Source organism: Pleurodeles waltl, chromosome 1_2 (genome assembly GCF_031143425.1).
Source record: "Pleurodeles waltl isolate 20211129_DDA chromosome 1_2, aPleWal1.hap1.20221129, whole genome shotgun sequence".
Classification (NCBI taxonomy): Eukaryota; Metazoa; Chordata; class Amphibia; order Caudata; family Salamandridae; genus Pleurodeles; species Pleurodeles waltl.
In genome coordinates this window covers 1,293,900,489-1,294,044,667 of record NC_090437.1, presented here as the reverse complement: position 1 = coordinate 1,294,044,667, position 144,179 = coordinate 1,293,900,489, and positions in this window count along the sequence as shown.

The window sequence follows — 144,179 nt, the reverse complement described above, 5'->3', positions numbered from 1 at the left end:
TAACTCCTAAAGCGCCTCTCAAGCGAAACGCATGGGCAAGCGCATGGGACGCAGGCTCGACCCTAAAAATGATATACCATTTCACTTAAATCAGCGTGTGTAGTAACTTCTTCTCACTGCTACAAAGAGAGATTGTTGCTAGTAAATATATAAGGCCTGATTTGGAGTTTGGCAGACGAGTAATCTATCACGAACATGACAGATACCCTCTCCACCTTATTACAAGTGCCACAGGACATAATGCACTTGTAATAAGGTGAAAGTTTGTGATGGAGTAACTATCGACCAAACTCTAAATCAGGCCCTCATTTTTGTTTGATTGTGTGTGGTTGGCAGAGAGCCTGTTTAGTGTTTAGTTTGGCAACTGTTTGTGTCAAGATCCAATGAGTTTTACCTGGGGAAGTTTGCTGTGGCATCCTCGTTGGACGTTCCAGGACTGGGCGACCAGTTGCTCATTACTCAGCTAGAGGACAGAACTTTTCATAAATGCATCACAGTTCATGTCAGCACCCTGTGATATGATGTTGTGCGCATGAGCGTGCAGCCTCTTTATAATCTGAGTGTTTCTAGGATGTGTGCTGGTGTGGTGCACGCTGCTACCTTTGATTTGTCAACCATTTGAATGATTGGTGGCACCAAACTGAGGAGAGAATTGCCCAATATCCGATGTGTATAGCTGGCAAGTGTCCCGTGTCACCGCTCGTTGCATTCTGGGACTCGAATTTGTTTGCATGTTTATATTAAAACCCTGAGTTTTGGGTCAAACATCCCAGTTTTGACAGTGCTGTTGGCGAAAAACGGACTGGACCAAACCTGATGTGTGGCTCTTGGGATTGCAGGTGGATTCTGGGACATGTAGTTTTATATTTTCCGGCTATGCATGAACGACAAGTCCAGAACATTTAAGTTTCCCTGGTCCCTGCATAAGCAGGTGGTCCAGTCTCTTTTTTCTTTAAATCTGAGCTTGCCTTTCTGGGTTCATAATGGGATAAACTATACTACGAGTGGCAAAAAAATCAAGAAAAGTCTGCGCTGGAAGAGCTACTGATGCACGGATCTTAAGAGCTTGCAAACACCAAACAAGAGACTTCAGCACAGCACTGAAACAACTACCCACGCCTGATATGGTTAGTCTGGAGCTCTCTGTTCTTCAGGTGTTTTTTTGACATTGCAGCATCCAGGTTGATATAATGGTGGCCTGAGGTGGGCTGCCAGTTACAAAGAAACCCCCAATCCCCGCCCCACCCGCTCTCAAGAGCTAGCAACTAAGGTGACTGCTCTCGAAAATTCACAGCCCCCAACCAATGAGCTGTGAAAATCAGCATCTGCGGGGCCGAAGGCGACACCATCCAGTGCCAGCCATTTCCAGTTCTGTGACCTTTCATGTGCAGAGGCCAGGGCACCCTGTGGACAGAGGAGGCCCGTTAAAGGATGTTTTGAGCAGCACTCACAGGGGGAGGAGGTCCCATCCAGCCGTGAACTGCAGCCCCCACGCCAAACGGGCTTTTACCAGCAAATTAAATGTTCACAAGAGAGAGCCCACGTGGTGTAGGAAATACTTGGGTTTTCACTTTGAATTCCTCACACTTACTGTCATCTCACAGTGGCGGGGCTGGCTGAAGGTGTCACACATGACATGGAGCACCTGTCAGATAAATGGGTGTACTTGTCTTTTTTAGTCATGGAGGCCTTTTCCCCATGTCAGATTTACAATGTGGTGCAATGCATGCATTTTGCGCCCCATTATGCCTGCACCAGGATTAATGTATGCAGGGGGGTCGTTCCCCATTAGGAGGCCCAGAAAAATGGCACAGTGAAATTTACGAGATTTAACTGCTCCATTTTTCCTGTCATTTTTAGGTCCTGCCCAAGGCAGGCGTTGAAAGTGACGCCCCCATTGTTTCCGCATTGCTGGACTAGCACCATCATTTTTGGCGCTAGTTGACCAATGCAATAGCATAAAAAATGTTGACGCTAACGTGCACCATGGTGCACCATATTGTAAATACGACGCTACCATGGTGACATTAGGGGGGCACAAGAAAAGTGGCACATGATAGCTGATGTACCAGTTTCTTGTAAATATGCCCTAAAGTAACTTCATTCAGTGTGTGTAACGCTGAAAAAAACAAGCATTGGCAAAGCCTATAGATCTTGCCTTTGGACCTATTGGCTTTGCCAATAATTTTTAACGAGGCTGTACAGCATCCCCGGTGCTGTGCAGCATGGCTAATGACTTTAAAAAATGGCACCTGCTCATCTCATTTTGTAGGTGCATGCATCAGGCATGCCTCACCTACAAAATGACACAGGCACCTTTTTTTTCTTTTTATTTACCAGTTCAAGTTTGATAGGTAAATTAAAAAAAAGTAGTGCAAAATATATTTTTTTCTTTTATTTTGAGGCACATGTGGGGGCAAGCGACACAAAGGGCCTGTTGGGGGAAGCAACATGGAGGCTGTGAGTGAGGAAGGAAACAATGTGTGACATAAAGCAACACAGAGGCAGAAGCAGCATGGATGGAGGGGAGGCGAAAGCAATACAGAACGCACAGGTGGCAGAAGCAATGCAGAGGATGGGAAAGCAACACGGGTGAGAGACAGGAGCACAGGGTGTCAAGTGGAACAGAAGCACCTGGGCTAGAGATAGGAATATGGACCTGTTGGAGAAGCATGTGGCCAAGAAAGCAACACAGGGGAGAAGCACATGACGGCGAGCACAACACAGAAGGCAGGCTGGGAGAAGTGCATGGGCAAGAGATTGAGCACTGTGGAGGCGGGAAGAGCAGTATGTGTAGAATCTACCTGGAAAACACATGCACTCTTGTGGAGGTCTTAACTAAAAAGAGCAATGAGCAGGGGAAGAACACAAGTAATGCACCCATGTTCCAGCAGATGGACAAACACAAGGAGAGGTAGTAAAGCCCACACAAGCTGAAGAATTAAAAGCATGAAAATGAGACTGAAAATAAAGCCAACCAATGGTAAGCAAAGGGCGGCCTCTAAGCCCACTATAAGCAGACAATAGGTATCACCAACTGACAGCTTGCACTGTTTTGTAAGCGAAACCTAAAACACTATGGCACAGTGAGCATGTGGCCAATGTAAGCAGTGTGTGACACCCAGAGCCAGTACTAGCTTTTGTTTAGGCAACACAGCTTTGCATTGTTACCAGTCCAGGGCTCCTAAAGTGTCCAAGGGCAGGCTGGATCAAGCTCACCCAGCTCTGAGTTTTCTTCTTTCCGTTCCAGTTTTTGCAGTTCCACTTTTTCCTGTATCAATATAGACTTCAGGCCCCACCCAGAATGTAATCAGAAACAGATCTGACATGGAACATGAGGCAACCTGAAGCATCTGGGTTGTCACACAGGACACAGGGCCACTAGGTAGCTGTGTATGTCTGTTATTTCAGCAACAGGCTCTTCCCGGGGGCTGTTTGGCTTCCTGCATGCAATTGCCATCTTCTCTGGCCATATGCAAAGTAGCAACAGGCGTACGGTTATAGGAGCTGTGGTTGGGTTTTGGAATGGGGTGAGTGGAGAGGAGATTGGGAAGAAAGACTGACTATGGCTACAGACATGGCTGTGAGTGGGCAACTTTGCAGAGTAACAGTTTTCAGTGGTATTTACTGCAGCTCGAATCTATTCCTGTGGCTTTAAGGCATAATGTAGGGCAAACTGAATGTGCTTGGCAGCCATCATCCATGACATACTTTGAGTTTTCTCTCCCATCCTTACTACTACTGCAAGGATTTGCTTATTGGTAGGTCAAAAGCCGGCCCTTTCTACCCGCCACCATCCACTGCAACTCTCCTAGACACCTCTTACATGGTGACCACAGGAGAGCTGAAGGCTCCGACGATCTGCTCCAGTATGCCTTGCCCGTGGGACATCCCGGAGAAAGAAATTGACAAAGAGTGGCAAGCTGAGAGATTGAGGGGCATATTTAAGAAAAGTGGCGCTGCACACAGTGCAGCGCCACTTTTCTTGCACCCTTTACCGCCCCCCCCTACCGCCACCATGTGTGCGCCGCATTTAGAATATAGCGCACCATGGCGCAGGGTAGGGGGCAGTAGCGGCATTTTTTATGACGCTATTGATGTACTCCTGCAGAGTACATAAGGGCCCACTGTAAACAATGGTGTGCCCCCTTTTAATGCCTGCTCCGTGCACATGTTAAAAGTGCCGAAAAAAGTGACGCAAGGAAATCTTTTAGATTTCCTTGCACCATTTGTTTGGCCACTCCAACGGAGGAACGCCCCCTTTGCGTACATTATGCCTGGCGCAGGCATAATGTAGCGCAAAGGATTACAAAATATAAATATGTTTTGTAAATATGGCACTGAGATTTTGGCCTCATTGGACCACATTAGCGTAAAAGAAAATGACGCTAATGTGGCACAATGAGGCGCTAGGGGCTCTTAAATATGCACCGCAATGTGCCTCGTTTTGAATCTTTTGAATTCAGGAAACTTTGGCTGAAAGTCCTCGATTGCATCTGACTGTGCAGGAGTAGTAAACATGTAGCCCTCTCCTACACACGAAATCAATGCCTCTTCTTCCAGAATCAAAACTCTTTGCCATAAATCCAACAAACCATGCTCCCATAGCTAGGATCACCGGATTGCTCCATGTTGCTGGACTTCATATTTCTGTTCAAAGCCTTCTAAAATGAGTGCATTTGTGGATTTGTAATGGTGAGTCACTTCATTTGGAACAAGCAAACTTGCACACCCAAATGTAATGATGTGTAAAGAATTCCAGGATTGGAAAAGTGGTGCCCCGCTCACACCGAGAAGTTTGGCAACCATTTTCTCTGCCTTACAAATAACATTAGGATACCTGCCTTGTGTGACCCTCTTTGGGTGCCTCTACCACCTTGCCCCCAATTGCACAAAATTCAGTCAGGAAGGAAGCTAGTTTTTACAGGCCAGGCCTAAGTTCTGTCCTGCCTAGCTCCTGCCAAAATTAAAAGATGCCATGGCAGTTACATGAAATCTGTAAGGCAGAAGAAATTTGAATGCATCACAGGTCCCCGATTTGTCAAAGCAATGGTTCTGTCGCTCTGCATTCATTACTCTACGTGGTATTGGGGACATATTGATACTGTGACAGAAGCCAGGTGTGATTTTCTCATTGAACTAATGCATCCATTCTAGGAACCTGCATTTCACCTCATGGGTACAGGCTTAATTAGCGGCAGTCCCAGTCATCCTTTCATCCCTCGCAGTTCTATAAAATGATGGATATTGCCTTGGAGGGATATGCCAAATTCATTACACCCTATAAAATCGGATACCCGAAGTTCAGAATTTACCAGGTGCGATAGAATCCACCTATGATGAGTTTTCTACTGAAAATGGGGCATAACATGCCAATAGTGGTGCTTACTGCACTAAAATCTGCATGTCCCTATATTTATGTAGCATTTTTTACCTGTTAAATTCCAGCAAGCGTAACCTGTCGAAATTTCATAAGGGGTTCAAGCTTTATAAACATTGCATCATTTATAAGTGTCATCCTTGCACAGTCATGTGTTTGGACAGTGGGTCTCTGGCTCTGCAGAATTTAAAATCTGATTCTGACCTAAAGTGGCCTGGGATTTGTAGGGCATGCGAATAAATGAAGGCCACATCAGATCCATTGAAGGACAATTAAATTCAATGAAAACCAACCACTGATTGCTGTGAAACTCATTGAAGACCATATGAGATTCAACTATGTCTTTGAGAACCAATGAAAGCTGTTAAAGCCTTTGAAGATAATTAAAATGTTAATGGGCCTTACAGACTCATTAAAGGTCCTGAGAACCGATGAAGCCCATGAAAGCCATTTAAGGCCATGATACCACTGAAATCATTATGAGACTGTGAATGTTTTGAGAACTAAATAGGTCCACGAAAGTCACAGAACACCATGAAAGCCATTGAAGGCCATGTCAATTTCTGTGAAGGCCTTGAGACCCAGTGAGGGCCATGAAACCCACCGAAGGCCATGAAACCCAACGAAGGCCATGAAACCCAATGAAGGTCATGAAACCCAATGAAGGTCATGAAACCCTATGAAGGTCATGAAACCCAATGAAGGTCATGAAACCCAACGAAGGCCATGAAACCCTATGAAGGTCATGAAACCCAATGAAGGTCATGAAATCCAACGAAGGCCATGAAACCCAATGAAGGTCATGAAACCCTATGAAGGTCATGAAACCCAATGAAGGTCATGAAACCCAACGAAGGCCATGAAACCCTATGAAGGTCATGAAAGTCATTCAAGGTCAAATGAAACTTGAGATTGTCTTGAAAGCCAATGAATGCTCTGGAAGCCAGTGGAGGCACAAAACACAATGAAGGCCTTGAGAACCAATGAAGGTGAGGGAAGCCAGTGGAGGCCGTAGAAGCCATTGAAGTCTTCATGTGATTTAGTGAAGGCCGTGATAGCTGATGAAAGAGATGAAAGCCAACAAATGCCAATAAGACAATGCAGTCCTATGAAGTGAGAGGCATTAAAGGTGATACCAGACAATGATTGGATAAGGGACCAGCATGGCAGATACAGCTAAGGAAAAGAATATAAATGAATGAGGAGAAACTGAGCTACTGAGAGTAGTGGGAATTAATCAGGCAATAATTGATAAGGAAGCAATGAGAATGAACGAAGGCAGTGACCATGAGTTATGACCATTGGTTAGCATGAAGAACATCTTCTACATCTTATCAAAAGAAGCTCATGGCAGGTAATGCATGGAATGAAAAGTAATGAGAGAGTACACAACTAATGAGGCCAAGGAAGGAATATGTACTCTGATGGGGCTGGGAGGAAATGGATCAATTAGAGCTGTGGAAAAAATAGAAGTGACTGACCACCCCGAGAAATGAACACAGTGAAAGGGAATGAAGACTCTGGGCGGTAGAAGCTTGCGAATGGCCCCAAGGAAGGCCAGTTCATGCAACAAAAGTTAATGAAATGCACTAACGTGAAAACAGGACGTAGACGTCAACTGAAGGAAACAAAGTCAATGAAGACAGTAAGGCCCTGATTTATACTTTTTGACGCAAGCCTGCGCTAACGCAGGTTTGTGTCAAAAACTATACCACCGACTACCCCCATTCCTGGATGCCAGCCGGGCGTCATACTTAAGGAATGACGCTAGCCGGCGCTAAGGCCTGATTAGCATCAAAATAAATGATGCTAACCGGGTGGCGGAGGCATAGGGGAAACAGGAGCATGTGCATGAAAGAATGGCACTAGTTAGGTTAGAGTAAAAAAATGACTCTAACCTGACTAGCGTAATTTTTTGATGCACAACCCCCATGGACATGACTCCTGTCTTAGTAATGACAGAAGTCATATTCCCCAGCCCAGTGGCCATGGCCAGGGGACCTGTGTCCCCTGGGCATAGCCATTGAGCACAGTGCCATGTAGGGGGGCCCAAGTTAGCCCCCCCACCCCCATGGCACTTAAAAAAAAAAAAAAAACTTACCTATACTTACCTGGGATGGAGTCCCCCATCCTCCGCTGTCACTCTGGTGTGGGTGGGGGTGTCCCTGAGGCCTGGTGAGGGCACCTGTGGACTCATTCCATGCAGTTCCACCATGGAAATGAGCCCACAGGTCCCCTAATGCCTGACCTGATCCATGCGTTAAATAATGGCGCTTAGGCCCGCCTACCTCCCGTGCACCATTTTTGCACGGGAGGATGAATAAGGCGTTAGGCCCTTTGAGTCATTTTTTTGCATGGGAACACCTACCTTGCATGTCATTAACGCAAGGTCGGTTTCCATGGTAAAAAAATGATGCAAAATCCATAACTTTGGCGCTAGACTGGTCTAGCGCCAAAGTATAAATGTGGCGTTAGCTTTGCGCCGGATTTGCGTAAAAAATATGACGCAAATCTAGCGCAAACAGAATATAAATATGCCACTAAGAATCCATGAAGGTCTGGATCATCAGTGGAGACCACAAGCACAAAAGAAGGTGATGAGTGCCAGTGAAGATAATGAGTGAATGAGAGCCATAACAATAAATAAAGGGCAGTACAGATGAAAAGTAGAAATCTGAAATAAGAAAGGCATTGCGTTCCAAAGAAAGACACAAGAACTCATTAAGGCCTTACGGGCCAATAATGAAAGGGTTTAGACCCAATAAAAGCAATGAGAATTAAGGAATCCCATCATGATCTCGAACAAAGATTTCACATGTGTATGAAGACTACCACAACCAATGAAGGAGTATCGAGAATTACAAATTGTGCAGTAAAATCTGCTGAAATAAATGCAGGGAAGACATGTGCCAATCAAAGCCAAAAACGCCATTGTTATGTCTGGTTTGAGACACCACGACGTGTAATCTGGAGGACTTTTTGCCCTCGGAATTCCCAAATTTGCAGAATCAGTAATTCCCTGGTGTAGGGATTTCAGCCTGATTATGAGTTTCCTTATATCCAGGGCCCTTAAGGCGCTCATTATGAGGTCGATTTGATTTCTGATAGGGCAAGAAATGGTGTTTCTGGAATAACTGACAATTAAAAGGGACGTGGGAACACCACATTCCTGGTAATGAACCCAGACATTCTACCAGCTGCTAGCTGGTAGAATCTCTGGGTGGGAATGGGCTTCAAAATGGGGAATTACCATGGGCATCACAGGGACCCCTGGAATAAAACCCTAATCTTAAAATAATCTTGACAATGACATTACTTAAGGTAGAATAAATTTTGAAAGTAAGAATATACCTGAGGTACTCTTACAGGACTCATACAGAAGCCCTAAAAGTAAATGGAATTCACGAGAGTGAGTGTAGACTGTGGCTATACCACAGAAGTCAGTGTAAATCATGAGTGAATGGAGACGATCAACAAATGAAGGCCATCACTATCTGTGGAGACCATGAGACACCATGAGGGTCATGGCAGGATAGAAGAGATATGCCAGAGTGTGTGGATCATGAAAGCAAAGGAGAAACATGAGAGTTATTGAAGGCCAACAGAGGCCGACACTGACCATGACAGCCGGTGGAGGCCATCACAGCTAGCGGTGATTTGAGAATGCACAAACTGAATTAATTTCATCCACCAAATGTAATGCAAAGGTTCCCACTCAAATCAAAAATGGTAACCTGTAGGATTAAGTGATCACCTACTTCCGCGGCCTTTTGGCAAATTTTCGCAGATTTTTGCCAACATTATCCACCTTTTGCTACCTGCCACCTAATAATTACTCCACACTTTCTGCGGCAAAAGGCAGTGGATGGCAGTGTGCCACAATTTATCCTGGAATGGTTGCTGAAACTTTTGACACACATTCGCAAGTGACTTTATCTAAAGTGGTGCACAAATATTCAATTGGTGGCCAAGATTTTTATGTACATGCGACTGCATGGCTAGCATTTGCCCTTGAAACTTTGTCCTTTCCCCTTGTCACATCTAAGAAACACTTTGCCAGAAATAAGTGTTATTTACGGTCATACTGATATCTTTTGGGGAAAGGGACGCATTGTGCATCAAGGGCAAGTTAGTTTGCATAGCCTTTGGTAATTAATGAACTCTTCAAAGCTGGCCACTGCTGAGACCCTAAAACGCATTCGGGACCTCGCCACAGACGGATCCCAGACCCCTTTTGAGATGTTGGGGAGGAGGTGGACATCTCCCCAGGACAGACATTTGAGATTACGAGCCGCTCGGATTCCTAGTTAAAGCAGACAAAGCAGAGGGCGGGACAATCACACAGGAAGTGAGTGCTTCGGGAGCCTGAGAAACGCCAGGTCATAAAGTGCCTCCTTTCCAAGAGAGCTATCTTGAAATCACGAGTGCAGATTAGGGGAAGGGGTGGCCTCGTGCCCTGTTTGCACCCTGTTTACATAATCACAGGCTTGTTAAATTTAGAAGATGGCTCAGTGGGGCACATTCCTTAGTCCCGAAGGGCTCCGAGCACAGGAGAGGGAGGTCTTCAGAAGGGAAAGCTTCCCCCACACTGCCCTTACCCCTGGGCAGGAGGATCATGTACTGTGGGGCCTTATTTAACCTTTGACCTCTTCAGTTCCATGTTTGACACCACCCGGGACAATTCTCGCCCTGCCTGTCAGTGTGGAGATGCATCTAGCAGTTATGTTCTTGGCCTAGGGATCTGGAATCCACGGTTCCACCAACAAACGGTGTGATTCTAGGCAGCTCACTGTAGGTCTCATCATTTATTTGTAAATATGTGTAATGTAAATTTGTACAGACCAACTTCATCGTATTCCGTCCGAGTTTAATGCCCCCTCCTTCACACCCTGATTTATGTAATCTTTTCTTCTCTGGATTTATCTTCACCACACAGACCTATATTCTTTCTGTCCCCTGCTTGCGAAGCCCTGCTACAACAAAAATGTTCTCTGTAAAGCACTCTGATCCTTTGGACCAGGCTGGACCTAAATAAAACACATTCAATAAGTAAGCATGTGCCCACTTGGCTTAACAATACCAGACTTTTCAGTGAAAAGGGCATTATTGCAAATCTTCCTGTTGCAGAGTGGACGTTGTCCAACAGGAAAAAGTCATAATGTGTGTGTGTGTGTGCGCGCATGGATAGAGCATGACTCTAGCAGCTCCAACTCCGCATACCCAGTTCTGGGGGGCTCAGTGAGTGGGACACACGCTCAGGGCTGGCTTTAGCGCTGGTGGAGTCCTTTGCTACAGTCTTTTTTTGGTGCCCCCCCACCCATGACCAACTCCTCGGAATCCCTTACTAGCACTCAGCAAGTGAGCCCCTCATCTCTCCATAACCCCCATTTCACTTACATTTATTTGTTTTAAAGCGCTAGTAAAGGCTGCCTTTACTAATCCACTCAGCTATCCACATAGAATATAGTTCTGTTCTTTGCCGCAGGCACATTAACCCTCTGTGCTACTTTATGGCGAGTCAAAACTGCAGTTTGACCAAACTCTCACCTCTCTCCCTAGCGGAACATTAATGACAGGTGGTATCTTGACATTTTAATTGCTTCCTGAAGGCTGGATGCAACCAGGAACTTTTCAGCAGGTGCTTTTAAATAAAAAGTTTCTTAAGTTATTGTTAAACACAGCGCCCCTCTGAGGTCAGCGCACCCCCAATTCAGGTCAGCACCCGGTGCGGCTGCACCACTTGCACCGCCCTACAGCCAGGCCTGAACACACTCATGAAACTGGCTTTGAGAGACTTGAGAATGTGAGCTGGGTCTAGGAGAGATAGGGCTTTGAAGGCTGACCATTGTGGGATTCCACATGAAGCGGTGAGTGTGAGAGATGAAGCAGGCTTGGTGTCACTGATCTGCTGTTGCATCTTCTGTATGTTTCACTGAAGAAGAGGTTGATGGTATTGCACTTTTCAGTGGAGTGAGGAATAGGTGGGCCCGATGGGTGGTTGATGCAGTGCTTGACTGCCTTGAACAGGGTTCAGCTTCTGTTGGTAGCTTCGTTGACAATGTTGGTGTAGTTCTTTGCTTTGTAAATGTAAATTAGCACTTGTATAGCGCACTACTCACCCGTTAGGGTCTCAAGGCGCTGTACTCATACCGCTTTGGAACCCCTCCTGGCTTGTTCCCTATGAGGTGCCAACTCCTGAGGGTGAAGCCAGGCATCCAAGCGCTGTTGGGGCCGTTGTGGAGATTAAGCAAGCTATTGCCCAGAGTTGCAGAGTGGGACCCATGAATTAGATTAGGCACCGAGGCGAGAATTATCTGGTCAAGGGGAATTGAGCCCAAGACCTGCCGAAGCAGGACTTGAACCCTGGTCTTGAGCCAGATCTCTGCTTCAGGGTCTGCCGCTCTAACCATTGAGCCACACTTCTCCACAATTTGGCTGATGTGATGAGCTGTCTGTGTGTTGCTCAGAGGGCCTTCAGTATCAAGAGGCTCTTGGGAAGTCCCCTGCACTGGTGCCCTAATTAGTATGCTTTGCTCTAAGCACTGCCTCATACCCCGGTGCCCAGATGAGTGTGCATTGTCTAGAAATAGATTTATACTGGAGGTATACCCTTCCATTACAGATTCTGATAGGACCTGCTTTAGCACTGTTGGCACCTGGTGCGACAGTATTTTTTTGGCATCCCCCCATAAATCCCCCTTTGTCACGAATCCCCTCACTACCACCCTCCAGCAATGCCTCACATCTCTCACCAGCAGGAACACTAATCACCAGAGTTATCTTAACATTTTTATTGTTGCCTGAAAACTGCTGGCTGACAAGGAAGTTCGCCTGCTTTTAAACCCATGTTATTTTTAAACACAGCACCCCCTGCCAAAGTCAGCGCCAGGTTCGGCTGCACCAGTCGCACCGCCCTAAAGGTGGCCCTGGATTCTGATGCCTGTGATTTCTTAAAGATTGTGAGCATTGCGTGGGTGCTGTGCATTTCAGCACACATGCACTGCTTGGCTTTTTCAGAGAAATGAAAATAATTCTCCTTGTTGACATGTGCTTCGAGGATGTATTTGTTTTTTGACACAAAACCAGTGTAGCTATCTTAATAGACCAGGCTTCTGTCAAAACCTGTGGGTGCACTGATATGGAAGTTTGCACCAATCTACCACAGTAACGCCCCCTTGAAAACACCTGTCTCTGGGGAGGAAAATGATCTGCCCTATTGACTGAATTAGGAATCAGCATCTGACATACAATCAATCGTAGTGCCTAGAACAGGGGTCTTCAAACTGGGGGGCGGGCCCCCTAGAGAGATGCCTCAAGTGATCCTAGGGGGGGCACCAAGCTCTGACCAAAAGAAGCATTATGCTAATAACAAGGCTTTGTTTTGAGCTGAAAAGACACTAGCATGTTTTGTCATTTAGGTCCAAGCTGATAGTGTGTGTCAAAAGGGAAGGGGCTCCAAATACTCTTCAAAGCCCCCACCCTCACTTCTAATAATCACGCTGTGGATATTTTTACATATTAGTAAGGCCGGCCTGACCAGAATAGTATGCTTTGCATCATGTATTTGATTGCATTTTTAAAACAGTAACGATGTAACTGCAATGTTTAACTATGTGTTGACATATTTAAACATTGCTAATTTCATAGAATAATTGTGAAAAATATGGATTGGGGGCCTGATTTTTTTTTCCACTAGTGGGGCGCGGCATTAAAAAGTTTGAAGACCACTGGTCTAGAATCTCCATATCCAAAAACAGAATATGATAGTAAAGACGACCGCTAGGGGGCAACATTGAACCAGATCAAGTTTGGTTTGGTCCACATGAGACTCTCTTGAGCTAATTCTTGTCCTTTGTATTTATTTAGAGCCAACAAGAGGTGCAGATGCCCTTCACATGTGAGCCATTGGCAGGCTTTATTAACTGTCTGTTCAATGTAGGGAACAAGACAAGGAGTGCAGACAATAAAACGAATCTCAAGCCACTGAAAAACCTGCTCAGGTGAGCACCACCGACATCTCTCTACTAAAAAGGTCATTCCCTGGGATATATAATGCCAGTCTACCATACATGATCCGATATCCTTGTTAATAAATCCATGTTTCCCCAATTAAAGCCTTTGTGTGTCCAAACAAACTGGTGCAGTTTGATCTCTCCCCCAACCTGTCTGATGCAATTAAATCAAGTGCAAATCCCTCAACTGATGCCTGCAAGACAAAGGCCTTGAGCTGTGCGCACGCTGATTGGATGAAGATCAATTAACGTGCACTATTGCTCTCTTTTCATTGGTCGCCGGCTTATCTTCGACAAGCAGATGGAAGGCTGAACAGATGGTGGCTAACCCTGATACTGAAAACCCCGTTTTATCAGATGTCTTGGGCTCACTCCAAAACAGCAGGGTACCCCAGAAGTCTCCCAATCGGGAAAGATTAGGAGAACCCAAAGCGTTCCGACAAGGGCAGACAGCGTGCAATCAGGCTATCTAATTGTATAAGTGCCAAATCTATGCAACTGGGACGGTATGAAGTTGTTACTGACAAATGTTGGCGTGCTCAGACAGCTGCAGGGGGGATACCCAGAATATTTCTGTAGTGTTATCAGACACCATGCTGGCTTCCAAATGGCTACTTTGTCCTAAAGTCCCGACTGTCTTGGACCATATATATATATATATATATATTGGGGGCTATGGAGAGATGAGGGATTCCGAGGAGTTGGTCATGGGGTGGGGGCACCAAAAAAAAGACTGTTCCAAAGGAAGTCACCAGCGCTAAAGCCAGCCCTGAGAGTGTGTTCAACTCACTGAGCTCACTGGACCGGAAAGAAGCCTCCTGGGACCGGTTTCAGGGTATCACCCTTCATCAACCAGGCTGGCTTGAATCTGGTGGCACAGTGAGCCCGGGACCCACGTCTGGGCATACTGGCGCACGTATGGCGACAAAAGCAAACAAACACAAATAATAGATGGAATTCTGAACCAATCAAACATTCACCCCCAGTCACAGATCTGGGTTTAATCCATCAATTCTTTTGCTCACCAGCAGCAGCAGTAATGGGCCTGGCTGAACCCCCACAGCCCATCTCACCACCCCTTCAGCCCAGTTTTCAGCATCGGTGCACTGCACCACCCATGGATCTGTGGACATGTGCGCAACTCTCCTGCTGGTGGCATATCTGCCAGGTGGCTCGCTGAGACAGGCACTACAAACCCCCACAGGCCCAGTAAGTCTCGCAGGCAGCAGCCATCTTAGGACCGCATGGAGAAAAGGAACCACTCTGTAAATAGAACTGCTCACAATTCTGCCTCGTGATGGATGAAAGATACACCTAGGTGACCGTTTTTGTGCAAATCTGTGCAACTAGTTGTGTGTTTTGTTGTACATTGATGCACATGCCAACAGACTTTAAATGACATATAACAAGTTGGCAATTATGATGTTTCAGTGCAACGCAAGCTACTTAGTCCAAGAAATTAGTGCAAGACTCGGTTTTTTAAATGTAACCGGCCAATGTGACAACAACTTGTCCATAGAAGGAGCCCCCTGTAACATTATCAAGCCGTCTTTTGGAGGCAACTTGTACTGGCACGATGAATACATTTGTGAACGTTGCCATGTCGGATGTGTGTGTAGTGTTAGCAGCTGAATCTTAGTGAATAGTCCACACTTGTGGAAGATGGGTGCCACAGAGCACCGTTGCAGATAGTGAGGTTGACACCATCTTGCTTGTTGCCATAATTGCCACGTTGATCACAGATAGTCAAACACAACTCACAACAGTGCCCATCTCATGCCACATCACCTTTGCCATGGCATCCTCACTGACATCCCTTCCCTTATGTTGCCACCCTAAACCTCTGTGCTTCTAGTAATTAGGTCTGGGCGGAGTTCGCAGAGGTTTGCTACGCAGAACTCCACGAAATGCAGAAAAAACTCCACCACCCTATGCAAAGTTCCTCAAGCGACAGAGTTCGTGTAAGTCGCGCTGTATGCGCTTATTTTCAGTGCCTCCTGCTGTAAAATCAGTACGAACTGCATCATGTGGAGCTCTAGAGGATATTAACTTCTTTCTGCAGCTCAAGTAGATTTTCTACTTGAGTGGCAGCTTCCTCAACACGATCGGCAGCTATCTCAACGCGGGCGGACACGATCTGCCATGACCGCCCGGGTCAGAAATCTCACTTGTGCTCACCAACATAGTGATTTCTCTAGCTTGCACTCGCCAACTTAGCCTTCACGAGCCATGCAAGATTAAAAAAAACTCAGCTCTGCATCACTTTGCAAAGTTTTTTGGAACTCCTTGCCCCAGGCGGAGCAGGGACTGGGCAAACCTTGAACTCTGCCCACAGAGCGGAATTCTTCACCCACCCCTACTAGTATCCATTTTGCTGCTGAAAGGTGGGCTTCTGGGAGTGTGCCGGCCCTGTGGAATCTGGCTGCAGACAGCACCCCGCTGCCCATACTTTACCCTTCTCCTTTCACCAATAAGGCATCTATAGTTCTTTGAAAATTTCTAGCATCAGGAGTCCATAGTAATCTCCATGTTTCTGGTTCAACAATGAGTCCTTTTCTGTAAATAGTTTCTGCTACCAACATATTTCTCTCGCACAAATGTTGCAGCATTCAGTGTCAGTGTACTTCATGTGCATGTATTTGGGTGCAGTTAAAGGAGTGAGCCCTTGATGTGTGCACAGGGTGGGATTGGGACCAAAATTAGGCCCAGGCACCCCAAAAAGTGGCCCACATTCGAGGAGTGCTACCTTTCACAAAACATTCTTGGTTAGGATCAGAAGGCTCATTTTTGGAGAAATGTGTGGGACATTAAGGGCCAGATTTACAAGAAAGTGGTGCATCGGTCCCGATTCGCCACTTTTCTTGCGTGCCCCTCGCACCACCTAACGACACCATGGGTGCACCATACAATGGCACACGTTAGGCCAATAGCGTCAAAAAAAATTATGATATTGTGGTGCTTTGAAGCACTGGCGTAAAAAATGTTAACACTAGTGTAGCAAAGTGCAATGAGGCCAATTGATTACAACTGGTGCGTCACTTTAACACCTGCATTGAGCAGGCGTAAAAAATGGTGCAGTGAAATCTTGTAGATTTCAGTGCGCCATTTTTGTGGACCTCTTAACGCGGGAACGTCCCCATTTGAATACATTATGCCTGAAGCAGGTATTATGTGGTGCAAGGGGTCACAAAGTGGTGCAATGCATGCATTGTGTTAGTTTGTTAATGTGGCGCAGCAAAAATTGCCTCCTTGAGCCACATCAGCGTAAAAAAAATGACGCATGGAGGTGCAAGGGCCTTGTAAATCTGGCCCTTAGGATTTTAAATCTTTTATGGTCAGTAACATTGGTGAAGACTAGAAACACTGCAGCTGTAATAAAAACTGAAGACTGACTTTTAGTCTCAACCCCTTGCACCAGTAGTGAGAATCCCACTCCCAATCAACTGTGTCCTTGAAACTGATTACCACATAAATCAGAATTCTATTGGGCAGGTAGGCATGGTGGAGAGGGAGGGTTGGGGATGGGGGGGTCAGTGGGACCCTGAGAGGATGTGGCATTACGGCCAGAGGTGCTGACTTTGTATTTGGGGAGTCAGGTTCAAGTCTGGGCTCACAATCCTGCCCACTGAAAGCCCTGTGGCCTGCACACCTTTTGTGTTCAGTACTTTGAAATGAGAACCAAACACTGTGAGGTTGTCCTCAGTGAACAAAAACAATCTTGTTAACATGTTTTGGCCTGAAAGACAGGTCCAGAGGTATTCTGTTGTTTAAATAGGTGCAAAATGACAGGGTTGCAATAACAGCTGGAGTTCCTTTGTCTTTTACACAGTCCAGGTATGTTAATCCAGACTGACATCAAAGGGGCGCGTCTATGTAACATCTCAAGCAGAACTGGTTTGAGTTCCTTCAGCAGGTAGTCTCGCTCATCACGCCCTTTTGTCGCGAGCTCCTAAGGTATTTCACACCTACTGGTATTGTTTCTTTTTTCTAATAATTATTGGTTGTGTTTAGCATAGGTTTTTCCTACAGTTTCACCATGTATGTCTTTCCTGGTTATTCAAAATGACCAGTGTGTGGAATCTGCTAATTTTCACCATACCTAGAGGATGCTGTGAAGATTGGACCTGAAATCCAAGATTTCATCAGTGACCAGAGGCTCGTCAGAGGACAACAAAAGTCAAAATATTGAGTATTTTCAGCGAGTGCCAAAAGTTCTTGTAAATTTTCTGCTTACACGTTTAAGGGACGTTCATGTGGTAAACGTTGAACAATAGCTACTGGATAGACCAATGGCTGCGTCCGAAGACAGAGATAAATCTTGGGTGATGGGAAGTGGGGTCGAGGGAGTGGGGAAATTAAATGAAGAGTGATATGGGATGCAATTCTATGGTTCAAAATGTACTAAAAGTCTTGGTGCTGTTGGACAGTACTTTTCACCGGTTGGTCTGTTGTTGTGTCATTCACAATTTTCTACTACCCACTGCAGCATACTACCAGCGGCAATGGGTCAGCCCACTTCTGCCATTGGCTAACTTTTCTGAGTGACTACATTCAGCTCTTTCACAAGGAGCATATCCGCATACAAAGTAGTTCCCTTTCCTGCCAGGGTCTTCTACGGCAATGTGTACTCTTTATGTCAGTTTTTAAAAAAATAAGCTAAGGGTTTGGCAGCTCTCTCACAAAAATTGTATAAAAACCGTGGCAAAACAAAACAGGCATTGGCAAAGCCAAAATGCTGGCAGCCAATGCAGACTGATTGGCATTGCTAATGCTTATTCATTACTTCTTGCTAGTGCACCGATTATGCAGGTACACATTGCTTCTGTAAAGAGATGCAACACAGATAACGAGAGAAAAGGTTTTTATGGTGAACTCATGTATTCATCCAAATAATAATTATGTTATGTTAGTAGTAGTAATTGAGACTGATGGAGAGTTATGTGAAGGTTTATTTCCCTTTAGCAAACTTTTGCAAAGTCCAGAAAGCTAATGTTGCGAAGTTCCCCATTTTATGCAAAGTTCATGACTGCATCTTGGGCCGGTGGAGAAGGATAAGTGCAGAGATTGTAAGGATCATTCGCCCCAGAGATATGGGGGTCATGGTGGTCAGAGAGGAGAAGTCATCTTACTCCTCCTTCCTGTACATGTTGGAGTGAGATCCCACTCCACACGACTGAGCCCCAAGTATTGACTATTCTTCACATAAATCAGCAACTTACATCACTTGCTCACCTTGCAATATCTTCAAGGAGTGGGTTTTAGGGGGGGTCAGTGGCATATCCTCCCCTGTGGAATAACATCATACACGACACACAAAAGGGCTGAGGTGCCCTCCTACCAAGAAGACCCTCATCTTCTCTCTTCTGTACCACAGGAAAAAAATGCCTGCCACATGAAGCACATGCAGATAGCTAGCCCTGCCATGTTCTGTGGCTCCAGCACATGTTTATGATCCCACTGTGGCCAATTTGATGTGTCCATTGTGTTTTGTAAGGGATATTTTCACTATGTGCCTTTGAGTCCTTGCATTCTACAGCATGCACTCAAATGTCAGTGGCCAATGATGGCACGCACTTCTCCAAGGGACGCTCCATGAGACACTGCATCAGGAATTCAATTTGCTATTATTTTTGGGCACTATTACAAAATCATGGTTAATCAGAAACATTTAGGTTACACATCCTTTGAGAATCTGGCATCTTGCTGCCCAGGATACTGACACGAAAAGAATGTAGTAACAGTAGAGGCTCATGCCCAGAGGTCCCAGAATGCCATGTCTGTGTAAGGTAGGGTAAAATGGGATGTGCAGGGTCGCCATCTTCTCAGAGGTGAGGTTTTAGGCGACTAAATGATGACTTGTAAGTTCTAACATCCCAGCACCCTTTCTATGAGCACAGTTTGTTAGATCAGTCAGTGGGACATGATAGGATGGCTAAAATGATACAACCACAGGAGGGAAACGCAGAGTGCCAAACAACCAGCATCAAAGTGTGAGACACAGATCTAGTGCAGAACCAGAAACTTTCCAGGAAGTTTCAGCATCCTTTGCGAGACCTCTCCCATGGAAGTGACTGAAAAGAGGAATGTTGTTTGTACCAGAGGTGACCAGGTAGTGACTTGAAACCTTTCCCTTTTCAAGGAAATTCCAGGTTCATATGGTAGAGAACTGGTTACTGAAGACACTGGGAAATACATTGCTGTCCTGGAGTAACTTTAATTGTACTGTTGGGGTCAAGCACACGTTGTTGATGACCCCTAGAATGTTTTCATCACCAGCTTTGACCTACTGTTACTCATAGCTGATCTGAGAGGCCACTCATTTCGATGCAACCTCAGACATCCCAAACACCGTATGTCCCTTTGCCCATGCTCAACTTGAATTAGCTGCTTAGTATGTTTCAAATTTAAGTTCTAATATTACTCCTATGTGAATTAATCCAACTGAAGTTAATGTAGGTGGCTCATCAAAGAGATACATTGGGAGCTGTAGCACAGAGCAGGGGAGAGGTCAATGGAGAAATATACTGATCTGCGTGGGGTCTGTGAACTGATGGGTGCATAAAGAATTGTCAGTATGACTTCCTGACTGTGTAAGTTACCAAACAGACAGAGAACATTGTTTTATTGGGTTCTTGTAGTCTTGGATCCTATAACATTTCCCCGCTCTTTAAGTCCAGTTGTGCATTCACTATTACCATTTTTTCATACTATCTCACGGTCTGCTACATTATATTGCCTGCAAAATATTACCCTACCAAACTTGTGGGCATCACATGGTCTAACAAATGAGAAGCCCAGCAAATGAGGAGGGTTCTTGTGAGAAAGACACATACTCAGTAGTTACCAAAGCTTAGTGAAGCAGTTCACATAGAAGGTAGAGGCAGTCTCTGTGGACTTGGCCCTCTGCTATGGGGAGGCAGTGGAGCCCCTTATTAGCTGCCTGGATCTTGTGCCGGCTGGGATGCACGACCACAAAGTAGCAGCATCCATGGAAGCCACTGTCAATAGCCTTGGGGTAGATGTTTCAAAGGTCGGTCCTGCTCCCCCTTAAAACCTTTAAAATCCTTACCATAACTACCAAACTCACTCAAGACATGGTGCAGCCACTCTACCTGTGGTGCGCCCGATGCTGTTGATAGGCTGACGAAGCTGACCAAGCCCTGTGCGGGTCTCTGCTGACAAGGTGTGGTGTGGACTGCCGGATCGGGTGTACAGAGACGCTCAGCTCGCATCTACGGAGGAGGAGAGGAGGAGAGGTGGATGCAGTGCAGGGAGCCATCCCCCTGAGTTAGCTGTTTGAGGGGTTCTGGTGGGACCCCTTAAGTGGGCAGGTGGGAATGAGCGGGCCCTTTTGGAAACATCGGACTCAAAGGAAAGGCATTGGCATGATGACAGGCCATGATGACAGAGGACGCCCTCTTTTGGTGGTGGGTTTGGCTCTGACCCCATTCTTTCTCTGCTTTCCACACCTTTCTCGGCCCTACACTCGGTGCTGGGAGCTTGGGGCCAGTTTTGGGGCAAATAGTGCATGCACTACCTTGTTTTGCTCACAGCGGCTCACCCTAAACCGGTAGATGCGTGAAGCACATGTGAGGCTGTGGCAAGATGTACTGGAGACGCAGATAGGAGAAGTGGGTGTAAAAGTCTCGCTGCAGGCCAAGACCTGAGAAAAAAACAGCTCACAAGACGAAGGTGAAAACGCTCATTTCCCCATGGAGGAAGAGGTTCATTCTCAAAGGAGGTGTGGAACCTCTGTACGGTTTACGGGGTGCTGGAGTGGAGGTCTGAGGACACTGAGCGTCACTCCAAGTGTAACAACCTATGACTCATTGGTGTTCCAGAGGGAGCCCAGGGCCCTAAACCAGAACAGTTCTTCACAACATGGTTCAAATCTTGGATCCTGATAGAGCGTTCCAACCTAATAATTTACCTGTATCTGGACGCTCTTGAGTCGATGAATCTTTTGACCAAGTGGGGCACTCTTCACCCGAGAGTAATCAATCAAATTCACAATCAATAATCAATAACGGACATAAGCAATACCCTGATCAACATAACACTTCACAATTAATCCAGAAAACATTTCGGCGAACCATGACCTTTCGGCCATGAAGAACCACACCAGTTTATTCAAAGTTAATGCATTTATTTCCCTATATTAACAAAGCTAGCACAATATAAATGTGTCTCAACACCAAATGATATATGTAAATGAACATTAATAGCTGTCCATAACGGCGAAACAGATGCAATCTATGCAGCATTTGAATAACAATGCCTTCGATAATAGCAACACAAACCACTAAAACTATAATCTGTAACGGGCTAATTGCATACATTTAGTCAGCATGACAAGGTCTCAAATTGCATTGTGCATCAAATGAATCCTCATCTAACCTCAAATTAACATCAGCATGTGGGTCTTCATGCAAAAACAATTTAGCAACATTAATTTGGAAAACTCCTAACTAGGGCTCTTATCAAAATCAGCAGTTGGTTACCTAAAAAGGAAACACAATGCAATTGTACATTTTCCCTTTCATATTTACCAAGTTCGATCAGCATTCAAGGAAGTCTTCGTCTCACAGGTACCAGATTCGATCGGCATGGGACGGGGCAAAGGGGCAGGGTGGACGGGGCAATTGCCTCACAGCGGCAAGATAAAAGTCAAACTACTACTTCATGCAAAGGGGCAAATCAAAGTTAAAGTCTCTAGGGCGAAAATTACTTAAAGTCTCTAGAAGATGGCAAAATGACAATGTCTGCAAGATGGGCCATAATGGCTGCAATGCCCTGCAAAATGGCGGGTATGGGGCGATGTCTCTCAATAATGGCTGGTAAAGTTCGTAATGGGCGCGCGCTCTCTACTTTCTTCTTGTGCACCTGGTTTAAATAGACAACAGTTCAAATCCAGTAGGGTCTTCCATTGGAGGGTTCATAAGGTGGCTTCAAATTGTCCAATCAAAAACAACAGTTCTCAAGCTTTTACCTAAGCATACATTATCCTTGGAGTCGGGAACGTAAGTTGCAACATATTTTACCAATTAACTCACTTTCAGAGCTTCCATTGTCCGCACCTGCAGATTGACCTTGGAGCAAAGAAGAAGATGCCAGGCTGGCACGAAACCTTAAAGATAAGCATGTGAACCGATCTTCACTGGAAAAGTACAGCTTCAAGCAAGAATACACGTTTATTAGCACATTGGAAAAATACGAGCATCTAAACCGTGAGACAAGGCAACTAGGCCAAAGCCTCCACTAAAGTTATGCTAAGCTAAAACATTTCAAACAAGCAAATCATAGCACACGTTTACGATTATGTCGGACTAGTACAATTCTAATACATCACGTTATATAAAGCACGCTTATAAATGTTGGCAAACTACTCTGAGGGCACATTTGTCCCCGTACAATCTTTATTAGTTCGGTTAAAGTCACACATGATTATTTCAACACTACGTTTTATGCGCTAATAAATGTAAAACCTTCATTTCTGCGTCATCAATCCCTCCTCTGATGACTACTTGTCATCACACAAAACTAATCCCACAAATTTTATTCCATTAAAATTCTGTCAGTTCTCTTTGCCTTTTAGTTCCCCTTGTTCTTGCTTTGTATTCTTCTGCCATTCTTTTCATCATTTTCTCTTCCTTCCTTCTCTTAATTCTTGCCATGATCATTAATATTCCTCTTTTTATTCCCCAAATCCCAAAGATGCAAATTAGTACTATTAATATTCCCTGTATTATTTTTAGCAATATTCCATTCCAAATGCCACCAAGCCAATTTCCCACTGAAGCAAGTCCCTTTCCAACCTTCTCCCACACTCCTGGTTCTTTCAATTCCTTCAAATCTGCACTCTCTTTTGTTAAATTAGCAAGCATTGTTTTAATCTTTGCACTGTTGTCTGGAATATACGTACAACAGTGGCGCGCACCAAGCATTTTGCAAACGCCGCCATCCTTTGCTAAAAGAATGTCTAGAGCAAGCCTGTTTTGAAGAGTCATAGCTCTTTCCGCTGCAAGTTCAGCATCCATCAGGATTATAGCACCTGAGAACTTTGTCAACATGTTATCCACTATAGTAGACAACTTTCTTATTTTGATGGAATTCAACACAACTCCTAATGAAGGAATCATGGCTCCAAATATATCTCCTACCACAGCAGCTGCGGTCTCTCTTTTCTGGATACGATGGGATCCAGATGTCTTTGGAATCATCGATAGGTCATCCAGTTGATAAACCTTTGGGAACACTATACCCAAATAACATCTCCCCCACCATCCCTTTGGAAGACGATAATAGGCATTATGCCCACAAATGTAATATACACCAGGTATGACAGGGTCAAGTCCGTTCAGCATGAATGTCCATTTGGCCTTAAAGATAAACGTATGTTTACATTCACTCGCTCCTACGAAAATATTATCATAATAAGATTCACCTCGATATATACAAAATTTCCCTACATGCCAAGCATCTAAAGCTATTCTCCCTTGTGTCTTTATTGCAGCAAAAGCATAATTATCTACTGAAGTCCTCTTATGTAGCTCCTTTTCTAATTTCGCATTCATTTGTGCCCTTCTATCATCTGTGCGATCTAAAAAGCTTATTTCTACTGCAGATAGCGAGCAGGTAAGATTTTCCCTGTGTGCGTGAGCTGTTTCAAAAGGTTGCATTGGCTCGAAAAATTCCCTCATTATTTTAGCATCCCAATCTTTAGCAATCTGGCTTAGCTGCGTGATTATAGGAACATATGCAAAGGTAACATCATAATTTGAGTAAAAATACTGTATGTTGGTTTGACCATAAAATCTAGAAGTTACTATACTACATGTAATCCCATATGTAAGAGGCATGTGATGATAAGTCACCCCTTCCGTTACCGATGTCGGTATCTGTGTACACACATAACAATCTTTCGCATCCATAGTCTCAACATATTCTGTTAGCAAGCGATAGAAAACATTATACGAAAGTTCTTTCTTATCATGCAAGTGTCTCTCATCTAATTCTAGTCTTTTCAATGCAGTTAGTTCAGTGACAGTAACAGGAGCATAGGTAGAAGCATCAATTTTCTCATTCTCACCCTTACCATGCATTGCAAGCACTATTGCCATTATTATTAGTACACATGCAGTTACCAAGCCTATACACGCATATTTACAATATTTCATTCTACTTTTTTGTGTCATGATCTGTATAGAATCAGAGAGCTAGAAGCACCTGTAAAAAGAAACGATTTAGCAATTTGTTACAAAGCTTAACGAGCGCAATGTTCACACAGTTTTCTTCAGAAGCCCAGTCACTTATCGGTTAGCAGCATTTGTCTCAATTCGGCAATAACTCAGCCCTTTTTTTTTTGTTTTTTTTTCAGTTATCAACGTTGTCTCAAATCGGGTTTAAGAGTCAATCAGGTTATCAAAGTCTTAATCAAGTTAGCAAAAGTCTCATCCGGTTTAGCAATGTCTCAGCTGGTTGTATCACGTTAGATTATAGCAAACAATGTCATTTATCAGTTCTTTTTTTTTTTTTTTCTTCAATCAACAGCGTCCATAAAACTTTTCTTTTCTATTGGTATCTCTTCTTCTTCGTTCTCGAGGCTAAGAGATACAAATTCGTCAGTCCAATCGTCATTGACCACATATGCCCATTCTGGACCGGAATATCTCCTGTTTGGTATCCTTTTCCTTTTCAATTTTGCCTCTCTCTTTGATTCCGCCTCGCTGGTACTTTCCTCTTTGGTCAAGTCCTTCTCTTCACTTGAGGTTGGTACCACGACAGACACTTCCTTTCTTTTCTCTTTCACTCTTGGCCCTTCGTCATTCAGCTTCTCTCTAGTTCTTAGTTTTACTGGCGATATACTTTGTCTTTTCTTTGCACCGTGTCCACTTGATGGACCTGCGATCTCTTCTGAAGGAGTTTGAACAGTTTCGTTCTGTTCTGCCTTATCCCCTCCTTCTGGGGAGTCAAGCAGGTTTTCCTTTTCTTTTACTGTACCGTCTGCTTCTGGGAAAGCCCTCCTCTGATCAGGCTCTCCTGCTTTTTCACCTCTTTCGAGCCCTTTGTCACCGTTACTTTCCTCAGGCTCTTTGTCACTTTCAGCTGCTTCAAGCTCTTTGTTACCTTCAGCTGCTTCGTCGCTGTCTGAGGTTTCTCCTTGGTCTTCCCCAAGAGAATCGGTTTCTTCGTCCTCAGAGAATATTTCTCTCTCCTCTATGTCTGCCTGTTCGCTTCCAGTTCTGTTTTGCTCTGTCTCAGCGCTCGACACTTTGTTATCAGTTACTGGCAGTTTCAGCGCTTCAACTTCCTCATCTGTGGGACACAACACTTTCTTTGTATGACTGGCGTGAATCCAGTTGGGAACTCCCGCACACTTCACTGCGGTAGTTGTCGTCAGGATCACTTGGAAAGGGCCTTTCCAACGGGGTTCCAGACACGACTTCCTCACGTGCTTCTTTATCACGACCCAGTCACCTGCTTTCAGTGTGTGTCCTGGACCTTGGATCGGTGGCAAGGTGGTTGCTTCCACCTGGTGAGAGAAAGAGCGAACCACGTCAGCCAGACCTTTGCAGTAGTCTAACACCATATCATCTGTAATATTCAAAAGCGCGTTTGCGGGAACTGCAGGAAGTCTCATGGCCCTGCCCATGAGAATTTCGTGCGGAGACAATCCAGTCTTTCTGTCAGGGGTGTTTCTCATTGACATTAACACCAAGGGCAATGCGTCAGGCCATTTCAAATTTGTCGATGCACATATTTTCGCCATTCTTGATTTCAGTGTACCATTCATTTGTTCCACCAGTCCCGAGGCTTCTGGGCGATAGCTACAATGCAGTTTTTGCTCAATGTTCAGCGCTGCGCAAAGTAACTTTATCACCTCGTTATTGAAGTGACTTCCCCTATCTGATTCTAAAGAGATCGGGAATCCGAAACGTGGTATCAACTCCCTCAACAATAGTTTTGCAACTGTAAGGCTGTCATTTCTACGTGTAGGGTAGGCTTCAATCCAGTGACTAAAAATGCACACAATCACCAACACATACTTCAGACCTCCATGCACAGGCATCTCAATGAAGTCCATCTGCATTCTGCTGAACGGGCCACTCGCCCTGCCAATGTGGCTCGCGTTCACAACTGTTCCCTTTCCTGGGTTCATCTGCTGGCAAATGACACAACGATGGCAAACTGCTTCCGCAGCTTGACGAAATCTGGGGTTAAACCAATCAGTTTTGAACAATCTTATCATGGCATCTCTCCCTAGGTGAGCCTGCCCATGATAGAACCGCGCTAGCTGCGATAAGAGACAATTTGGTAAAACATATTTTCCCTCAATTGAAACCCATAACTCATCTGGTCTCTTGGTGCATTGTGACTTAATCCAGGAAACCCTTTCATCCTCCCTAACGCTATTCTGTAATGCTTTTAGTTCATCCATTGTATCTACGACCTTTAAGGCAAATGCTTCAGCTGGTTCAAGCTCTGGCTCACTTATTGAATTCCACTCATCCCTGAGCAATATACAGTTCAAGGCACAAAATCTTGCGACTTGATCCGCATATGCGTTTCCCAAGGAAACATAGTCCTGTCCTTTTGTATGAGCACTACACTTTACCACTGCAATTTCGGCTGGCATCTGAATGGCGTGTAACAATTCCCTTATTCTCTCCCCGTTTTTCACTGGGGACCCTGAAGAGGTCAGGAAACCTCTCTGTGACCATAGTTGCCCAAAGTCGTGCACAATTCCAAACCCATACTGACTATCAGTGTAAATGGTAACCTTCATCAATGTAGACAGTTGGCATGCTCTGGTAAGGGCTACAAGCTCTGCTACTTGTGCAGAATAGACTCCTTGGAGCCAGGACGCTTCCAAGACACCTGTTACAGTACATACAGCATATCCTGCTTTCAAAATTCCCAATGCATCTCTTAAACATGACCCATCAACAAAAATAATTTGGTCATTTTCATCAAGCTTAGTATCCTTGATGTCAGGTCGGGGTTTTGTGCAAAATTCAGTCACCTGAAGGCAGTCATGCTCGACGTCTTCAGCGTTCTCAATTTCAGCATTTTCTCCGGGTAGCAAGGTTGCTGGATTCAACGTAGTGCACCTTTTCAGCTGCACATTCGGTGAGCCCAGAATTATTGTTTCATACCTTGTGAGTCTTGCTCCAGTCATGTGTTGCGTTCGGGAGCGGGTCAAAAGTATCTCAACTGAGTGAGGGACCATGACTGTTAATGGGTGTCCCATCACTATTCCTTCACTCTGAGTGAGGCTGATACCAACTGCTGCTACGGCGCGCAAACACCCTGGAAGTGCTGCTGCGACCGGATCCAAAGTAGCCGAAAAATACGCTACTGGTCTGTTTACGCCACCATGGGCTTGGGTCAAGACAGACAAAGAACATGCATCGCGTTCATGACAAAACAATGTGAAAGGCTTTGTGTAATCAGGCATACCTAAAGCTGGAGCCCTGCACATGCATTCTTTCAATTCAATAAAAGCATCCATCTCATCTCCTTTCAGCTCAATTTCATCCAAGGCATCCTTCTGGGTCAGTTTCAGTAAAGGCTTTGCTAGAGTTGAGAAGTTGGGAATCCACTGGCGACAGTAGCTCACCATCCCCAAAAACTTCCTCACCTCCCTCCTTGTCTTTGGTGGACTCATTTGAAGTACACTTGTTATTCTTTCCTTCATTATTCTCCGTGACCCTTTCTCTATTTGATGTCCCAAGTATTTCACTTTCTTCTGACAGAACTGCAACTTTGAAGGAGACACCTTGTGTCCATTCCTTCCCAAATGGTTCAGTAGGGCAATGGTATCGGCTGTGCAGCCACTTTCTGTCTTAGATGCAATCAGTAAGTCATCAATGTACTGTACTAGTGTTGACTCGAATGGCAATTCTAGCGCTTCCAAGTCTTTCTTTAGAATCTGATTGAAAATTGACAGTGACTCAGAAAACCCTTGAGGAATTCGACACCAACTGTAAACTCTGTCTAAGAATTTGAAACAAAAGAGAAATTGGCTGTCCTCATGAAGAGGCACCGAAAAGAATGCTTGTGACAAGTCGATGACTGAAAACCACTCGGCATCGCAAGGGATTTGAAACATTATCACAGCTGGATTCGGTACTACAGGGCAGCATTTAACTATGATGTCATTTATTTTCCTCAAGTCCTGCACTATTCGGACCTTTCCACTTGGCTTTATTAGTCCCATGATTGGTGAATTACATGGACTGCTTAACACTTCTTTTAGCACTCCCTGTTTTACAAACTCGTCAATGAGTTGGGCGACTTTCATGAGGGTGTCTTGTGCCATGTGGTATTGTGGGGTCTGGGGAAAGGTTACATTGGGTTTTACTGTCACTTTCACTGGTTCCACTCCTTTCACCAATCCCACTTCCTTTCCTGTCATATCCCACACTTCTTTTCCGACTGTTTCCCGTAACTCCGCTGGAATATCTTCTTCAGTTATCATCGGAAAAAGGCTAATCAGAGGGTATTCTTCATCGACAGTTTCCATCTCATCCCCTTCTACACTTTCCTCTTCTTCCCCATCACTGTTTGTCTGAATTCGAATTCCATCGTCCGAACACATAATCGAACATCCCAATTTGCACAATAGGTCTCTCCCTAACAGTGCTATCGGGCTTGTGTCACATACCACAAAATTATGTAACCCTTGATAGTTACCAATACTGACTGGTACTGGATCTGTGATTGGGTTCGTCAGGTGCCTATTTGCTACTCCCACTACTTGAACTGTCCTCCCTGAGAGTGGCAAATTTGGTACTTCAATGCTCCTAACAGTTGAACGTGTGGCTCCTGTGTCAACCAAGAATGAAACACGATGACCCATGACTCTTCCCTCTACATATGGACCCTTTTGATCAACTTCCAAGGATGCTGCAAGCACACAATCTCCCTCCTCTCCTGAACTTTCACTCTCCCATGCATCGTTTATTCCATTCTCGCTGTGTAATGGGAACTGTTGTACTGTGCCATTTGTATTCATTACCTGACCCGAGACCTGTGGAGGAACCATCGCTTGCTGCTGATTCATTGGTGCCAAAGGTATTTGCATTTGCTGATTAGGTACCATAGGAAACTGCTGTTGCATTGGCTGCATTTGCGTCATCTGCATACGAGGCATCTGCATCTGCTGCGGCTGCATAGGTTGTAATCCTTGCAGCTGACTCATGGTCTGAAAATTTGGGTTTGGGCCTCTCATTTTCGGTCCCCTCATTGTCTGAAATGCATTGACATCATTGTTCTGCTGACCAACACCTGCACCTTCCTGTACCAACATTGGGCACTCGCGTTTCCAATGTCCGACGATTCCGCACACGTGACACGGCATCACCCTTTTCATTGCCTGCACACCATTCGGAGTCACAACAGTGTTCAAATCCGGACCATTATTCACAAAACCTCCTCTGCCTCTGGCCTGTGGCTGAAACACCATATTTCCCTGCGGCTGCGGCTGCGGTACCTGCTGTTGGAACCCTTGCAACCCTTGCAAACCTGTCTGAGCTGCTTTAAGCTGCATCATCATCACTTTCTCTTTCAACCTTTTCTGTTTCACTTCAATTTCGTCGCTACAGTATTTCGCATAATTCAACACCTCATCAATAGGTTTCGACTGCCAACAAATCAAATGCGTCTTTATCATCTGACTTATCTCTGGTCTCAGCCCTTCCACAAACCTAAACACAAAATGAAGCATGTCCTTCGCCTCTATTGTTTCTGTGCCACTGTAGTTCTTGAACGCCTTCAACAACCTCTCATAGTAACCATGAATCGACTCTTTAGCCTCTTGGGCAGTTCGATCAATCTTCTGCCAATCCACATTTTTCGCGGCAACCTTCGTCTTCAAATGCTCAATCACCTTATAGTACAAGCTCATTACCATAGGTGATGGTGCACCCGTATCCCTGTCTCTCTCTGGTTCACTTGTCGGCCAACCTACAGCCCTTTTGCAGTCTTCCCACAAATCTGCCGAAACCACAATCTCAAAGAGGGTGTTCAGGTCTTCCCAAAGACATTTTGCAAGCTTCACAAACCTATCAGTCTGTTGATACCATTCAATCGGTTTCTCTCTCAGTTTGGGAAAATCATCCGTAAAAGACTGAATGTCGCTTCTGTGCCACGGTACATGTACTAGTTTTCCCCCTGCTGTCTCCCTCATTGGTAACATGGCTATTGCATCACTACTCTGTGGTCTTTTCTCCTTATGCTCTGGGACACTGTCTTTCTTCTTTTCCTTTTTCTTTGCCCATCTGCTCTCCCACTTGTCTAGGCACCCCCACACTTGCGCACTCTGCAGCAACTCTCTAAGGTGCGTTTTCATGCCTGCTGACCTCATGTGTTCAAAGTCTGTAGTCCCGAAATCCAATCTATAGCTCCTGCTCAAGTGTTTTGTCTTGTCTATCTCAATCCCGTTTTTGTCAGCTATTTCTTGCAACCTTCTGTGTACCTTGTTCACCTCTCTCGTAATCCTGGGACATAGATACCTCAGCTCTTCTTCCGAGTAGGACTCTAACCTATTCAAACCCATAGTCCCTTCCACCAATTCTTCTGCTTCCATGTTCAACCTGACCCTATTCAGATAGTCTTCTCCCTTCCCACTGGCTGAGCTTTGTGTGGAATTCAGACTGTTGAACCACTGTGTCAGCTGTTGCGCATTCAACCCCATCAGTGTAGCATTCGCATCGACTGCCATTGATGGTTGCGGCAACTTCTCAGTGTTCGATGTTAGCGGTATCATCAGTGGGGGACTCGACCTCACCACTGTTGACTGAGCACATATGGGACTAAACTCCATCAAGGACCCAGATCCAGTTGGCAGAGCCACTATCGGAGTTGTCTCTGGAGTGTTTTCTATGCACCTCCTTTCCGTCCCACTCTGCACCATTGATCCTTGACCGCTCATACCTAAGTTAGGCTGAGTGTACAAAGGTACCGGTGGACCTACAGTAATGGGTAGGGATATCGCATCTGGGTTCTGTCCATTTCCCAGGTTCTGAGGCATGTTCATTCCCACACTATGGGTCATCATTGCCGGCATGCCCGTCTGACTCCCCGTCATCTGAGCATGTGCGGTTCCCCCTTGCATCTGCTTTTGCGGCATCAAAAGCTGGGTTGACTCAGCTTGTGCCAATGTTGGGTTGCGACCATTCTGAACTCCCATTTCGTTTGGATCTAGAATCATTCCCGTACTGTTGTCACTGCTGTAGTACCTTGGGACCTGCGGCTAATAATTTTCTGCTGGTTTCAATATAGGCACATCTGGATATATTCTCCTAACCTGCGGTATCTGCGGGGTGAACAGTAAACTCGGGTCCTTAGATCCCGATGGCGTTTCTGAATTCGGAGTTTCATTATTCTGTACCGGTGCCGGAGGGGCAGAACTGGTACTTGGACCTTGCCCACTCGCTGCATAGGGTGGTGGACGGTCGTTCAGCAATTGCATGATGAACTCCTCATCATCTGACTCGTCCTCTCTATCTTTGGAACACCTCCTGTTTGTCTTACAGGTAGCTTTCTTGCCTGTCTCCTCTTCTTCCTTAGCAATTGCGGGGAACAATTTTATCCCCTGCAATATATCTGACCTCCACACCTTCTGTGCATTATCCCACCTAGCGTCCGCTAGTGTCTTTTCTACCTTTCTCATCCTGGTCTCGAACTTCTTTTGCTGTTGCTGTCTAGCCATTAGTTCCCAAATCGCTAGAGCCTCAAACTGTGCTGGCCTTGGAGGTACCTTCATGTCGTACATCGCGAATCTCAAATTCTCTAGGATCCTTATATTGAATGTCCCATGGATCGGGAACGCTACGCTCCCATGTCTCTCTGTCAGCTTGTGCCATTGCTTTAGCCAAAGGCACGGAGCTACCCCCCTTTCCTCCATTACAATGTAAGCTGGTGTACCTTCGGGTGGCGTCTCCTCTCCTACGCTCGCTTTAATGTAAGACTCCCCCTTCATCGCACTCTTTAATGCTTTAAAAAATTTCATCTTCTCGTCTTTTATTTCACAAAATTTGTAATCAATAAGGTGACTTTAATTCCCGGAATACTCTTCGCTTGCCTTTCCCCTTCCAATCGAGCCCCACGGACTGCGTCCAATCCGTGCGCGACCCTTCTCTGCAACCAACCTATCCCAGCGCGGCTCCTAGTGACGTCACACTCACACACTCTTCGGCTGACAAAGCCTCGCGGCTTGTCCTCCTTCACTCAGCTCCTCTCGTAACAACTTCTAGCATGTATCGCGAGCAACCAAATAATAATAAAACAGATCTGTCGGTTTACTACAGGAAGGGTAACACAATCGCTTCAGGACCTTAGGGATTTTTCACTAGCCTCGGCAGTTATTCCATCTTTCTCGGTCCCCACTTTCGCAAGCAAATCTGACCCGCAGACTCTGCTCTCAACTTGTCAATGATCTATTCTAGTTCACTTAGAATTTGTCAAAGCCCGAAGTCGAAGTTTTCTTTCACTCCCTTAACACACGTACCGACTCGTTGACCACGCCCGATCAACCTACTAAACCGACCAGACCACAACATAAAACAAGTGTCTCATACACTTTTCAACATACTCCGGAGTCTCTTGACCTCGCAGGGCCCGTCTCAACAACAACAACCACGTGGACCTTTTTCTGCACAAAGCGCCACATACACGTGAAGTTCGATGACTTCCCTACTCTCACACTCGGAGTCGCACCTCCGCTATTCTCTATGAAGTTCGACGACTTCTCTACTCCTACACTCGGAGTCGCACCTCCGCTATTCTCTAAAATCCTCGCAACCTTTTCACACAATCTGTGGCAATAAGCTGTGCAAGCGCAAAATCCTAACTTCACTCATACCGTCACTAGTACCACCAACGCTGATTCCACACCTCCATTCTTTCCATTCGCAAGCTCCGAGATCCCGGGAAAGTCGCGGGGGACTTAGCCCATCATCATTCTCTCAATCTGTTTTACCCAAGAAAAATCTAATTCAACTTCTCGAGTGGGATCTCAAAAGTCGAAACCGTTAATTCAACACCATGTATGTCTCGAGTGGGGTCCCAAAAGTCGAAACCGTCCTCTGCTACCATCTACTGATAGAGCGTTCCAACCTAATAATTTACCTGTATCTGGACGCTCTTGAGTCGATGAATCTTTTGACCAAGTGGGGCACTCTTCACCCGAGAGTAATCAATCAAATTCACAATCAATAATCAATAACGGACATAAGCAATACCCTGATCAACATAAGACTTCACAATTAATCCAGAAAACATTTCGGCGAACCATGACCTTTCGGCCATGAAGAACCACACCAGTTTATTCAAAGTTAATGCATTTATTTCCCTATATTAACAAAGTTAGCACAATATAAATGTTTCTCAACACCAAGTGATATATGTAAATGAACATTAATAGCTGTCCATAACGGCGAAACAGATGCAATCTATGCAGCATTTGAATAACAATGCCTTCGATAATAGCAACACAAACCACTAAAACTATAATCTGTAACGGGCTAATTGCATACATTTAGTCAGCATGACAAGGTCTCAAATTGCATCGTGCATCAAATGAATCCTCATCTAACCTCAAATTAACATCAGCATGTGGGTCTTCATGCAAAAACAATTTAGCAACATTAATTTGGAAAACTCCTAACTAGGGCTCTTATCAAAATCAGCAGTTGGTTACCTAAAAAGAAAACACAATGCAATTGTACATTTTCCCTTTCATATTTACCAAGTTCGATCAGCATTCAAGGAAGTCTTCGTCTCACAGGTACCAGATTCGATCGGCATGGGACGGGGCAAAGGGGCAGGGTGGACGGGGCAATTGCCTCACAGCGGCAAGATAAAAGTCAAACTACTACTTCATGCAAAGGGGCAAATCAAAGTTAAAGTCTCTAGGGCGAAAATTACTTAAAGTCTCTAGAAGATGGCAAAATGACGATGTCTGCAAGATGGGCCATAATGGCTGCAATGCCCTGCAAAATGGCGGGTATGGGGTGATGTCTCTCAATAATGGCTGGTAAAGTTCGTAATGGGCGCGCGCTCTCTACTTTCTTCTTGTGCACCTGGTTTAAATAGACAACAGTTCAAATCCAGTAGGGTCTTCCATTGGAGGGTTCATGGGTTGGCTTCAAATTGTCCAATCAAAAACAACAGTTCTCAAGCTTTTACCTAAGCATACATTATCCTTGGAGTCGGGAACGTAAGTTGCAACATATTTTACCAATTAACTCACTTTCAGAGCTTCCATTGTCCGCACCTGCAGATTGACCTTGGAGCAAAGAAGAAGATGCCAGGCTGGCACGAAACCTTAAAGATAAGCATGTGAACCGATCTTCACTGGAAAAGTACAGCTTCAAGCAAGAATACACGTTTATTAGCACATTGGAAAAATACGAGCATCTAAACCGTGAGACAAGGCAACTAGGCCAAAGCCTCCACTAAAGTTATGCTAAGCTAAAACATTTCAAACAAGCAAATCATAGCACACGTTTACGATTATGTCGGACTAGTACAATTCTAATACATCACGTTATATAAAGCACGCTTATAAATGTTGGCAAACTACTCTGAGGGCACATTTGTCCCCGTACAATCTTTATTAGTTCGGTTAAAGTCACACATGATTATTTCAACACTATGTTTTATGCGCTAATAAATGTAAAATCTTCATTTCTGCGTCATCAATCCCACGTTCTGATCTTTCTTCCTGTTTCGCTTTTGAAGGTGCCCATACAGCACTGCTCATCAGAACTCCTCTGGGGGCCTTGAATTATTTCGACAGGGACATCATCCTGTAAACGACTTGCCAAACTCCAGAACTAAAATGTGACAATGACATGGATAGGATCTTTCCAGACTATACTGCTAAAGTACAGCAACAGCACAAATCCTTCGAAGGGGTGAAGCAGAAGCTGAGGGCTATGAACCGTAACACTATGCTACTCTTCTGGAGGTTTAGTGGCTGGCTACTGCAGGAGGTTGAATTAGTTGAAGTATTAAAGGAAGAAATAGCTTTGTTTTTTAAGAATAACTTTTACTCAGTTTCCTCTTCGAACATCCTTTGGGAAGCACTTAAAGCATACTAAGAGGTAAGATAATGCCCTAAATGGTTACGTTGAACCAAGATCAACTACAAGAGGTCCCAGAGCTTGAGCATCAAATAGACGACTTTGAAGGGAAGTGGTCAAACCTCCCCACAGCAGATGCCTTGCTTCCTTTGACAGTGACCAGAAAAAAGCTTAAGCCCACATTATTTGATTCAGTGTGGGCAGCATGTCTGTAAAATAAAACTGTAAACTTTGCACTTGTATAGCACACTACTCACCTGTTAGGGTCTGAAGGCACTGTACGCATACTGCTGTGGAACCCCTCCTGGCTTTTCCCTGTGAGGTTCCCACTCCTGGACAGGCCCAGGGTGAAGCCAGGCATCCAAGTGCTGTTGTGGAGATTAAGCAAGCTACTGCCCAGAGTGGGACCCATCAATTAGATGAGGCACTGAGATGAGAATTATCTGGTCCAAGGGAATTGAGCCCAAGACCCACCAAGGTGGGAATTGAACCCTGGTCCTGGGCCAGATCTCTGCAGCAGGATCTACTGCACTAACCATTGTGCCACACTTCTCCACCTCCCAACACAAAATAAATGAGGCAGAAGACAGGTAGGGAAACTAACCTAATGGTTAGTGAATAGAGAGAGGAAAACCCTGCTGATATCGCAATTAGAAGATCCTATGTTGGGTTGACGGCAGAAAGCCTGGGTATTGCAAATGTTTTTGCTTGGTACTACTCAGCCTTGTATGCTAAAAGAGACCCCTATGGGCTTCAACAGCAAAGGCCCATATTGCAAATTCTTTGGCTATCTAAACTGTCAGAAGATAATAAAAAGACCCTGGATTGCCTTCTGTTGGAGAAAGAGCTGAGATTTGCTTTGGGAGATATCCTGGATGGGAAAATCTCCAGGTCCAATTGTTTTCCAATTTAATTCTTTAGGCGATATGCCTCCAACTTCACCCCCCACATATAATGCCTGTTCAAACAGTCACTTCAGCAGGGTACTCTTTTGTGGGATTTATGAGGACCCATGATTATTGTTTCGCTTTAATTTGGATGTCCCCCCATGGCCTCACACAGGCTGATCTCCCTGATCAAAGCCAATGCGAAGATTTTGGTAAATATAAGATGACAACCCAATACACCCTTGTGAACTTGGGTGTAAATGATATAAGGTAAAGGTGCCAACAGGGACTTGTTTATGTCACTGCACATTTTTTGGTTTATGCACCACTTCAAATTCATGTTCAATGACTGATACATTGTCCTTTTGTTCAAAATGTAAAAGCTTTTGTGGCAATACACCTGCAGTTTCATTCCTTTCTGATTTGTGATTGGTTCACATGAAAAGGTGATTGGTTTATTTCCTTATTGATGTTACTAGGGGCCAGATGTAGCAAAGCGTTTGCGACTCGCAAATGGCAAAAAACGCCATTTGCGAGTCGCAAAAGCCTCACCGGAATGCAGAAATGCATTTTGCGAGTCGGATCTGACTCGCAAAATGCATTTCCAACTCGCAAATAGGAAGGGGTGTTCCCTTCCTATTTGCGACTCGCAATGCTATGCAATTCCATTTGCGACCGCAAAAGCGGTCGCAAATGGAATCGCAGTTACCATCCACTTGAAGTGGATGGTAACCCAGTCGCAAACGGGAAGGGGTCCCTATGGGACCCCTTCCCCTTTGTGACTGGAAATAAAAATATTTTTTCAGAGCAGGTAGTGGTCCAAGGGACCACTACCTGCCCTGAAAAAATCCAAAACAAAAGGTTTCGTTTTTTTTTTCTAAGTGCAGCTCGTTTTCCTTTAAGGAAAACGGGCTACACTATGAAAAAAAAAAACTGCTTTATTTAAAAGCAGTCACGGACATGGTGGTCTGCTTTCTCCAGCAGGCCACCATCCCCGTGAGTGCCCAGACTCTCTATGGGGTCGCAAATTGCGACCCACCTCATTAATATTAATGAGGTGGGTCTTTGCGACCCCATAGCGAGTCGCAGAAGGTGTCTGAGACACCTTTCTGCATTTGGTTTTGCGAGTTGCAATTTGCGAGTCGCTTTGACTCGCAAATTGCAAGTCGCAAAACTATACTTACCTACATCTGGCCCTAAGATCTGAACATCTTAAAATCATTAATGATTTTCTTTATATTAAGAAGTCCCTTGTTGGCACCTTTACCTTATTTAATGCAAAGTTTTTGGGAAAGACACTGGCAAACAGGCTGGCCAGGGTGATAAGGTCCGTGATCCATTGGGGCCAAAATGATTTTATGCCCAAGAGAAGTACCGGTTATTGTATATGGAGATTGCATGTCACCTTGGTGCATGCGGTACGGCTTAAAAATCCCAGTCGCCCTAGTTTTGACATACTTTGAAAAGGCATTTCACTCTGTGGGTTGGTTGTACTTACCCTCGTGGACAAGATACATTTTGGACCTCTCTTTAAATCCTATGTGAAGCTACTATAGACTTCTTCTTGGGAAAGTCTGCATTAATGGTGTGTTGTTGGAACCCTTAACAATCCAGTGAGTCAGGAGGCAGCGGCGTCCTCTGTCCTAACTGCTAGTTGCTGTAGCCATTTAGCTGCTCGCAACATGGGTTAGACTAGATTATCATTACTGGGGGAAGGTATCTGCTGGGGTGGTGGTCATGAGGACAGTATCGCTTTCTGTGTGGATGATATCCTGCTTTACATGGGCAGGCCCACCCTTACTGTTTCTAGGATCCACCACATGGTAGAGGTCTTTGGGGAGGCCCTCTGGATTATGTGTTAACTGCGATAAATATGCAGTAGTTCCCTTGCAAGGTTGCACGCACCTTAACCAGTGGAGGTCAGGAGGTGCTCAGACCGTACAGTTGGAATTCAAGTATTTTTCAGTGCATTTAACAACAAGCCCATGTAGGGGCTGGGATATAAATGGCCTACCTCTCCTGACCAAAATTAGATTGCTCATGGCCAAATGGAGCAAATTACCACTTTCTATCACGATGCAGGGAGTCATATGTAAGATGATCACATTACCTCACTTGCTCTGCATTCTTCCAAGCTACCCCGTCCCTCTCCTAGACAGTTTCCTCAACATGATGCAATCAGAAGTAACGAGTTATCTTCGAGTGGGTGGTGTCCCTATGATGTTCTTCACTAAGGGGCAAATCTAAGAAAGATGGCACTGAACACAGTCCAGTGCCACTTTTCTTGCGCCCCTTAGCGACCCCCTTGCGCCACCATGTGTGTGCCGTACTTAAAATACGGCGCACCATGGCGGTAGTTAGGGGGCTAGCGTCAGAATTTTTTATGGAACTCCAGCGCTTTGCAGGATTAGCATCAAAAATTCTGACGCTAATCCTGCAAAGCACCCAGAGGCCCACTGTAACCAATCAAAGCCTCCTTTTAAAGCCAGCTCTGAGCAGGCGCTAAAAGTGCCAAAACAAATTGCACCATTTCTTTGCCCCCCCCCCTAATGGGGGAACACGCTTTTTGCATACATTATTCTTGGCACAGGCATAATGTAGCGCAAAGGGTTACAAAGTGGCGCAATGCATGCATTGCACCACTTTGTAAATATGGCAAGGCGTTTTTGGCCTTCTAACACACCACATTAGCGTAAAAATAATTACACTAATGTGCCGTTGGAGTGGCACTAGGGGCTCTTAAATATGCCACTAAATGTGTACAATGCCCATATGATGGTGGCCTATGCATCACTGATGTTAGACAGGTCTATTGGGTGGCGTAGTTATTTCCTATAAATGATGGCCTCTTCGATGATAGGTCAAGCCTGACTGTGTGTGTGGTGATAGAGACCTTTGCCAACCCTCAGCTTTTGTCAATACTACACAATGGGCAGGTCCCTCATTCTAGCCCCCATGTCATAAGGACTCCCTTGAACTGTTGGCAAAAGGCACTGAAGGGGATGGGCTGGCACCAATATATCACTAATGAGATGGACTTAAGGCATAGTACTTGGTTGCCATCTGTAGCTAAACAATAGGGAGTTAAACCCTGGGTTATTATAGGGATCTCCAAAACAGGAGATGTCTGTTAGGGGAACTCTACTGTGTCGTTTGACCAGCTGAAAACAGACTTCGAACTCCTTAACCTCTAATTTGCCTTAGAGGTCCATAAGGTGGCGTTGCAAGAAGTCCCACTTTATTCCGCTTGAATTCAAGCTGACATTGGACAGAATTGAGGCTAAAGGTATCTCCTCAGTTTATCGAGCACTGGTGGTCAATACCCCCGATCCTATAAAACGCTAATGCGAGAAATGGGAACAGGACTTAAATGCTTTGGAGGAAGAGCGCTGAGTGGTGGCTAGAATAGAAGCCTGTCTGTTGATTATCTCGTTTCTACAATTTAACTACTTCCACCGTATTTACTATAGTCCACCTCTGCTGCGCAAGATTGATTGACTGACTTGTATACTTCCACTGCTCACTTTTAGGGAACTTTTTATTCTTTTTAGTTAAGCACTTTATGAAAGTGCATGCTTTTTCCAGCTCTCTCCCTTATGTGTTCCCTCCTCAAATGTCTGCTCGGTGGTCCTTATTCTCTCTCATACATGTGCTGCTCTCTTTTATGTATTTCTCCATCTACCTCTGTGCTCCATGTTGCTCTCTCCCTTGTGTTTTCCCCCACATTACTCTCACCCTCATGTGCTTTTCCCATTGGACCAGTGTTGCTCTCCATCGTTCTTTATTCTGTGCTTTTTACATCTGCCACGTAAGATCAGTAAGTAAAAGAACCAAAGGAAATGGCATTTGTGCCATTTAGCTAGTGGGCATGCGTTGTTACACATGAACATGCATACATCATCACGCATGCGTGTGTCATTGGAATGACTTGAATACCAGCAGCAGTTGCATTTTTTAGCCCTTTTTCTCTTTTTTTCTTCTTTTTGATGATGCTGCACAGCATTAGAAAACAAGCATTTGCAATGCAAATGGTCTCGAATTTGCTCATCTTAGAGCTATCAGCGTTGAAAATTCCTAACTGGACTTTTCTTGCCACACAAAGTTGAAAATCAAAAGTAAAACAGTTTCACATAAACGAGCTGATTCACAGCGCCATGGCCGCCATGAGCATCAGTGATAAGGAGAGACACAAAAGGAAAAAGAAGTTCGCTCTCAGTCAAACTTATCAGTAAAAGTGCAAAGAGGGAGAAACGTAAACCATTTATCAATGTCATCAAAGGATTTTTGAAGGGCAAGCCCACAAACGAGTGGCACTGATGGGCATGAGGTGGCGTTGTTAAAAGCCCAGATACATACCAACACGTCAGAAAAGCAGCGAAAGTGCGCTGCTATGCTTGACCTAAAAAGGTTTTGCTTATTCTCCTCAGTGCTGTTCAGCATTGCCAAACCCTTTTGGCAAACCCAATAGGTCTGAAAGTTGTGAACTATTGGTTTTACCAATGCTTGTTATATCATGTCCCGTTTAGGTAGATATTCTGTTACATGTAATAATTGATAAACAACTTAGAAGAGGCACAATGGAAGTATGCAATGTTATAAAGAGATCACAGGCTGACATAGCAGTGCGAGTGATCAGGTTTCAGAAACCCTACAGATTGAGACAGTGGATACAGGACACCAATTTTACAGCCACCTGTTGGGATCATGTCATAAAAAGCTTTATCAAAATAGATTATGAAATATTTCTAAGCGTACGATTAATTACCAGCCATATTATCAAAGACACCACATCAGCAATACATGCCCCAAAAATCAGGATGATTCCTTACTTAAACAACACTTTCAAGTATATTTTGGTACTCATTCGTACTCAAATCTCAGTCTGACAGTTTTCTTACAATGCACATACTGTTTCTATGAAGTACAAGCTTTTTATTATGGGTGTTTACGTTTCCCCAAAGTAAATGATAAAAAATGTATTTAAAAAACTAAATTTTGTTCTGAATATTTAGTTTTTCATACACAGAGCATAAACATTGTGTCTTCAAGCACCAGTGTGTCATTTTCATTAGGTAGTACATCCGGTATTACTGTCACATAGCAAGAGATTCTGCTGTGCATATGCATCTCCATCACAAGCCAGCCTTATCAATAAATGCTAATGGTCTCCAATATTAAACCAGGGATTGCCACAAATATTCAAGAATGCCTACAATATCTAAATGATGGGCACTATTGTGCTATTGCCACCGGGTATTCTCGTGTGTGCTTCATGTGGCGGGGTGTTCGCAATGGTTGGGCCAGCAACATGCAAACGATGGCACCCATTATGCCAAAGGATGGCCAGCATTATACAGAGAAAGATGAATTTTCATCCCTGTAATATGCAAAAATAACCACTGTCATGCAAGGACAATATTATACCAGGGATGGTGGAACTGGTGGCTATAACATGCTCATGATGGACAGCATTATTCCACGTGTGGTTATCAACATCTCAGGATGCCCACAAATTTAGAGGAATTTCCACAGTTAAGCGTGCTCCATGATGGCAAAGATGCAGGCAATATCCAAATCATGGCCAATGTTGTAGTATGGGTGGGTTCCATCACGCCAAGGATTACTGCAGTCTGCCCCAGCATGAGCACTTTTGTGTTAGGGCCATCAGTATCCCTGTGCATCCCACCACTGCTACAAAGCTCCTTCTCTTGGTCCACTCTGTGAACCTGAGCTGCAGCCAGCTCCCATCCCTATTATGGCAGTCCTTGCGCTCCAGTAACAGACACTCACACAGCGAGCGGCCTGAAGCACAACCAAGTATCTTAAGCAGTAGGTACACAAAGATTGGCCATATTGCAGGCACCGAGGGGCATATTTATACTCTGTTTGTGCTGGATTTGCGTCATTTATTTTGACGCAAATCCGGCGCAAACTTAACTCCATATTTATATTTTGGCGCTAGACATGTCTAGCGTCAAAATATTGGAGTTAAAGTAATTTTTTGCCTGCGGAAAACTACCTTGCGCCAATGAGATGCAAGTTTGGCGTTCCCTGGCAAAAAATGACTCTAAGGCCCTAGTGCCTTATTTATCCTAAAATGGTGCAAAGCTTGCTTTGCACCATTATTTAACGCCTTGTCAGGGCAGGCGTAAGGGGACATGTGGACCTAATTCCATGGTGGAACACCATGGAATAAGCCCACAGGTGCCTTCCCCAGGCCCCAGGGACAGCCCCCACTCACACCAAATGGAAAGTGGAGGATGAGGGACCCCATCCCAGGTAAGTATAGGTAAGTAAAGGTAAGTATTTTTTTTTAAGTGCCATTAGTGGCCCTGAAATGGGCCCCCCTACATGGCACAGGGTGCAATGGCCATGCCCGAGGGACCCAGGTCCCCTGTGCCTGGGTTGGGGTGGTGGGCATGACTCCTGTCTTTTCTAAGCAGGAGTCATGTGGTACGGATGGTTTTGCATCTGAAAATGACTCTAGGCAGGTTAGAGTCATTTTTGTTTTTTTTTACTCTAACCTGCCTAACGTCATTTTTGGGTGCAAAACCCCCTTCTTCCATACCGTCAGCCCCACCGAGCTAACATCATTATTTTTTTTTTTTTTACACTAACCTACCCTTTGCACCGGCTTGCACCATTCCATAAATATGGTTCCCGGCTGGTGCACAGAAATGGTGCGAGCCGGTGCTGAATGTTTTGGTGCAAATCTGCGTTAGAGCAGTTTTGCACCAAAAAGTATAATCAGGGCCCGAGTTGTGAAACAGAGAGACAGAGAGAGAGTGAAAGAGAGCGAGAGAGAGAGAGAGAGACTGTGTGTGTGTGGTGTGTGTATGTGTGTGTCTCTGTGGCTGTCTGGCCTTCCTAGTTGTCACACTCCATAACTGGTCTGCATTCACTAGTCGAGCCATGCCCAGTCAGCTGGATGCCAGTTGCAGTGGTACATGGGTACAGACAGGAATGGGGAGAGACCTGCAGGCAACCCCCACCACCACAGCTCTGCCACAGCTGTGTGCGCCTGTTGGTATAATGCACCCTGACAATCCTGTCAATATACAGCCTACTGCTTTTTTAAAAAAAAAAAATCAAGTGTACCATTCCACTAAAAAAGTGTACCTTTGAAACAGTTTATAATATTTCATGTTAATGCAAATGGCAGTATGCCACCCATCAGAGCTTAGCCTCGTAGGGAGACGTGACTGCAGATATGCTGGTTGCCTCTGACGTGGATAAACACTTCATGCTTGACAAAATGTGTTATCTCCTTCTCTCACACAGCAGCGTCCAAGAAAACCTAAAGTTTAAAAAACACGTGCAACTTTCAGCCGAGAAAGAAGCCGTTGTAGCTCAGGTCGTGTGTGTGGGGGGTTGGGGGGCTGCTGTGAGCAGAAGTTAGCTAAACACTAGCGGCAGTTGACCCACGGGCCTGCACGCAGTTTTCAGAAAGGGGGTGGGGGCTTTATTCCGGCTTGACAGAGGAGAATAAAGAAATGGAGTTGGGGGGAGTCTGGGTGGGCCTCGAGGGACAGCTGGCAGCCGGCCCAAAAAAAGCCCGCGATGCCGGGGTGCACCTTCAGTGTGACAACAATGGCTCGGAGGCATCTGTCACGGGGGCGTCAATGGAAGGGCGCCTGACCTCTCTCCGTGGGCCTGCCCACTCATTCATAAAATATAGGGGTGTCACTGCCTGGTCGCTCCCTCTTTCATTGACAAACAGGACAACAGGATTATATGAACTGCTTCAGGAGGCGGCAGTATATCGATTTCCGGGGCAGAAAGGGAAACACTGTGACGCAGTGAATTAAAAACGCATATGACCGCGTGCCTGTGTTGGAGGGGGAACAGGGAACTTATGAAAACGGGTCCCTGCCGATGGCAAATGTTGTCTAGACACCTAAAAAATGTTATGGCTTTTCTCTACTTGCTGACTTATCCAAAGTCTTTCAAACTTCCATGGAGACTCATAACTAGTTTCAAACTTTTCTCAATCTATCTTCTCATTTAGCCAGCAAGGGTACATGTCACCCTTTCCTACTAATGACTCAGAACTTATAGGTTTTACCTCTGTAAATCTACTTCTATAATAAAACTGCATTAAACGCATGAGATCTTGTGAACAGTGATTGAACCCACTTACACTGCAATGAACAAGAAGCGAAACTTAGAAGTGAATACCCAACTACTTCTAACCCTGAGACCTAGGATAGTGAGCTACTTGACAAAAGCGCGTCAGCACCACATATGGGGTATTCTTCCCCAGTAACAAGCCAGACAGATGTTGAAATGATCAAATGTGTCCTAGTGCCTAGAAACTTTAGTGGCGAACGGCCGCTATATGGGGCACACACATGTAAAGCTAAAGAATCAATTGTTTGCAATTTATGGGACAACAAAGGTACACCGCTCTGAATTAATTTCACAGGTGGGGTTCACACTCTGATATGTGGCACCAGTCCTTCTCCAATGCATTATGATAGATGCAATTACTGACCTTATTTTAGCGGTAAAGTACTTGCTCAGTCACTAGTGACAATCTTGTTTCATCGTTTTTGAAATTCATCATAAAAGAGTATTCTTTCCACTTGCGAGTGTTACTGCTGTGAATGACCAAATGAGGAGTGATGTGTCCCACTGGCTTCATCAACAGATTTCCTTCCTTCCCTCCAGCTCAGAAGGAGCTGTATTAAAATGTCATAGGTGTGGTTTGCACTCTCACATGTTTCACCAGTTCATCTCACTACATGGAGAAAGTTTAGGACTTACTCTTTTCCTCAGTAACACATCAGTCAAAAGTTGCAGTTATTAATTATCTCCAAGCTCCCTTGTGGAGAATGACCGCCCCATAAATCAACCACAACTAATTCTACAATAAAACTCTGGCAAAGCCAATGGGTCTGGAGTTAGCTGCCAACCTATTGGCTTTGTCCATACTCGTTTTGCTCTGTCATGTTTTTTTTATTTCTTTCTGAGGAGCTGCTGGGTCCTCGCCAATATAAAAAATAAACTTTGTCTAAAAGCAGAAATGTTATTATTAATTGCTATTTTTAGGCTCCCAAAACACACTTTGCCATAGTAGCTCCTTATATTGAAGGGCACTACTTTGTGTGGATGTGCTTGTTGTGAAAGAAATTTGCTGTCACTCAAACTGAATTTAGCCAATGACACAAGTGGGCTGGCCCATTGACCCTTCCTGTTTGCCATTGTGGGTGGAAGAAAATGTGAATAACACAACAGTCCAGCGGATGAATAGGGTTGGCTAAAAATCCCTATTATTAGATTGTATCTATAATTTTAGGTAAATAAAATGAAAAGTTCTTAGCTAACGCCAGACCTAAAAATCCATTTACTTCAGATTGATGCAGAATAAAGCTACACTCTCAAATATATATAGTCTGCTTGTTTGTTATATTGTCTTCAAGTACCAACACCCATCCCGGCCTCGTAAAACAGCAGGCACCGCAGCCCTGAGCAGTTACACCCTGAGAGAAAACACTGCTGTTATTTCATTTTTTTGTCATTAATCTTGGCTCTTGTACTGGCATCCTCTGTGATGATTATTTCCTTCATGCAGTTCCAATCCAAAACAATTAAAATTTTTGGGGTCAGTTCCACTTATTTCCTTAACATTGTTCAATCCAACCCCAGTTTAACCTCCAAATGACCATTTACAAATACCTTCTAATGAACTGAATGTGGTTTCTGAGTTTTTGGATATTGAACTATAAATGTTCGCTGGAATCACAATAACTGAACTTCTGCTGGTTATATAAAAATCCAACCTTTAACCAACAGACACCACTAACCAACTCCAAGACACCCCAAGAATTCTCTCAATAAAAGTTTGATATCTGCCGAATGTTCGGTTATCTGCAGCAGTATTAGGTCTTTTTTGAGAAATCTATTGGCAGGAACACAGATTGACTGGGAATAAATGATTGAAAGCTACTTGGTGGAATATTTGAGAGAAAACTCATTTCAATTGAATGATCAAGAACGGCACAGTATTAAGAACTAAATGTTAATATTTTAGAATAAAATAAGGTGTTACTCTACCAAGGGCCTGTGTGATAGGCACATATCCCAAATAGTCTAGGATAGGAGTTTGAAAAGTAATTCAGGTAGTCACATAATACAGAAATAGTAATATGATATGGTACAGTATTGGCTTGAATATTGCATTATATTGAACTGACATTTCTATATTACTTTCTATTAGCATTCCATTACATGGTTTGGTGTATTGTTGTACGGTATGATATGAGATCTGCGGCATGGTATGGTACACCATGGTACGATGTGATATAGTCTGGTAAGGTGTGGTATACAGTACGGTATAGAAGTGTAAGGTACAGTTTAGTATGGCATATTTTGAAATGGTATTAAGTGGTAAGGGAAAGTATGGTACAGTAAATATAGTAGAATGGAGTACAATATGGTGTAATATGATATGGTGCAGTATGGATTGCATATTACAGTATATTGAATTACTATCTATGTTCTACTTTCCACTAGTATTGGACTATATGGCTTATTTTTATATTGTACGGTCGATATGGTATGTGTGGTATGGTTTGGTGTGGAGTGGTATGGTGTGATGTGGTATGTGTGGTATGGTTTGGTGTGAAGTGGTATGGTGTGATATGGTATGTGTGGTATGGCTTGGTGTAGAGCGGTATGGTGTGATATGGTAAGTGTGGTATGGTTTGGTGTGAAGTGGTATGGTGTGATATGGTAAGTGTGGTATGGTGTGATAAGGTATGTGTGGTGTGATATCGTATGTGTGGTATGGTGTGAAGTGGTGTGATATGGTAAGTGTGGTATGGTTTGGTGTGGAGTGGTATGGTGTGATATGGTATGTGTGGTATGGTTTGGTGTGGACTGGTACGGTGTGATATGGTATGTGTGGTATGGTTTGCTGTGGAGTGGTACAGTGTGACATGGTATGTGTGCTATTGTTTGGAGTGGAGTGCTGTGGTGTGATATGGTATGTGTGGTATAGTTTGGTGTGGAGTGGTATGGTGTGATATGGTATGTGTGGTATGGTTTGGTGTGGAGTGGTATGGTGTGATAGGGTATGTGTGGTATGGTTTGGTGTGAAGTGGTATGGTGTGATAAGGTATGTGTGGCATGGTTTGGTGTGAAGTGGTAGGGTATGATATGGTATGTGTGGCGTGGTTTGATGTGAAGTGGTATGGTGTGATATGGTATGTGTGGTATGGTTTGGTGTGGAGTGGTGTGGTGTGATATTGTATGTGTGGTATGGTGTGGTGTGAAGTGGTGTGGCGTGATATGGTATGTGTGGTATGGTTTGGTGTCGCGTGGTGTGATATTGTATGTGTGGTATGGTTTGGTGTGAAGTGGTGTGGTGTGATATGGTAAGTGTGGTATTGTTTGGTGTGAAGTGGTATGGTGTGATATGGTATGTGTATTATGGTTTGGTGTGAAGTGGTATGGTGTGATACGGTATGTGTGGTATGGTTTGGTGTGGAGTGGTATGGTGTGATATGGAGGCCAAGGACGAGACGTGCGGCTGTGTTCTGGATTCTCTGGAGTTTGCGTTTGAGTTTGAGTGTGGTGCCGGCGTAGAGGACGTTACCGTAGTCCAGTCTGCTGCTGATGAGTGCGTGGGTGACTGTCTTTCTGGTTTCTGGGGGAATCCATTTGAAGGATTTTTTTAGAGTGCGGAGTATGTGGAAGCAGGAGGAGGTTAGAGCATTGATTTGCTGTGTCATGGCTCTGCTGTGTATGGTTTGGTGTGAAGTGGTATGGTGTGATATGGTATGTGTGGTATGGTTTGGTGTGAAGTGGTATGCTGTGATATGGTATGTGTGGAATAGTGTGATATGATATGTGTGGTATGGTGTGATATGGTATGTGTGGTATGGTTTTGTGTGAAGTGGTATGGTGAGATATGTTATGTGTGGTATGGTTTGGTGTAGAGCGGTATGGTGTGATATGGTAAGTGTGGTATGGTTTGGTGTGAAGTGGTACGGTGTGATATGGTAAGTGTGGTATGGTGTGATATGGTATGTGTGGTGTGATATCGTATGTGTGGTATGGTTTGGTGTGAAGTGGTGTGATATGGTAAGTGTGGTATGGTTTGGTGTGGAGTGGTATGGTGTGATATGGTATGTGTGGTATGGTTTGGTGTGGACTGGTACGGTGTGATATAGTATGTGTGGTATGGTTTGCTGTGGAGTGGTACAGTGAGATATGGTGTAAAGAAATGGCTCCCTGTTGCAGTTACCCCCCACTTTTTGCCTGATACTGATGCTGACTTGACTGAGAAGTGCGCTGGGACCCTGCTAACCAGGCCCCAGCACTAGTGTTCTTTCACCTAAAATGTACTATTGTCTCCACAATTGGCACAACCCTGGCACCCAGGTAAGTCCCTTGTAACTGGTACCCCTGGTACCAAGGGCCCTGATGCCAGGGAAGGTCTCTAAGGGCTGCAGCATGTCTTATGCCACCCTAGGGACCCCTCACTCAGCATAGACACACTGCTTGCCAGCTTGTGTGTGCTGGTGGGGAGAAAATGACTAAGTCGACATGGCACTCCCCTCAGGGTGCCATGCCAACCTCACACTGCCTATGGCATAGGTAAGTCACCCCTCTAACAGGCCTTACAGCCCTAAGGCAGGGTGCACTATACCACAGGTGAGGGCATAGGTGCATGAGCACTATGCCCCTACAGTGTCTAAGCAAAACCTTAGACATTGTAAGTGTAGGGTAGCCATAAGAGTATATGGTCTGGGAGTCTGTCAAAAACTAACTCCACAGCTCCATAATGGCTACACTGAATACTGGGAAGTTTAGTATCAAACTTCTCAGAATATTAAACCCACACTGATGCCAGTGTTGGATTTATTAAAAAATGCACACAGAGGGCATCTTAGAGATGCCCCCTGTATTTTACCCAATTGTTCAGTGGTCTGTGCCAGCCTGCTGCTGAGAGACGAGTTTCTGACCCCATGTGGTGAGGGCCTTTTTGCTCTCTGAGGACAGAAACAAAAGCCTGCTCTGGGTGGAGGTGCTTCACACCTCCCCCCTGCAGGAACTGTAACACCTAGCAGTGAGCCTCAAAGGCTCAGGCTTCGTGTTACAATGCCCCAGAGCACTCCAGCTAGTGGAGATGCCCGCCCCCTGGACACAGCCCCCACTTTTGGTGGCAAGTCCAGGAGAGATAATGAGAAAAACAAGGAGGAGTCACTGGCCAGTCAGGACAGCCCCTAAGGTGTTCAGAGCTGAGGTGACTCTGACTTTTAGAAATCCTCCATCTTGATTTTGGAGGATTCCCCCAATAGGAATAGGGATGTGCCCCCCTCCCCTCAGGGAGGAGGCACAAAGAGGGTGTAGCCACCCTCAAGGACAGTAGCCATTGGCTACTGCCCTCCCAGACCTAAACACACCCCTAAATTCAGTATTTAGGGGCACCCCGGAACCTAGGAAACTAGATTCCTGCAACCTAAGAAGAAGAGGACTGCTAAGCTGAAAAACCCTGCAGAGAAGATGGAGACACCAACTGCTTTGGCCCCAGCCCTACCGGCCTGTCTCCCCACTTCTAAAGACACTGCTCCAGCGACGCTCTCCCCAGGTACCAGCGACCTCTGAAACCTCAGAGGACTGCCCTGCATCTAGAAGGACCAAGAACTCCTGAGGACAGCGGCTCTGTTCACCAAAGACTGCAACTTTGAAACAAAGAAGCAACTTTGCAACAACTTGCGTTTCCCGCCGGAAGCGTGAGACTTGGCACTCTGCACCCAACGCCCCCAGCTCGACTTGTGGAGAACAAACACTTCAGGGAGGACTCCCCGGCGACTGCGAGACTGTGAGTAGCCAGAGTTGCCCCCCCTGAGCCCCCACAGCGACGTCTGCAGAGGGAATCTCGAGGCTCCCCCTGACCGCGACTGCCTGCTCCTCAGATCCCGACGCCTGGTAAAGACTCTGCACCCGCAGCCCCCAGGACCTGAAAGATCCGAACTCCAGTGCAGGAGTGACCCCCAGGAGGCCCTCTCCCTTGCCCAGGTGGTGGCTACCCCGAGGAGCCCCCCCTTGCCTGCCTGCATCGCTGAAGAGACCCCTTGGTCTCCCATTGAAACCTATTGAAAACCCGATGCGTGTTTCAACACTGCACCCGGCCGCCCCCGCGCTGCTGAGGGTGTACTTTCTGTGCTGACTTGTGTCCCCCCCGGTGCCCTACAAAACCCCCCTGGTCAGCCCTCCGAAGACGTGGGTACTTACCTGCTGGCAGACTGGAACCGGGGCACCCCCTTCTCCATTGAAGCCTATGCGTTTCGGGCACCACTTTGACCTCTGCACCTGACCGGCCCTGAGCTGCTGGTGTGGTAACTTTGGGGTTGCTCTGAACCCCCAACGGTGGGCTACCTTGAACCCAAACTTGAACCCCGTAGGTGGTTTACTTACCTGCAAAAACTAACAAACACTTACCTCCCCCAGGAACTGTTGAAAATTGCAGTGTCTAGTTTTAAAATAGCTATATGTGATTTATGTGAAAACTGTATATGCTATTTTGCTAATTCAAAGTTCCTAAAGTACCTACCTGCAATACCTTTCATTTGAAGTATTACATGTAAATCTTGAACCTGTGGTTCTTAAAATAAACTAAGAAAATCTATTTTTCTATACAAAAACCTATTGGCCTGGAATTGTCTCTGAGTGTGTGTTCCTCATTTATTGCTTGTGTATGTACAACAAATGCTTAACACTACTCCTTTCATAAGCCTACTGCTTGACCACACTACCACAAAATAAAGCATTAGAATTATCTCTTTTTGCCACTATCTTACCTCTAAGGGGAACCCTTGGACTCTGTGCATACTATTCCTTACTTTGAAATAGTGCATACAGAGCCATCTTCCTATATATGGTATGTGTGGTATGGTTTGGAGTGGAGTGCTATGGTATGTGTGGTATGGTTTGGTGTGGAGTGGTATGGTGTGATATGGTATGTGTGGCATGGTTTGGTGTGAAGTGGTATGGTGTGATACGGTATGTGTGCTATAGTTTGGTGTGGAGTGGTATGGTGTGATATGGTATGTGTGGCATAGTTTGGTGTGAAGTGGTATGATGTGATATGGCATGTGTGGTGTGGTTTGGTGTGAAGTGGTATGGTGTGATATGGTATGTGTGGTATGGCTTGGTGTGAAGTGGTATGGTGTGGAGTGGTTGGGTGTGATATGGTATGTGTGGTACGGTTTGGTGTGGAGTGGTACGGTGTGATATGGTATGTGTGGTATGGTTTGGAGTGGAGTGCTATGGTGTGATATGGTATGTGTGACATGGTTTGGTGTGAAGTGGTATGGTGTGATATGGTATGTGTGGCATGGTTTGCTGTGAAGTGGTATGGTGTGATATTGTATGTGTGGTATGGTTTGGTGTGATATGGTTTGGTGTGAAGGGGTATGGTGTGATATGGTATGTATGGTATGGTTTGGAGTGGAGTGGTATGGTGTGATATGGTATGTGTGGCATGGTTTGGTGTGATATGGGATGTGTGGCATGGTTGGGTGTGATATGGTGTGTGTGGTATGGTTTGGTGTGAAGTGATATGGTGTGATATGGTATGTGTGGTATGGTTTGGTGTAAAGTGGTATGGTGTGTATGGTATGTGTGATATGGTTTGGTGTGGAGTTATATAATGTGATATGGTACGGTATGTGTGTTATGGTTTGGTGTGAAGTGGTATGGTGTGAAATGGTATGTGTGGTATGGTTTGGTGTGAAGTGGTTTGGTGTGATATGGTATGTGTGGTATGGTTTGGTGTGAAGGGATATGGTGTGATATGGTGTGTGTGGCATGGTTTGGTGTGAAGTAGTATGTGTGGCATGGTTTGGTGTGAAGTGGTATGGTGTGATATGGTATGTGTGGCATGGTTTGGTGTGAAGTAGTATGGTGTGATATTGTGTGTGGAATGGTTTGGTGTGAAGTGATATGGTGTGATATGGTATGTGTGGTATGGTGTGGTGTGAAGTGGTATGGTGTGATATGGTATGTGTGTTATGGTTTGGTGTGGAGTGGTATGGTGTGATATGGTATGTGTGGTATGGTTTGGTGCGAAGTGGTATGGTGTGATATGATATGTGTGGTATGGTTTTGTATGGAGTGGTATGGTGTGATATGGTATGTGTAGTAGGGTTTGGTGTGGAGTGGTATGGTCTGATATGGTATGTGTGATATGGATTGGTGTGATATGGTATGTGTGGTATGGGTTAGTGTGGAGTGATATGGTATGTGTGGTATGGTTTAGTGTGGAGTGGTATGGTGTAATATGGTATGTGTGGTATGGTTTGGTGTGGAGTGGTATGGTGTGATATGGTATGTGTGGTATGGTTTGGTGTGGAATGGTATGGTGTGATATGGTATGTGTGGTATGGTTTGGTGTGAAGTGGTATGGTGTGATATGGTATGTGTGGTATGGTTTGGTGTGAAGTGGTATGGTGTGATATGATATGTGTGGCATGGTGTGGTGTGATATATTATGTGTGGTATAGTTTGGTGTGAAGTGGTACGGTGTGATATGGTATGTGTGGTATGGTTTGGTGTGAAGTGGTATGGTGTGATATGGTATGTGTGGCATGGTTTGGTGTGAAGTGATATGATGTGATATGGTATGTGTGGTATGGTTTGGTGTGAAGTGGTATGGTGTGATATGGTATATTTGTTATGGTTTGGTGTGGAGTGGTATGGTATGGTGCGATATGGTATGTGTGGTATAGTTTGGTGTGAAATGGTATGTGTGGTATGGTTTGGTGTGAAGTGGTATGGTGTGATATGGTATGTGTGGTATGGTTTGGTGTGAAGTGGTATGGTGTGATATGATATGTGTGGTATGGTTTGGTATGAAGTGCTATGCTGTGATATGATATGTGTGGTATGGTTTGGTGTGAAATGATATGTGTGGTATGGTTTCGTATGGTTTGGTGTGGAGTTGTATGGTGCAATATGATATGTGTGGTATGGTTTCGTATGGAGTGGTATGTTGTGATATGGTATGTGTGGTAGGGTTTGGTGTGGAGTGGTATGGTGTGATATGGTATGTGTGATATGGTTTAGTGTGAAGTGGTATGGTGTGATACGGTATGTGTGGTATGGTTGGTGTGGAGTGGTATGGTGTCATATGGTATGTGTGGTATGGGTTAGTGTGATATGGTATGTGTGGTATGGTTTAGTGTGGAGTGGTAAAGTGTGATATGGTATGTGTGGTATGGTTTGGTGTGGAGTGGTATGGTGTGATATGGTATGTGTGGTATGGTTTGGTGTAAAGTGGTATAGTGTGATATGGTATGTGTGATATGGTTTAGTGTGAAGTGGTATGGTGTGATACGGTATGTGTGGTATCGTTTGGTGTGGAGTGGTATGGTGTCATATGGTATGTGTGGTATGGGTTAGTGTGATATGGTATGTGTGGTATGGTTTAGTGTGGAGTGGTAAAGTGTGATATGGTATGTGTGGTATGGTTTGGTGTGGAGTGGTATGGTGTGATATGGTATGTGTGGTAGGGTTTGGTGTGGAGTGGTATGGTGTGATATGTTATGTGTGATATGGTTTAGTGTGAAGTGGTATGGTGTGATACGGTATGTGTGGTATGGTTTGGTGTGGAGTGGTATGGTGTCATATGGTATGTGTGGTATGGGTTAGTGTGATATGGTATGTGTGGTATGGTTTAGTGTGGAGTGGTAAAGTGTGATATGGTATGTGTGGTATGGTTTGGTGTGGAGTGCTATGGTGTAATATGGTATGTGTGGTATGGTTTGGTGTGGAGTGGTATGGTGTGATATGGTATGTGTGGTATGGTTTGGTGTGGAGTGGTATGGTGTGATATGGTATGTGTGGCATGGTTTGGTGTGTAGTGGTATGGTGTGATACGGTATGTGTGCTATAGTTTGGTGTGGAGTGGTATGGTGTGATATGGTATGTGTGGCATGGTTTGGTGTGAAGTGGTATGATGTGATATGGCATGTGTGGTGTGGTTTGGTGTGAAGTGGTATGGTGTGATATGGTATGTGTGGTATGGCTTGGTGTGATTTGGTATGGTGCGATATCGGATGTGTGGTATGGTGTGATATCGTATGAGTGGTATGGTTTGGTGTGAAGTGTATGGTGTGATATGGTATGTGTGGTATGGTTTGGTGTAGAGTGGTATGGTGTGATATGGTATGTGTGATATGGTTTGGTGTGAAGTGGTATGGTGTGATATGGTAAGTGTGGTATGGTTTTGTGTGATATGGTATGTGTGGTATGGTGTGGAGTGGTGTGGTGTGATATTGTAAGTGTGGTATGGTTTGGTGTGAAGTGGTGTGGCGTGATATGGTATGTGTGGTATGGTTTGGTGTGGAGTGGTACGGTGTGATATGGTATGTGTGGTATGGTTTGGAGTGGAGTGCTATGGTGTGATATGGTATGTGTGGTATGGTTTGGTGTGAAGTGGTATGGTGTGATATGGTATGTGTGGCATGGTTTGCTATGAAGTGGTGTGGTGTGATATGGTAAGTGTGGTATGGTTTGGTGTGTAGTGGTATGGTGTGATATAGTATGTGTGGTATGGTTTGGTGTGGAGTGGTATGGTGTGATATGGTATGTGTGGTACGGTTTGGTGTGGAGTGGTACAGTGTGATATGGTATGTGTGGTATGGTTTGGAGTGGAGTGCTACGGTGTCATATCGTATGTGTGGCATGGTTTGGTGTGAAGTGGTATGGTGTGATATGGTATGTGTGGCATGGTTTGGTGTGAAGTGGTATGGTGTGATATGGTATGTGTGGCATTGTTTGCTGTGAAGTGGTATGGTGTGATATTGTATGTGTGGTATAGTTTGGTGTGATATAGTTTGGTGTGAAGGGGTATGGTGTGATATGGTATGTATGGTATGATTTGGAGTGAAGTGGTATGGTGTGATATGGTATGTGTGGCATGGCTTGGTGTGAAGTGGTATGGTGTGATATGGTGTGTGTGGTATGGTTTGGTGTAAAGTGGTATGGTGTGATATGGTATGTGTGGTATGGTTTGGTGTGCAGTGGCATGTTGTGATATGGTATGTATGGTATGGTTTGGAGTGGAGTGGTATGGTGTGATATGGTATGTGTGGTATGGTTTGGTGTGGAGTGGTATGGTGTGATATGGTATGTGTGGTATGGTTTGGTGTGGAGTGGTATGGTGTGATATGGTATGTGTGGCATGGTTTGGTGTGTAGTGGTATGGTGTGATACGGTATGTGTGCTATAGTTTGGTGTGGAGTGGTATGGTGTGATATGGTATGTGTGGCATGGTTTGGTGTGAAGTGGTATGATGTGATATGGCATGTGTGGTGTGGTTTGGTGTGAAGTGGTATGGTGTGATATGGTATGTGTGGTATGGCTTGGTGTGAATTGGTATGGTGCGATATCGGATGTGTGGTATGGTGTGATATTGTATGAGTGGTATGGTTTGGTGTGAAGTGGTATGGTGTGATATGGTATGTGTGGTATGGTTTGGTGTAGAGTGGTATGGTGTGATATGGTAAGTGTGATATGGTTTGGTTTGAAGTGGTATGGTGTGATATGGTAAGTGTGGTATGGTTTTGTGTGATATGGTATGTGTGGTATGGTGTGGAGTGGTGTGGTGTGATATTGTAAGTGTGGTATGGTTTGGTGTGAAGTGGTGTGGCGTGATATGGTATTTGTGGTATGGTTTGGTGTGGAGTGGTACGGTGTGATATGGTATGTGTGGTATGGTTTGGAGTGGAGTGCTATGGTGTGATATGGTATGTGTGGTATGGTTTGGTGTGAAGTGGTATGGTGTGATATGGTATGTGTGGCATGGTTTGCTATGAAGTGGTGTGGTGTGATATGGTAAGTGTGGTATGGTTTGGTGTGTAGTGGTATGGTGTGATATAGTATGTGTGGTATGGTTTGGTGTGGAGTGGTATGGTGTGATATGGTATGTGTGGTACGGTTTGGTGTGGAGTGGTACAGTGTGATATGGTGTGTGTGGTATGGTTTGGAGTGGAGTGCTACGGTGTCATATGGTATGTGTGGCATGGTTTGGTGTGAAGTGGTATGGTGTGATATGGTATGTGTGGCATGGTTTGGTGTGAAGTGGTATGGTGTGATATTGTATGTGTGGTATGGTTTGGTGTGATATAGTTTGGTGTGAAGGGGTATGGTGTGATATGGTATGTATGGTATGGTTTGGAGTGAAGTGGTATGGTGTGATATGGTATGTGTGGCATGGCTTGGTGTGAAGTGGCATGGTGTGATATGGTGTGTGTGGCATGGTTTGGTGTGATATGGTGTGTGTGGTATGGTTTGGTGTGAAGTGGTATGGTGTGATATGGTATGAGTGGCATGGTTTGGTGTGAGGTGATATGGTGTGATATGGTATGTGTGGTATGGTTTGGTGTAAAGTGATATGGTGTGTATGGTATGTGTGTTATGGTTTGGTGTGGAGTTAAATAATGTGATATGGTATGGTATGTGTGTTATGGTTTGGTGTGAAGTGGTATGGTGTGAAATGGTATGTGTGGTATGGTTTGGTGTGAAGTGTTTTGGTGTGATATGGTATGTGTGGTATGGTTTGGTGTGAATGGATATGGTGTGATATGGTATGTGTGGCATGGTTTGGTGTGAAGTGGTATGTGTGGCATGGTTTGGTGTGAAGTGGTATAGTGTGATATGGTATGTGTGGCATGGTTTGGTGTGAAGTGGTATGGTGTGATATGGTATGTGTGGCATGGTTTGCTGTGAAGTGGTATGGTGTGATATTGTATGTGTGGTATGGTTTGGTGTGATATAGTTTGGTGTGAAGGGGTATGGTGTGATATGGTATGTATGGTATGGTTTGGTGTGAAGTGGTATGGTGTGATATGGTATGAGTGGTATGGTTTGGTGTGAGGTGATATGGTGTGATATGGTATGTGTGGCATGGTTTGGTGTGTAGTGGTATGGTGTGATACGGTATGTGTGCTATAGTTTGGTGTGGAGTGGTATAGTGTGATATGGTGTGTGTGGAATGGTTTGGTGTGAAGTGATATGGTGTGATATGGTATGTGTGGTATGGTGTGGTGTGAAGTGGTATGGTGTGATATGGTATGTGTGTTATGGTTTGGTGTGGAGTGGTATGGTGTGATATGGTATGTGTGGTATGGTTTGGTGTTAAGTGGTATGGTGTGGAATGGTATGTGTGTTATGGTTTGGTGTGAAGTGGTATGGTGTGATATGGTATGTTTGGTATGGTTTGGTGTGAAGTGGTGTGGTGTGATATGATATGTGTGGTATGGTTTGGTGTGAAGTGGTATGGTGTGATATGATATGTGTGGTATAGTTTGGTTGGAAGTGGTATGGTGTGATATGATATGTGTGGTATGGTTTTGTATGGAGTGGTATGGTGTGATATGGTATGTGTAGTAGGGTTTGGTGTGGAGTGGTATGGTGTTATATGGTATGTGTGATATGGACTGGTGTGATATGGTATGTGTGGTATCGGTTAGTGTGGAGTGGTATGGTGTGATATGGTATGTGTGGTATGGGTTAGTGTGGAGTGGTATGGTGTGATATGGTATGTGTGGTATGGTTTGGTGTGGAGTGGTATGGTGTGATATGGTATGTGTGATATGGTTTAGTGTGGAATGGTATGGTTTGATATGGTATGTGTGGAATGGTTTGGTGTGAAGTGGTATGGTGTGATATGGTATGTGTGGTATGGTTTGGTGTGGAATGGTATGGTGTGATATGGTATGTGTGGTATGGGTTGGTGTGAAGTGGTATGGTGTGATATGGTATGTGTGGTATGGTTTGGTGTGAAGTGGTATGGTGTGATATGGTATGTGTGGCATGGTTTGGTGTGATACATTATGTGTGGTATGGTTTGGTGTGAAGTGGTATGGTGTGATATTGTATGTGTGGTATGGTTTGGTGTGATATAGTTTGGTGTGAAGGGGTATGGTGTGATATGGTATGTATGGTATGGTTTGCAGTGAAGTGGTATGGTGTGATATGGTATGTGTGGCATGGCTTGGTGTGAAGTGGTATGGTGTGATATGGTGTGTGTGGCATGGTTTGGTGTGATATGGTGTGTGTGGTATGGTTTGGTGTGAAGTGGTATGGTGTGATATGGTATGAGTGGGATGGTTTGGTGTGAGGTGATATGGTGTGATATGGTATGTGTGGTATGGTTTGGTGTAAAGTGGTATGGTGTGTATGGTATGTGTGTTATGGTTTGGTGTGGAGTTATATAATGTGATATGGTATGGTATGTGTGTTATGGTTTGGTGTGAAGTGGTATGGTGTGAAATAGTATGTGTGGTATGGTTTGGTGTGAAGTGTTTTGGTGTGATATGGTATGTGTGGTATGGTTTGGTGTGAAGGGATATGGTGTGATATGGTATGTGTGGCATGGTTTGGTGTGAAGTGGTATGTGTGGCATGGTTTGGTGTGAAGTGGTATGGTGTGATATGGTATGTGTGATATGGACTGGTGTGATATGGTATGTGTGGTATCGGTTAGAGAGGAGTGGTATGGTATGTGTGATATGGTTTAGTGTGGAGTGGTATGGTGTGATATGGTGTGTGTGGTATGGTTTGGTGTGGAGTGGTATGGAGTGATATGGTATGTGTGATATGGTTTAGTGTGGAATGGTATGGTTTGATGTGGTATGTGTGGAATGGTTTGGTGTGAAGTGGTATGGTGTGATATGGTATGTGTGGTATGGTTTGGTGTGGAATGGTATGGTGTGATATGGTATGTGTGGTATGGTTTGGTGTGAAGTGGTATGGTGTGATATGGTATGTGTGGTATGGTTTGGTGTGAAGTGGTATGGTGTGATATGGTATGTGTGGCATGGTTTGGTGTGATATATTATGTTTGGTATGGTTTGGTGTGAAGTGGTATGGTGTGATATTGTATGTGTGGTATGGTTTGGTGTGATATTGTTTGGTGTGAAGGGGTATGGTGTGATATGGTATGTGTGGTATGGTTTGCAGTGAAGTGGTATGGTGTGATATGGTATGTGTGGCATGGCTTGGTGTGAAGTGGTATGGTGTGATATGGTGTGTGTGGCATGGTTTAATGTGATATGGTGTGTGTGGTATGGTTTGGTGTGAAGTGGTATGGTGTGATATGGTATGAGTGGTATGGTTTGGTGTGAGGTGATATGGTGTGAGATGGTATGTGTGGTATGGTTTGGTGTAAAGTGGTATGGTGTGTATGGTATGTGTGTTATGGTTTGGTGTGGAGTTATATAATGTGATATGGTATGGTATGTGTGTTATGGTTTGGTGTGAAGTGGTATGGTGTGAAATGGTATGTGTGGTATGGTTTGGTGTGAAGTGTTTTGGTGTGATATGGTATGTGTGGTATGGTTTGGTGTGAAGGGATATGGTGTGATATAGTATGTGTGTCATGATTTGGTGTGAAGTGGTATGTGTGGCATGGTTTGGTGTGAAGTGGTATAGTGTGATATGGTGTGTGTGGAATGGTTTGGTGTGAAGTGATATGGTGTGATATGGTATGTGTGGTATGGTGTGGTGTGAAGTGGTATGGTGTGATATGGTATGTGTGTTATGGTTTGGTGTGGAGTGGTATGGTGTGATATGGTATGTGTGGTATGGTTTGGTGTGAAGTGGTATGGTGTGGAGTGGTATGGTTTGGTGTGAAGTGGTATGGTGTGATATGATATGTGTGGTATAGTTTGTTTGAAAGTGGTATGGTGTGATATGATATGTGTGGTATGGTTTTGTATGGAGTGGTATGGTGTGATATGGTATGTGTAGTAGGGTTTGGTGTGGAGTGGTATGGTGTGATATGGTATGTGTGATATGGACTGGTGTGATATGGTATGTGTGGTATCGGTTAGTGTGGAGTGGTATGGTGTGATATGGTATGTGTGGTATGGTTTAGTGTGGAGTGGTATGGTGTCATATGGTATGTGTGGTATGGGTTAGTGTGATATGGTATGTGTGGTATGGTTTAGTGTGGAGTGGTAAATGTGATATGGTATGTGTGGTATGGTTTGGTGTGGAGTGGTATGGTATGGTGTGATATGGTATGTGTGGTATGGTTTGGTGTAAAGTGGTATGGTGTGCTATGGTATGTGTGGTATGGTTTGGTGTGCAGTGGTATGTTGTGGTATGGTATGTGTGGTATGGTTTGGAGTGGAGTGCTATGGTGTTATATGGTATGTGTGGTATGGTTTGGTGTGGAGTGGTATGGTGTGATATGGTATGTGTGGTATGGTTTGGTGTGGAGTGGTATGGTGTGATATGGTATGTGTGGCATGGTTTGGTGTGTAGTGGTATGGTGTGATACGGTATGTGTGCTATAGTTTGGTGTGGAGTGGTATGGTGTGATATGGTATGTGTGGCATGGTTTGGTGTGAAGTGGTATGATGTGAAATGGCATGTGTGGTGTGGTTTGGTGTGAAGTGGTATGGTGTGATATGGTATGTGTGGTATGGCTTGGTGTGAATTGGTATGGTGCGATATCGGATGTGTGGTATGGTGTGATATCGTATGAGTGGTATGGTTTGGTGTGAAGTGGTATGGTGTGATATGGTATGTGTGGTATGGTTTGGTGTAGAGTGGTATGGTGTGATATGGTAAGTGTGATATGGTTTGGTGTGAAATGGTATGGTGTGATATGGTAAGTGTGGTATGGTTTTGTGTGATATGGTATGTGTGGTATGGTGTGGAGTGGTGTGGTGTGATATTGTAAGTGTGGTATGGTTTGGTGTGAAGTGGTGTGGCGTGATATGGTATGTATGGTATGGTTTGGTGTGGAGTGGTACAGTGTGATATGGTATGTGTGGTATGGTTTGGAGTGGAGTGCTATGGTGTGATATGGTGTGTGTGGTATGGTTTGGTGTGAAGTAGTATGGTGTGATATGGTATGTGTGGCATGGTTTGCTATGAAGTGGTGTGGTGTGATATGGTAAGTGTGGTATGGTTTGGTGTGTAGTGGGATGGTGTGATATAGTATGTGTGGTATGGTTTGGTGTGGAGTGGTATGGTGTGATATGGTATGTGTGGTACGGTTTGGTGTGGAGTGGTACAGTGTGATATGGTATGTGTGGTATGGTTTGGAGTGGAGTGCTATGGTGTCATATGGTATGTGTGGCATGGTTTGGTGTGAAGTGGTATGGTGTGATATGGTATGTGTGGCATGGTTTGGTGTGAAGTGGTATGGTGTGATATGGTATGTGTGGCATGGTTTGCTGTGAAGTGGTATGGTGTGATATTGTATGTGTGGTATGGTTTGGTGTGATATAGTTTGGTGTGAAGGGGTATGGTGTGATATGGTATGTATGGTATGGTTTGGAGTGAAGTGGTATCGTGTGATATGGTATGTGTGGCATGGCTTGGTGTGAAGTGGTATGGTGTGATATGGTGTGCGTGGTATGGTTTGGTGTAAAGTGGTATGGTGTGATATGGTATGTGTGGTATGGTTTGGTGTGCAGTGGTATGTTGTGATATGGTATGTATGGTATGGTTTGGAGTGGAGTGCTATGGTGTGATATGGTATGTGTGGTATGGTTTGGTGTGGAGTGGTATGGTGTGATATGGCATGTGTGTTATGGTTTGGTGTGGAGTGGTATGGTGTGATATGGTATGTGTGGCATGGTTTGGTGTGTAGTGGTATGGTGTGATACGGTATGTGTGCTATAGTTTGGTGTGGAGTGGTATGGTGTGATATGGTATGTGTGGCATGGTTTGGTGTGAAGTGGTATGATGTGATATGGCATGTGTGGTGTGGTTTGGTGTGAAGTGGTATGGTGTGATATGGTATGTGTGGTATGGCTTGGTTTGAATTGGTATGGTGCGATATCGGATGTGTGGTTTGGTGTGATATTGTATGAGTGGTATGGTTTGGTGTGAAGTGGTATGGTGTGATATGGTATGTGTGGTATGGTTTGGTGTAGAGTGGTATGGTGTGATATGGTAAGTGTGATATGGTTTGGTGTGAAGTGGTATGGTGTGATATGGTAAGTGTGGTATGGTTTTGTGTGATATGGTATGTGTGGTATGGTGTGGAGTGGTGTGGTGTGATATTGTAAGTGTGGTATGGTTTGGTGTGAAGTGGTGTGGCGTGATATGGTATGTGTGGTATGGTTTGGTGTGGAGTGGTACGGTGTGATATGGTATGTGTGATATGGTTTGGAGTGGAGTGCTATGGTGTGATATGGTATGTGTGGTATGTTTTGGTGTGAAGTGGTATGGTGTGATATGGTATGTGTGGCATGGTTTGCTATGAAGTGGTGTGGTGTGATATGGTAAGTGTGGTATGGTTTGGTGTGTAGTGGTATGGTGTGATATAGTATGTGTGGTATTGTTTGGTGTGGAGTGGTATGGTGTGATATGGTATGTGTGGTACGGTTTGGTGTGGAGTGGTACAGTGTGATATGGTGTGTGTGGTATGGTTTGGAGTGGAGTGCTACGGTGTCACATGGTATGTGTGGCATGGTTTGGTGTGAAGTGGTATGGTGTGATATGGTATGTGTGGCATGGTTTGGTGTGAAGTGGTATGGTGTGATATGGTATGTGTGGCATGGTTTGCTGTGAAGTGGTATGGTGTGATATTGTATGTGTGGTATGGTTTGGTGTGATATAGTTTAGTGTGAAGGGGTATGGTGTGATATGGTATGTATGGTATGGTTTGGAGTGAAGTGGTATGGTGTGATATGGTATGTGTGGCACGGCTTGGTGTGAAGTGGCATGGTGTGATATGGTGTGTGTGGCATGGTTTGGTGTGATATGGTGTGTGTGGTATGGTTTGGTGTGAAGTGGTATGGTGTGATATGGTATGAGTGGTATGGTTTGGTGTGAGGTGATATGGTGTGATATGGTATGTGTGGTATGGTTTGGTGTAAAGTGGTATGGTGTGTATGGTATGTGTGTTATGGTTTGGTGTGGAGTTATATAATGTGATATGGTATGGTATGTGTGTTATGGTTTGGTGTGAAGTGGTATGGTGTGAAATGGTATGTGTGGTATGGTTTGGTGTGAAGTGTTTTGGTGTGATATGGTATGTGTGGTATGGTTTGGTGTGAAGGGATATGGTGTGATATGGTATGTGTGGCATGGTTTGGTGTGAAGTGGTATGTGTGGCATGGTTTGGTGTGAAGTGGTATGGTGTGATAAGGTATGTGTGGCATGGTTTGGTGTGAAGTGGTATATTGTGATATGGTGTGTGTGGAATGGTTTGGTGTGAAGTGATATGGTGTGATATGGTATGTGTGGTATGGTGTGGTGTGAAGTGGTATGGTGTGATATGGTATGTGTGTTATGGTTTGGTGTGGAGTGGTATGGTGTGATATGGTATGTGTGGTATGGTTTGGTGTGAAGTGGTATGGTGTGGAATGGTATGTGTGTTATGGTTTGGTGTGAAGTGGTATGGTGTGATATGGTATGTTTGGTATGGTTTGGTGTGAAGTGGTGTGGTGTGATATGATATGTGTGGTATGGTTTGGTGTGAAGTGGTATGGTGTGATATGATATGTGTGGTATAGTTTGGTTGGAAGTGGTATGGTGTGATATGATATGTGTGGTATGGTTTTGTATGGAGTGGTATGGTGTGATATGGTATGTGTAGTAGGGTTTGGTGTGGAGTGGTATGGTGTGATATGGTATGTGTGATATGGACTGGTGTGATATGGTATGTGTGGTATCGGTTAGTGTGGAGTGGTGTGGCGTGATATGGTATGTGTGGTATGGTTTGGTGTGGAGTGGTACGGTGTGATATGGTATGTGTGATATGGTTTGGAGTGGAGTGCTATGGTGTGATATGGTATGTGTGGTATGTTTTGGTGTGAAGTGGTATGGTGTGATATGGTATGTGTGGCATGGTTTGCTATGAAGTGGTGTGGTGTGATATGGTAAGTGTGGTATGGTTTGGTGTGTAGTGGTATGGTGTGATATGGTGTGTGTGGTATGGTTTGGAGTGGAGTGCTACGGTGTCATATGGTATGTGTGGCATGGTTTGGTGTGAAGTTGTATGGTGTGATATGGTATGTGTGGCATGGTTTGGTGTGAAGTGGTATGGTGTGATATGGTATGTGTGGCATGGTTTGCTGTGAAGTGGTATGGTGTGATATTGTATGTGTGGTATGGTTTGGTGTGATATAGTTTGGTGTGAAGGGGTATGGTGTGATATGGTATGTATGGTATGGTTTGGAGTGAAGTGGTATGGTGTGATATGGTATGTGTGGCATGGCTTGGTGTGAAGTGGCATGGTGTGATATGGTGTGTGTGGCATGGTTTGGTGTGATATGGTGTGTGTGGTATGGTTTGGTGTGAAGTGGTATGGTGTGATATGGTATGAGTGGTATGGTTTGGTGTGAGGTGATATGGTGTGATATGGTATGTGTGGTATAGTTTGGTGTAAAGTGGTATGGTGTGTATGGTATGTGTGTTATGGTTTGGTGTGGAGTTATATAATGTGATATGGTATGGTATGTGTGTTATGGTTTGGTGTGAAGTGGTATGGTGTGAAATGGTATGTGTGGTATGGTTTGGTGTGAAGTGTTTTGGTGTGATATGGTATGTGTGGCATGGTTTGGTGTGAAGTGGTATGTGTGGCATGGTTTGGTGTGAAGTGGTATGGTGTGATATGGTATGTGTGGCATGGTTTGGTGTGAAGTGGTATATTGTGATATGGTGTGTGTGGAATGGTTTGGTGTGAAGTGATATGGTGTGATATGGTATGTGTGGTATGGTGTGGTGTGAAGTGGTATGGTGTGATATGGTATGTGTGTTATGGTTTGGTGTGGAGTGGTATGGTGTGATATGGTATGTGTGGTATGGTTTGGTGTGAAGTGGTATGGTGTGGAATGGTATGTGTGTTATGGTTTGGTGTGAAGTGGTATGGTGTGATATGGTATGTTTGGTATGGTTTGGTGTGAAGTGGTGTGGTGTGATATGATATGTGTGGTATGGTTTGGTGTGAAGTGGTATGGTGTGATATGATATGTGTGGTATAGTTTGGTTGGAAGTGGTATGGTGTGATATGATATGTGTGGTATGGTTTTGTATGGAGTGGTATGGTGTGATATGGTATGTGTAGTAGGGTTTGGTGTGGAGTGGTATGGTGTGATATGGTATGTGTGATATGGACTGGTGTGATATGGTATGTGTGGTATCGGTTAGTGTGGAGTGGTATGGTGTGATATGGTATGTGTGGTATGGTTTAGTGTGGAGTGGTATGGTGTGATATGGTATGTGTGGTATGGTTTGGTGTGGAGTGGTATGGTGTGATATGGTATGTGTGATATGGTTTAGTGTGGAATGGTATGGTTTGATATGGTATGTGTGGAATGGTTTGGTGTGAAGTGGTATGGTGTGATATGGTATGTGTGGTATGGTTTGGTGTGGAATGGTATTGTGTGATATGGTATGTGTGGTATGGTTTGGTGTGAAGTGGTATGGTGTGATATGGTATGTGTGGTATGGTTTGGTGTGAAGTGGTATGGTGTGATATGGTATGTGTGGCATGGTTTGGTGTGATATATTATGTGTGGTATGGTTTGGTGTGAAGTGGTATGGTGTGATATTGTATGTGTGGTATGGTTTGGTGTGATATAGTTTGGTGTGAAGGGGTATGGTGTGATATGGTATGTATGGTATTGTTTGCAGTGAAGTGGTATGGTGTGATATGGTATGTGTGGCATGGCTTGGTGTGAAGTGGTATGGTGTGATATGGTGTGTGTGGCATGGTTTGGTGTGATATGGTGTGTGTGGTATGGTTTGGTGTGAAGTGGTATGGTGTGATATGGTATGAGTGGTATGGTTTGGTGTGAGGTGATATGGTGTGATATGGTATGTGTGGTATGGTTTGGTGTAAAGTGGTATGGTGTGTATGGTATGTGTGTTATGGTTTGGTGTGGAGTTATATAATGTGATATGGTATGGTATGTGTGTTATGGTTTGGTGTGAAGTGGTATGGTGTGAAATGGTATGTGTGGTATGGTTTGGTGTGAAGTGTTTTGGTGTGATATGGTATGTGTGGTATGGTTTGGTGTGAAGGGATATGGTGTGATATGGTATGTGTGGCATGGTTTGGTGTGAAGTGGTATGTGTTGCATGGTTTGGTGTGAAGTGGTATGGTGTGATATGGTATGTGTGATATGGACTGGTGTGATATGGTATGTGTGGTATCGGTTAGTGTTTAGTGGTATGGTGTGATATGGTATGTGTGGTATGGTTTAGTGTGGAGTGGTATGGTGTGATATGGTATGTGTGGTATGGTTTGGTGTGGAGTGGTATGGTGTGATATGGTATGTGTGATATGGTTTAGTGTGGAATGGTATGGTTTGATATGGTATGTGTGGAATGGTTTGGTGTGAAGTGGTATGGTGTGATATGGTATGTGTGGTATGGTTTGGTGTGGAATGGTATGGTGTGATATGGTATATGTGGTATGGTTTGGTGTGAAGTGGTATGGTGTGATATAGTATGTGGTATGGTTTGGTGTGAAGTGGTATGGTGTGATATGGTATGTGTGGCATGGTTTGGTGTGATATATTATGTGTGGTATGGTTTGGTGTGAAGTGGTATGGTGTGATATTGTATGTGTGGTATGGTTTGGTGTGATATAGTTTGGTGTGAAGGGGTATGGTGTGATATGGTATGTATGGTATGGTTTGCAGTGAAGTGGTGTGGTGTGATATGGTATGTGTGGCATGGCTTGGTGTGAAGTGGTATGGTGTGATATGGTGTGTGTGGCATGGTTTGGTGTGATATGGTGTGTGTGGTATGGTTTGGTGTGAAGTGGTATGGTGTGATATGGTATGAGTGGTATGGTTTGGTGTGAGGTGATATGGTGTGATATGGTATGTGTGGTATGGTTTGGTGTAAAGTGGTATGGTGTGTATGGTATGTGTGTTATGGTTTGGTGTGGAGTTATATAATGTGATATGGTATGGTATGTGTGTTATGGTTTGGTGTGAAGTGGTATGGTGTGAAATGGTATGTGTGGTATGGTTTGGTGTGAAGTGTTTTGGTGTGATATGGTATGTGTGGTATGGTTTGGTGTGAAGGGATATGGTGTGATATGGTATGTGTGGCATGGTTTGGTGTGAAGTGGTATGTGTGGCATGGTTTGGAGTGAAGTGGTATGGTGTGATATGGTATGTGTGGCATGGTTTGGTGTGAAGTGGTATAGTGTGATATGGTGTGTGTGGAATGGTTTGGTGTGAAGTGATATGGTGTGATATGGTATGTGTGGTATGGTGTGGTGTGAAGTGGTATGGTGTGATATGGTATGTGTGTTATGGTTTGGTGTGGAGTGGTATGGTGTGATATGGTATGTGTGGTATGGTTTGGTGTGAAGTGGTATGGTGTGGAATGGTATGTGTGTTATGGTTTGGTGTGAAGTGGTATGGTGTGATATGGTATGTTTGGTATGGTTTGATGTGAAGTGGTGTGGTGTGATATGATATGTGTGGTATGGTTTGGTGTGAAGTGGTATGGTGTGATATGATATGTGTGGAATAGTTTGGTTGGAAGTGGTATGGTGTGATATGATATGTGTGGTATGGTTTTGTATGGATTGGTATGGTGTGATATGGTATGTGTAGTAGGGTTTGGTGTGGAGTGGTATGGTGTGATATGGTATGTGTGATATGGACTGGTGTGATATGGTATGTGTGGTATCTGTTAGTGTGGAGTGGTATGGTGTGATATGGTATGTGTGGTATGGTTTATTGTGGAGTGGTATGGTGTGATATGGTATGTGTGGTGTGGTTTGGTGTGGAGTGGTATGGTGTGATATGGTATGTGTGATATGGTTTAGTGTGGAATGGTATGGTTTGATATGGTATGTGTGGAATGGTTTGGTGTGAAGTGGTATGGTGTGATATGGTATGTGTGGTATGGTTTGGTGTGGAATGGTATGGTGTGATATGGTATGTGTGGTATGGTTTGGTGTGAAGTGGTATGGTGTGATATGGTATGTGTGGTATGGTTTGGTGTGAAGTGGTATGGTGTGATATGGTATGTGTGGCATGGTTTGGTGTGATATATTATGTGTGGTATGGTTTGGTGTGAAGTGGTATGGTGTGATATGGTATGTGTGGTATGGTTTGGTGTGAAGTGGTATGGTGTGATATGGTATGTGTGGCATGGTTTGGTGTGAAGTGGTATGGTATGATATGGTATGTGTGGCATGGTTTGGTGTGAAGTGGTATGGTGTGATATGGTATGCGTGGCATGGTTTGGTGTGAAGTGATATGATGTGATATGGTTTGTGTGGTATGGTTTGGTGTGGAGCGGTATGGTGTGATATGGTATGTGTGGCATGGTTTGGTGTGAAGTGGTATGATGTGATATGGCATGTGTGCTGTGGTTTGGTGTGAAGTGGTATGGTGTGATACGGTATGTGTGGTATGGCATGGTGTGAAGTGGTATGGTGCGATATCGGATGTGTGGTATGGTGTGATATGGTATGAGTGGTATGGTTTGGTGTGAAGTGTTATGGTGTGATATGGTATGTGTGGTATGGTTTGGTGTAGAGTGGTATGGTGTGATATGGTAAGTGTGGTATGGGTTGGTGTGAAGTGGTATGGTGTGATATGGTAAGTGTGGTATGGTTTGGTGTGATATGGTATGTGTGGTATGGTTTGGTGTGGAGTGGTGTTGTATGATATTGTATGTGTGGTATGGTTTGGTGTGAAGTGGTATGGCGTGATATGGTATGTGTGGTATGGTTTGGTGTGGAGTTGTGTGGTGTGATATTGTATGTGTGGTATGGTTTGGTGTGAAGTGGTGTGGTGTGATATGGTAAGTGTGGTATGGTTTGGTGTGGAGTGGTATGGTGTGATATGGTATGTTTTGTATGGTTTGGTGTGGAGTGGTTGGGTGTGATATGGTGTGTGTGGTACGGTTTGGTGTGGAGTGGTACGGTGTGATATGGTATGTGTGGTATGGTTTGGAGTGGAGTGCTATGGTGTGATATGGTATGTGTGGCATGGTTTGGTGTGAAGTGGTATGGTGTGATATGGTATGTGTGGCATGGTTTGGTGTGAAGTGGTATGGTGTGATATGGTAAGTGTGGCATGGTTTGGTGTGAAATGGTATGGTGTGATATCGTATGTGTGGTATGGTTTGGTGTGATATGGTTTGGTGTGAAGGGGTATGGTGTGATATGGTATGTATGGTATGGTTTGGAGTGAAGTGGTATGGTGTGATATGGTATGTGTGGCATGGTTTGGTGTGAAGTGGTATGGTGTGATATGGGATGTGTGGCATGGTTTCGTGTGATATGGTGTGTGTGGTATGGTTTGGTGTGAAGTGATATGGTGTGATATGGTATGTGTGGTATGGTTTGGTGTAAAGTGGTATGGTGTGTATGGTATGTGTGATATGGTTTGGTGTGGAGTTATATAATGTGATATGGTATGTGTGTTATGGTTTGGTGTGAAGTGGTATGGTGTGAAATGGTATGTGTGGTATGGTTTGGTGTGAAGTGGTTTGGTGTGATATGGTATGTGTGGTATGGTTTGGTGTGAAGGGATATGGTGTGATATGGTGTGTGTGGCATGGTTTGGTGTGAAGTAGTATGTGTGGCATGGTTTGGTGTGAAGTGGTATGGTGTGATATGGTATGAGTGGCATGGTTTGGTGTGAAGTAGTATGGTGTGATATGGTGTGTGTGGAATGGTTTGGTGTGAAGTGATATGGTGTGATATGGTATTTGTGGTATGGTGTGGTGTGAAGTGGTATGGTGTGATATGGTATGTGTGTTATGGTTTGGTGTGGAGTGGTATGGTGTGACATGGTATGTGTGGTATGGTTTTGTATGGAGTGGTATGGTGTGATATGGTATGTGTAGTAGGGTTTGGTGTGGAGTGGTATGGTCTGATATGGTATGTGTGATATGGATTGGTGTGATATGGTATGTGTGGTATGGGTTAGTGTGGAGTGATATGGTATGTGTGGTATGGTTTAGTGTGGAGTGGTATGGTGTGATATGGTATGTGTGGTATGGTTTGGTGTGGAGTGGTATGGTGTGATATGGTATGTGTAGTATGGTTTGGTGTGGAATGGTATGGTGTGATATGGTATGTGTGGTATGGTTTGGTGTGAAGTGGTATGGTGTGATATGGTATGTGTGGTATGGTTTGGTGTGAAGTGGTATGGTGTGATATGATATGTGTGGCATGGTGTGGTGTGATATATTATGTGTGGTATGGTTTGGTGTGAAGTGGTATGGTGTGATATGGTATGTGTGGTATGGTTTGGTGTGAAGTGGTATGGTGTGATATGGTATGTGTGGCATGGTTTGGTGTGAAGTGGTATGGTATGATATGGTATGTGTGGCATGGTTTGGTGTAAAGTGGTATGGTATGATATGGTATATGTGGCATGGTTTGGTGTGAAGTGATATGATGTGATATGGTATGTGTAGTATGGTTTGGTGTGAAGTGGTATGGTGTGATATGGTATATTTGTTATGGTTTGGTGTGGAGTGGTATGGTATGGTGCGATATGGTATGTGTGGTATGGTTTGGTGTGAAATGGTATGTGTGGTATGGTTTGGTGTGAAGTGGAATGGTGTGATATGGTATGTGTGGTATGGTTTGGTGTGAAGTTGTATGGTGTGATATGATATGTGTGGTATGGTTTGGTATGAAGTGCTATGCTGTGATTTGATATGTATGGTATGGTTTGGTGTGAAATGATATGTGTGGTATGGTTTCGTATGGTTTGGTGTGGAGTTGTATGGTGCGATATGATATGTGTGGTATGGTTTCGTATGGAGTGGTATGTTGTGATATGGTATGTGTGGTAGGGTTTGGTGTGGAGTGGTATGGTATGGTGTGATATGGTATGTGTGATATGGTTTGGTGTGAAGTGGTATGGTGTGATATGGTATGTGTGGTATGGTTTGGTGTGGAGTGGTATGGTGTCAAATGGTATGTGTGGTATGGGTTAGTGTGATATGGTATGTGTGGTATGGTTTAGTGTGGAGTGGTATAGTGTGATATGGTATGTGTGGTATGGATTGGTGTGGAGTGGTATGGTGTGATATGGTATGTGTGGTATGGTTTGGTGTGAAGTGGTATGGTGTGATATGGTATGTGTGGTATGGTTTGGTGTAAAGTGGTATGGTGTGATATGGTATGTGTGGTATGGTTTGGTGTGGAGTGGTATGTTGTGATATGGTATGTTTGGTATGGTTTGGAGTGGAGTGCTATGGTGTGATATGGTTTGGTGTGGAGTGGTATGGTGTGATATGGTATGTGTGGTATGGTTTGGTGTGGAGTGGTATGGTGTGATATGGTATGTGTGGCATGTTTTGGTGTGAAGTGCTATGGTGTGATACGGTATGTGTGCTATAGTTTGGTGTGGAGTGGTATGGTGTGATATGGTATGTGTGGCATGGTTTGGTGTGAAGTGGTGTGATGTGATATGGCATGTGTGGTGTAGTTTGGTGTGAAGTGGTATGGTGTGATATGGTATGTGTGGTATGGCTTGGTGTGAATTGGTATGGTGCGATATCGGATGTGTGGTATAGTGTGATATGGTATGAGTGGTATGGTTTGGTGTGAAGTGGTATGGTGTGATATGGTATGTGTGGTATGGTTTGGTGTAGAGTGGTATGGTGTGATATGGTAAGTGTGGTATGGTTTGGTGTGAAGTGGTATGGTGTGATATGGTAAGTGTGGTATGGTTTGGTGTGATATGGTATGTTTGGTATGGTGTGGACTGGTGTGGTGTGATATTTTAAGTGTGGTATGGTTTGGTGTGAAGTGGAGTTGCGTGATATGGTATGTGTGGTATGGTTTGGTGTGGAGTGGTACGGTGTGATATGGTATGTGTGGTATGGTTTGGAGTGGAGTGCTATGGTGTGATATGGTATGTGTGGTATGGTTTTGTGTGAAGTGGTATGGTGTGATATGGTATGTGTGGCATGGTTTGGTATGAAGTGGTGTGGTGTGATATGGTAAGTGTGGTATTGTTTGGTGTGTAGTGGTATGGTGTGATATGGTATGTGTGGTATGGTTTGGTGTGGAGTGGAGTGGTATGGTGTGATATGGTATGTGTGGTACAGTTTGGTGTGGAGTGGTACAGTGTGATATGGTATGTGTGGTATGGTTTGGAGTGGAGTGCTACGGTGTGATATGGTATGTGTGGCATGGTTTGGTGTGAAGTGGTATGGTGTGATATGGTATGTGTGGCATGGTTTGGTGTGAAGTGGTATGGTGTGATATGGTATGTGTGGCATGGTTTGCTGTGAAGTGGTATGGTGTGATATTGTATGTGTGGTATGGTTTGCTGTGATATGGTTTGGTGTGAAGGGGTATGGTGTGATATGGTATGTATGGTATGGTTTGGAGTGAAGTGGTATGGTGTGATATGGTATGTGTGGCATTGCTTGGTGTGAAGTGGTATGGTGTGGTATGGTAAGTGTGGCATGGTTTGGTGTGATATGGTGTGTGTGGTATGGTTTGGTGTGAAGTGGTATGGTGTGATATGGTATGAGTGGTATGGTTTGGTGTGAGGTGATATGGTGTGATATGGTATGTGTGGTATGGTTTGGTGTAAAGTGGTATGGTGTGTATGGTATGTGTGTTATGGTTTGGTGTGGAGTTATATAATGTGATATGGTATGGTATGTGTGTTATGGTTTGGTGTGAAGTGCTATGGTGTGAAATGGTATGTGTGGTATGGTTTGGTGTGAAGTGTTTTGGTGTGATATGGTATCTGTGGTATGGTTTGGTGTGAAGGGATATGGTGTGATATGGTATGTGTGGCATGGTTTGGTGTGAAGTGGTATGGTGTGATATGGTGTGTGTCGAATGGTTTGGTGTGAAGTGATATAGTGTGATATGGTATGTGTGGTATGATGTGGTGTGAAGTGGTATGGTGTGATATGGTATGTGTGTTATGGTTTGGTGTGGAGTGGTATGGTGTGATATGGTATGTGTGGTATGGTTTGGTGTGAAGTGGTATGGTGTGGAATGGTATGTGTGTTATGGTTTGGTGTGAAGTGGTTTGGTGTGATATGGTATGTTTGGTATGGTTTGGTGTGAAGTGGTATGGTGTGATATGATATGTGTGGTATGGTTTGGTGTGAAGTGGTATGGTGTGATATGATATGTGTGGTATAGTTTGGTGGGAAGTGGTATGGTGTGATATGATATGTGTGGTATGGTTTTGTATGGAGTGGTATGGTGTGATATGGTATGTGTAGTAGGGTTTGGTGTGGAGTGGTATGGTATGGTGTGATATGGTATGTGTGATATGGTTTGGTGTGAAGTGGTATGGTGTGATATGGTATGTGTGGTATGGTTTGGTGTGGAGTGGTATGGTGTCAAATGGTATGTGTGGTATGGGTTAGTGTGATATGGTATGTGTGGTATGGTTTAGTGTGGAGTGGTATAGTGTGATATGGTATGTGTGGTATGGATTGGTGTGGAGTGGTATGGTGTGATATGGTATGTGTGGTATGGTTTGGTGTGAAGTGGTATGGTGTGATATGGTATGTGTGGTATGGTTTGGTGTAAAGTGGTATGGTGTGATATGGTATGTGTGGTATGGTTTGGTGTGGAGTGGTATGTTGTGATATGGTATGTTTGGTATGGTTTGGAGTGGAGTGCTATGGTGTGATATGGTTTGGTGTGGAGTGGTATGGTGTGATATGGTATGTGTGGTATGGTTTGGTGTGGAGTGGTATGGTGTGATATGGTATGTGTGGCATGTTTTGGTGTGAAGTGCTATGGTGTGATACGGTATGTGTGCTATAGTTTGGTGTGGAGTGGTATGGTGTGATATGGTATGTGTGGCATGGTTTGGTGTGAAGTGGTGTGATGTGATATGGCATGTGTGGTGTAGTTTGGTGTGAAGTGGTATGGTGTGATATGGTATGTGTGGTATGGCTTGGTGTGAATTGGTATGGTGCGATATCGGATGTGTGGTATAGTGTGATATGGTATGAGTGGTATGGTTTGGTGTGAAGTGGTATGGTGTGATATGGTATGTGTGGTATGGTTTGGTGTAGAGTGGTATGGTGTGATATGGTAAGTGTGGTATGGTTTGGTGTGAAGTGGTATGGTGTGATATGGTAAGTGTGGTATGGTTTGGTGTGATATGGTATGTTTGGTATGGTGTGGACTGGTGTGGTGTGATATTTTAAGTGTGGTATGGTTTGGTGTGAAGTGGAGTTGCGTGATATGGTATGTGTGGTATGGTTTGGTGTGGAGTGGTACGGTGTGATATGGTATGTGTGGTATGGTTTGGAGTGGAGTGCTATGGTGTGATATGGTATGTGTGGTATGGTTTTGTGTGAAGTGGTATGGTGTGATATGGTATGTGTGGCATGGTTTGGTATGAAGTGGTGTGGTGTGATATGGTAAGTGTGGTATTGTTTGGTGTGTAGTGGTATGGTGTGATATGGTATGTGTGGTATGGTTTGGTGTGGAGTGGAGTGGTATGGTGTGATATGGTATGTGTGGTACAGTTTGGTGTGGAGTGGTACAGTGTGATATGGTATGTGTGGTATGGTTTGGAGTGGAGTGCTACGGTGTGATATGGTATGTGTGGCATGGTTTGGTGTGAAGTGGTATGGTGTGATATGGTATGTGTGGCATGGTTTGGTGTGAAGTGGTATGGTGTGATATGGTATGTGTGGCATGGTTTGCTGTGAAGTGGTATGGTGTGATATTGTATGTGTGGTATGGTTTGCTGTGATATGGTTTGGTGTGAGGGGGTATGGTGTGATATGGTATGTATGGTATGGTTTGGAGTGAAGTGGTATGGTGTGATATGGTATGTGTGGCATTGCTTGGTGTGAAGTGGTATGGTGTGGTATGGTAAGTGTGGCATGGTTTGGTGTGATATGGTGTGTGTGGTATGGTTTGGTGTGAAGTGGTATGGTGTGATATGGTATGAGTGGTATGGTTTGGTGTGAGGTGATATGGTGTGATATGGTATGTGTGGTATGGTTTGGTGTAAAGTGGTATGGTGTGTATGGTATGTGTGTTATGGTTTGGTGTGGAGTTATATAATGTGATATGGTATGGTATGTGTGTTATGGTTTGGTGTGAAGTGCTATGGTGTGAAATGGTATGTGTGGTATGGTTTGGTGTGAAGTGTTTTGGTGTGATATGGTATCTGTGGTATGGTTTGGTGTGAAGGGATATGGTGTGATATGGTATGTGTGGCATGGTTTGGTGTGAAGTGGTATGGTGTGATATGGTGTGTGTCGAATGGTTTGGTGTGAAGTGATATAGTGTGATATGGTATGTGTGGTATGATGTGGTGTGAAGTGGTATGGTGTGATATGGTATGTGTGTTATGGTTTGGTGTGGAGTGGTATGGTGTGATATGGTATGTGTGGTATGGTTTGGTGTGAAGTGGTATGGTGTGGAATGGTATGTGTGTTATGGTTTGGTGTGAAGTGGTTTGGTGTGATATGGTATGTTTGGTATGGTTTGGTGTGAAGTGGTATGGTGTGATATGATATGTGTGGTATGGTTTGGTGTGAAGTGGTATGGTGTGATATGATATGTGTGGTATAGTTTGGTGGGAAGTGGTATGGTGTGATATGATATGTGTGGTATGGTTTTGTATGGAGTGGTATGGTGTGATATGGTATGTGTAGTAGGGTTTGGTGTGGAGTGGTATGGTGTGATATGGTATGTGTGATATGGACTGGTGTGATATGGTATGTGTGGTATCGGTTAGTGTGGAGTGGTATGGTGTGATATGGTATGTGTGGTATGGTTTAGTGTGGAGTGGTATGGTGTGATATGGTATGTGTGGTATGGTTTGGTGTGAAGTGGTATGGTGTGATATGGTATGTGTGGTATGGTTTGGTGTGGAATGGTATGGTGTGATATGGTATGTGTAGTATGGTTTGGTGTGAAGTGGTATGGTGTGATATGGTATGTGTGGCATGGTTTGGTGTGATATATTATGTGTGGTATGGTTTGATGTGAAGTGGTATGGTGTGATATGGTATGTGTGGTATGGTTTGGTGTGAAGTGGTATGGTGTGATATGGTATGTGTGGCATGGTTTGGTGAAAGTGGTATGGTATGATATGGTATGTGTGGCATGGGTTGGTGTGAAGTGGTCTGGTGTGATATGGTATGCGTGGCATGGTTTGGTGTGAAGTTATATGATGTGATATGGTATGTGTGGTATGGTTTGGTGTGAAGTGGTATGGTGTGATATGGTATGTGTGTTATGGTTTGGTGTGGAGTGGTATGGTATGGTGTGATATGGTATGTGTGGTATGGTTTGGTGTGAAATGGTATGTGTGGTATCGTTTGGTGGGAAGTGGTATGGTGTGATATTGCATGTGTGGTATGGTTTGGTGTGAAGTGGTATGGTGTGATATGATATGTGTGGTATGGTTTGGTGTGAAGTGCTATGCTGTGATATGATATGTGTGGTATGGTTTGGTGTGAAGTGGTATGGTGTGAAATGATATGTGTGGTATGGTTTGGTATTGTTTGGTGTGGAGTTGTATGGTGCGATATAATATGTGTGGTATGGTTTCGTATGGAGTGGTATGTTGTGATGTGGTATGTGTGGTAGGGTTTGGTGTGGAGTGGTATGGTGTGATATGGTATGGTATGTGTGATATGGTTTGGTGTGAAGTGGTATGGTGTGATATGGTATGTGTGGTATGGTTTGGTGTGGAGTGGTATGGTGTCATATGGTATGTGTGGTATGGGTTAGTGTGATATGGTATGTGTGGTATGGTTTAGTGTGGAGTGGTATAGTGTGATATGGTATGTGTGGTATGGTTTGGTGTGGAGTGGTATGGTGTGATATGGTATGTGTGGTATGGTTTGGTGTGAAGTGGTATGGTGTGATATGGTATGTGTGGTATGTGTTGGTGTAAAGTGGTATGGTGTAATATGGTATGTGTGGTATGGTTTGGTGTGGAGTGGTATGTTGTGTTATGGTATGTGTGGTATGGTTTGGTGTGAAGTGCTATGGTGTGATATAGTATGTGTGGCATGGTTTGGTGTGAAGTGGTATGGTGTGATTTGGTGTGTGTGGAATGGTTTGGTGTGAAGTGATATGGTGTCTTATGGTATGTGTGTTATGGTTTGGTGTGGAGTGGTATGGTGTCATATGGTATGTGTGTTATGGTTTGCAGTGAAGTGGTATGGTGTGATATGGTATGTGTGGCATGGCTTGGTGTGAAGTGGTATGGTGTGATATGGTGTGTGTGGCATGGTTTGGTGTGATATGGTGTGTGTGGTATGGTTTGGTGTGAAGTGGTATGGTGTGATATGGTATGAGTGGTATGGTTTGGTGTGAGGTGATATGGTGTGAGATGGTATGTGTGGTATGGTTTGGTGTGGAGTTATATAATGTGATATGGTATGGTATGTGTGTTATGGTTTGGTGTGAAGTGGTATGGTGTGAAATGGTATGTGTGGTATGGTTTGGTGTGAAGTGTTTTGGTGTGATATGGTATGTGTGGTATGGTTTGGTGTGAAGGGATATGGTGTGATATAGTATGTGTGGCATGGTTTGGTGTGAAGTGGTATGTGTGGCATGGTTTGGTGTGAAGTGGTATAGTGTGATATGGTGTGTGTGGAATGGTTTCGTGTGAAGTGATATGGTGTGATATGGTATGTGTGGTATGGTGTGGTGTGAAGTGGTATGGTGTGATATGGTATGTGTGTTATGGTTTGGTGTGGAGTGGTATGGTGTGATATGGTATGTGTGGTATGGTTTGGTGTGAAGTGGTATGGTGTGGAGTGGTATGGTTTGGTGTGAAGTGGTATGGTGTGATATGATATGTGTGGTATAGTTTGGTTGAAAGTGGTATGGTGTGATATGATATGTGTGGTATGGTTTTGTATGGAGTGGTATGGTGTGATATGGTATGTGTAGTAGGGTTTGGTGTGGAGTGGTATGGTGTGATATGGTATGTGTGATATGGACTGGTGTGATATGGTATGTGTGGTATCGGTTAGTGTGGAGTGGTATGGTGTGATATGGTATGTGTGGTATGGTTTAGTGTGGAGTGGTATGGTGTCATATGGTATGTGTGGTATGGGTTAGTGTGATATGGTATGTGTGGTATGGTTTAGTGTGGAGTGGTAAAGTGTGATATGGTATGTGTGGTATGGTTTGGTGTGGAGTGGTATGGTGTGATATGGTATGTGTGGTATGGTTTGGTGTAAAGTGGTATGGTGTGCTATGGTATGTGTGGTATGGTTTTGTGTGCAGTGGTATGTTGTGATATGGTATGTGTGGTATGGTTTGGAGTGGAGTGCTATGGTGTTATATGGTATGTGTGGTATGGTTTGGTGTGGAGTGGTATGGTGTGATATGGTATGTGTGGTATGGTTTAGTGTGGAGTGGTATGGTGTGATATGGTATGTGTGGCATGGTTTGGTGTGTAGTGGTATGGTGTGATACGGTATGTGTGCTATAGTTTGGTGTGGAGTGGTATGGTGTGATATGGTATGTGTGGCATGGTTTGGTGTGAAGTGGTATGATGTGAAATGGCATGTGTGGTGTGGTTTGGTGTGAAGTGGTATGGTGTGATATGGTATGTGTGGTATGGCTTGGTGTGAATTGGTATGGTGCGATATCGGATGTGTTGTATGGTGTGATATCGTATGAGTGGTATGGTTTGGTGTGAAGTGGTATGGTGTGATATGGTATGTGTGGTATGGTTTGGTGTAGAGTGGTATGGTGTGATATGGTAAGTGTGATATGGTTTGGTGTGAAGTGGTATGGTGTGATATGGTATGTGTGATATGGTTTAGTGTGGAATGGTATGGTTTGATATGGTATGTGTGGAATGGTTTGGTGTGAAGTGGTATGGTGTGATATGGTATGTGTGGTATGGTTTGGTGTGGAATGGTATGGTGTGATATGGTATGTGTGGTATGGTTTGGTGTGAAGTGGTATGGTGTGATATGATATGTGTGGCATGGTGTGGTGTGATATATTATGTGTGGTATAGTTTGGTGTGAAGTGGTACGGTGTGATATGGTATGTGTGGTATGGTTTGGTGTGAAGTGGTATGGTGTGATATGGTATGTGTGGCATGGTTTGGTGTGAAGTGATATGATGTGATATGGTATGTGTGGTATGGTTTGGTGTGAAGTGGTATGGTGTGATATGGTATATTTGTTATGGTTTGGTGTGGAGTGGTATGGTATGGTGCGATATGGTATGTGTGGTATAGTTTGGTGTGAAATGGTATGTGTGGTATGGTTTGGTGTGAAGTGGTATGGTGTGATATGGTATGTGTGGTATGGTTTGGTGTGAAGTGGTATGGTGTGATATGATATGTGTGGTATGGTTTGGTATGAAGTGCTATGCTGTGATATGATATGTGTGGTATGGTTTGGTGTGAAATGATATGTGTGGTATGGTTTCGTATGGTTTGGTGTGGAGTTGTATGGTGCAATATGATATGTGTGGTATGGTTTCGTATGGAGTGGTATGTTGTGATATGGTATGTGTGGTAGGGTTTGGTGTGGAGTGGTATGGTGTGATATGGTATGTGTGATATGGTTTAGTGTGAAGTGGTATGGTGTGATACGGTATGTGTGGTATGGTTGGTGTGGAGTGGTATGGTGTCATATGGTATGTGTGGTATGGGTTAGTGTGATATGGTATGTGTGGTATGGTTTAGTGTGGAGTGGTAAAGTGTGATATGGTATGTGTGGTATGGTTTGGTGTGGAGTGGTATGGTGTGATATGGTATGTGTGGTATGGTTTGGTGTAAAGTGGTATAGTGTGATATGGTATGTGTGATATGGTTTAGTGTGAAGTGGTATGGTGTGATACGGTATGTGTGGTATCGTTTGGTGTGGAGTGGTATGGTGTCATATGGTATGTGTGGTATGGGTTAGTGTGATATGGTATGTGTGGTATGGTTTAGTGTGGAGTGGTAAAGTGTGATATGGTATGTGTGGTATGGTTTGGTGTGGAGTGGTATGGTGTGATATGGTATGTGTGGTAGGGTTTGGTGTGGAGTGGTATGGTGTGATATGTTATGTGTGATATGGTTTAGTGTGAAGTGGTATGGTGTGATACGGTATGTGTGGTATGGTTTGGTGTGGAGTGGTATGGTGTCATATGGTATGTGTGGTATGGGTTAGTGTGATATGGTATGTGTGGTATGGTTTAGTGTGGAGTGGTAAAGTGTGATATGGTATGTGTGGTATGGTTTGGTGTGGAGTGCTATGGTGTAATATGGTATGTGTGGTATGGTTTGGTGTGGAGTGGTATGGTGTGATATGGTATGTGTGGTATGGTTTGGTGTGGAGTGGTATGGTGTGATATGGTATGTGTGGCATGGTTTGGTGTGTAGTGGTATGGTGTGATACGGTATGTGTGCTATAGTTTGGTGTGGAGTGGTATGGTGTGATATGGTATGTGTGGCATGGTTTGGTGTGAAGTGGTATGATGTGATATGGCATGTGTGGTGTGGTTTGGTGTGAAGTGGTATGGTGTGATATGGTATGTGTGGTATGGCTTGGTGTGATTTGGTATGGTGCGATATCGGATGTGTGGTATGGTGTGATATCGTATGAGTGGTATGGTTTGGTGTGAAGTGTATGGTGTGATATGGTATGTGTGGTATGGTTTGGTGTAGAGTGGTATGGTGTGATATGGTATGTGTGATATGGTTTGGTGTGAAGTGGTATGGTGTGATATGGTAAGTGTGGTATGGTTTTGTGTGATATGGTATGTGTGGTATGGTGTGGAGTGGTGTGGTGTGATATTGTAAGTGTGGTATGGTTTGGTGTGAAGTGGTGTGGCGTGATATGGTATGTGTGGTATGGTTTGGTGTGGAGTGGTACGGTGTGATATGGTATGTGTGGTATGGTTTGGAGTGGAGTGCTATGGTGTGATATGGTATGTGTGGTATGGTTTGGTGTGAAGTGGTATGGTGTGATATGGTATGTGTGGCATGGTTTGCTATGAAGTGGTGTGGTGTGATATGGTAAGTGTGGTATGGTTTGGTGTGTAGTGGTATGGTGTGATATAGTATGTGTGGTATGGTTTGGTGTGGAGTGGTATGGTGTGATATGGTATGTGTGGTACGGTTTGGTGTGGAGTGGTACAGTGTGATATGGTATGTGTGGTATGGTTTGGAGTGGAGTGCTACGGTGTCATATCGTATGTGTGGCATGGTTTGGTGTGAAGTGGTATGGTGTGATATGGTATGTGTGGCATGGTTTGGTGTGAAGTGGTATGGTGTGATATGGTATGTGTGGCATTGTTTGCTGTGAAGTGGTATGGTGTGATATTGTATGTGTGGTATAGTTTGGTGTGATATAGTTTGGTGTGAAGGGGTATGGTGTGATATGGTATGTATGGTATGATTTGGAGTGAAGTGGTATGGTGTGATATGGTATGTGTGGCATGGCTTGGTGTGAAGTGGTATGGTGTGATATGGTGTGTGTGGTATGGTTTGGTGTAAAGTGGTATGGTGTGATATGGTATGTGTGGTATGGTTTGGTGTGCAGTGGCATGTTGTGATATGGTATGTATGGTATGGTTTGGAGTGGAGTGCTATGGTGTGATATGGTATGTGTGGTATGGTTTGGTGTGGAGTGGTATGGTGTGATATGGTATGTGTGGTATGGTTTGGTGTGGAGTGGTATGGTGTGATATGGTATGTGTGGCATGGTTTGGTGTGTAGTGGTATGGTGTGATACGGTATGTGTGCTATAGTTTGGTGTGGAGTGGTATGGTGTGATATGGTATGTGTGGCATGGTTTGGTGTGAAGTGGTATGATGTGATATGGCATGTGTGGTGTGGTTTGGTGTGAAGTGGTATGGTGTGATATGGTATGTGTGGTATGGCTTGGTGTGAATTGGTATGGTGCGATATCGGATGTGTGGTATGGTGTGATATTGTATGAGTGGTATGGTTTGGTGTGAAGTGGTATGGTGTGATATGGTATGTGTGGTATGGTTTGGTGTAGAGTGGTATGGTGTGATATGGTAAGTGTGATATGGTTTGGTTTGAAGTGGTATGGTGTGATATGGTAAGTGTGGTATGGTTTTGTGTGATATGGTATGTGTGGTATGGTGTGGAGTGGTGTGGTGTGATATTGTAAGTGTGGTATGGTTTGGTGTGAAGTGGTGTGGCGTGATATGGTATTTGTGGTATGGTTTGGTGTGGAGTGGTACGGTGTGATATGGTATGTGTGGTATGGTTTGGAGTGGAGTGCTATGGTGTGATATGGTATGTGTGGTATGGTTTGGTGTGAAGTGGTATGGTGTGATATGGTATGTGTGGCATGGTTTGCTATGAAGTGGTGTGGTGTGATATGGTAAGTGTGGTATGGTTTGGTGTGTAGTGGTATGGTGTGATATAGTATGTGTGGTATGGTTTGGTGTGGAGTGGTATGGTGTGATATGGTATGTGTGGTACGGTTTGGTGTGGAGTGGTACAGTGTGATATGGTGTGTGTGGTATGGTTTGGAGTGGAGTGCTACGGTGTCATATGGTATGTGTGGCATGGTTTGGTGTGAAGTGGTATGGTGTGATATGGTATGTGTGGCATGGTTTGGTGTGAAGTGGTATGGTGTGATATTGTATGTGTGGTATGGTTTGGTGTGATATAGTTTGGTGTGAAGGGGTATGGTGTGATATGGTATGTATGGTATGGTTTGGAGTGAAGTGGTATGGTGTGATATGGTATGTGTGGCATGGCTTGGTGTGAAGTGGCATGGTGTGATATGGTGTGTGTGGCATGGTTTGGTGTGATATGGTGTGTGTGGTATGGTTTGGTGTGAAGTGGTATGGTGTGATATGGTATGAGTGGCATGGTTTGGTGTGAGGTGATATGGTGTGATATGGTATGTGTGGTATGGTTTGGTGTAAAGTGATATGGTGTGTATGGTATGTGTGTTATGGTTTGGTGTGGAGTTAAATAATGTGATATGGTATGGTATGTGTGTTATGGTTTGGTGTGAAGTGGTATGGTGTGAAATGGTATGTGTGGTATGGTTTGGTGTGAAGTGTTTTGGTGTGATATGGTATGTGTGGTATGGTTTGGTGTGAATGGATATGGTGTGATATGGTATGTGTGGCATGGTTTGGTGTGAAGTGGTATGTGTGGCATGGTTTGGTGTGAAGTGGTATAGTGTGATATGGTATGTGTGGCATGGTTTGGTGTGAAGTGGTATGGTGTGATATGGTATGTGTGGCATGGTTTGCTGTGAAGTGGTATGGTGTGATATTGTATGTGTGGTATGGTTTGGTGTGATATAGTTTGGTGTGAAGGGGTATGGTGTGATATGGTATGTATGGTATGGTTTGGTGTGAAGTGGTATGGTGTGATATGGTATGAGTGGTATGGTTTGGTGTGAGGTGATATGGTGTGATATGGTATGTGTGGCATGGTTTGGTGTGTAGTGGTATGGTGTGATACGGTATGTGTGCTATAGTTTGGTGTGGAGTGGTATAGTGTGATATGGTGTGTGTGGAATGGTTTGGTGTGAAGTGATATGGTGTGATATGGTATGTGTGGTATGGTGTGGTGTGAAGTGGTATGGTGTGATATGGTATGTGTGTTATGGTTTGGTGTGGAGTGGTATGGTGTGATATGGTATGTGTGGTATGGTTTGGTGTTAAGTGGTATGGTGTGGAATGGTATGTGTGTTATGGTTTGGTGTGAAGTGGTATGGTGTGATATGGTATGTTTGGTATGGTTTGGTGTGAAGTGGTGTGGTGTGATATGATATGTGTGGTATGGTTTGGTGTGAAGTGGTATGGTGTGATATGATATGTGTGGTATAGTTTGGTTGGAAGTGGTATGGTGTGATATGATATGTGTGGTATGGTTTTGTATGGAGTGGTATGGTGTGATATGGTATGTGTAGTAGGGTTTGGTGTGGAGTGGTATGGTGTTATATGGTATGTGTGATATGGACTGGTGTGATATGGTATGTGTGGTATCGGTTAGTGTGGAGTGGTATGGTGTGATATGGTATGTGTGGTATGGGTTAGTGTGGAGTGGTATGGTGTGATATGGTATGTGTGGTATGGTTTGGTGTGGAGTGGTATGGTGTGATATGGTATGTGTGATATGGTTTAGTGTGGAATGGTATGGTTTGATATGGTATGTGTGGAATGGTTTGGTGTGAAGTGGTATGGTGTGATATGGTATGTGTGGTATGGTTTGGTGTGGAATGGTATGGTGTGATATGGTATGTGTGGTATGGGTTGGTGTGAAGTGGTATGGTGTGATATGGTATGTGTGGTATGGTTTGGTGTGAAGTGGTATGGTGTGATATGGTATGTGTGGCATGGTTTGGTGTGATACATTATGTGTGGTATGGTTTGGTGTGAAGTGGTATGGTGTGATATTGTATGTGTGGTATGGTTTGGTGTGATATAGTTTGGTGTGAAGGGGTATGGTGTGATATGGTATGTATGGTATGGTTTGCAGTGAAGTGGTATGGTGTGATATGGTATGTGTGGCATGGCTTGGTGTGAAGTGGTATGGTGTGATATGGTGTGTGTGGCATGGTTTGGTGTGATATGGTGTGTGTGGTATGGTTTGGTGTGAAGTGGTATGGTGTGATATGGTATGAGTGGGATGGTTTGGTGTGAGGTGATATGGTGTGATATGGTATGTGTGGTATGGTTTGGTGTAAAGTGGTATGGTGTGTATGGTATGTGTGTTATGGTTTGGTGTGGAGTTATATAATGTGATATGGTATGGTATGTGTGTTATGGTTTGGTGTGAAGTGGTATGGTGTGAAATAGTATGTGTGGTATGGTTTGGTGTGAAGTGTTTTGGTGTGATATGGTATGTGTGGTATGGTTTGGTGTGAAGGGATATGGTGTGATATGGTATGTGTGGCATGGTTTGGTGTGAAGTGGTATGTGTGGCATGGTTTGGTGTGAAGTGGTATGGTGTGATATGGTATGTGTGATATGGACTGGTGTGATATGGTATGTGTGGTATCGGTTAGAGAGGAGTGGTATGGTATGTGTGATATGGTTTAGTGTGGAGTGGTATGGTGTGATATGGTGTGTGTGGTATGGTTTGGTGTGGAGTGGTATGGAGTGATATGGTATGTGTGATATGGTTTAGTGTGGAATGGTATGGTTTGATGTGGTATGTGTGGAATGGTTTGGTGTGAAGTGGTATGGTGTGATATGGTATGTGTGGTATGGTTTGGTGTGGAATGGTATGGTGTGATATGGTATGTGTGGTATGGTTTGGTGTGAAGTGGTATGGTGTGATATGGTATGTGTGGTATGGTTTGGTGTGAAGTGGTATGGTGTGATATGGTATGTGTGGCATGGTTTGGTGTGATATATTATGTTTGGTATGGTTTGGTGTGAAGTGGTATGGTGTGATATTGTATGTGTGGTATGGTTTGGTGTGATATTGTTTGGTGTGAAGGGGTATGGTGTGATATGGTATGTGTGGTATGGTTTGCAGTGAAGTGGTATGGTGTGATATGGTATGTGTGGCATGGCTTGGTGTGAAGTGGTATGGTGTGATATGGTGTGTGTGGCATGGTTTAATGTGATATGGTGTGTGTGGTATGGTTTGGTGTGAAGTGGTATGGTGTGATATGGTATGAGTGGTATGGTTTGGTGTGAGGTGATATGGTGTGAGATGGTATGTGTGGTATGGTTTGGTGTAAAGTGGTATGGTGTGTATGGTATGTGTGTTATGGTTTGGTGTGGAGTTATATAATGTGATATGGTATGGTATGTGTGTTATGGTTTGGTGTGAAGTGGTATGGTGTGAAATGGTATGTGTGGTATGGTTTGGTGTGAAGTGTTTTGGTGTGATATGGTATGTGTGGTATGGTTTGGTGTGAAGGGATATGGTGTGATATAGTATGTGTGTCATGGTTTGGTGTGAAGTGGTATGTGTGGCATGGTTTGGTGTGAAGTGGTATAGTGTGATATGGTGTGTGTGGAATGGTTTGGTGTGAAGTGATATGGTGTGATATGGTATGTGTGGTATGGTGTGGTGTGAAGTGGTATGGTGTGATATGGTATGTGTGTTATGGTTTGGTGTGGAGTGGTATGGTGTGATATGGTATGTGTGGTATGGTTTGGTGTGAAGTGGTATGGTGTGGAGTGGTATGGTTTGGTGTGAAGTGGTATGGTGTGATATGATATGTGTGGTATAGTTTGTTTGAAAGTGGTATGGTGTGATATGATATGTGTGGTATGGTTTTGTATGGAGTGGTATGGTGTGATATGGTATGTGTAGTAGGGTTTGGTGTGGAGTGGTATGGTGTGATATGGTATGTGTGATATGGACTGGTGTGATATGGTATGTGTGGTATCGGTTAGTGTGGAGTGGTATGGTGTGATATGGTATGTGTGGTATGGTTTAGTGTGGAGTGGTATGGTGTCATATGGTATGTGTGGTATGGGTTAGTGTGATATGGTATGTGTGGTATGGTTTAGTGTGGAGTGGTAAGTGTGATATGGTATGTGTGGTATGGTTTGGTGTGGAGTGGTATGGTATGGTGTGATATGGTATGTGTGGTATGGTTTGGTGTAAAGTGGTATGGTGTGCTATGGTATGTGTGGTATGGTTTGGTGTGCAGTGGTATGTTGTGATATGGTATGTGTGGTATGGTTTGGAGTGGAGTGCTATGGTGTTATATGGTATGTGTGGTATGGTTTGGTGTGGAGTGGTATGGTGTGATATGGTATGTGTGGTATGGTTTGGTGTGGAGTGGTATGGTGTGATATGGTATGTGTGGCATGGTTTGGTGTGTAGTGGTATGGTGTGATACGGTATGTGTGCTATAGTTTGGTGTGGAGTGGTATGGTGTGATATGGTATGTGTGGCATGGTTTGGTGTGAAGTGGTATGATGTGAAATGGCATGTGTGGTGTGGTTTGGTGTGAAGTGGTATGGTGTGATATGGTATGTGTGGTATGGCTTGGTGTGAATTGGTATGGTGCGATATCGGATGTGTGGTATGGTGTGATATCGTATGAGTGGTATGGTTTGGTGTGAAGTGGTATGGTGTGATATGGTATGTGTGGTATGGTTTGGTGTAGAGTGGTATGGTGTGATATGGTAAGTGTGATATGGTTTGGTGTGAAATGGTATGGTGTGATATGGTAAGTGTGGTATGGTTTTGTGTGATATGGTATGTGTGGTATGGTGTGGAGTGGTGTGGTGTGATATTGTAAGTGTGGTATGGTTTGGTGTGAAGTGGTGTGGCGTGATATGGTATGTATGGTATGGTTTGGTGTGGAGTGGTACAGTGTGATATGGTATGTGTGGTATGGTTTGGAGTGGAGTGCTATGGTGTGATATGGTGTGTGTGGTATGGTTTGGTGTGAAGTAGTATGGTGTGATATGGTATGTGTGGCATGGTTTGCTATGAAGTGGTGTGGTGTGATATGGTAAGTGTGGTATGGTTTGGTGTGTAGTGGGATGGTGTGATATAGTATGTGTGGTATGGTTTGGTGTGGAGTGGTATGGTGTGATATGGTATGTGTGGTACGGTTTGGTGTGGAGTGGTACAGTGTGATATGGTATGTGTGGTATGGTTTGGAGTGGAGTGCTATGGTGTCATATGGTATGTGTGGCATGGTTTGGTGTGAAGTGGTATGGTGTGATATGGTATGTGTGGCATGGTTTGGTGTGAAGTGGTATGGTGTGATATGGTATGTGTGGCATGGTTTGCTGTGAAGTGGTATGGTGTGATATTGTATGTGTGGTATGGTTTGGTGTGATATAGTTTGGTGTGAAGGGGTATGGTGTGATATGGTATGTATGGTATGGTTTGGAGTGAAGTGGTATCGTGTGATATGGTATGTGTGGCATGGCTTGGTGTGAAGTGGTATGGTGTGATATGGTGTGCGTGGTATGGTTTGGTGTAAAGTGGTATGGTGTGATATGGTATGTGTGGTATGGTTTGGTGTGCAGTGGTATGTTGTGATATGGTATGTATGGTATGGTTTGGAGTGGAGTGCTATGGTGTGATATGGTATGTGTGGTATGGTTTGGTGTGGAGTGGTATGGTGTGATATGGTATGTGTGTTATGGTTTGGTGTGGAGTGGTATGGTGTGATATGGTATGTGTGGCATGGTTTGGTGTGTAGTGGTATGGTGTGATACGGTATGTGTGCTATAGTTTGGTGTGGAGTGGTATGGTGTGATATGGTATGTGTGGCATGGTTTGGTGTGAAGTGGTATGATGTGATATGGCATGTGTGGTGTGGTTTGGTGTGAAGTGGTATGGTGTGATATGGTATGTGTGGTATGGCTTGGTTTGAATTGGTATGGTGCGATATCGGATGTGTGGTTTGGTGTGATATTGTATGAGTGGTATGGTTTGGTGTGAAGTGGTATGGTGTGATATGGTATGTGTGGTATGGTTTGGTGTAGAGTGGTATGGTGTGATATGGTAAGTGTGATATGGTTTGGTGTGAAGTGGTATGGTGTGATATGGTAAGTGTGGTATGGTTTTGTGTGATATGGTATGTGTGGTATGGTGTGGAGTGGTGTGGTGTGATATTGTAAGTGTGGTATGGTTTGGTGTGAAGTGGTGTGGCGTGATATGGTATGTGTGGTATGGTTTGGTGTGGAGTGGTACGGTGTGATATGGTATGTGTGATATGGTTTGGAGTGGAGTGCTATGGTGTGATATGGTATGTGTGGTATGTTTTGGTGTGAAGTGGTATGGTGTGATATGGTATGTGTGGCATGGTTTGCTATGAAGTGGTGTGGTGTGATATGGTAAGTGTGGTATGGTTTGGTGTGTAGTGGTATGGTGTGATATAGTATGTGTGGTATGGTTTGGTGTGGAGTGGTATGGTGTGATATGGTATGTGTGGTACGGTTTGGTGTGGAGTGGTACAGTGTGATATGGTGTGTGTGGTATGGTTTGGAGTGGAGTGCTACGGTGTCACATGGTATGTGTGGCATGGTTTGGTGTGAAGTGGTATGGTGTGATATGGTATGTGTGGCATGGTTTGGTGTGAAGTGGTATGGTGTGATATGGTATGTGTGGCATGGTTTGCTGTGAAGTGGTATGGTGTGATATTGTATGTGTGGTATGGTTTGGTGTGATATAGTTTAGTGTGAAGGGGTATGGTGTGATATGGTATGTATGGTATGGTTTGGAGTGAAGTGGTATGGTGTGATATGGTATGTGTGGCACGGCTTGGTGTGAAGTGGCATGGTGTGATATGGTGTGTGTGGCATGGTTTGGTGTGATATGGTGTGTGTGGTATGGTTTGGTGTGAAGTGGTATGGTGTGATATGGTATGAGTGGTATGGTTTGGTGTGAGGTGATATGGTGTGATATGGTATGTGTGGTATGGTTTGGTGTAAAGTGGTATGGTGTGTATGGTATGTGTGTTATGGTTTGGTGTGGAGTTATATAATGTGATATGGTATGGTATGTGTGTTATGGTTTGGTGTGAAGTGGTATGGTGTGAAATGGTATGTGTGGTATGGTTTGGTGTGAAGTGTTTTGGTGTGATATGGTATGTGTGGTATGGTTTGGTGTGAAGGGATATGGTGTGATATGGTATGTGTGGCATGGTTTGGTGTGAAGTGGTATGTGTGGCATGGTTTGGTGTGAAGTGGTATGGTGTGATAAGGTATGTGTGGCATGGTTTGGTGTGAAGTGGTATATTGTGATATGGTGTGTGTGGAATGGTTTGGTGTGAAGTGATATGGTGTGATATGGTATGTGTGGTATGGTGTGGTGTGAAGTGGTATGGTGTGATATGGTATGTGTGTTATGGTTTGGTGTGGAGTGGTATGGTGTGATATGGTATGTGTGGTATGGTTTGGTGTGAAGTGGTATGGTGTGGAATGGTATGTGTGTTATGGTTTGGTGTGAAGTGGTATGGTGTGATATGGTATGTTTGGTATGGTTTGGTGTGAAGTGGTGTGGTGTGATATGATATGTGTGGTATGGTTTGGTGTGAAGTGGTATGGTGTGATATGATATGTGTGGTATAGTTTGGTTGGAAGTGGTATGGTGTGATATGATATGTGTGGTATGGTTTTGTATGGAGTGGTATGGTGTGATATGGTATGTGTAGTAGGGTTTGGTGTGGAGTGGTATGGTGTGTTATGGTATGTGTGATATGGACTGGTGTGATATGGTATGTGTGGTATCGGTTAGTGTGGAGTGGTGTGGCGTGATATGGTATGTGTGGTATGGTTTGGTGTGGAGTGGTACGGTGTGATATGGTATGTGTGATATGGTTTGGAGTGGAGTGCTATGGTGTGATATGGTATGTGTGGTATGTTTTGGTGTGAAGTGGTATGGTGTGATATGGTATGTGTGGCATGGTTTGCTATGAAGTGGTGTGGTGTGATATGGTAAGTGTGGTATGGTTTGGTGTGTAGTGGTATGGTGTGATATGGTGTGTGTGGTATGGTTTGGAGTGGAGTGCTACGGTGTCATATGGTATGTGTGGCATGGTTTGGTGTGAAGTTGTATGGTGTGATATGGTATGTGTGGCATGGTTTGGTGTGAAGTGGTATGGTGTGATATGGTATGTGTGGCATGGTTTGCTGTGAAGTGGTATGGTGTGATATTGTATGTGTGGTATGGTTTGGTGTGATATAGTTTGGTGTGAAGGGGTATGGTGTGATATGGTATGTATGGTATGGTTTGGAGTGAAGTGGTATGGTGTGATATGGTATGTGTGGCATGGCTTGGTGTGAAGTGGCATGGTGTGATATGGTGTGTGTGGCATGGTTTGGTGTGATATGGTGTGTGTGGTATGGTTTGGTGTGAAGTGGTATGGTGTGATATGGTATGAGTGGTATGGTTTGGTGTGAGGTGATATGGTGTGATATGGTATGTGTGGTATAGTTTGGTGTAAAGTGGTATGGTGTGTATGGTATGTGTGTTATGGTTTGGTGTGGAGTTATATAATGTGATATGGTATGGTATGTGTGTTATGGTTTGGTGTGAAGTGGTATGGTGTGAAATGGTATGTGTGGTATGGTTTGGTGTGAAGTGTTTTGGTGTGATATGGTATGTGTGGCATGGTTTGGTGTGAAGTGGTATGTGTGGCATGGTTTGGTGTGAAGTGGTATGGTGTGATATGGTATGTGTGGCATGGTTTGGTGTGAAGTGGTATATTGTGATATGGTGTGTGTGGAATGGTTTGGTGTGAAGTGATATGGTGTGATATGGTATGTGTGGTATGGTGTGGTGTGAAGTGGTATGGTGTGATATGGTATGTGTGTTATGGTTTGGTGTGGAGTGGTATGGTGTGATATGGTATGTGTGGTATGGTTTGGTGTGAAGTGGTATGGTGTGGAATGGTATGTGTGTTATGGTTTGGTGTGAAGTGGTATGGTGTGATATGGTATGTTTGGTATGGTTTGGTGTGAAGTGGTGTGGTGTGATATGATATGTGTGGTATGGTTTGGTGTGAAGTGGTATGGTGTGATATGATATGTGTGGTATAGTTTGGTTGGAAGTGGTATGGTGTGATATGATATGTGTGGTATGGTTTTGTATGGAGTGGTATGGTGTGATATGGTATGTGTAGTAGGGTTTGGTGTGGAGTGGTATGGTGTGATATGGTATGTGTGATATGGACTGGTGTGATATGGTATGTGTGGTATCGGTTAGTGTGGAGTGGTATGGTGTGATATGGTATGTGTGGTATGGTTTAGTGTGGAGTGGTATGGTGTGATATGGTATGTGTGGTATGGTTTGGTGTGGAGTGGTATGGTGTGATATGGTATGTGTGATATGGTTTAGTGTGGAATGGTATGGTTTGATATGGTATGTGTGGAATGGTTTGGTGTGAAGTGGTATGGTGTGATATGGTATGTGTGGTATGGTTTGGTGTGGAATGGTATTGTGTGATATGGTATGTGTGGTATGGTTTGGTGTGAAGTGGTATGGTGTGATATGGTATGTGTGGTATGGTTTGGTGTGAAGTGGTATGGTGTGATATGGTATGTGTGGCATGGTTTGGTGTGATATATTATGTGTGGTATGGTTTGGTGTGAAGTGGTATGGTGTGATATTGTATGTGTGGTATGGTTTGGTGTGATATAGTTTGGTGTGAAGGGGTATGGTGTGATATGGTATGTATGGTATTGTTTGCAGTGAAGTGGTATGGTGTGATATGGTATGTGTGGCATGGCTTGGTGTGAAGTGGTATGGTGTGATATGGTGTGTGTGGCATGGTTTGGTGTGATATGGTGTGTGTGGTATGGTTTGGTGTGAAGTGGTATGGTGTGATATGGTATGAGTGGTATGGTTTGGTGTGAGGTGATATGGTGTGATATGGTATGTGTGGTATGGTTTGGTGTAAAGTGGTATGGTGTGTATGGTATGTGTGTTATGGTTTGGTGTGGAGTTATATAATGTGATATGGTATGGTATGTGTGTTATGGTTTGGTGTGAAGTGGTATGGTGTGAAATGGTATGTGTGGTATGGTTTGGTGTGAAGTGTTTTGGTGTGATATGGTATGTGTGGTATGGTTTGGTGTGAAGGGATATGGTGTGATATGGTATGTGTGGCATGGTTTGGTGTGAAGTGGTATGTGTTGCATGGTTTGGTGTGAAGTGGTATGGTGTGATATGGTATGTGTGATATGGACTGGTGTGATATGGTATGTGTGGTATCGGTTAGTGTTTAGTGGTATGGTGTGATATGGTATGTGTGGTATGGTTTAGTGTGGAGTGGTATGGTGTGATATGGTATGTGTGGTATGGTTTGGTGTGGAGTGGTATGGTGTGATATGGTATGTGTGATATGGTTTAGTGTGGAATGGTATGGTTTGATATGGTATGTGTGGAATGGTTTGGTGTGAAGTGGTATGGTGTGATATGGTATGTGTGGTATGGTTTGGTGTGGAATGGTATGGTGTGATATGGTATATGTGGTATGGTTTGGTGTGAAGTGGTATGGTGTGATATAGTATGTGGTATGGTTTGGTGTGAAGTGGTATGGTGTGATATGGTATGTGTGGCATGGTTTGGTGTGATATATTATGTGTGGTATGGTTTGGTGTGAAGTGGTATGGTGTGATATTGTATGTGTGGTATGGTTTGGTGTGATATAGTTTGGTGTGAAGGGGTATGGTGTGATATGGTATGTATGGTATGGTTTGCAGTGAAGTGGTGTGGTGTGATATGGTATGTGTGGCATGGCTTGGTGTGAAGTGGTATGGTGTGATATGGTGTGTGTGGCATGGTTTGGTGTGATATGGTGTGTGTGGTATGGTTTGGTGTGAAGTGGTATGGTGTGATATGGTATGAGTGGTATGGTTTGGTGTGAGGTGATATGGTGTGATATGGTATGTGTGGTATGGTTTGGTGTAAAGTGGTATGGTGTGTATGGTATGTGTGTTATGGTTTGGTGTGGAGTTATATAATGTGATATGGTATGGTATGTGTGTTATGGTTTGGTGTGAAGTGGTATGGTGTGAAATGGTATGTGTGGTATGGTTTGGTGTGAAGTGTTTTGGTGTGATATGGTATGTGTGGTATGGTTTGGTGTGAAGGGATATGGTGTGATATGGTATGTGTGGCATGGTTTGGTGTGAAGTGGTATGTGTGGCATGGTTTGGAGTGAAGTGGTATGGTGTGATATGGTATGTGTGGCATGGTTTGGTGTGAAGTGGTATAGTGTGATATGGTGTGTGTGGAATGGTTTGGTGTGAAGTGATATGGTGTGATATGGTATGTGTGGTATGGTGTGGTGTGAAGTGGTATGGTGTGATATGGTATGTGTGTTATGGTTTGGTGTGGAGTGGTATGGTGTGATATGGTATGTGTGGTATGGTTTGGTGTGAAGTGGTATGGTGTGGAATGGTATGTGTGTTATGGTTTGGTGTGAAGTGGTATGGTGTGATATGGTATGTTTGGTATGGTTTGATGTGAAGTGGTGTGGTGTGATATGATATGTGTGGTATGGTTTGGTGTGAAGTGGTATGGTGTGATATGATATGTGTGGAATAGTTTGGTTGGAAGTGGTATGGTGTGATATGATATGTGTGGTATGGTTTTGTATGGATTGGTATGGTGTGATATGGTATGTGTAGTAGGGTTTGGTGTGGAGTGGTATGGTGTGATATGGTATGTGTGATATGGACTGGTGTGATATGGTATGTGTGGTATCGGTTAGTGTGGAGTGGTATGGTGTGATATGGTATGTGTGGTATGGTTTATTGTGGAGTGGTATGGTGTGATATGGTATGTGTGGTGTGGTTTGGTGTGGAGTGGTATGGTGTGATATGGTATGTGTGATATGGTTTAGTGTGGAATGGTATGGTTTGATATGGTATGTGTGGAATGGTTTGGTGTGAAGTGGTATGGTGTGATATGGTATGTGTGGTATGGTTTGGTGTGGAATGGTATGGTGTGATATGGTATGTGTGGTATGGTTTGGTGTGAAGTGGTATGGTGTGATATGGTATGTGTGGTATGGTTTGGTGTGAAGTGGTATGGTGTGATATGGTATGTGTGGCATGGTTTGGTGTGATATATTATGTGTGGTATGGTTTGGTGTGAAGTGGTATGGTGTGATATGGTATGTGTGGTATGGTTTGGTGTGAAGTGGTATGGTGTGATATGGTATGTGTGGCATGGTTTGGTGTGAAGTGGTATGGTATGATATGGTATGTGTGGCATGGTTTGGTGTGAAGTGGTATGGTGTGATATGGTATGCGTGGCATGGTTTGGTGTGAAGTGATATGATGTGATATGGTTTGTGTGGTATGGTTTGGTGTGGAGCGGTATGGTGTGATATGGTATGTGTGGCATGGTTTGGTGTGAAGTGGTATGATGTGATATGGCATGTGTGCTGTGGTTTGGTGTGAAGTGGTATGGTGTGATACGGTATGTGTGGTATGGCATGGTGTGAAGTGGTATGGTGCGATATCGGATGTGTGGTATGGTGTGATATGGTATGAGTGGTATGGTTTGGTGTGAAGTGTTATGGTGTGATATGGTATGTGTGGTATGGTTTGGTGTAGAGTGGTATGGTGTGATATGGTAAGTGTGGTATGGGTTGGTGTGAAGTGGTATGGTGTGATATGGTAAGTGTGGTATGGTTTGGTGTGATATGGTATGTGTGGTATGGTTTGGTGTGGAGTGGTGTTGTATGATATTGTATGTGTGGTATGGTTTGGTGTGAAGTGGTATGGCGTGATATGGTATGTGTGGTATGGTTTGGTGTGGAGTTGTGTGGTGTGATATTGTATGTGTGGTATGGTTTGGTGTGAAGTGGTGTGGTGTGATATGGTAAGTGTGGTATGGTTTGGTGTGGAGTGGTATGGTGTGATATGGTATGTTTTGTATGGTTTGGTGTGGAGTGGTTGGGTGTGATATGGTGTGTGTGGTACGGTTTGGTGTGGAGTGGTACGGTGTGATATGGTATGTGTGGTATGGTTTGGAGTGGAGTGCTATGGTGTGATATGGTATGTGTGGCATGGTTTGGTGTGAAGTGGTATGGTGTGATATGGTATGTGTGGCATGGTTTGGTGTGAAGTGGTATGGTGTGATATGGTAAGTGTGGCATGGTTTGGTGTGAAATGGTATGGTGTGATATCGTATGTGTGGTATGGTTTGGTGTGATATGGTTTGGTGTGAAGGGGTATGGTGTGATATGGTATGTATGGTATGGTTTGGAGTGAAGTGGTATGGTGTGATATGGTATGTGTGGCATGGTTTGGTGTGAAGTGGTATGGTGTGATATGGGATGTGTGGCATGGTTTCGTGTGATATGGTGTGTGTGGTATGGTTTGGTGTGAAGTGATATGGTGTGATATGGTATGTGTGGTATGGTTTGGTGTAAAGTGGTATGGTGTGTATGGTATGTGTGATATGGTTTGGTGTGGAGTTATATAATGTGATATGGTATGTGTGTTATGGTTTGGTGTGAAGTGGTATGGTGTGAAATGGTATGTGTGGTATGGTTTGGTGTGAAGTGGTTTGGTGTGATATGGTATGTGTGGTATGGTTTGGTGTGAAGGGATATGGTGTGATATGGTGTGTGTGGCATGGTTTGGTGTGAAGTAGTATGTGTGGCATGGTTTGGTGTGAAGTGGTATGGTGTGATATGGTATGAGTGGCATGGTTTGGTGTGAAGTAGTATGGTGTGATATGGTGTGTGTGGAATGGTTTGGTGTGAAGTGATATGGTGTGATATGGTATTTGTGGTATGGTGTGGTGTGAAGTGGTATGGTGTGATATGGTATGTGTGTTATGGTTTGGTGTGGAGTGGTATGGTGTGACATGGTATGTGTGGTATGGTTTTGTATGGAGTGGTATGGTGTGATATGGTATGTGTAGTAGGGTTTGGTGTGGAGTGGTATGGTCTGATATGGTATGTGTGATATGGATTGGTGTGATATGGTATGTGTGGTATGGGTTAGTGTGGAGTGATATGGTATGTGTGGTATGGTTTAGTGTGGAGTGGTATGGTGTGATATGGTATGTGTGGTATGGTTTGGTGTGGAGTGGTATGGTGTGATATGGTATGTGTAGTATGGTTTGGTGTGGAATGGTATGGTGTGATATGGTATGTGTGGTATGGTTTGGTGTGAAGTGGTATGGTGTGATATGGTATGTGTGGTATGGTTTGGTGTGAAGTGGTATGGTGTGATATGATATGTGTGGCATGGTGTGGTGTGATATATTATGTGTGGTATGGTTTGGTGTGAAGTGGTATGGTGTGATATGGTATGTGTGGTATGGTTTGGTGTGAAGTGGTATGGTGTGATATGGTATGTGTGGCATGGTTTGGTGTGAAGTGGTATGGTATGATATGGTATGTGTGGCATGGTTTGGTGTAAAGTGGTATGGTATGATATGGTATATGTGGCATGGTTTGGTGTGAAGTGATATGATGTGATATGGTATGTGTAGTATGGTTTGGTGTGAAGTGGTATGGTGTGATATGGTATATTTGTTATGGTTTGGTGTGGAGTGGTATGGTATGGTGCGATATGGTATGTGTGGTATGGTTTGGTGTGAAATGGTATGTGTGGTATGGTTTGGTGTGAAGTGGAATGGTGTGATATGGTATGTGTGGTATGGTTTGGTGTGAAGTTGTATGGTGTGATATGATATGTGTGGTATGGTTTGGTATGAAGTGCTATGCTGTGATTTGATATGTATGGTATGGTTTGGTGTGAAATGATATGTGTGGTATGGTTTCGTATGGTTTGGTGTGGAGTTGTATGGTGCGATATGATATGTGTGGTATGGTTTCGTATGGAGTGGTATGTTGTGATATGGTATGTGTGGTAGGGTTTGGTGTGGAGTGGTATGGTATGGTGTGATATGGTATGTGTGATATGGTTTGGTGTGAAGTGGTATGGTGTGATATGGTATGTGTGGTATGGTTTGGTGTGGAGTGGTATGGTGTCAAATGGTATGTGTGGTATGGGTTAGTGTGATATGGTATGTGTGGTATGGTTTAGTGTGGAGTGGTATAGTGTGATATGGTATGTGTGGTATGGATTGGTGTGGAGTGGTATGGTGTGATATGGTATGTGTGGTATGGTTTGGTGTGAAGTGGTATGGTGTGATATGGTATGTGTGGTATGGTTTGGTGTAAAGTGGTATGGTGTGATATGGTATGTGTGGTATGGTTTGGTGTGGAGTGGTATGTTGTGATATGGTATGTTTGGTATGGTTTGGAGTGGAGTGCTATGGTGTGATATGGTTTGGTGTGGAGTGGTATGGTGTGATATGGTATGTGTGGTATGGTTTGGTGTGGAGTGGTATGGTGTGATATGGTATGTGTGGCATGTTTTGGTGTGAAGTGCTATGGTGTGATACGGTATGTGTGCTATAGTTTGGTGTGGAGTGGTATGGTGTGATATGGTATGTGTGGCATGGTTTGGTGTGAAGTGGTGTGATGTGATATGGCATGTGTGGTGTAGTTTGGTGTGAAGTGGTATGGTGTGATATGGTATGTGTGGTATGGCTTGGTGTGAATTGGTATGGTGCGATATCGGATGTGTGGTATAGTGTGATATGGTATGAGTGGTATGGTTTGGTGTGAAGTGGTATGGTGTGATATGGTATGTGTGGTATGGTTTGGTGTAGAGTGGTATGGTGTGATATGGTAAGTGTGGTATGGTTTGGTGTGAAGTGGTATGGTGTGATATGGTAAGTGTGGTATGGTTTGGTGTGATATGGTATGTTTGGTATGGTGTGGACTGGTGTGGTGTGATATTTTAAGTGTGGTATGGTTTGGTGTGAAGTGGAGTTGCGTGATATGGTATGTGTGGTATGGTTTGGTGTGGAGTGGTACGGTGTGATATGGTATGTGTGGTATGGTTTGGAGTGGAGTGCTATGGTGTGATATGGTATGTGTGGTATGGTTTTGTGTGAAGTGGTATGGTGTGATATGGTATGTGTGGCATGGTTTGGTATGAAGTGGTGTGGTGTGATATGGTAAGTGTGGTATTGTTTGGTGTGTAGTGGTATGGTGTGATATGGTATGTGTGGTATGGTTTGGTGTGGAGTGGAGTGGTATGGTGTGATATGGTATGTGTGGTACAGTTTGGTGTGGAGTGGTACAGTGTGATATGGTATGTGTGGTATGGTTTGGAGTGGAGTGCTACGGTGTGATATGGTATGTGTGGCATGGTTTGGTGTGAAGTGGTATGGTGTGATATGGTATGTGTGGCATGGTTTGGTGTGAAGTGGTATGGTGTGATATGGTATGTGTGGCATGGTTTGCTGTGAAGTGGTATGGTGTGATATTGTATGTGTGGTATGGTTTGCTGTGATATGGTTTGGTGTGAAGGGGTATGGTGTGATATGGTATGTATGGTATGGTTTGGAGTGAAGTGGTATGGTGTGATATGGTATGTGTGGCATTGCTTGGTGTGAAGTGGTATGGTGTGGTATGGTAAGTGTGGCATGGTTTGGTGTGATATGGTGTGTGTGGTATGGTTTGGTGTGAAGTGGTATGGTGTGATATGGTATGAGTGGTATGGTTTGGTGTGAGGTGATATGGTGTGATATGGTATGTGTGGTATGGTTTGGTGTAAAGTGGTATGGTGTGTATGGTATGTGTGTTATGGTTTGGTGTGGAGTTATATAATGTGATATGGTATGGTATATGTGTTATGGTTTGGTGTGAAGTGCTATGGTGTGAAATGGTATGTGTGGTATGGTTTGGTGTGAAGTGTTTTGGTGTGATATGGTATCTGTGGTATGGTTTGGTGTGAAGGGATATGGTGTGATATGGTATGTGTGGCATGGTTTGGTGTGAAGTGGTATGGTGTGATATGGTGTGTGTCGAATGGTTTGGTGTGAAGTGATATAGTGTGATATGGTATGTGTGGTATGATGTGGTGTGAAGTGGTATGGTGTGATATGGTATGTGTGTTATGGTTTGGTGTGGAGTGGTATGGTGTGATATGGTATGTGTGGTATGGTTTGGTGTGAAGTGGTATGGTGTGGAATGGTATGTGTGTTATGGTTTGGTGTGAAGTGGTTTGGTGTGATATGGTATGTTTGGTATGGTTTGGTGTGAAGTGGTATGGTGTGATATGATATGTGTGGTATGGTTTGGTGTGAAGTGGTATGGTGTGATATGATATGTGTGGTATAGTTTGGTGGGAAGTGGTATGGTGTGATATGATATGTGTGGTATGGTTTTGTATGGAGTGGTATGGTGTGATATGGTATGTGTAGTAGGGTTTGGTGTGGAGTGGTATGGTGTGATATGGTATGTGTGATATGGACTGGTGTGATATGGTATGTGTGGTATCGGTTAGTGTGGAGTGGTATGGTGTGATATGGTATGTGTGGTATGGTTTAGTGTGGAGTGGTATGGTGTGATATGGTATGTGTGGTATGGTTTGGTGTGAAGTGGTATGGTGTGATATGGTATGTGTGGTATGGTTTGGTGTGGAATGGTATGGTGTGATATGGTATGTGTGGTATGGTTTGGTGTGAAGTGGTATGGTGTGATATGGTATGTGTGGCATGGTTTGGTGTGATATATTATGTGTGGTATGGTTTGATGTGAAGTGGTATGGTGTGATATGGTATGTGTGGTATGGTTTGGTGTGAAGTGGTATGGTGTGATATGGTATGTGTGGCATGGTTTGGTGAAAGTGGTATGGTATGATATGGTATGTGTGGCATGGGTTGGTGTGAAGTGGTCTGGTGTGATATGGTATGCGTGGCATGGTTTGGTGTGAAGTTATATGATGTGATATGGTATGTGTGGTATGGTTTGGTGTGAAGTGGTATGGTGTGATATGGTATGTGTGTTATGGTTTGGTGTGGAGTGGTATGGTATGGTGTGATATGGTATGTGTGGTATGGTTTGGTGTGAAATGGTATGTGTGGTATCGTTTGGTGGGAAGTGGTATGGTGTGATATTGCATGTGTGGTATGGTTTGGTGTGAAGTGGTATGGTGTGATATGATATGTGTGGTATGGTTTGGTGTGAAGTGCTATGCTGTGATATGATATGTGTGGTATGGTTTGGTGTGAAGTGGTATGGTGTGAAATGATATGTGTGGTATGGTTTGGTATTGTTTGGTGTGGAGTTGTATGGTGCGATATAATATGTGTGGTATGGTTTCGTATGGAGTGGTATGTTGTGATGTGGTATGTGTGGTAGGGTTTGGTGTGGAGTGGTATGGTGTGATATGGTATGGTATGTGTGATATGGTTTGGTGTGAAGTGGTATGGTGTGATATGGTATGTGTGGTATGGTTTGGTGTGGAGTGGTATGGTGTCATATGGTATGTGTGGTATGGGTTAGTGTGATATGGTATGTGTGGTATGGTTTAGTGTGGAGTGGTATAGTGTGATATGGTATGTGTGGTATGGTTTGGTGTGGAGTGGTATGGTGTGATATGGTATGTGTGGTATGGTTTGGTGTGAAGTGGTATGGTGTGATATGGTATGTGTGGTATGTGTTGGTGTAAAGTGGTATGGTGTAATATGGTATGTGTGGTATGGTTTGGTGTGGAGTGGTATGTTGTGTTATGGTATGTGTGGTATGGTTTGGTGTGAAGTGCTATGGTGTGATATAGTATGTGTGGCATGGTTTGGTGTGAAGTGGTATGGTGTGATTTGGTGTGTGTGGAATGGTTTGGTGTGAAGTGATATGGTGTCTTATGGTATGTGTGTTATGGTTTGGTGTGGAGTGGTATGGTGTCATATGGTATGTGTGGTATGGTTTGCAGTGAAGTGGTATGGTGTGATATGGTATGTGTGGCATGGCTTGGTGTGAAGTGGTATGGTGTGATATGGTGTGTGTGGCATGGTTTGGTGTGATATGGTGTGTGTGGTATGGTTTGGTGTGAAGTGGTATGGTGTGATATGGTATGAGTGGTATGGTTTGGTGTGAGGTGATATGGTGTGAGATGGTATGTGTGGTATGGTTTGGTGTGGAGTTATATAATGTGATATGGTATGGTATGTGTGTTATGGTTTGGTGTGAAGTGGTATGGTGTGAAATGGTATGTGTGGTATGGTTTGGTGTGAAGTGTTTTGGTGTGATATGGTATGTGTGGTATGGTTTGGTGTGAAGGGATATGGTGTGATATAGTATGTGTGGCATGGTTTGGTGTGAAGTGGTATGTGTGGCATGGTTTGGTGTGAAGTGGTATAGTGTGATATGGTGTGTGTGGAATGGTTTCGTGTGAAGTGATATGGTGTGATATGGTATGTGTGGTATGGTGTGGTGTGAAGTGGTATGGTGTGATATGGTATGTGTGTTATGGTTTGGTGTGGAGTGGTATGGTGTGATATGGTATGTGTGGTATGGTTTGGTGTGAAGTGGTATGGTGTGGAGTGGTATGGTTTGGTGTGAAGTGGTATGGTGTGATATGATATGTGTGGTATAGTTTGGTTGAAAGTGGTATGGTGTGATATGATATGTGTGGTATGGTTTTGTATGGAGTGGTATGGTGTGATATGGTATGTGTAGTAGGGTTTGGTGTGGAGTGGTATGGTGTGATATGGTATGTGTGATATGGACTGGTGTGATATGGTATGTGTGGTATCGGTTAGTGTGGAGTGGTATGGTGTGATATGGTATGTGTGGTATGGTTTAGTGTGGAGTGGTATGGTGTCATATGGTATGTGTGGTATGGGTTAGTGTGATATGGTATGTGTGGTATGGTTTAGTGTGGAGTGGTAAAGTGTGATATGGTATGTGTGGTATGGTTTGGTGTGGAGTGGTATGGTGTGATATGGTATGTGTGGTATGGTTTGGTGTAAAGTGGTATGGTGTGCTATGGTATGTGTGGTATGGTTTTGTGTGCAGTGGTATGTTGTGATATGGTATGTGTGGTATGGTTTGGAGTGGAGTGCTATGGTGTTATATGGTATGTGTGGTATGGTTTGGTGTGGAGTGGTATGGTGTGATATGGTATGTGTGGTATGGTTTAGTGTGGAGTGGTATGGTGTGATATGGTATGTGTGGCATGGTTTGGTGTGTAGTGGTATGGTGTGATACGGTATGTGTGCTATAGTTTGGTGTGGAGTGGTATGGTGTGATATGGTATGTGTGGCATGGTTTGGTGTGAAGTGGTATGATGTGAAATGGCATGTGTGGTGTGGTTTGGTGTGAAGTGGTATGGTGTGATATGGTATGTGTGGTATGGCTTGGTGTGAATTGGTATGGTGCGATATCGGATGTGTTGTATGGTGTGATATCGTATGAGTGGTATGGTTTGGTGTGAAGTGGTATGGTGTGATATGGTATGTGTGGTATGGTTTGGTGTAGAGTGGTATGGTGTGATATGGTAAGTGTGATATGGTTTGGTGTGAAGTGGTATGGTGTGATATGGTAAGTGTGGTATGGTTTTGTGTGATATGGTATGTGTGGTATGGTGTGGAGTGGTGTGGTGTGATATTGTAAGTGTGGTATGGTTTGGTGTGAAGTGGTGTGGCGTGATATGGTATGTATGGTATGGTTTGGTGTGGAGTGGTACGGTGTGATATGGTATGTGTGGTATGGTTTGGAGTGGAGTGCTATGGTGTGATATGGTGTGTGTGGTATGGTTTGGTGTGAAGTGGTATGGTGTGATATGGTATGTGTGGCATGGTTTGCTATGAAGTGGTGTGGTGTGATATGGTAAGTGTGGTATGGTTTGGTGTGTAGTGGGATGGTGTGATATAGTATGTGTGGTATGGTTTGGTGTGGAGTGGTATGGTGTGATATGGTATGTGTGGTACGGTTTGGTGTGGAGTGGTACAGTGTGATATGGTATGTGTGGTATGGTTTGGAGTGGAGTGCTATGGTGTCATATGGTATGTGTGGCATGGTTTGGTGTGAAGTGGTATGGTGTGATATGGTATGTGTGGCATGGTTTGGTGTGAAGTGGTATGGTGTGATATGGTATGTGTGGCATGGTTTGCTGTGAAGTGGTATGGTGTGATATTGTATGTGTGGTATGGTTTGGTGTGATATAGTTTGGTGTGAAGGGGTATGGTGTGATATGGTATGTATGGTATGGTTTGGAGTGAAGTGGTATGGTGTGATATGGTATGTGTGGCATGGCTTGGTGTGAAGTGGTATGGTGTGATATGGTGTGTGTGGTATGGTTTGGTGTAAAGTGGTATGGTGTGATATGGTATGTGTGGTATGGTTTGGTGTGCAGTGGTATGTTGTGATATGGTATGTATGGTATGGTTTGGAGTGGAGTGCTATGGTGTGATATGGTATGTGTGGTATGGTTTGGTGTGGAGTGGTATGGTGTGATATGGTATGTGTGGTATGGTTTGGTGTGGAGTGGTATGGTGTGATATGGTATGTGTGGCATGGTTTGGTGTGTAGTGGTATGGTGTGATACGGTATGTGTGCTATAGTTTGGTGTGGAGTGGTATGGTGTGATATGGTATGTGTGGCATGGTTTGGTGTGAAGTGGTATGATGTGATATGGCATGTGTGGTATGGTTTGGTGTGAAGTGGTATGGTGTGATATGGTATGTGTGGTATGGCTTGGTGTGAATTGGTATGGTGCGATATCGGATGTGTGGTATGGTGTGATATTGTATGAGTGGTATGGTTTGGTGTGAAGTGGTATGGTGTGATATGGTATGTGTGGTATGGTTTGGTGTAGAGTGGTATGGTGTGATATGGTAAGTGTGATATGGTTTGGTGTGAAGTGGTATGGTGTGATATGGTAAGTGTGGTATGGTTTTGTGTGATATGGTATGTGTGGTATGGTGTGGAGTGATGTGGTGTGATATTGTAAGTGTGGTATGGTTTGGTGTGAAGTGGTGTGGCGTGATATGGTATGTATGGTATGGTTTGGTGTGGAGTGGTACGGTGTGATATGGTATGTGTGGTATGGTTTGGAGTGGAGTGCTATGTTGTGATATGGTGTGTGTGGTATGGTTTGGTGTGAAGTGGTATGGTGTGATATGGTGTGTGTGGCATGGTTTGCTATGAAGTGGTGTGGTGTGATATGGTAAGTGTGGTATGGTTTGGTGTGTAGTGGGATGGTGTGATATAGTATGTGTGGTATGGTTTGGTGTGGAGTGGTATGGTGTGATATGGTATGTGTGGTACGGTTTGGTGTGGAGTGGTACTGTGTGATATGGTATGTGTGGTATGGTTTGGAGTGGAGTGCTATGGTGTCATATGGTATGTGTGGCATGGTTTGGTGTGAAGTGGTATGGTGTGATATGGTACGTGTGGCATGGTTTGGTGTGAAGTGGTATGGTGTGATATGGTATGTGTGGCATGGTTTGCTGTGAAGTGGTATGGTGTGATATTGTATGTGTGGTATGGTTTGGTGTGATATAGTTTGGTGTGAAGGGGTATGGTGTGATATGGTATGTATGGTATGGTTTGGAGTGAAGTGGTATGGTGTGATATGGTATGTGTGGCATGGCTTGGTGTGAAGTGGTATGGTGTGATATGGTGTGTGTGGTATGGTTTGGTGTAAAGTGGTATGGTGTGATATGGTATGTGTGGTATGGTTTGGTGTGCAGTGGTATGTTGTGATATGGTATGTATGGTATGGTTTGGAGTGGAGTGCTATGGTGTGATATGGTATGTGTGGTATGGTTTGGTGTGGAGTGGTATGGTGTGATATGGTATGTGTGGTATGGTTTGGTGTGGAGTGGTATGGTGTGATATGGTATGTGTGGCATGGTTTGGTGTGTAGTGGTATGGTGTGATACGGTATGTGTGCTATAGTTTGGTGTGGAGTGGTATGGTGTGATATGGTATGTGTGGCATGGTTTGGTGTGAAGTGGTATGATGTGATATGGCATGTGTGGTGTGGTTTGATGTGAAGTGGTATGGTGTGATATGGTATGTGTGGTATGGCTTGGTATGAATTGGTATGGTGCGATATCGGATGTGTGGTATGGTGTGATATTGTATGAGTGGTATGGTTTGGTGTGAAGTGGTATGGTGTGATATGGTATGTGTGGTATGGTTTGGTGTAGAGTGGTATGGTGTGATATGGTAAGTGTGATATGGTTTGGTGTGAAGTGGTATGGTGTGATATGGTAAGTGTGGTATGGTTTTGTGTGATATGGTATGTGTGGTATGGTGTGGAGTGGTGTGGTGTGATATTGTAAGTGTGGTATGGTTTGGTGTGAAGTGGTGTGGCGTGATATGGTATGTGTGGTATGGTTTGGTGTGGAGTGGTACGGTGTGGTATGGTATGTGTGGTATGGTTTGGAGTGGAGTGCTATGGTGTGATATGGTATGTGTGGTATGGTTTGGTGTGAAGTGGTATGGTGTGATATGGTATGTGTGGCATGGTTTGCTATGAAGTGGTGTGGTGTGATATGGTAAGTGTGGTATGGTTTGGTGTGTAGTGGTATGGTGTGATATAGTATGTGTGGTATGGTTTGGTGTGGAGTGGTATGGTGTGATATGGTATGTGTGGTACGGTTTGGTGTGGAGTGGTACAGTGTGATATGGTGTGTGTGGTATGGTTTGGAGTGGAGTGCTACGGTGTCATATGGTATGTGTGGCATGGTTTGGTGTGAAGTGGTATGGTGTGATATGGTATGTGTGGCATGGTTTGGTGTGAAGTGGTATGGTGTGATATGGTATGTGTGGCATGGTTTGCTGTGAAGTGGTATGGTGTGATATTGTATGTGTGGTATGGTTTGGTGTGATATAGTTTGGTGTGAAGGGGTATGGTGTGATATGGTATGTATGGTATGGTTTGGAGTGAAGTGTTATGGTGTGATAAGGTATGTGTGGCATGGCTTGGTGTGAAGTGGCATGGTGTGATATGGTGTGTGTGGCATGGTTTGGTGTGATATGGTGTGTGTGGTATGGTTTGGTGTGAAGTGGTATGGTGTGATATGGTATGAGTGGTATGGTTTGGTGTGAGGTGATATGGTGTGATATGGTATGTGTGGTATGGTTTGGTGTAAAGTGGTATGGTGTGTATGGTATGTGTGTTATGGTTTGGTGTGGAGTTATATAATGTGATATGGTATGGTATGTGTGTTATGGTTTGGTGTGAAGTGGTATGGTGTGAAATGGTATGTGTGGTATGGTTTGGTGTGAAGTGTTTTGGTGTGATATGGTATGTGTGGTATGGTTTGGTGTGAAGGGATATGGTGTGATATGGTATGTGTGGCATGGTTTGGTGTGAAGTGGTATGTGTGGCATGGTTTGGTGTGAAGTGGTATGGTGTGATATGGTATGTGTGGCATGGTTTGGTGTGAAGTGGTATAGTGTGATATGGTGTGTGTGGAATGGTTTGGTGTGAAGTGATATGGTGTGATATGGTATGTGTGGTATGGTGTGGTGTGAAGTGGTATGGTGTGATATGGTATGTGTGTTATGGTTTGGTGTGGAGTGGTATGGTGTGATATGGTATGTGTGGTATGGTTTGGTGTGAAGTGGTATGGTGTGAAATGGTATGTGTGTTATGGTTTGGTGTGAAGTGGTATGGTGTGATATGGTATGTTTGGTATGGTTTGGTGTGAAGTGGTGTGGTGTGATATGATATGTGTGGTATGGTTTGGTGTGAAGTGGTATGGTGTGATATGATATGTGTGGTATAGTTTGGTTGGAAGTGGTATGGTGTGATATGATATGTGTGGTATGGTTTTGTATGGAGTGGTATGGTGTGATATGGTATGTGTAGTAGGGTTTGGTGTGGAGTGGTATGGTGTGATATGGTATGTGTGATATGGACTGGTGTGATATGGTATGTGTGGTATCGGTTAGTGAGGAGTGGTATGGTGTGATATGGTATGTGTGGTATGGTTTAGTGTGGAGTGGTATGGTGTGATATGGTATGTGTGGTATGGTTTGGTGTGGAGTGGTATGGTGTGATATGGTATGTGTGATATGGTTTAGTGTGGAATGGTATGGTTTGATATGGTATGTGTGGAATGGTTTGGTGTGAAGTGGTATGGTGTGATATGGTATGTGTGGTATGGTTTGGTGTGGAATGGTATTGTGTGATATGGTATGTGTGGTATGGTTTGGTGTGAAGTGGTATGGTGTGATATGGTATGTGTGGTATGGTTTGGTGTGAAGTGGTATGGTGTGATATGGTATGTGTGGCATGGTTTGGTGTGATATATTATGTGTGGTATGGTTTGGTGTGAAGTGTTATGGTGTGATATTGTATGTGTGGTATGGTTTGGTGTGATATAGTTTGGTGTGAAGGGGTATGGTGTGATATGGTATGTATGGTATGGTTTGCAGTGAAGTGGTATGGTGTGATATGGTATGTGTGGTATGGTTTGGTGTAAAGTGGTATGGTGTGTATGGTATGTGTGTTATGGTTTGGTGTGGAGTTATATAATGTGATATGGTATGGTATGTGTGTTATGGTTTGGTGTGAAGTGGTATGGTGTGAAATGGTATGTGTGGTATGGTTTGGTGTGAAGTGTTTTGGTGTGATATGGTATGTGTGGTATGGTTTGGTGTGAAGGGATATGGTGTGATATGGTATGTGTGGCATGGTTTGGTGTGAAGTGGTACGTGTGGCATGGTTTGGTGTGAAGTGGTATGGTGTGATGTGGTATGTGTGATATGGACTGGTGTGATATGGTATGTGTGGTATCGGTTAGTGTGGAGTGGTATGGTGTGATATGGTATGTGTGGTATGGTTTAGTGTGGAGTGGTATGGTGTGATATGGTATGTGTGGTATGGTTTGGTGTGAAGTGGTATGGTGTGATATGGTATGTGTGGCATGGTTTGCTATGAAGTGGTGTGGTGTGATATGGTAAGTGTGGTATGGTTTGGTGTGTAGTGGTATGGTGTGATATAGTATGTGTGGTATGGTTTGGTGTGGAGTGGTATGGTGTGATATGGTATGTGTGGTACGGTTTGGTGTGGAGTGGTACAGTGTGATATGGTGTGTGTGGTATGGTTTGGAGTGGAGTGCTACGGTGTCATATGGTATGTGTGGCATGGTTTGGTGTGAAGTGGTATGGTGTGATATGGTATGTGTGGCATGGTTTGGTGTGAAGTGGTATGGTGTGATATGGTATGTGTGGCATGGTTTGCTGTGAAGTGGTATGGTGTGATATTGTATGTGTGGTATGGTTTGGTGTGATATAGTTTGGTGTGAAGGGGTATGGTGTGATATGGTATGTATGGTATGGTTTGGAGTGAAGTGTTATGGTGTGATATGGTATGTGTGGCATGGCTTGGTGTGAAGTTGCATGGTGTGATATGGTGTGTGTGGCATGGTTTGGTGTGATATGGTGTGTGTGGTATGGTTTGGTGTGAAGTGGTATGGTGTGATATGGTATGAGTGGTATGGTTTGGTGTGAGGTGATATGGTGTGATATGGTATGTGTGGTATGGTTTGGTGTAAAGTGGTATGGTGTGTATGGTATGTGTGTTATGGTTTGGTGTGGAGTTATATAATGTGATATGGTATGGTATGTGTGTTATGGTTTGGTGTGAAGTGGTATGGTGTGAAATGGTATGTGTGGTATGGTTTGGTGTGAAGTGCTTTGGTGTGATATGGTATGTGTGGTATGGTTTGGTGTGAAGGGATATGGTGTGATATGGTATGTGTGGCATGGTTTGGTGTGAAGTGGTATGTGTGGCATGGTTTGGTGTGAAGTGGTATGGTGTGATATGGTATGTGTGGCATGGTTTGGTGTGAAGTGGTATAGTGTGATATGGTGTGTGTGGAATGGTTTGGTGTGAAGTGATATGGTGTGATATGGTATGTGTGGTATGGTGTGGTGTGAAGTGGTATGGTGTGATATGGTATGTGTGTTATGGTTTGGTGTGGAGTGGTATGGTGTGATATGGTATGTGTGGTATGGTTTGGTGTGAAGTGGTATGGTGTGGAATGGTATGTGTGTTATGGTTTGGTGTGAAGTGGTATGGTGTGATATGGTATGTTTGGTATGGTTTGGTGTGAAGTGGTGTGGTGTGATATGATATGTGTGGTATGGTTTGGTGTGAAGTGGTATGGTGTGATATGATATGTGTGGTATAGTTTGGTTGGAAGTGGTATGGTGTGATATGATATGTGTGGTATGGTTTTGTATGGAGTGGTATGGTGTGATATGGTATGTGTAGTAGGGTTTGGTGTGGAGTGGTATGGTGTGATATGGTATGTGTGATATGGACTGGTGTGATATGGTATGTGTGGTATCGGTTAGTGAGGAGTGGTATGGTGTGATATGGTATGTGTGGTATGGTTTAGTGTGGAGTGGTATGGTGTGATATGGTATGTGTGGTATGGTTTGGTGTGGAGTGGTATGCTGTGATATGGTATGTGTGATATGGTTTAGTGTGGAATGGTATGGTTTGATATGGTATGTGTGGAATGGTTTGGTGTGAAGTGGTATGGTGTGATATGGTATGTGTGGTATGGTTTGGTGTGGAATGGTATTGTGTGATATGGTATGTGTGGTATGGTTTGGTGTGAAGTGGTATGGTGTGATATGGTATGTGTGGTATGGTTTGGTGTGATATATTATGTGTGGTATGGTTTGGTGTGAAGTGTTATGGTGTGATATTGTATGTGTGGTATGGTTTGGTGTGATATAGTTTGGTGTGAAGGGGTATTGTGTGATATGGTATGTATGGTATGGTTTGCAGTGAAGTGGTATGGTGTGTTATGGTATGTGTGGTATGGTTTGGTGTAAAGTGGTATGGTGTGTATGGTATGTGTGTTATGGTTTGGTGTGGAGTTATATAATGTGATATGGTATGGTATGTGTGTTATGGTTTGGTGTGAAGTGGTATGGTGTGAAATGGTATGTGTGGTATGGTTTGGTGTGAAGTGTTTTGGTGTGATATGGTATGTGTGGTATGGTTTGGTGTGAAGGGATATGGTGTGATATGGTATGTGTGGCATGGTTTGGTGTGAAGTGGTACGTGTGGCATGGTTTGGTGTGAAGTGGTATGGTGTGATGTGGTATGTGTGATATGGACTGGTGTGATATGGTATGTGTGGTATCGGTTAGTGTGGAGTGGTATGGTGTGATATGGTATGTGTGGTATGGTTTAGTGTGGAGTGGTATGGTGTGATATGGTATGTGTGGTATGGTTTGGTGTGGAGTGGTATGGTGTGATATGGTATGTGTGATATGGTTTAGTGTGGAATGGTATGGTTTGATATGGTATGTGTGGAATGGTTTGGTGTGAAGTGGTATGGTGTGATATGGTATGTGTGGTATGGTTTGGTGTGGAATGGTATGGTGTGATATGGTATATGTGGTATGGTTTGGTGTGAAGTGGTATGGTGTGATATAGTATGTGTGGTATGGTTTGGTGTGAAGTGGTATGGTGTGATATGGTATGTGTGGCATGGTTTGGTGTGATATATTATGTGTGGTATGGTTTGGTGTGAAGTGGTATGGTGTGATATTGTATGTGTGGTATGGTTTGGTGTGATATAGTTTGGTGTGAAGGGGTATGGTGTGATATGGTATGTATGGTATGGTTGACAGTGAAGTGGTGTGGTGTGATATGGTATGTGTGGCATGGCGTGAAGTGGTATGGTGTGATATGGTGTGTGTGGCATGGTTTGGTGTGATATGGTGTGTGTGGTATGGTTTGGTGTGAAGTGGTATGGTGTGATATGGTATGAGTGGTATGGTTTGTTGTGAGGTGATATGGTGTGATATGGTATGTGTGTTATGGTTTGGTGTAAAGTGGTATGGTGTGTATGGTATGTGTGTTATGGTTTGGTGTGGAGTTATATAATGTGATATGGTATGGTATGTGTGTTATGGTTTGGTGTGAAGTGGTATGGTGTGAAATGGTATGTGTGGTATGGTTTGGTGTGAAGTGTTTTGGTGTGATATGGTATGTGTGGTATGGTTTGGTGTGAAGGGATATGGTGTGATATGGTATGTGTGGCATGGTTTGGTGTGAAGTGGTATGTGTGGCATGGTTTGGTGTGAAGTGGTATGGTGTGATATGGTATGTGTGGCATGGTTTGGTGTGAAGTGGTATAGTGTGATATGGTGTGTGTGGAATGGTTTGGTGTGAAGTGATATGGTGTGATATGGTATGTGTGGTATGGTGTGGTGTGAAGTGGTATGGTGTGATATGGTATGTGTGTTATGGTTTGGTGTGGAGTGGTATGGTGTGATATGGTATGTGTGGTATGGTTTGGTGTGAAGTGGTATGGTGTGGAATGGTATGTGTGTTATGGTTTGGTGTGAAGTGGTATGGTGTGATATGGTATGTTTGGTATGGTTTGGTGTGAAGTGGTGTGGTGTGATATGATATGTGTGGTATGGTTTGGTGTGAAGTGGTATGGTGTGATATGATATGTGTGGTATAGTTTGGTTGGAAGTGGTATGGTGTGATATGATATGTGTGGTATGGTTTTGTATGGAGTGGTATGGTGTGATATGGTATGTGTAGTAGGGTTTGGTGTGGAGTGGTATGGTGTGATATGGTATGTGTGATATGGACTGGTGTGATATGGTATGTGTGGTATCGGTTAGTGTGGAGTGGTATGGTGTGATATGGTATGTGTGGTATGGTTTAGTGTGGAGTGATATGGTGTGATATGGTATGTGTGTTATGGTTTGGTGTGGAGTGGTATGGTGTGATATGGTATGTGTGATATGGTTTAGTGTGGAATGGTATGGTTTGATATGGTATGTGTGGAATGGTTTGGTGTGAAGTGGTATGGTGTGATATGGTATGTATGGTATGGTTTGGTGTGGAATGGTATTGTGTGATATGGTATGTGTGGTATGGTTTGGTGTGAAGTGGTATGGTGTGATATGGTATGTGTGGTATGGTTTGGTGTGAAGTGGTATGGTGTGATATGGTATGTGTGGCATGGTTTGGTGTGATATATTATGTGTGGTATGGTTTGGTGTGAAGTGTTATGGTGTGATATTGTATGTGTGGTATGGTTTGGTGTGATATAGTTTGGTGTGAAGGGGTATGGTGTGATATGGTATGTATGGTATGGTTTACAGTGAAGTGGTATGGTGTGATATGGTATGTGTGGTATGGTTTGGTGTAAAGTGGTATGGTGTGTATGGTATGTGTGTTATGGTTTGGTGTGGAGTTATATAATGTGATATGGTATGGTATGTGTGTTATGGTTTGGTGTGAAGTGGTATGGTGTGAAATGGTATGTGTGGTATGGTTTGGTGTGAAGTGTTTTGGTGTGATATGGTATGTGTGGTATGGTTTGGTGTGAAGGGATATGGTGTGATATGGTATGTGTGGCATGGTTTGGTGTGAAGTGGTACGTGTGGCATGGTTTGGTGTGAAGTGGTATGGTGTGATGTGGTATGTGTGATATGGACTGGTGTGATATGGTATGTGTGGTATCGGTTAGTGTGGAGTGGTATGGTGTGATATGGTATGTGTGGTATGGTTTAGTGTGGAGTGGTATGGTGTGATATGGTATGTGTGGTATGGTTTGGTGTGGAGTGGTATGGTGTGATATGGTATGTGTGATATGGTTTAGTGTGGAATGGTATGGTTTGATATGGTATGTGTGGAATGGTTTGGTGTGAAGTGGTATGGTGTGATATGGTATGTGTGGTATGGTTTGGTGTGGAATGGTATGGTGTGATATGGTATATGTGGTATGGTTTGGTGTGAAGTGGTATGGTGTGATATAGTATGTGTGGTATGGTTTGGTGTGAAGTGGTATGGTGTGATATGGTATGTGTGGCATGGTATGTGTGGCATGGTTTGGTGTGATATATTATGTGTGGTATGGTTTGGTGTGAAGTGGTATGGTGTGATATTGTATGTGTGGTATGGTTTGGTGTGATATAGTTTGGTGTGAAGGGGTATGGTGTGATATGGTATGTATGGTATGGTTGACAGTGAAGTGATGTGGTGTGATATGGTATGTGTGGCATGGCGTGAAGTGGTATGGGGTGATATGGTGTGTGTGGCATGGTTTGGTGTGATATGGTGTGTGTGGTATGGTTTGGTGTGAAGTGGTATGGTGTGATATGGTATGAGTGGTATGGTTTGTTGTGAGGTGATATGGTGTGATATGGTATGTGTGTTATGGTTTGGTGTAAAGTGGTATTGTGTGTATGGTATGTGTGTTATGGTTTGGTGTGGAGTTATATAATGTGATATGGTATGGTATGTGTGTTATGGTTTGGTGTGAAGTGGTATGGTGTGATATGGTATGTGTGGTATGGTTTGGTGTGGAGTGGTATGGTGTGATATGGTATGTGTGATATGGTTTAGTGTGGTATGGTTTGGTGTGAAGGGATATGGTGTGATATGGTATGTGTGGCATGGTTTGGTGTGAAGTGGTATGTGTGGCATGGTTTGGAGTGAAGTGGTATGGTGTGATATGGTATGTGTGGCATGGTTTGGTGTGAAGTGGTATAGTGTGATATGGTGTGTGTGGAATGGTTTGGTGTGAAGTGATATGGTGTGATATGGTATGTGTGGTATGGTGTGGTGTGAGGTGGTATGGTGTGATATGGTATGTGTGTTATGGTTTGGTGTGGAGTGGTATGGTGTGATATGGTATGTGTGGTATGGTTTGGTGTGAAGTGGTATGGTGTGGAATGGTATGTGTGTTATGGTTTGGTGTCAAGTGGTATGGTGTGATATGGTATGTTTGGTATGGTTTGGTGTGAAGTGGTGTGGTGTGATATGATATGTGTGGTATGGTTTGGTGTGAAGTGGTATGGTGTGATATGATATGTGTGGAATAGTTTGGTTGGAAGTGGTATGGTGTGATATGATATGTGTGGTATGGTTTTGTATGGATTGGTATGGTGTGATATGGTATGTGTAGTAGAGTTTGGTGTGGAGTGGTATGGTGTGATATGGTATGTGTGATATGGACTGGTGTGATATGGTATGTGTGGTATCGGTTAGTGTGGAGTGGTATGGTGTGATATGGTATGTGTGGTATGGTTTATTGTGGAGTGGTATGGTGTGATATGGTATGTGTGGTATGGTTTGGTGTGGAGTGGTATGGTGTGATATGGTATGTGTGATATGGTTTAGTGTGGAATGGTATGGTTTGATATGGTATGTGTGGAATGGTTTGGTGTGAAGTGGTATGGTGTGATATGGTATGTGTGGTATGGTTTGGTGTGGAATGGTATGGTGTGATATGGTATGTGTGGTATGGTTTGGTGTGAAGTGGTACGGTGTGATATGGTATGTGTGGTATGGTTTGGTGTGAAGTGGTATGGTGTGATATGGTATGTGTGGCATGGTTTGGTGTGATATATTATGTGTGGTATGGTTTGGTGTGAAGTGGTATGGTGTGATATGGTATGTGTGGTATGGTTTGGTGTGAAGTGGTATGGTGTGATATGGTATGTGTGGCATGGTTTGGTGTGAAGTGGTATGGTATGATATGGTATGTGTGGCATGGTTTGGTGTGAAGTGGTATGGTGTGATATGGTATGCGTGGCATGGTTTGGTGTGAAGTGATATGATGTGATATGGTTTGTGTGGTATGGCTTGGTGTGGAGCGGTATGGTGTGATATGGTATGTGTGGCATGGTTTGGTGTGAAGTGGTATGATGTGATATGGCATGTGTGGTGTGGTTTGGTGTGAAGTGGTATGGTGTGATACGGTATGTGTGGTATGGCATGGTGTGAAGTGGTATGGTGCGATATCGGATGTGTGGTATGGTGTGATATGGTATGAGTGGTATGGTTTGGTGTGAAGTGTTATGGTGTGATATGGTATGTGTGGTATGGTTTGGTGTAGAGTGGTATGGTGTGATATGGTAAGTGTGGTATGGGTTGGTGTGAAGTGGTATGGTGTGATATGGTAAGTGTGGTATGTTTGGTGTGATATGGTATGTGTGGTATGGTTTGGTGTGGAGTGGTGTTGTGTGATATTGTATGTGTGGTATGGTTTGGTGTGAAGTGGCATGGCGTGATATGGTATGTGTGGTATGGTTTGGTGTGGAGTTGTGTGGTGTGATAGTGTATGTGTGGTATGGTTTGGTGTGAAGTGGTGTGGTGTGATATGGTAAGTGTGGTATGGTTTGGTGTGGAGTGGTATGGTGTGATATGGTATGTGTTGTATGGTTTGGTGTGAAGTGGTTGGGTGTGATATGGTATGTGTGGTACGGTTTGGTGTGGAGTGGTACGGTGTGATATGGTATGTGTGGTATGGTTTGGAGTGGAGTGCTATGGTGTGATATGGTATGTGTGGCATGGTTTGGTGTGAAGTGGTATGGTGTGATATGGTATGTGTGGCATGGTTTGGTGTGAAGTGGTATGGTGTGATATGGTAAGTGTGGCATGGTTTGGTGTGAAATGGTATGGTGTGATATCGTATGTGTGGTATGGTTTGGTGTGATATGGTTTGGTGTGAAGGGGTATGGTGTGATATGGTATGTATGGTATGGTTTGGAGTGAAGTGGTATGGTGTGATATGGTATGTGTGGCATGGTTTGGTGTGAAGTGGTATGGTGTGATATGGGATGTGTGGCATGGTTTGGTGTGATATGGTGTGTGTGGTATGGTTTGGTGTGAAGTGATATGGTGTGATATGGTATGTGTGGTATGGTTTGGTGTAAAGTGGTATGGTGTGTATGGTATGTGTGATATCGTTTGGTGTGGAGTTATATAATGTGATATGGTATGTGTGTTATGGTTTGGTGTGAAGTGGTATGGTGTGAAATGGTATGTGTGGTATGGTTTGGTGTGAAGTGGTTTGGTGTGATATGGTATGTGTGGTATGGTTTGGTGTGAAGGGATATGGTGTGATATGGTGTGTGTGGCATGGTTTGGTGTGAAGTAGTATGTGTGGCATGGTTTGGTGTGAAGTGGTATGGTGTGATATGGTATGAGTGGCATGGTTTGGTGTGAAGTAGTATGGTGTGATATGGTGTGTGTGGAATGGTTTGGTGTGAAGTGATATGGTGTGATATGGTATTTGTGGTATGGTGTGGTGTGAAGTGGTATGGTGTGATATGGTATGTGTGTTATGGTTTGGTGTGGAGTGGTATGGTGTGATATGGTATGTGTGGTATGGTTTGGTGCGAAGTGGTATGGTGTGATATGATATGTGTGGTATGGTTTTGTATGGAGTGGTATGGTGTGATATGGTATGTGTATTAGGGTTTGGTGTGGAGTGGTATGGTCTGATATGGTATGTGTGATATGGATTGGTGTGATATGGTATGTGTGGTATGGGTTAGTGTGGAGTGATATGGTATGTGTGGTATGGTTTAGTGTGGAGTGGAGTGGTATGGTGTGATATGGTGTGTGTGGAATGGTTTGGTGTGAAGTGATATGGTGTGATATGGTATTTGTGGTATGGTGTGGTGTGAAGTGGTATGGTGTGATATGGTATGTGTGTTATGGTTTGGTGTGGAGTGGTATGGTGTGATATGGTATGTGTGGTATGGTTTGGTGCGAAGTGGTATGGTGTGATATGATATTGTGGTATGGTTTTGTATGGAGTGGTATGGTGTGATATGGTATGTGTATTAGGGTTTGGTGTGGAGTGGTATGGTCTGATATGGTATGTGTGATATGGATTGGTGTGATATGGTATGTGTGGTATGGGTTAGTGTGGAGTGATATGGTATGTGTGGTATGGTTTAGTGTGGAGTGGTATGGTGTGATATGGTATGTGTGGTATGGTTTGGTGTGGAGTGGTATGGTGTGATATGGTATGTGTAGTATGGTTTGGTGTGGAATGGTATGGTGTGATATGGTATGTGTGGTATGGTTTGGTGTGAAGTGGTATGGTGTGATATGGTATGTGTGGTATGGTTTGGTGTGAAGTGGTATGGTGTGATATGATATGTGTGGCATGGTGTGGTGTGATATATTATGTGTGGTATGGTTTGGTGTGAAGTGGTATGGTGTGATATGGTATGTGTGGTATGGTTTGGTGTGAAGTGGTATGGTGTGATATGGTATGTGTGGCATGGTTTGGTGTGAAGTGGTATGGTATGATATGGTATGTGTGGCATGGTTTGGTGTAAAGTGGTATGGTATGATATGGTATTTGTGGCATGGTTTGGTGTGAAGTGATATGATGTGATATGGTATGTGTAGTATGGTTTGGTGTGAAGTGGTATGGTGTGATATGGTATATTTGTTATGGTTTGGTGTGGAGTGGTATGGTATGGTGCGATATGGTATGTGTGGTATGGTTTGGTGTGAAATGGTATGTGTGGTATGGTTTGGTGTGAAGTGGTATGGTGTGATATGGTATGTGTGGTATGGTTTGGTGTGAAGTGGTATGGTGTGATATGATATGTGTGGTATGGTTTGGTATGAAGTGCTATGCTGTGATTTGATATGTATGGTATGGTTTGGTGTGAAATGATATGTGTGGTATGGTTTCGTATGGTTTGGTGTGGAGTTGTATGGTGCGATATGATATGTGTGGTATGGTTTCGTATGGAGTGGTATGTTGTGATATGGTATGTGTGGTAGGGTTTGGTGTGGAGTGGTATGGTATGGTGTGATATGGTATGTGTGATATGGTTTGGTGTGAAGTGGTATGGTGTGATATGGTATGTGTGGTATGGTTTGGTGTGGAGTGGTATGGTGTCAAATGGTATGTGTGGTATGGGTTAGTGTGATATGGTATGTGTGGTATGGTTTAGTGTGGAGTGGTATAGTGTGATATGGTATGTGTGGTATGGATTGGTGTGGAGTGGTATGGTGTGATATGGTATGTGTGGTATGGTTTGGTGTGAAGTGGTATGGTGTGATATGGTATGTGTGGTATGGTTTGGTGTAAAGTGGTATGGTGTGATATGGTATGTGTGGTATGGTTTGGTGTGGAGTGGTATGTTGTGATATGGTATGTTTGGTATGGTTTGGAGTGGAGTGCTATGGTGTGATATGGTTTGGTGTGGAGTGGTATGGTGTGATATGGTATGTGTGGTATGGTTTGGTGTGGAGTGGTATGGTGTGATATGGTATGTGTGGCATGTTTTGGTGTGAAGTGCTATGGTGTGATACGGTATGTGTGCTATAGTTTGGTGTGGAGTGGTATGGTGTGATATGGTATGTGTGGCATGGTTTGGTGTGAAGTGGTGTGATGTGATATGGCATGTGTGGTGTGGTTTGGTGTGAAGTGGTATGGTGTGATATGGTATGTGTGGTATGGCTTGGTGTGAATTGGTATGGTGCGATATCGGATGTGTGGTATAGTGTGATATGGTAAGTGTGGTATGGTTTGGTGTGATATGGTATGTTTGGTATGGTGTGGACTGGTGTGGTGTGATATTTTAAGTGTGGTATGGTTTGGTGTGAAGTGGAGTTGCGTGATATGGTATGTGTGGTATGGTTTGGTGTGGAGTGGTACGGTGTGATATGGTATGTGTGGTATGGTTTAGAGTGGAGTGCTATGGTGTGATATGGTATGTGTGGTATGGTTTTGTGTGAAGTGGTATGGTGTGATATGGTATGTGTGGCATGGTTTGGTATGAAGTGGTGTGGTGTGATATGGTAAGTGTGGAATTGTTTGGTGTGTAGTGGTATGGTGTGATATGGTATGTGTGGTATGGTTTGGTGTGGAGTGGAGTGGTATGGTGTGAGATGGTATGTGTGGTACAGTTTGGTGTGGAGTGGTACAGTGTGATATGGTATGTGTGGTATGGTTTGGAGTGGAGTGCTACGGTGTGATATGGTATGTGTGGCATGGTTTGGTGTGAAGTGGTATGGTGTGATATGGTATGTGTGGCATGGTTTGGTGTGAAGTGGTATGGTGTGATATGGTATGTGTGGCATGGTTTGCTGTGAAGTGGTATGGTGTGATATTGTATGTGTGGTATGGTTTGGTGTGATATGGTTTGGTGTGAAGGGGTATGGTGTGATATGGTATGTATGGTATGGTTTGGAGTGAAGTGGTATGGTGTGATATGGTATGTGTGGCATTGCTTGGTGTGAAGTGGTATGGTGTGGTATGGTAAGTGTGGCATGGTTTGGTGTGATATGGTGTGTGTGGTATGGTTTGGTGTGAAGTGGTATGGTGTGATATGGTATGAGTGGTATGGTTTGGTGTGAGGTGATATGGTGTGATATGGTATGTGTGGTATGGTTTGGTGTAAAGTGGTATGGTGTGTATGGTATGTGTGTTATGGTTTGGTGTGGAGTTATATAATGTGATATGGTATGGTATGTGTGTTATGGTTTGGTGTGAAGTGCTATGGTGTGAAATGGTATGTGTGGTATGGTTTGGTGTGAAGTGTTTTGGTGTGATATGGTATCTGTGGTATGGTTTGGTGTGAAGGGATATGGTGTGATATGCTATGTGTGGCATGGTTTGGTGTGAAGTGGTATGGTGTGATATGGTGTGTGTCGAATGGTTTGGTGTGAAGTGATATAGTGTGATATGGTATGTGTGGTATGATGTGGTGTGAAGTGGTATGGTGTGATATGGTATGTGTGTTATGGTTTGGTGTGGAGTGGTATGGTGTGATATGGTATGTGTGGTATGGTTTGGTGTGAAGTGGTATGGTGTGGAATGGTATGTGTGTTATGGTTTGGTGTGAAGTGGTTTGGTGTGATATGGTATGTTTGGTATGGTTTGGTGTGAAGTGGTATGGTGTGATATGATATGTGTGGTATGGTTTGGTGTGAAGTGGTATGGTGTGATATGATATGTGTGGTATAGTTTGGTGGGAAGTGGTATGGTGTGATATGATATGTGTGGTATGGTTTTGTATGGAGTGGTATGGTGTGATATGGTATGTGTAGTAGGGTTTGGTGTGGAGTGGTATGGTGTGATATGGTATGTGTGATATGGACTGGTGTGATATGGTATGTGTGGTATCGGTTAGTGTGGAGTGGTATGGTGTGATATGGTATGTGTGGTATGGTTTAGTGTGGAGTGGTATGGTGTGATATGGTATGTGTGGTATGGTTTGGTGTGAAGTGGTATGGTGTGATATGGTATGTGTGGTATGGTTTGGTGTGGAATGGTATGGTGTGATATGGTATGTGTGGTATGGTTTGGTGTGAAGTGGTATGGTGTGATATGGTATGTGTGGCATGGTTTGGTGTGATATATTATGTGTGGTATGGTTTGATGTGAAGTGGTATGGTGTGATATGGTATGTGTGGTATGGTTTGGTGTGAAGTGGTATGGTGTGATATGGTATGTGTGGCATGGTTTGGTGAAAGTGGTATGGTATGATATGGTATGTGTGGCATGGGTTGGTGTGAAGTGGTCTGGTGTGATATGGTATGCGTGGCATGGTTTGGTGTGAAGTTATATGATGTGATATGGTATGTGTGGTATGGTTTGGTGTGAAGTGGTATGGTGTGATATGGTATGTGTGTTATGGTTTGGTGTGGAGTGGTATGGTATGGTGTGATATGGTATGTGTGGTATGGTTTGGTGTGAAATGGTATGTGTGGTATCGTTTGGTGGGAAGTGGTATGGTGTGATATTGCATGTGTGGTATGGTTTGGTGTGAAGTGGTATGGTGTGATATGATATGTGTGGTATGGTTTGGTGTGAAGTGCTATGCTGTGATATGATATGTGTGGTATGGTTTGGTGTGAAGTGGTATGGTGTGAAATGATATGTGTGGTATGGTTTGGTATTGTTTGGTGTGGAGTTGTATGGTGCGATATAATATGTGTGGTATGGTTTCGTATGGAGTGGTATGTTGTGATGTGGTATGTGTGGTAGGGTTTGGTGTGGAGTGGTATGGTGTGATATGGTATGGTATGTGTGATATGGTTTGGTGTGAAGTGGTATGGTGTGATATGGTATGTGTGGTATGGTTTGGTGTGGAGTGGTATGGTGTCATATGGTATGTGTGGTATGGGTTAGTGTGATATGGTATGTGTGGTATGGTTTAGTGTGGAGTGGTATAGTGTGATATGGTATGTGTGGTATGGTTTGGTGTGGAGTGGTATGGTGTGATATGGTATGTGTGGTATGGTTTGGTGTGAAGTGGTATGGTGTGATATGGTATGTGTGGTATGTGTTGGTGTAAAGTGGTATGGTGTAATATGGTATGTGTGGTATGGTTTGGTGTGGAGTGGTATGTTGTGTTATGGTATGTGTGGTATGGTTTGGTGTGAAGTGCTATGGTGTGATATAGTATGTGTGGCATGGTTTGGTGTGAAGTGGTATGGTGTGATTTGGTGTGTGTGGAATGGTTTGGTGTGAAGTGATATGGTGTCTTATGGTATGTGTGTTATGGTTTGGTGTGGAGTGGTATGGTGTCATATGGTATGTGTGGTATGGTTTGCAGTGAAGTGGTATGGTGTGATATGGTATGTGTGGCATGGCTTGGTGTGAAGTGGTATGGTGTGATATGGTGTGTGTGGCATGGTTTGGTGTGATATGGTGTGTGTGGTATGGTTTGGTGTGAAGTGGTATGGTGTGATATGGTATGAGTGGTATGGTTTGGTGTGAGGTGATATGGTGTGAGATGGTATGTGTGGTATGGTTTGGTGTGGAGTTATATAATGTGATATGGTATGGTATGTGTGTTATGGTTTGGTGTGAAGTGGTATGGTGTGAAATGGTATGTGTGGTATGGTTTGGTGTGAAGTGTTTTGGTGTGATATGGTATGTGTGGTATGGTTTGGTGTGAAGGGATATGGTGTGATATAGTATGTGTGGCATGGTTTGGTGTGAAGTGGTATGTGTGGCATGGTTTGGTGTGAAGTGGTATAGTGTGATATGGTGTGTGTGGAATGGTTTCGTGTGAAGTGATATGGTGTGATATGGTATGTGTGGTATGGTGTGGTGTGAAGTGGTATGGTGTGATATGGTATGTGTGTTATGGTTTGGTGTGGAGTGGTATGGTGTGATATGGTATGTGTGGTATGGTTTGGTGTGAAGTGGTATGGTGTGGAGTGGTATGGTTTGGTGTGAAGTGGTATGGTGTGATATGATATGTGTGGTATAGTTTGGTTGAAAGTGGTATGGTGTGATATGATATGTGTGGTATGGTTTTGTATGGAGTGGTATGGTGTGATATGGTATGTGTAGTAGGGTTTGGTGTGGAGTGGTATGGTGTGATATGGTATGTGTGATATGGACTGGTGTGATATGGTATGTGTGGTATCGGTTAGTGTGGAGTGGTATGGTGTGATATGGTATGTGTGGTATGGTTTAGTGTGGAGTGGTATGGTGTCATATGGTATGTGTGGTATGGGTTAGTGTGATATGGTATGTGTGGTATGGTTTAGTGTGGAGTGGTAAAGTGTGATATGGTATGTGTGGTATGGTTTGGTGTGGAGTGGTATGGTGTGATATGGTATGTGTGGTATGGTTTGGTGTAAAGTGGTATGGTGTGCTATGGTATGTGTGGTATGGTTTTGTGTGCAGTGGTATGTTGTGATATGGTATGTGTGGTATGGTTTGGAGTGGAGTGCTATGGTGTTATATGGTATGTGTGGTATGGTTTGGTGTGGAGTGGTATGGTGTGATATGGTATGTGTGGTATGGTTTAGTGTGGAGTGGTATGGTGTGATATGGTATGTGTGGCATGGTTTGGTGTGTAGTGGTATGGTGTGATACGGTATGTGTGCTATAGTTTGGTGTGGAGTGGTATGGTGTGATATGGTATGTGTGGCATGGTTTGGTGTGAAGTGGTATGATGTGAAATGGCATGTGTGGTGTGGTTTGGTGTGAAGTGGTATGGTGTGATATGGTATGTGTGGTATGGCTTGGTGTGAATTGGTATGGTGCGATATCGGATGTGTTGTATGGTGTGATATCGTATGAGTGGTATGGTTTGGTGTGAAGTGGTATGGTGTGATATGGTATGTGTGGTATGGTTTGGTGTAGAGTGGTATGGTGTGATATGGTAAGTGTGATATGGTTTGGTGTGAAGTGGTATGGTGTGATATGGTAAGTGTGGTATGGTTTTGTGTGATATGGTATGTGTGGTATGGTGTGGAGTGGTGTGGTGTGATATTGTAAGTGTGGTATGGTTTGGTGTGAAGTGGTGTGGCGTGATATGGTATGTATGGTATGGTTTGGTGTGGAGTGGTACGGTGTGATATGGTATGTGTGGTATGGTTTGGAGTGGAGTGCTATGGTGTGATATGGTGTGTGTGGTATGGTTTGGTGTGAAGTGGTATGGTGTGATATGGTATGTGTGGCATGGTTTGCTATGAAGTGGTGTGGTGTGATATGGTAAGTGTGGTATGGTTTGGTGTGTAGTGGGATGGTGTGATATAGTATGTGTGGTATGGTTTGGTGTGGAGTGGTATGGTGTGATATGGTATGTGTGGTACGGTTTGGTGTGGAGTGGTACAGTGTGATATGGTATGTGTGGTATGGTTTGGAGTGGAGTGCTATGGTGTCATATGGTATGTGTGGCATGGTTTGGTGTGAAGTGGTATGGTGTGATATGGTATGTGTGGCATGGTTTGGTGTGAAGTGGTATGGTGTGATATGGTATGTGTGGCATGGTTTGCTGTGAAGTGGTATGGTGTGATATTGTATGTGTGGTATGGTTTGGTGTGATATAGTTTGGTGTGAAGGGGTATGGTGTGATATGGTATGTATGGTATGGTTTGGAGTGAAGTGGTATGGTGTGATATGGTATGTGTGGCATGGCTTGGTGTGAAGTGGTATGGTGTGATATGGTGTGTGTGGTATGGTTTGGTGTAAAGTGGTATGGTGTGATATGGTATGTGTGGTATGGTTTGGTGTGCAGTGGTATGTTGTGATATGGTATGTATGGTATGGTTTGGAGTGGAGTGCTATGGTGTGATATGGTATGTGTGGTATGGTTTGGTGTGGAGTGGTATGGTGTGATATGGTATGTGTGGTATGGTTTGGTGTGGAGTGGTATGGTGTGATATGGTATGTGTGGCATGGTTTGGTGTGTAGTGGTATGGTGTGATACGGTATGTGTGCTATAGTTTGGTGTGGAGTGGTATGGTGTGATATGGTATGTGTGGCATGGTTTGGTGTGAAGTGGTATGATGTGATATGGCATGTGTGGTATGGTTTGGTGTGAAGTGGTATGGTGTGATATGGTATGTGTGGTATGGCTTGGTGTGAATTGGTATGGTGCGATATCGGATGTGTGGTATGGTGTGATATTGTATGAGTGGTATGGTTTGGTGTGAAGTGGTATGGTGTGATATGGTATGTGTGGTATGGTTTGGTGTAGAGTGGTATGGTGTGATATGGTAAGTGTGATATGGTTTGGTGTGAAGTGGTATGGTGTGATATGGTAAGTGTGGTATGGTTTTGTGTGATATGGTATGTGTGGTATGGTGTGGAGTGATGTGGTGTGATATTGTAAGTGTGGTATGGTTTGGTGTGAAGTGGTGTGGCGTGATATGGTATGTATGGTATGGTTTGGTGTGGAGTGGTACGGTGTGATATGGTATGTGTGGTATGGTTTGGAGTGGAGTGCTATGTTGTGATATGGTGTGTGTGGTATGGTTTGGTGTGAAGTGGTATGGTGTGATATGGTGTGTGTGGCATGGTTTGCTATGAAGTGGTGTGGTGTGATATGGTAAGTGTGGTATGGTTTGGTGTGTAGTGGGATGGTGTGATATAGTATGTGTGGTATGGTTTGGTGTGGAGTGGTATGGTGTGATATGGTATGTGTGGTACGGTTTGGTGTGGAGTGGTACTGTGTGATATGGTATGTGTGGTATGGTTTGGAGTGGAGTGCTATGGTGTCATATGGTATGTGTGGCATGGTTTGGTGTGAAGTGGTATGGTGTGATATGGTACGTGTGGCATGGTTTGGTGTGAAGTGGTATGGTGTGATATGGTATGTGTGGCATGGTTTGCTGTGAAGTGGTATGGTGTGATATTGTATGTGTGGTATGGTTTGGTGTGATATAGTTTGGTGTGAAGGGGTATGGTGTGATATGGTATGTATGGTATGGTTTGGAGTGAAGTGGTATGGTGTGATATGGTATGTGTGGCATGGCTTGGTGTGAAGTGGTATGGTGTGATATGGTGTGTGTGGTATGGTTTGGTGTAAAGTGGTATGGTGTGATATGGTATGTGTGGTATGGTTTGGTGTGCAGTGGTATGTTGTGATATGGTATGTATGGTATGGTTTGGAGTGGAGTGCTATGGTGTGATATGGTATGTGTGGTATGGTTTGGTGTGGAGTGGTATGGTGTGATATGGTATGTGTGGTATGGTTTGGTGTGGAGTGGTATGGTGTGATATGGTATGTGTGGCATGGTTTGGTGTGTAGTGGTATGGTGTGATACGGTATGTGTGCTATAGTTTGGTGTGGAGTGGTATGGTGTGATATGGTATGTGTGGCATGGTTTGGTGTGAAGTGGTATGATGTGATATGGCATGTGTGGTGTGGTTTGATGTGAAGTGGTATGGTGTGATATGGTATGTGTGGTATGGCTTGGTATGAATTGGTATGGTGCGATATCGGATGTGTGGTATGGTGTGATATTGTATGAGTGGTATGGTTTGGTGTGAAGTGGTATGGTGTGATATGGTATGTGTGGTATGGTTTGGTGTAGAGTGGTATGGTGTGATATGGTAAGTGTGATATGGTTTGGTGTGAAGTGGTATGGTGTGATATGGTAAGTGTGGTATGGTTTTGTGTGATATGGTATGTGTGGTATGGTGTGGAGTGGTGTGGTGTGATATTGTAAGTGTGGTATGGTTTGGTGTGAAGTGGTGTGGCGTGATATGGTATGTGTGGTATGGTTTGGTGTGGAGTGGTACGGTGTGGTATGGTATGTGTGGTATGGTTTGGAGTGGAGTGCTATGGTGTGATATGGTATGTGTGGTATGGTTTGGTGTGAAGTGGTATGGTGTGATATGGTATGTGTGGCATGGTTTGCTATGAAGTGGTGTGGTGTGATATGGTAAGTGTGGTATGGTTTGGTGTGTAGTGGTATGGTGTGATATAGTATGTGTGGTATGGTTTGGTGTGGAGTGGTATGGTGTGATATGGTATGTGTGGTACGGTTTGGTGTGGAGTGGTACAGTGTGATATGGTGTGTGTGGTATGGTTTGGAGTGGAGTGCTACGGTGTCATATGGTATGTGTGGCATGGTTTGGTGTGAAGTGGTATGGTGTGATATGGTATGTGTGGCATGGTTTGGTGTGAAGTGGTATGGTGTGATATGGTATGTGTGGCATGGTTTGCTGTGAAGTGGTATGGTGTGATATTGTATGTGTGGTATGGTTTGGTGTGATATAGTTTGGTGTGAAGGGGTATGGTGTGATATGGTATGTATGGTATGGTTTGGAGTGAAGTGTTATGGTGTGATAAGGTATGTGTGGCATGGCTTGGTGTGAAGTGGCATGGTGTGATATGGTGTGTGTGGCATGGTTTGGTGTGATATGGTGTGTGTGGTATGGTTTGGTGTGAAGTGGTATGGTGTGATATGGTATGAGTGGTATGGTTTGGTGTGAGGTGATATGGTGTGATATGGTATGTGTGGTATGGTTTGGTGTAAAGTGGTATGGTGTGTATGGTATGTGTGTTATGGTTTGGTGTGGAGTTATATAATGTGATATGGTATGGTATGTGTGTTATGGTTTGGTGTGAAGTGGTATGGTGTGAAATGGTATGTGTGGTATGGTTTGGTGTGAAGTGTTTTGGTGTGATATGGTATGTGTGGTATGGTTTGGTGTGAAGGGATATGGTGTGATATGGTATGTGTGGCATGGTTTGGTGTGAAGTGGTATGTGTGGCATGGTTTGGTGTGAAGTGGTATGGTGTGATATGGTATGTGTGGCATGGTTTGGTGTGAAGTGGTATAGTGTGATATGGTGTGTGTGGAATGGTTTGGTGTGAAGTGATATGGTGTGATATGGTATGTGTGGTATGGTGTGGTGTGAAGTGGTATGGTGTGATATGGTATGTGTGTTATGGTTTGGTGTGGAGTGGTATGGTGTGATATGGTATGTGTGGTATGGTTTGGTGTGAAGTGGTATGGTGTGAAATGGTATGTGTGTTATGGTTTGGTGTGAAGTGGTATGGTGTGATATGGTATGTTTGGTATGGTTTGGTGTGAAGTGGTGTGGTGTGATATGATATGTGTGGTATGGTTTGGTGTGAAGTGGTATGGTGTGATATGATATGTGTGGTATAGTTTGGTTGGAAGTGGTATGGTGTGATATGATATGTGTGGTATGGTTTTGTATGGAGTGGTATGGTGTGATATGGTATGTGTAGTAGGGTTTGGTGTGGAGTGGTATGGTGTGATATGGTATGTGTGATATGGACTGGTGTGATATGGTATGTGTGGTATCGGTTAGTGAGGAGTGGTATGGTGTGATATGGTATGTGTGGTATGGTTTAGTGTGGAGTGGTATGGTGTGATATGGTATGTGTGGTATGGTTTGGTGTGGAGTGGTATGGTGTGATATGGTATGTGTGATATGGTTTAGTGTGGAATGGTATGGTTTGATATGGTATGTGTGGAATGGTTTGGTGTGAAGTGGTATGGTGTGATATGGTATGTGTGGTATGGTTTGGTGTGGAATGGTATTGTGTGATATGGTATGTGTGGTATGGTTTGGTGTGAAGTGGTATGGTGTGATATGGTATGTGTGGTATGGTTTGGTGTGAAGTGGTATGGTGTGATATGGTATGTGTGGCATGGTTTGGTGTGATATATTATGTGTGGTATGGTTTGGTGTGAAGTGTTATGGTGTGATATTGTATGTGTGGTATGGTTTGGTGTGATATAGTTTGGTGTGAAGGGGTATGGTGTGATATGGTATGTATGGTATGGTTTGCAGTGAAGTGGTATGGTGTGATATGGTATGTGTGGTATGGTTTGGTGTAAAGTGGTATGGTGTGTATGGTATGTGTGTTATGGTTTGGTGTGGAGTTATATAATGTGATATGGTATGGTATGTGTGTTATGGTTTGGTGTGAAGTGGTATGGTGTGAAATGGTATGTGTGGTATGGTTTGGTGTGAAGTGTTTTGGTGTGATATGGTATGTGTGGTATGGTTTGGTGTGAAGGGATATGGTGTGATATGGTATGTGTGGCATGGTTTGGTGTGAAGTGGTACGTGTGGCATGGTTTGGTGTGAAGTGGTATGGTGTGATGTGGTATGTGTGATATGGACTGGTGTGATATGGTATGTGTGGTATCGGTTAGTGTGGAGTGGTATGGTGTGATATGGTATGTGTGGTATGGTTTAGTGTGGAGTGGTATGGTGTGATATGGTATGTGTGGTATGGTTTGGTGTGAAGTGGTATGGTGTGATATGGTATGTGTGGCATGGTTTGCTATGAAGTGGTGTGGTGTGATATGGTAAGTGTGGTATGGTTTGGTGTGTAGTGGTATGGTGTGATATAGTATGTGTGGTATGGTTTGGTGTGGAGTGGTATGGTGTGATATGGTATGTGTGGTACGGTTTGGTGTGGAGTGGTACAGTGTGATATGGTGTGTGTGGTATGGTTTGGAGTGGAGTGCTACGGTGTCATATGGTATGTGTGGCATGGTTTGGTGTGAAGTGGTATGGTGTGATATGGTATGTGTGGCATGGTTTGGTGTGAAGTGGTATGGTGTGATATGGTATGTGTGGCATGGTTTGCTGTGAAGTGGTATGGTGTGATATTGTATGTGTGGTATGGTTTGGTGTGATATAGTTTGGTGTGAAGGGGTATGGTGTGATATGGTATGTATGGTATGGTTTGGAGTGAAGTGTTATGGTGTGATATGGTATGTGTGGCATGGCTTGGTGTGAAGTTGCATGGTGTGATATGGTGTGTGTGGCATGGTTTGGTGTGATATGGTGTGTGTGGTATGGTTTGGTGTGAAGTGGTATGGTGTGATATGGTATGAGTGGTATGGTTTGGTGTGAGGTGATATGGTGTGATATGGTATGTGTGGTATGGTTTGGTGTAAAGTGGTATGGTGTGTATGGTATGTGTGTTATGGTTTGGTGTGGAGTTATATAATGTGATATGGTATGGTATGTGTGTTATGGTTTGGTGTGAAGTGGTATGGTGTGAAATGGTATGTGTGGTATGGTTTGGTGTGAAGTGCTTTGGTGTGATATGGTATGTGTGGTATGGTTTGGTGTGAAGGGATATGGTGTGATATGGTATGTGTGGCATGGTTTGGTGTGAAGTGGTATGTGTGGCATGGTTTGGTGTGAAGTGGTATGGTGTGATATGGTATGTGTGGCATGGTTTGGTGTGAAGTGGTATAGTGTGATATGGTGTGTGTGGAATGGTTTGGTGTGAAGTGATATGGTGTGATATGGTATGTGTGGTATGGTGTGGTGTGAAGTGGTATGGTGTGATATGGTATGTGTGTTATGGTTTGGTGTGGAGTGGTATGGTGTGATATGGTATGTGTGGTATGGTTTGGTGTGAAGTGGTATGGTGTGGAATGGTATGTGTGTTATGGTTTGGTGTGAAGTGGTATGGTGTGATATGGTATGTTTGGTATGGTTTGGTGTGAAGTGGTGTGGTGTGATATGATATGTGTGGTATGGTTTGGTGTGAAGTGGTATGGTGTGATATGATATGTGTGGTATAGTTTGGTTGGAAGTGGTATGGTGTGATATGATATGTGTGGTATGGTTTTGTATGGAGTGGTATGGTGTGATATGGTATGTGTAGTAGGGTTTGGTGTGGAGTGGTATGGTGTGATATGGTATGTGTGATATGGACTGGTGTGATATGGTATGTGTGGTATCGGTTAGTGAGGAGTGGTATGGTGTGATATGGTATGTGTGGTATGGTTTAGTGTGGAGTGGTATGGTGTGATATGGTATGTGTGGTATGGTTTGGTGTGGAGTGGTATGCTGTGATATGGTATGTGTGATATGGTTTAGTGTGGAATGGTATGGTTTGATATGGTATGTGTGGAATGGTTTGGTGTGAAGTGGTATGGTGTGATATGGTATGTGTGGTATGGTTTGGTGTGGAATGGTATTGTGTGATATGGTATGTGTGGTATGGTTTGGTGTGAAGTGGTATGGTGTGATATGGTATGTGTGGTATGGTTTGGTGTGATATATTATGTGTGGTATGGTTTGGTGTGAAGTGTTATGGTGTGATATTGTATGTGTGGTATGGTTTGGTGTGATATAGTTTGGTGTGAAGGGGTATTGTGTGATATGGTATGTATGGTATGGTTTGCAGTGAAGTGGTATGGTGTGTTATGGTATGTGTGGTATGGTTTGGTGTAAAGTGGTATGGTGTGTATGGTATGTGTGTTATGGTTTGGTGTGGAGTTATATAATGTGATATGGTATGGTATGTGTGTTATGGTTTGGTGTGAAGTGGTATGGTGTGAAATGGTATGTGTGGTATGGTTTGGTGTGAAGTGTTTTGGTGTGATATGGTATGTGTGGTATGGTTTGGTGTGAAGGGATATGGTGTGATATGGTATGTGTGGCATGGTTTGGTGTGAAGTGGTACGTGTGGCATGGTTTGGTGTGAAGTGGTATGGTGTGATGTGGTATGTGTGATATGGACTGGTGTGATATGGTATGTGTGGTATCGGTTAGTGTGGAGTGGTATGGTGTGATATGGTATGTGTGGTATGGTTTAGTGTGGAGTGGTATGGTGTGATATGGTATGTGTGGTATGGTTTGGTGTGGAGTGGTATGGTGTGATATGGTATGTGTGATATGGTTTAGTGTGGAATGGTATGGTTTGATATGGTATGTGTGGAATGGTTTGGTGTGAAGTGGTATGGTGTGATATGGTATGTGTGGTATGGTTTGGTGTGGAATGGTATGGTGTGATATGGTATATGTGGTATGGTTTGGTGTGAAGTGGTATGGTGTGATATAGTATGTGTGGTATGGTTTGGTGTGAAGTGGTATGGTGTGATATGGTATGTGTGGCATGGTTTGGTGTGATATATTATGTGTGGTATGGTTTGGTGTGAAGTGGTATGGTGTGATATTGTATGTGTGGTATGGTTTGGTGTGATATAGTTTGGTGTGAAGGGGTATGGTGTGATATGGTATGTATGGTATGGTTGACAGTGAAGTGGTGTGGTGTGATATGGTATGTGTGGCATGGCGTGAAGTGGTATGGTGTGATATGGTGTGTGTGGCATGGTTTGGTGTGATATGGTGTGTGTGGTATGGTTTGGTGTGAAGTGGTATGGTGTGATATGGTATGAGTGGTATGGTTTGTTGTGAGGTGATATGGTGTGATATGGTATGTGTGTTATGGTTTGGTGTAAAGTGGTATGGTGTGTATGGTATGTGTGTTATGGTTTGGTGTGGAGTTATATAATGTGATATGGTATGGTATGTGTGTTATGGTTTGGTGTGAAGTGGTATGGTGTGAAATGGTATGTGTGGTATGGTTTGGTGTGAAGTGTTTTGGTGTGATATGGTATGTGTGGTATGGTTTGGTGTGAAGGGATATGGTGTGATATGGTATGTGTGGCATGGTTTGGTGTGAAGTGGTATGTGTGGCATGGTTTGGTGTGAAGTGGTATGGTGTGATATGGTATGTGTGGCATGGTTTGGTGTGAAGTGGTATAGTGTGATATGGTGTGTGTGGAATGGTTTGGTGTGAAGTGATATGGTGTGATATGGTATGTGTGGTATGGTGTGGTGTGAAGTGGTATGGTGTGATATGGTATGTGTGTTATGGTTTGGTGTGGAGTGGTATGGTGTGATATGGTATGTGTGGTATGGTTTGGTGTGAAGTGGTATGGTGTGGAATGGTATGTGTGTTATGGTTTGGTGTGAAGTGGTATGGTGTGATATGGTATGTTTGGTATGGTTTGGTGTGAAGTGGTGTGGTGTGATATGATATGTGTGGTATGGTTTGGTGTGAAGTGGTATGGTGTGATATGATATGTGTGGTATAGTTTGGTTGGAAGTGGTATGGTGTGATATGATATGTGTGGTATGGTTTTGTATGGAGTGGTATGGTGTGATATGGTATGTGTAGTAGGGTTTGGTGTGGAGTGGTATGGTGTGATATGGTATGTGTGATATGGACTGGTGTGATATGGTATGTGTGGTATCGGTTAGTGTGGAGTGGTATGGTGTGATATGGTATGTGTGGTATGGTTTAGTGTGGAGTGATATGGTGTGATATGGTATGTGTGTTATGGTTTGGTGTGGAGTGGTATGGTGTGATATGGTATGTGTGATATGGTTTAGTGTGGAATGGTATGGTTTGATATGGTATGTGTGGAATGGTTTGGTGTGAAGTGGTATGGTGTGATATGGTATGTATGGTATGGTTTGGTGTGGAATGGTATTGTGTGATATGGTATGTGTGGTATGGTTTGGTGTGAAGTGGTATGGTGTGATATGGTATGTGTGGTATGGTTTGGTGTGAAGTGGTATGGTGTGATATGGTATGTGTGGCATGGTTTGGTGTGATATATTATGTGTGGTATGGTTTGGTGTGAAGTGTTATGGTGTGATATTGTATGTGTGGTATGGTTTGGTGTGATATAGTTTGGTGTGAAGGGGTATGGTGTGATATGGTATGTATGGTATGGTTTACAGTGAAGTGGTATGGTGTGATATGGTATGTGTGGTATGGTTTGGTGTAAAGTGGTATGGTGTGTATGGTATGTGTGTTATGGTTTGGTGTGGAGTTATATAATGTGATATGGTATGGTATGTGTGTTATGGTTTGGTGTGAAGTGGTATGGTGTGAAATGGTATGTGTGGTATGGTTTGGTGTGAAGTGTTTTGGTGTGATATGGTATGTGTGGTATGGTTTGGTGTGAAGGGATATGGTGTGATATGGTATGTGTGGCATGGTTTGGTGTGAAGTGGTACGTGTGGCATGGTTTGGTGTGAAGTGGTATGGTGTGATGTGGTATGTGTGATATGGACTGGTGTGATATGGTATGTGTGGTATCGGTTAGTGTGGAGTGGTATGGTGTGATATGGTATGTGTGGTATGGTTTAGTGTGGAGTGGTATGGTGTGATATGGTATGTGTGGTATGGTTTGGTGTGGAGTGGTATGGTGTGATATGGTATGTGTGATATGGTTTAGTGTGGAATGGTATGGTTTGATATGGTATGTGTGGAATGGTTTGGTGTGAAGTGGTATGGTGTGATATGGTATGTGTGGTATGGTTTGGTGTGGAATGGTATGGTGTGATATGGTATATGTGGTATGGTTTGGTGTGAAGTGGTATGGTGTGATATAGTATGTGTGGTATGGTTTGGTGTGAAGTGGTATGGTGTGATATGGTATGTGTGGCATGGTATGTGTGGCATGGTTTGGTGTGATATATTATGTGTGGTATGGTTTGGTGTGAAGTGGTATGGTGTGATATTGTATGTGTGGTATGGTTTGGTGTGATATAGTTTGGTGTGAAGGGGTATGGTGTGATATGGTATGTATGGTATGGTTGACAGTGAAGTGATGTGGTGTGATATGGTATGTGTGGCATGGCGTGAAGTGGTATGGGGTGATATGGTGTGTGTGGCATGGTTTGGTGTGATATGGTGTGTGTGGTATGGTTTGGTGTGAAGTGGTATGGTGTGATATGGTATGAGTGGTATGGTTTGTTGTGAGGTGATATGGTGTGATATGGTATGTGTGTTATGGTTTGGTGTAAAGTGGTATTGTGTGTATGGTATGTGTGTTATGGTTTGGTGTGGAGTTATATAATGTGATATGGTATGGTATGTGTGTTATGGTTTGGTGTGAAGTGGTATGGTGTGATATGGTATGTGTGGTATGGTTTGGTGTGGAGTGGTATGGTGTGATATGGTATGTGTGATATGGTTTAGTGTGGTATGGTTTGGTGTGAAGGGATATGGTGTGATATGGTATGTGTGGCATGGTTTGGTGTGAAGTGGTATGTGTGGCATGGTTTGGAGTGAAGTGGTATGGTGTGATATGGTATGTGTGGCATGGTTTGGTGTGAAGTGGTATAGTGTGATATGGTGTGTGTGGAATGGTTTGGTGTGAAGTGATATGGTGTGATATGGTATGTGTGGTATGGTGTGGTGTGAGGTGGTATGGTGTGATATGGTATGTGTGTTATGGTTTGGTGTGGAGTGGTATGGTGTGATATGGTATGTGTGGTATGGTTTGGTGTGAAGTGGTATGGTGTGGAATGGTATGTGTGTTATGGTTTGGTGTCAAGTGGTATGGTGTGATATGGTATGTTTGGTATGGTTTGGTGTGAAGTGGTGTGGTGTGATATGATATGTGTGGTATGGTTTGGTGTGAAGTGGTATGGTGTGATATGATATGTGTGGAATAGTTTGGTTGGAAGTGGTATGGTGTGATATGATATGTGTGGTATGGTTTTGTATGGATTGGTATGGTGTGATATGGTATGTGTAGTAGAGTTTGGTGTGGAGTGGTATGGTGTGATATGGTATGTGTGATATGGACTGGTGTGATATGGTATGTGTGGTATCGGTTAGTGTGGAGTGGTATGGTGTGATATGGTATGTGTGGTATGGTTTATTGTGGAGTGGTATGGTGTGATATGGTATGTGTGGTATGGTTTGGTGTGGAGTGGTATGGTGTGATATGGTATGTGTGATATGGTTTAGTGTGGAATGGTATGGTTTGATATGGTATGTGTGGAATGGTTTGGTGTGAAGTGGTATGGTGTGATATGGTATGTGTGGTATGGTTTGGTGTGGAATGGTATGGTGTGATATGGTATGTGTGGTATGGTTTGGTGTGAAGTGGTACGGTGTGATATGGTATGTGTGGTATGGTTTGGTGTGAAGTGGTATGGTGTGATATGGTATGTGTGGCATGGTTTGGTGTGATATATTATGTGTGGTATGGTTTGGTGTGAAGTGGTATGGTGTGATATGGTATGTGTGGTATGGTTTGGTGTGAAGTGGTATGGTGTGATATGGTATGTGTGGCATGGTTTGGTGTGAAGTGGTATGGTATGATATGGTATGTGTGGCATGGTTTGGTGTGAAGTGGTATGGTGTGATATGGTATGCGTGGCATGGTTTGGTGTGAAGTGATATGATGTGATATGGTTTGTGTGGTATGGCTTGGTGTGGAGCGGTATGGTGTGATATGGTATGTGTGGCATGGTTTGGTGTGAAGTGGTATGATGTGATATGGCATGTGTGGTGTGGTTTGGTGTGAAGTGGTATGGTGTGATACGGTATGTGTGGTATGGCATGGTGTGAAGTGGTATGGTGCGATATCGGATGTGTGGTATGGTGTGATATGGTATGAGTGGTATGGTTTGGTGTGAAGTGTTATGGTGTGATATGGTATGTGTGGTATGGTTTGGTGTAGAGTGGTATGGTGTGATATGGTAAGTGTGGTATGGGTTGGTGTGAAGTGGTGTTGTGTGATATTGTATGTGTGGTATGGTTTGGTGTGAAGTGGCATGGCGTGATATGGTATGTGTGGTATGGTTTGGTGTGGAGTTGTGTGGTGTGATAGTGTATGTGTGGTATGGTTTGGTGTGAAGTGGTGTGGTGTGATATGGTAAGTGTGGTATGGTTTGGTGTGGAGTGGTATGGTGTGATATGGTATGTGTTGTATGGTTTGGTGTGAAGTGGTTGGGTGTGATATGGTATGTGTGGTACGGTTTGGTGTGGAGTGGTACGGTGTGATATGGTATGTGTGGTATGGTTTGGAGTGGAGTGCTATGGTGTGATATGGTATGTGTGGCATGGTTTGGTGTGAAGTGGTATGGTGTGATATGGTATGTGTGGCATGGTTTGGTGTGAAGTGGTATGGTGTGATATGGTAAGTGTGGCATGGTTTGGTGTGAAATGGTATGGTGTGATATCGTATGTGTGGTATGGTTTGGTGTGATATGGTTTGGTGTGAAGGGGTATGGTGTGATATGGTATGTATGGTATGGTTTGGAGTGAAGTGGTATGGTGTGATATGGTATGTGTGGCATGGTTTGGTGTGAAGTGGTATGGTGTGATATGGGATGTGTGGCATGGTTTGGTGTGATATGGTGTGTGTGGTATGGTTTGGTGTGAAGTGATATGGTGTGATATGGTATGTGTGGTATGGTTTGGTGTAAAGTGGTATGGTGTGTATGGTATGTGTGATATCGTTTGGTGTGGAGTTATATAATGTGATATGGTATGTGTGTTATGGTTTGGTGTGAAGTGGTATGGTGTGAAATGGTATGTGTGGTATGGTTTGGTGTGAAGTGGTTTGGTGTGATATGGTATGTGTGGTATGGTTTGGTGTGAAGGGATATGGTGTGATATGGTGTGTGTGGCATGGTTTGGTGTGAAGTAGTATGTGTGGCATGGTTTGGTGTGAAGTGGTATGGTGTGATATGGTATGAGTGGCATGGTTTGGTGTGAAGTAGTATGGTGTGATATGGTGTGTGTGGAATGGTTTGGTGTGAAGTGATATGGTGTGATATGGTATTTGTGGTATGGTGTGGTGTGAAGTGGTATGGTGTGATATGGTATGTGTGTTATGGTTTGGTGTGGAGTGGTATGGTGTGATATGGTATGTGTGGTATGGTTTGGTGCGAAGTGGTATGGTGTGATATGATATGTGTGGTATGGTTTTGTATGGAGTGGTATGGTGTGATATGGTATGTGTATTAGGGTTTGGTGTGGAGTGGTATGGTCTGATATGGTATGTGTGATATGGATTGGTGTGATATGGTATGTGTGGTATGGGTTAGTGTGGAGTGATATGGTATGTGTGGTATGGTTTAGTGTGGAGTGGAGTGGTATGGTGTGATATGGTGTGTGTGGAATGGTTTGGTGTGAAGTGATATGGTGTGATATGGTATTTGTGGTATGGTGTGGTGTGAAGTGGTATGGTGTGATATGGTATGTGTGTTATGGTTTGGTGTGGAGTGGTATGGTGTGATATGGTATGTGTGGTATGGTTTGGTGCGAAGTGGTATGGTGTGATATGATATTGTGGTATGGTTTTGTATGGAGTGGTATGGTGTGATATGGTATGTGTATTAGGGTTTGGTGTGGAGTGGTATGGTCTGATATGGTATGTGTGATATGGATTGGTGTGATATGGTATGTGTGGTATGGGTTAGTGTGGAGTGATATGGTATGTGTGGTATGGTTTAGTGTGGAGTGGTATGGTGTGATATGGTATGTGTGGTATGGTTTGGTGTGGAGTGGTATGGTGTGATATGGTATGTGTAGTATGGTTTGGTGTGGAATGGTATGGTGTGATATGGTATGTGTGGTATGGTTTGGTGTGAAGTGGTATGGTGTGATATGGTATGTGTGGTATGGTTTGGTGTGAAGTGGTATGGTGTGATATGATATGTGTGGCATGGTGTGGTGTGATATATTATGTGTGGTATGGTTTGGTGTGAAGTGGTATGGTGTGATATGGTATGTGTGGTATGGTTTGGTGTGAAGTGGTATGGTGTGATATGGTATGTGTGGCATGGTTTGGTGTGAAGTGGTATGGTATGATATGGTATGTGTGGCATGGTTTGGTGTAAAGTGGTATGGTATGATATGGTATTTGTGGCATGGTTTGGTGTGAAGTGATATGATGTGATATGGTATGTGTAGTATGGTTTGGTGTGAAGTGGTATGGTGTGATATGGTATATTTGTTATGGTTTGGTGTGGAGTGGTATGGTATGGTGCGATATGGTATGTGTGGTATGGTTTGGTGTGAAATGGTATGTGTGGTATGGTTTGGTGTGAAGTGGTATGGTGTGATATGGTATGTGTGGTATGGTTTGGTGTGAAGTGGTATGGTGTGATATGATATGTGTGGTATGGTTTGGTATGAAGTGCTATGCTGTGATTTGATATGTATGGTATGGTTTGGTGTGAAATGATATGTGTGGTATGGTTTCGTATGGTTTGGTGTGGAGTTGTATGGTGCGATATGATATGTGTGGTATGGTTTCGTATGGAGTGGTATGTTGTGATATGGTATGTGTGGTAGGGTTTGGTGTGGAGTGGTATGGTATGGTGTGATATGGTATGTGTGATATGGTTTGGTGTGAAGTGGTATGGTGTGATATGGTATGTGTGGTATGGTTTGGTGTGGAGTGGTATGGTGTCAAATGGTATGTGTGGTATGGGTTAGTGTGATATGGTATGTGTGGTATGGTTTAGTGTGGAGTGGTATAGTGTGATATGGTATGTGTGGTATGGATTGGTGTGGAGTGGTATGGTGTGATATGGTATGTGTGGTATGGTTTGGTGTGAAGTGGTATGGTGTGATATGGTATGTGTGGTATGGTTTGGTGTAAAGTGGTATGGTGTGATATGGTATGTGTGGTATGGTTTGGTGTGGAGTGGTATGTTGTGATATGGTATGTTTGGTATGGTTTGGAGTGGAGTGCTATGGTGTGATATGGTTTGGTGTGGAGTGGTATGGTGTGATATGGTATGTGTGGTATGGTTTGGTGTGGAGTGGTATGGTGTGATATGGTATGTGTGGCATGTTTTGGTGTGAAGTGCTATGGTGTGATACGGTATGTGTGCTATAGTTTGGTGTGGAGTGGTATGGTGTGATATGGTATGTGTGGCATGGTTTGGTGTGAAGTGGTGTGATGTGATATGGCATGTGTGGTGTGGTTTGGTGTGAAGTGGTATGGTGTGATATGGTATGTGTGGTATGGCTTGGTGTGAATTGGTATGGTGCGATATCGGATGTGTGGTATAGTGTGATATGGTAAGTGTGGTATGGTTTGGTGTGATATGGTATGTTTGGTATGGTGTGGACTGGTGTGGTGTGATATTTTAAGTGTGGTATGGTTTGGTGTGAAGTGGAGTTGCGTGATATGGTATGTGTGGTATGGTTTGGTGTGGAGTGGTACGGTGTGATATGGTATGTGTGGTATGGTTTAGAGTGGAGTGCTATGGTGTGATATGGTATGTGTGGTATGGTTTTGTGTGAAGTGGTATGGTGTGATATGGTATGTGTGGCATGGTTTGGTATGAAGTGGTGTGGTGTGATATGGTAAGTGTGGAATTGTTTGGTGTGTAGTGGTATGGTGTGATATGGTATGTGTGGTATGGTTTGGTGTGGAGTGGAGTGGTATGGTGTGAGATGGTATGTGTGGTACAGTTTGGTGTGGAGTGGTACAGTGTGATATGGTATGTGTGGTATGGTTTGGAGTGGAGTGCTACGGTGTGATATGGTATGTGTGGCATGGTTTGGTGTGAAGTGGTATGGTGTGATATGGTATGTGTGGCATGGTTTGGTGTGAAGTGGTATGGTGTGATATGGTATGTGTGGCATGGTTTGCTGTGAAGTGGTATGGTGTGATATTGTATGTGTGGTATGGTTTGGTGTGATATGGTTTGGTGTGAAGGGGTATGGTGTGATATGGTATGTATGGTATGGTTTGGAGTGAAGTGGTATGGTGTGATATGGTATGTGTGGCATTGCTTGGTGTGAAGTGGTATGGTGTGGTATGGTAAGTGTGGCATGGTTTGGTGTGATATGGTGTGTGTGGTATGGTTTGGTGTGAAGTGGTATGGTGTGATATGGTATGAGTGGTATGGTTTGGTGTGAGGTGATATGGTGTGATATGGTATGTGTGGTATGGTTTGGTGTAAAGTGGTATGGTGTGTATGGTATGTGTGTTATGGTTTGGTGTGGAGTTATATAATGTGATATGGTATGGTATGTGTGTTATGGTTTGGTGTGAAGTGCTATGGTGTGAAATGGTATGTGTGGTATGGTTTGGTGTGAAGTGTTTTGGTGTGATATGGTATCTGTGGTATGGTTTGGTGTGAAGGGATATGGTGTGATATGCTATGTGTGGCATGGTTTGGTGTGAAGTGGTATGGTGTGATATGGTGTGTGTCGAATGGTTTGGTGTGAAGTGATATAGTGTGATATGGTATGTGTGGTATGATGTGGTGTGAAGTGGTATGGTGTGATATGGTATGTGTGTTATGGTTTGGTGTGGAGTGGTATGGTGTGATATGGTATGTGTGGTATGGTTTGGTGTGAAGTGGTATGGTGTGGAATGGTATGTGTGTTATGGTTTGGTGTGAAGTGGTATGGTGTGATATGGTATGTTTGGTATGGTTTGGTGTGAAGTGGTATGGTGTGATATGATATGTGTGGTATGGTTTGGTGTGAAGTGGTATGGTGTGATATGATATGTGTGGTATAGTTTGGTGGGAAGTGGTATGGTGTGATATGATATGTGTGGTATGGTTTTGTATGGAGTGGTATGGTGTGATATGGTATGTGTAGTAGGGTTTGGTGTGGAGTGGTATGGTGTGATATGGTATGTGTGATATGGACTGGTGTGATATGGTATGTGTGGTATCGGTTAGTGTGGAGTGGTATGGTGTGATATGGTATGTGTGGTATGGTTTAGTGTGGAGTGGTATGGTGTGATATGGTATGTGTGGTATGGTTTGGTGTGAAGTGGTATGGTGTGATATGGTATGTGTGGTATGGTTTGGTGTGGAATGGTATGGTGTGATATGGTATGTGTGGTATGGTTTGGTGTGAAGTGGTATGGTGTGATATGGTATGTGTGGCATAGTTTGGTGTGATATATTATGTGTGGTATGGTTTGATGTGAAGTGGTATGGTGTGATATGGTATGTGTGGCATGGTTTGGTGAAAGTGGTATGGTATGATATGGTATGTGTGGCATGGGTTGGTGTGAAGTGGTATGGTGTGATATGGTATGCGTGGCATGGTTTGGCGTGAAGTTATATGATGTGATATGGTATGTGTGGTATGGTTTGGTGTGAAGTGGTATGGTGTGATATGGTATGTGTGTTATGGTTTGGTGTGGAGTGGTATGGTATGGTGTGATATCGTATGTGTGGTATGGTTTGGTGTGAAATGGTATGTGTGGTATCGTTTGGTGGGAAGTGGTATGGTGTGATATTGCATGTGTGGTATGGTTTGGTGTGAAGTGGTATGGTGTGATATGATATGTGTGGTATGGTTTGGTGTGAAGTGCTATGCTGTGATATGACATGTGTGGTATGGTTTGGTGTGAAGTGGTATGGTGTGAAATGATATGTGTGGTATGGTTTGGTATGGTTTGGTGTGGAGTTGTATGGTGCGATATAATATGTGTGGTATGGTTTCGTATGGAGTGGTATGTTGTGATGTGGTATGTGTGGTAGGGTTTGGTCTGGAGTGGTATGGTGTGATATGGTATGGTATGTGTGATATGGTTTGGTGTGAAGTGGTATGGTGTGATATGGTATGTGTGGTATGGTTTGGTGTGGAGTGGTATGGTGTCATATGGTATGTGTGGTATGGGTTAGTGTGATATGGTATGTGTGGTATGGTTTAGTGTGGAGTGGTATAGTGTGATATGGTATGTGTGGTATGGTTTGGTGTGGAGTGGTATGGTGTGATATGGTATGTGTGGTATGGTTTGGTGTGAAGTGGTATGGTGTGATATGGTATTTGTGGTATGGTTTGGTGTAAAGTGGTATGGTGTAATATGGTATGTGTGGTATAGTTTGGTGTGGAGTGGTATGTTGTGTTATGGTATGTGTGGTATGGTTTGGTGTGAAGTGCTATGGTGTGATATAGTATGTGTGGCATGGTTTGGTGTGAAGTGGTATGGTGTGATTTGGTGTGTGTGGAATGGTTTGGTGTGAAGTGATATGGTGTCTTATGGTATGTGTGTTATGGTTTGGTGTGGAGTGGTATGGTGTGATATGGTATGTGTGGTATGGCTTGCAGTGAAGTGGTATGGTGTGATATGGTATGTGTGGCATGGCTTGGTGTGAAGTGGTATGGTGTGATATGGTGTGTGTGGCATGGTTTGGTGTGATATGGTGTGTGTGGTATGGTTTGGTGTGAAGTGGTATGGTGTGATATGGTATGAGTGGTATGGTTTGGTGTGAGGTGATATGGTGTGAGATGGTATGTGTGGTATGGTTTGGTGTAAAGTGGTATGGTGTGTATGGTATGTGTGTTATGGTTTGGTGTGGAGTTATATAATGTGATATGGTATGGTATGTGTGTTATGGTTTGGTGTGAAGTGGTATGGTGTGAAATGGTATGTGTGGTATGGTTTGGTGTGAAGTGTTTTGGTGTGATATGGTATGTGTGGTATGGTTTGGTGTGAAGGGATATGGTGTGATATAGTATGTGTGGCATGGTTTGGTGTGAAGTGGTATGTGTGGCATGGTTTGGTGTGAAGTGGTATAGTGTGATATGGTGTGTGTGGAATGGTTTGGTGTGAAGTGATATGGTGTGATATGGTATGTGTGGTATGGTGTGGTGTGAAGTGGTATGGTGTGATATGGTATGTGTGTTATGGTTTGGTGTGGAGTGGTATGGTGTGATATGGTATGTGTGGTATGGTTTGGTGTGAAGTGGTATGGTGTGATATGGTGTGTGTGGCATGGTTTGCTATGAAGTGGTGTGGTGTAATATGATATGTGTGGTATGGTGTGGAGTGGTGTGGTGTGATATTGTAAGTGTGGTATGGTTTGGTGTGAAGTGGTGTGGCGTGATATGGTATGTATGGTATGGTTTGGTGTGGAGTGGTACGGTGTGATATGGTATGTGTGGTATGGTTTGGAGTGGAGTGCTATGGTGTGATATGGTGTGTGTGGTATGGTTTGGTGTGAAGTGGTATGGTGTGATATGGTATGTGTGGCATGGTTTGCTATGAAGTGGTGTGGTGTGATATGGTAAGTGAGGTATGGTTTGGTGTGTAGTGGGATGGTGTGATATAGTATGTGTGGTATGGTTTGGTGTGGAGTGGTATGGTGTGATATGGTATGTGTGGTACGGTTTGGTGTGGAGTGGTACAGTGTGATATGGTATGTGTGGTATGGTTTGGAGTGGAGTGCTATGGTGTCATATGGTATGTGTGGCATGGTTTGGTGTGAAGTGGTATGGTGTGATATGGTACGTGTGGCATGGTTTGGTGTGAAGTGGTATGGTGTGATATGGTATGTGTGGCATGGTTTGCTGTGAAGTGGTATGGTGTTATATTGTATGTGTGGTATGGTTTGGTGTGATATAGTTTGGTGTGAAGGGGTATGGTGTGATATGGTATGTATGGTATGGTTTGGAGTGAAGTGGTATGGTGTGATATGGTATGTGTGGCATGGCTTGGTGTGAAGTGGTATGGTGTGATATGGTGTGTGTGGTATGGTTTGGTGTAAAGTGGTATGGTGTGATATGGTATGTGTGGTATGGTTTGGTGTGCAGTGGTATGTTGTGATATGGTATGTATGGTATGGTTTGGAGTGGAGTGCTATGGTGTGATATGGTATGTGTGGTATGGTTTGGTGTGGAGTGGTATGGTGTGATATGGTATGTGTGGTATGGTTTGGTGTGGAGTGGTATGGTGTGATATGGTATGTGTGGCATGGTTTGGTGTGTAGTGGTATGGTGTGATACGGTATGTGTGCTATAGTTTGGTGTGGAGTGGTATGGTGTGATATGGTATGTGTGGCATGGTTTGGTGTGAAGTGGTATGATGTGATATGGCATGTGTGGTGTGGTTTGATGTGAAGTGGTATGGTGTGATATGGTATGTGTGGTATGGCTTGGTGTGAATTGGTATGGTGCGATATCGGATGTGTGGTATGGTGTGATATTGTATGAGTGGTATGGTTTGGTGTGAAGTGGTATGGTGTGATATGGTATGTGTGGTATGGTTTGGTGTAGAGTGGTATGGTGTGATATGGTAAGTGTGATATGGTTTGGTGTGAAGTGGTATGGTGTGATATGGTAAGTGT